This window comes from Lissotriton helveticus, chromosome 5_1 (genome assembly GCF_964261635.1).
Source record: "Lissotriton helveticus chromosome 5_1, aLisHel1.1, whole genome shotgun sequence".
Taxonomy (NCBI): Eukaryota; Metazoa; Chordata; class Amphibia; order Caudata; family Salamandridae; genus Lissotriton; species Lissotriton helveticus.
The window spans coordinates 519725275-519869453 of record NC_136065.1 but is presented as its reverse complement, the minus strand read 5'-3'; positions in this window follow the sequence as shown (position 1 = coordinate 519869453).

The window sequence follows — 144179 nt, the reverse complement described above, 5'->3', positions numbered from 1 at the left end:
ACCATGTAGCTCTAGCCCTCTACTGTGCTGAATTGATCTGCAATAGTGTGAACAGATGATGACACTTACACAACCCTGTTTCTCTCACTAATGCAGATTCGCAAGACACCACGGCGGAACATGATCCTGAAACAAGTGGTGGCGAGACCAGCACGACAGAGGCAGCGGAGGCAAGTGAGACTGAGCCAAGTGACACTGAGCACACCAGCGCTCCTCAGGGTGACAGGAGTATGCATGCTGAGGCATCTGTGGCTGAGACACAGAGTACCACTTCATCTGATGCCAGTGGGGATGCATCCCTGTTTGCAGGCACAGGGGATGGGGAGTCTGCTCCAGCATCTGACACCCAGCGGCCACTGCCCAGCCTCCCATCCACTTCCTCTGGTGCTGGCCGTATCCGTGTTACTAAGAGGGGACGTGTAACATTCACACATGGCACCGCTGCCCCTGCACCTGTCCCCCCTGCTGCCCTCAGTCCAGAGTGCGTAGAGCTCCTGCGGCAACTTTGAGTGGGCCAGACCGCCCTGCTCAATGCCTTCAGTGCCCACGAGAACAAATTAGGCCAGGTTCTAGCATTCATGGAGGGCATACACTCTGACGTGGGTGGGCTACACCGCACAGTGCAGTCATTGTCAGCCACAGTCACGTCAGCCCTCCAACAGGCACATGGTCCCATTGCAGCTCAGGTGCCTGTGACGACCACCCATTCAGTGGCCACATCAGATGACAGTGACCACTTGGGACCTACGTCAACTAAACGATACAACACTAGGAGCACAGGTCAGACCCAAACCAAACAATCCCGTCCACAGACTCCATCCCCAAAGAAGAGCAGGGCCCCCCAATATGCACAGACAAGGTAAAGTCACAGAAGAGCAAGGCCAGAAGATCATTGTGGCAGACATCAGGCTCACATGCTGCAGAGGCATCACCAGAAATTGACTCTCCTATGCCCACAGAGGATGTGTGGCATGTCATGGGTACACCTGGGGAGAGCACAGGGCCAAAGCCACCCACCACATCGACACCAAAACAAAGTACATCGAGGCAGGTGGTGGAGGGCCCTGTTGAGACCAGCCCAGTCATTGAGGCAGAGGAGACCCCTGTTGTGAGCAGCCCAGTCATTGCGGCAGAGGAGAGCCCTGTTGTGACCAGCCCAGTCATTGAGGCAGAGGATAGCCCTGTTGTGACCAGCCCAGTCATTGAGGCAGAGGATAGCCCTGTTGTGACCAGCCCAATGATTAAGGCAGGGGAGCCCAGTGTTGTGTCCAGGCCAGTGATTGAGGAAAAGGAGGGCAGACTTGTGAGCAGCCCTGGCAAGAAGGGACAGGAGGGCACTGTAGACACCACCCCTGGGGGAAGTAGGAAGGTGGTCACTGTAGGGGGTACACCTTCCAGAGAGGGTAAGGTGGTCCGGAAGCGTAGCCAGCCCAAGTGTTCAGCAGGATCAAGCACTTCACCAGAGGGAGTGCCAGTGTCTGCCCCTGATGTGGGACAATTGGTGTGTGTGCCTGTTGTGTCAACGCCACTTCCCATCAACCCCACGACAGGGAAGCAATTGCATATTCCCAAAAAGTGGAAAGGCACCCCTCCAACCTCCCCCACCCACACTGTGTCAAGTGTGTGCATGACTCCACCTCCACGTGCCACGGTGCCACCTGGTCCACACAGCCCTCCACCTTGCAGGCCCTCTGTTATTACCACATCACATGGCCCTCTGTCACACCAGTCAAGTGGACCTGCTGTCCCTGACACGCAGCCAGGTCCCAGTCCCAGTTGCGACCTGGGTGTGTTGCTAACCCTGTTGTTCAGATGTGCTGTACTCTCCCCTGCCAAGTACTCTGGGCCTGTTGCTCTGATGTGCTGTACTCTCTCCTGCCAAGGACTCTGGGCCTGTTGCTCTGATGTGCTGTACTCTCCCCTTCCAAGGACTCTTGGCGTGTTGCTCTGATGTGCTGTACTCTCCCCTGTGCAGCCTCTCATGTACTTGCTGTCTACCCTGCCAAGGACTCTGGGCCTGTTGCTCTGATGTGCTGTACTCTCCCCTGTGCAGCCTCTCATGTACTTGTTGTCTCCCCTGCCAAGGACTCTGGGCCTGTTGCTGTGATGTGCTGTACTCTCCCCTGCCAAGGACTCTGGGCCTGTTGCTCTGATGTGCTGTACTCTCCCCTGCCAAGGACTTTGGGCCTGTTGCTCTGATGTGTTGTATTCTTCCCTGCCAAGGACTCTGGGCCTGTTGCTCTGATATGCTGTACTCTCCCCTGTGCAGCCTCTCATGTACTTGCTGTCTCCCCTGCCAAGGACTCTGGGCCTGTTGCTCTGATGTGCTGTACTCTCCCCTGTGCAGCCTCTCATGTACTTGCTGTCTCCCCTGCCAAGGACTCTGGGCCTGTTGCTCTGATGTGCTGTACTCTCCCCTGTGCAGCCTCTCATGTACTTGCTGTCTCCCCTGCCAAGGACTCTGGGCCTGTTGCTCTGATGTGCTGTACTCTCCCCTGCCAAGGACTCTGGACCTGTTGCTCTGATGTGCTGTACTCTCCCCTGCCAAGGACTCTGGGCCTGTTGCTCTGATGTGCTGTACTTTCCCCTGCCAAGGACTCTGGGCCTGTTGCTCTGATGTGCTGTACTCTCCTCTGTGCAGCCTCTCATGTACTTGCTGTGTCACCTGCCATGGACTCTGCCCTTCCTGTTTATGTTTCACCTGTGCATAGTCTCCACCATTTGTACATGATTTTGTGCCTTGCTGTTGTCTACTAATGTTGTATTGCTACATCTGTGCAATATATGGATAAATACAGAAACTTCTGGTGTGTGTTTTATCAGTCTCCTTGCTGATTAAAGTCCTTCTCTTGTTCGCATTTGCTTGACTGTGTACCATGCTCTATTTTTCAGTTCAACATTGCAAAGCTCTTTGTGGCCATCTCATTTTTAGACAGGGGTGACAGGGTCTTCAGTCCATTCTGGCCCAGCTGATGTTGTTCTCTGTGATGGCTATTTTACAGGCCATGCAGTTTTCTTGTTGGTGATTTGCTATTGCTGCATACACTGTTCACAGGTCACCTTGGGGGGACACTGGCAGCACAGGGTGTGCAGCTGTTCAGTGTTTTTGTAGCTGTCTGTGATGTCATGAGGTATGTGTGGGTTTTCCTTTCTGTGTGCCCAGGCGTGTATGTGTATGGTCATCTTGTGTTGGCCCTTAATCCTGGTGGCATGGCTTACATGGCATGTGTGGTGTTGGGTGTGGCAGATGTGTGCAGTGTGAAGGCTGTTAGTTTGTAGTGTATGTATGTGTGCCCCTGTATGGTGTGAGACACACATGTGTCAGCCAGGAGTTGTATGCCTGTTGTTTGTCTTGTCTTGCCCTGTGTGGATGATTGTATGCAATTGTGTGGGTTGTGGGGAGTGCACTGGTGTTGTGTGTTCCTTGTCAGCCAACCCTGCAGAGCCTGTGTCCCTGGTTGTGTGTTGTGTGTTGCAGTGTGTGTGTATTGTGCTTGTTGTTACAGTGCTTGTTGGTGTGCCTGGGGGTGCACGGGATGAGCAGCTGGCCTGTGGCTAGCTCGGGTGGGGTGCAGTGTGGTTTGGGGTGGTGTGTCCCTGTGATGTTGGTGCCCTGCCCATGCCTTGGTGTGGCCCTGCCTTCAGCATAGTGCGCATGTGTTGACCGCGGCGGTGACGTGACCATGACAGGGACGTTGCTGCTGGTTGGCGGACGTTGTGTGTTCCGGATGCTGTGGGGTGCCTTGTTGTGAGGTGGGTGATGTGTGGGTGCCCATGTGGATGTGTTGTGCCCCCCAGCAGGATGCCTGTGTGGTGTTTGGGCCCTGTGTTGGCATGTGTGTTGTGTGGTGCATATGTGTAGTTGCGTACCTGCGGCGGCGTCCGCGGCGGCCCATTTGGCGATAGTGTTGCAGCAGGTACATGACCGGATGCATGTGGAGGGCTGGGTCAATGGGGTTCATCTCGGGTCTCGGCGTTCGTGCTCCGCTGTCGACTTTCTGCCTGCTTCAGCTGTGCAGTGTCTCCGCTGCGGTGCGTCTGCTTGTTTGGGCCATCCTAATTTGTCGAGCGGGGCGGACGTCATCGGGCGCGGTGGAGGGTCTCGATTGGCTCCTGCCGCCGCGGTGGCAGGCGCACTTTGATGGCGGTGTGCGGCGCTCCGCTGTGGATGGGAAATGACCTGTGTTTACCTATCCTAATGTTGCAGACGTGAGTTCCGCTGCTCGCGGGCGGAAAAAGATGTTTTTACACCCCGCCACCGCCCGACATCCTAATGGACCCCTAAGAGTACAGAACAGCCAACAGACTTTTTAACGTAGCATTCCTCTCAAGTATCCTCATTTTGTCGACTACAACTGCCATTTTTGACTTTAAAATGACCAGTTTAAGCTCACTACACACTCATCTGTGCAGATGGAAAAAACCCGCAAAGCGATGAGACTGGGTTTGAAGACTGTAACCAGCAGGCTGCTCAGGCCTTTGTAGAGCTAGTGCTTTACCAATAAAATAAAGTATTTTAATTTTATTTATTATCAGCAACATCCATTGTGCCAAAAACGTACGCCATGCAAGAGCAAGGGCACCTTCCTCGACATAAACAATCATTAATTACTTTTTGCTCTTTCTATGTGTGCTGTAGAATGAGCACACATAGAAAAAGCAAAAACGAGGAAAAATAAAAGCATTTCTCCTCATTTTTGCTTTTTCTGGTTTGCAGCACACTTAGAAAAAGCGAAAAGTAATTCATGATTGTTTATGTGCAGGAAGGTGTTCTTCCTGCACATAAACATTCATTAAATAATGGCGGTGAGCTACTTCTATGTGTGCTCCAGAAGGCAGCACACATAGAAGTAACAATTAGCCATTGTGGATTGTTTATAAACAATCATTCCCTGCAACTCATGCACCTTTGCACTATGATGCAAGGGGGTCTGCGTTGGTGCTGGGCATCTGAATGTAGTGCTAGCGCTGGGGAAAACACAGTTGTGCACCGTATTGTGGTAAATACATCACATCCATGTGTTTCGAAAATGTCGAAGCACGGCACTGTCAAATTTGGTAAAGCTCTGCGCATCGACATTTTCTAGTAAATATGCCCCCATGACTGATACAAGGTATCAAAAAGAACAGATGATGGACCCAATGTTGAACAAACCCGTTTAGACCAAGCCATATACAAATCAGTTGTGACCCTGATCCCCATGGGAACGGTCCAGTCGAACTGCCAGGCCAGGTCCTCCCTGGACCGGAAAAAAAATCCTGGGACCGGTTTTGGGAAATCACTCCTCATCAGCAAGGCTAATGTGAATCCAGTGGTGAGCACAGGACCCATGTCTGGACACACCCTTCACACTTAGAGCAACAAAAGCAAAAAGAGCAGATGATGGACAGAATGCTAAACAAATCACATATTCACCCCAGTCACAGATCTGGGTTTAATCCCTCCTGTTTTTGCTCTCCACGCCACCCTAGTTTGGATCTAGCAGTATGCGTATTAGTCCTGACCCTGCTCCCCATGGGACCAGTCCAGCCTGAATTACCAGGCAGGTCCTTCCTGGAACGGAAACAGGCATCCTGAGAACAGTTTTAGGATATCACCCCTCATCAGCCAGGCTAGCTTGAATCCAGTGGCACAGTGAGCAAGGACCCACATCTGGGCATACCTTCCCACTTAGGGTCACAAAAGCAAAAAGTACAGATGATGAATGGAAAGCTGAACAAATCACGCATTCACTCCAAGTCACAGATCTCGGTTTAATCTATTGTTTTTGATAACTACACCACCCCAGTTTTGACCCGGCCATATGCAACTCAGTCTTGACCGTGCTCCTCATGGTAAGGTCCTCCCTGGACCGGGTACTAGCATCCTGGGATCAGTTTTTTGCTTGAAGTGCTTTGTACAGTATTATTGTAAGCCAAATCAAAAGGTATTAAAAGATTAAGGGTAGCTAAGTAGTTGTATGAAAACCATATATGATAGTAAAGCTTAGTATTTTATGGGCCAAAATTAAAATGACCTCTAAGTACCAATGTGGAGTTTCTTATCAAATTGGTATTGCTCAGCATGCAGTATTACAACGGATAATGCTTCCAGGTCAAACCTGAAGTAGTTTAACTGAGTAAAAAGGTCAGGATGCATAAAAGGAAATATGTGCACTAATATCAATTGTACATACCATTCTCTATTCCATACAGATGTTTACATGGGGTAATTTATCATCCCTGGCAAATCCCGCACTAACCAAACTCAGTGGGACACATGCTGTTGTGAAGCAGTGGTCTGGGCCAATAACAACTGCTATGACAAGCCTCCAATGTGTTCCCAGACAATACACTACCACTGGATATGTCCATATGAATCCTTGGTGTCCAATGGAATAGCATTGTGTTAAAGAAACAGAGGTCCTTAGGGACTTACCTGCATTGAAAGAGCATTTGATTGCTCTTTTACAAGCCCTAGCCAACCTTGCCAATTTGTTGGCATCTCTATATTTTAATATATAGATATCTAAATTTTTTTGAGACACCAAAATTGATGTTCTTTTGTAAAAATATGTATTTCCTCCTTCATCTTGGTGGTATTAATATTCCCTGCCCTGCCCTATCAAGTATATTGTAGCTCTATAGCTAGCTCTCTGGACAACATGGTCCCTATAAAGAGACTCAAAAAGAGAAAAAAAGCTTCTGCTTCGTGGTTCAGTGAGGAAATGAAATCACTAAGGCTGAGTTGTAAGCAGGCGGAGAGAAATGGAGAAGGGCCTATTTAGAGATGGATAGAAAGGAATTGAAATTAGTACAGACCAGAGATAAAGAGTCCATAGCTAGGGCTAAAGCAGATTTTTTATGCTAATTCCAGCCTGACAGCTTCAAATAATACTAAAGCTCTATTCAACATCGTCAGGGAGCTATCCCACCCAGCTTGTACCAGCAGCAAGGTGACTGCTTCACAGAAACTCTGTGATGCAATTGCCGTACATTTTGAAGAAAAAATCAACAGAATAGTGGGTGAACTCTGTCCTAATAACGCTGATAATCCGACTGACCAACCTGAGAGACCAGGAGAAGGGCTTGGGGCAACGTCTTGCCTGGAAAACTTTCAAGTCCTCACAGAGGACCTTTTTGACAAACTTGCCCAAAGCATTACTTCGGGCTCAACCCGGGATCTGCTCCCACATAGAATTTGGAAAGTCTCTGGAAATGAAACTTTTCCCTGGCTGCGATTAATTTGCAACCAATCCCTGGAAGAAGGAGTGGTTCCGGAGGCCTGGAAACAGGCAGTGGTCACCCCTTTGCTTAAGAAACCTTCCCTAGATCCCCCGGTCCCGGCCAAATTCAGACCTATATCCCTGTTGCCTTACCCGGTTAAAATCCTGGAGAAATTGGTCAGTAAAACGCTGTCAGGCTATCTAGAGGATAATAAGCTATTAGACAGTGATCAATTTGGCTTTCGCCCGGGACACAGTACTGAGACCGCTTTGGTCACTGCAATGGACAATCTACAGATGCGTGCCGACAAGGGGGATTTCTCTGTTCTAGTGTTATTAGACATGTCGGCTGCAATTGATACGGTGAGCCATACAGTACTGTTGGAAAGACTAACAAATCTGGGAATAAAAGGTCGAGCTCTGCAATGGATACAATCTTATCTCTCAGGGAGGCAACAGACTCTGACTATGCCACAGTTTGAGGCCAGTCAGTCTCCTGTACTTCATGGAGTTCCACAAGGGTCTGCAATTAGTCCTATCCTCTTCAATATTTATTTGCGACCTCTACTCTTGTTAATCAAGTCCTATGGAATCGACCTGGTTAACTACGTGGATGACACTCAATTGGTATTCTCCCTTGAAGGAAAACAGACGGTGTCCTTTGACAAACTTCAAGTGTATGCTCCAGACAGTATGCTGGCTTAGGCAAAACTCTCTGCAATTTAATGGCGGAAAAACAGAGGTGATATTTTGCCCGCCCACCACCCTGCATCAGTATCCTATGCTGAAGTTTAAGCTCATCCCAGAGGAGGATCCCCTAGCTCATGCCAAAACGGTAAGCAATTTGGGGGTATTATTGGATGGGAGTCTCCAAATGGAGTCCCAGGCAAACAAAACTGCTAATGTTTGCTTCTCTTTGTTGCGGATGCTACGCCAAATCCTCCCGCTTCTGCCGAAAGATACTCGCTCACTTGTGGTAAGGAGCGTAATCCTTAGTAGATTGGACTACTGCAATGCTCTGTATCTGGGTGCACCGCAGTACATTCTACAGAGATTGCAGAGAGTCCAGTCTATGTCAGCAAAGCTGGCACTGAACAGGCACCGTAGGGCCTCCATGGCCGGCGCCCTGAGAGACCTACACTGGCTGCCTGTTAAAGAGAGAGTATGTTTTAAATCTCTTTGTATTGTGTATAGAGCAGCGCACGGTTTGGGCCCCATTCCACTACAGGAAAGATTTACTTGGCACAATCCGAAAAGACAGCTCTGCTCCTCCAATGGGAGCCTAATAAAAATGACTAGATTCAAGAAAACCAAGATGTGGGGCAGAGCCTTCGGCGTGGCAGCCACACGTCTTTGGAACGACTTGCCCCTGACAATCAGACAGGCTGATTCACTGTCCTGTTTCAGAAATAATCTGAAAACCTGGTTATTTCCAAGGGCGGAAATTTAGATCTTTCACTACCAGTTCAGGTTAATCATCGTGCTGACTAGTCTGAAGTCTAAGCGCCAGCGTACCCGCAGAGTGGCAGTTTTGCGCTATACAAATGCTACATACAGTACAATACAAAATCATATTGTGAACCTTTGTCTTTAAATAGCTCTTTCATTTTGCATCTGTTTCAAATGATTTTTTTTTGCAATGAACACATTTTAAAGCAAATGATTTGCTTTCATTTCAGGTCAGCTTTAGTTGTCTGTCAGACATATTGTTACCAACAATAGCAGAGTGGGCTTATGTTCTGGTGCAGAGGAAATCTCCCCTCTCCCCACATGCTGGTAGAAGTTTGGTTGTCTCCTTCCGCCTTCCATTGCAATGCATGAGAAAATATTTTTCCTGTTCAAAGTGCACTCATTCATCACACATTCACTGATTTACATAAATGCTATACAGAAATCAATAGTTTAATGGTTTATTTGTACTGCATCATGCATCTTTTTATTCTGTTAGCGAGCCCTCGTGCCACTGGGGTAACGAAACTTGAGGGGGCCTCCCTGCAAGGTACGTGCAGGGGTCTCCTCCGGGCTAAATCAGGAGCTCTCTCGCCAGAGTGCTGTGCTGAGGGGCCCCCACACCGCAGGGGCTGCAAGGGCCTGAGTTATGCCTGTGCCTCGAGCAGGGCTTTAAGTGGGCTGGGTCTTACCGGTGCTGAGCACCGGCAGTTCTTTAAAGGAGGTCTCGAAACTTATCTCTATCGAGCTCTGTTTTGTCCCTCGGCACAGTTGGTCCGTTTTTTTCCGCAGAGCAGTGACAGCAGGAACATCGATGTGCACTGCTCACACTGCTCACTTCTCGCTAGTGGAGAATTACGGCATGACCTCATGCCATGTGAACATTGTAGGGGACGAGAAATCCTTTAGAGAGAGTCATTTTCTCTCTGGATTCCCTTCTCTTTTTGAAACTCAGGAGCAGCAACATTGTCGTGGTGTCACCTGGGCTTTCAGTGGAAGCTTTTTCAATATTATATCCAAGCCATAGTTGCTGCTTATTTATCTTAAGCAACTAACAACCATTGACTATGCCATCAATCCTGACTTGTTGTAGGTATGATGTTACTTCTTGTATTATGTATCTTGATGCAATGACAGAAACAGCTAAATACAGATTTTACCTTACATGTTTTTTAAGTCACGCCCTTAATTACATTGGCCACACCCATTTGAGAGACCCCCCAGTTTTTTCATCCCACTTAAAGATCTGCTCTCGAGTATGAGCTGCACCCTAAAATGGCGACATATTTCCGTTTACAAGATGTTGGACTGAACCCAATGTGCCCTTTCTGAAGCTACCATCTGTCCAAACTGGAAGCCTGAGCACTTGGGTGCATCCTCCAACCTCTTTCTCACTTCTTCAAAAGTTCAAAACTCACAATGCAAAGTGCTGCTGACTAGACAGCCAGGGCTGCCCGCAAGTCTCATACATGAAATACGGCTCATGTGAGGCTCAGAGGTTTTATCAAAAACAGACACCATGAAAGCTATTAAGTCAGGGGTTTTTTACACCCTATTTGGGTGTAAAAGAGGAGTTTCAGCCCAAATCAGTTTCAGTAATTCCCCCTATTCAATACTGGAGGAATTTACCAAAGCAATAAGGACCATCATTCCTGGATAACATGATGAAATGATTTCGGTTACACTGGTTTCCATGTGTTATTCCTCATTCAATGGTGTGTCTATAAGAGCTCATTTATAACCCCCCAAAAAATATTAGGTAGTGGAAATAGCAGCACCTATGATTACCAAACCACAATGACCACTGAGTGTATACTAGATGCTCCTTTCAATCTGCCATCGGGCCACTGCTTCTATTCAGCATGCTCAACGGCTCCCTCTCATACAGGGAAGAGAATGTGGTCTCAGGGCTAGACTGCCAACTTTGGAGCTGGGAAGCCAAGGGTCATGCCTCAGGGTCGACTCCACTTCCTGTGATTCTGGGTAAATCACTTAATTTCCCCATGCCTACCAAAAAAAAAAAAATGAATGTGTCCTTGTGTAGCGTAACTGGTGCTCATGTAAAGTGCTCCAATACCTTCTGGTCGAGTCTGCAAAAAAATAAAACAATGCAGCTGCCGGGCTGCTAATGACAACCAACCATTGGCAAAGCTAGTTGATCTGACATGTAAATCAAGTGCAAGCCATCCCCACTGCCCTTGACAGTGCTTATTGGACATGCACCCATTGGATGATTTGGGAATTCTTTGTGGCCTCTGCCTGCATTTCAGGAGCTTTTGCCTGACCCCAACAAGCACAAGCAAAGTAGGTGATCTCCTGTCTCCAACCTGACTTGCTGATCTTTTCTGCATTCTGTTTGAGGAGTAACCACACTAAAGGACTTCAACAAAGCCGACGCTGTCATCGCACCACACCTGAAGGACATCATCAACATCTCCTTCGACACCGCCACCTTCCCTGAGAGCTGGAAGCACGCAGAACTCAGCGCTCTACTAAAGAAACCAACAGCGGACCCCACCGAACTCAAGAACTACCGCCCCATCTCGCTCCTCCCGTTTCCAGCCAAAGTCATGGAGAAGACAGTCAACAAGCAGCTGGCCGCCTTCCTCGAGACGAACGGATCCCTCGACCCCTCACAGTCGGGCTTCCGGGCCAACCACAGCACCGAGACCGCCCTCATCGCTGCCACCGATGACATCCGTGCCCTGCTTGACAACGGAGAGACAGCGGCCCTCATCCTCCTGGACCTCTCCGCGGCATTCGACACCGTCTGCCATCGCACCCTAGTGCAACGCCTCAGCAACGTCGGAATCCAGGCGAAGGCACTGGAGTGGATCATCTCCTTCCTCGCCGGAAGGACTCAGAGAGTCCGCCTACCACCGTTCCGATCAGAAGCCACGGAAGTCATCTGCGGCGTCCCTCAGGGCTCCTCGCTCAGCCCCACCCTCTTCAATGTCTACATGAGCCCCCTTGCGGCCATCGCACGCCAACACAACCTCAACATCATCTCCTACGCCGACGACACACAGCTGATCCTCTCCCTGACCAACGACCCCGCCACCGCCAGAGCCGACCTACACGAAGGGATGAAACACGTAGCCGAATGGATGATGACCAGCCGCCTGAAACTGAACTCAGACAAGACGGAAGTCCTCATCCTGGGCCCCTCACCCTCCGCCTGGGACGACTCCTGGTGGCCCCCCGCCCTGGGCGCCGCACCCAAACCGACAGACCACGCACGCAACCTGGGCTTCATCCTGGACTCCTCCCTCTCCATGACCAGACAAGTCAACGCCGTCTCCTCGTCCTGTTTCAACATCCTGCGCATGCTACGCAAGATCTTCCGGTGGATCCCCACCGAGACCAGGAAGACAGTCACCCAGGCCCTCGTCACCAGCCGCCTGGACTACGGCAACGCCCTCTACGCCGGAACCACCGCCAAGCTCCAGAAGAGACTCCAGCGAATACAGAACGCCTCAGCCAGACTCATCCTCGACATCCCCCGACGCAGCCACATCTCCGGACACCTGAGAGACCTGCACTGGCTCCCCGTCAACAAGAGAATCACCTTCCGTCTCCTCACCCACGCACACAAAGCCCTACACGACCAAGGCCCGAGCTACCTCAACAGCCGCCTCAACTTCTACGCTCCCACACGCCACCTCCGATCGACCAGCCACGCCCTCGCCGCCGTCCCCCACATCCGAAGAACCACAACAGGAGGAAGATCCTTCTCCCACCTGGCCGCCAAGACTTGGAACTCCCTCCCGACTCACCTCCGCCTGACCCAAGACCACCTCGCCTTCAGGAAGCAGCTCAAAACCTGGCTGTTCGAGCAGTAGCGGACCCCCCCTCCCGAAGCGCCTTGAGACCCTCCGGGTGAGTAGTGCGCTATATAAATGCAATGATTGATTGATTGAAAGGATGTGCACTTTGTGGTGCTTATTTACAAGCCCTTTGTGCCACCGGGTGCTTCACTTTTTGCGACTCACTTCTGGTGCAACCTCCTGCCCCATATTTACAAGGACATATAAAGCCACCCTGCGTGGTTTTTCCTGTCCTTGTAAACATGGTCTCTTCTCACGCAACACTTTGCGGGAAAGGGGCGTTACATGGGTGTTGCTGTCGGTGTTCCCACGCAACGTCCATGTATTCTGCCACATTTGCAGATTTACGAGCCTCCGTAAACCTGGAAATGCATCAGAGTGCAACGCCACCTCTGGGGTGGAGCAGCAAGGCACAACGAGTAAAAATGTTTACATTTCTCCTCGTCTTTTCGTCTTTATAGGGGTGCTGCATTCTGCAGCACACACAGGAAGAGAAAATCACCTCTTTTTCTTTTTTTGTTATTGCTTTCGTGTAGGAAGGTTTCCCTTCTTGCATGGGAACAATCTCCCCGCAACGCAGGGACCCTTGCACCATGGCGCAACTGCGCCTGCATGGCAGGCGATTGTGCGCCAGCTCATGGGAACGCACAGGGATGCGTCATATTGATGTAATTATGACGCATCCCTGTGCTTTGAAAGTTCCGAAGCGCAGCGTAGCCAAAGTACGTGCGAGGCTGCGCTGCGGCACTTTCTTGTAAATAAGCCCCTGCATATGTAGGTAATTTATAACACTGATATTATCCAATCTCTTTCATGCCGAGAATAATGCACAGTATTGCGCACATGTTGATTCGTACATTTAATTATGAACTTAGACAAATTAATTAATTAACCCCATATTATTTTCACTCAATTTTTTTTCTGTGTGACAATATTACATTCACATGCTACTCTTGATGTATCCGTTGTCCAGTAATTCTTTCCCACTTTTCTAAACGCCGGCTTCCCTTTATCTTTTACTTAGAGGATAAATAAAGCGGATTGGTTTCATAATGAAATACACTGTTCAAAAGACATCTAGCAGTGTATAAAATTGTTTCTGCATTTACAACAACAACAAAAAGATTTAGGGTAAAATTGCTACATCTTGCACTACAGTCTTAGGAAAGAGTATTTTTTATAACGTTATGGCTCAACCCTCTGCTTTTGATTTTTAGCCAATTTTTCAGATCCTCTTTGTTTGCATGTGAAAGGAAATATCAGAGAGGATTCGGGGCAGCAGGTTATCAGATGAAAGACCTTCCCGGGGAGCTGTTCGTGGCCGCTCGGTGAATCCCCCGAGAGCACAGTTTTCACTTTGGTGAAAGCCGCCCTGTCCCAATCTGCAGGCACGTTGACCTTTTGCATGTGAAAGATAATCTCCCTCTCTCATTGGGACTGAAGTCTCAATGTTAAAAGCTCTATTCATGATCAAAGCCGCATATATTTTTTGTGCGGATCCTTCCTTCAACAAAAAGTTTGGTTTATGTTAGATCCAAGGGTTGAACCCTGGACAGCCTTTGAGCGCCTTTCCTCTGTTGCTCTGAGGATGGATCTCGGGCGAGCCAGTGCTAAATTAACCTCGACCACAAGGTGCTCGACTGTCTGGCTGTTTCTTCCCTTAGACTCTCCTAGACGTTTCACCTCCTATTCCAATCTCAAAATTGAGCAGTTTGAAGGTTATGTGAAGGTGTTTCTGGGAGGGGAGGAGAAGGATGAAAAAACAGCAAGGATATTCCAAAGACATTGACGATGGGTGACTTCGATCTGATGTCACAGTACCTTAAAACATTATAAAGTTTATTTGAAATATTATTTAAATTAATGACTATGGTAACCTTGGGGGAAGACGAAACCTAGGGCCATATTGTGGAGCGCGGTGTTATGCCAAAATTGGTAACGCTACGCTCCATCGGGTTAAAAATTCAGGGATGCACCTTATTTGCAAGAATGCGGCACACCTCTGCGTGTTCCCTAGCATGCCGGCGCTAAAGAAGCTGCCTAGCACCAGCACAGGCTCCCATGCGTCTAGTTACAAGGGAGCCTGTTCTGCTGCGATGATTATTGATGTGCAGGAAGGGACACATTCCTGCACATAAACAAACTTTACAGCAGTGGCGGCTGCCATTAACATAGAGCGGAGCGCAGGGGGGAGAGCGCGTAGGGGGGATGGGAGGGCATGGTAATAATAATAAATAAAAACACGTACCTAACGCCGCTGGCCGCCTCCCGCCTCCTGCAGCACGTCGCTCCTGCTGGCCTCTCCCTGGACCCTAGCAGCCCCTGACACAGACTCCTAGCCAATCCCTGTGCTGCAGAGCAGCACAGGGATTGGCCTGAGTGGGCAGGAAAGACACCCTGCTCAGGTCATGGAGTCTGTAGGGTTACCCCAGCAGCAGCCGGGCTGGAGAAACCTAAGGGAGAATGTGTGTTTTGGTCGGCCTGAGATGGTCATCCAAATACACATAAGCACTTAGGGAGTGTGCAAGCATTCCTCCTCCACCGTCTCATGCCCCGCCCCTCACTGCCCAAGCTGGCTCAGAGCCAGCAAACAAAAAATAAAACAATGCACCAGGCAGTGGGGCGATGCTCCTCTGCCATTGCGGAGGAGCCACCACTGTTTACAGTTGATTTGCTGTTCTATGTGTGCTGTATTCTGCATTTCTCCTCGTATCGCATGCTTAAGACCAGGTATTCCCTAGTGATATTTTTGACGCTGCACCATACCTTATAAATATGGGGCAGCATCAAAAAGCAAGTGGTGTTGCAGCGGAATGCCCACTGCACACCCAGTGCACGGCCCTTTCACGCTAAGGGCTGTGTGAATAGGGGCAATATATACAAGGTAACTTTAACACCGCCTTGTAAATAAGGCAAAGGACCTAACACCACCAGTACATCAGAAAAAGTGACATTCTAGCGGCATTAACTCCTTGGAAATATGCCCCTAAGAGTCAGATATAAGGCTAAGGGTCTCTGGTCAAGAGCTTCACAGGGCCCCACCGCGTGTAGGCAGAGCAATGGTAAGCCGGGAAATTGGGTGGTGTAACAAGTTGGCATTGTATGCAGTAATCAATTTACAGTTCAAAGTAGTTCAACTCTTCTTTTGTAACTATAGGATTCTCCTGACACACTGCTAACAAACTCGGTACCCTGGTGGGTGGGAGCTACCAGAATCAGGATCTAAAACTGTGAACTACAGGTTATACCTTATCCCTGCGAAGATGTGCTTTAACCCACCTTGCTTTCCTAATTTTTGTCAAAGCCTGTGCTCAGGAAGCTACATGTCGATATATGCTACAGGTATAATGACCTACTGATAACTCAAGGACCTGCTGATTACATAAAGATCTATCTATCTAGTAGGCACAATGACCCACTGGAGAATGTACCTCATATTCTAGATTTAACATGCACAGTTTGTCTCATTTGCCCAAGATATTCGGAACAGTTTTCCAAAAAAAGCACGACAAGCCCTTTGCTCTCTTCACTAATGCTCAGGGGAGGTGGGGGGAACTGAAGAAAGGGGTGATGTGTGTGTGTGTGTGCGCGCACACATGCTCTGCTTATTGCAACATGGGAATATGAAATTAAACATACTGGAAGCCACTGAAAAAGCTAAAATCAAAATGTAAGGTTTGATATTAGTTAACGTAGGATGTAATGTTCTGTAAGATGAGCATACCAAGTTTAAAAAAACTGCAACTTAAATTAAAAAAAATATATATTTTTATTATATTTTAATCTTTATTAAAAGTGATGTAGAGCCACAATTAAAAGTAATTTCCCTTCCTCCCTAAACCTCTCCTTTCACTTCACCTCTCTTAACCCCTCCCCTTTAGTCATAGGTATTCTCAATTTTTCACCATTCTCTCACATTTACAGTTAAGACATATACTTACGTGTTTGGAGACTCCTCACTCAGAGTGGAGATCTCTGCACAGAAAAAGATAGGAGAGGTGGAACCTCCCCACGTTGGTTAGTGAATAGCATATATTTTAGTACGCTATTAGTACTATTATAATAATACTAAATGTTTCACTACTCACAGCAACATTTGAATGGCTGAACCCACTCAACTTTCTCAAATCTGTTATATACTAGATGGCGACTTCATTTTATCTCTTATGATTCGTTTTTTATCCACAGTAAGCTATTATTTTATTTGCCTATTTACATTTTAATTTCACAGCAGTTTATGCAATACTGTCCTTGAATGTTTTTGCTTCTTAATCTTAGTTTGTTTTCCCAATGCCAATGTGCTTGGATGCCTTTTCAGCCTTGTCCATACAAAATAAAATAAAGAAAAATAAAATAAAATAAAGAAATTGGTGTCATCATTGTGTTAGAGGACCATTGCTTGTAGGGCATTCTGGTGTATTTAGCTGAATGAATAGTTAACTTTCAAAAGATGTGCCCTAGAGATAATTGAAATGTGATTTTGAAGTGTCAGAAGAGAGTCATGGTAGAAATGAAATGAAATGACCCAACTTGAATGGAAACTGTGATCTCAAAGACCCTTAGAGCATACAAACAAACTGAAAAACAATTCTATTTTCAGAATTTAGTGCATGTGTCCAGGATAAATTTAAAAGACTTCTAGTTGTAAAAATTGGCAGATTCTCGGTCTTCTGAATTCTCCACCACTGCTATTGAAGCCTTTCCACCTTTCCACCCAATCTTCGGGTACAAGGTGGCAAGGTGGGTGCTACGACAGACTGATGTAATAATTACAGTGATGCAAACCATATAAATATAAATATATATATATATATATATATATATATATATATATATATATATATATTTATATAAATATATATATATATATATATATATATATATATATATATTTCCCCAACGTCACATGAAATTGCTCTTGACAGACAAAGAGACGATAGTGGACCCAGGTACTTGTGCCAATCAAAGATTCTTTATTGTTGTTTGACCAGCCAGTCCGCTATAATAATATACATATATATATATATATATATGACACGTAGATTGTTCAAGTCAAATACAACACATAGCAGAGTTGGTTGAATTTCAGCCAGCTTAATCTCAGTGGTTTACCGTGTCTATATGAGGTGGGGAAACCATACGCTGGGCAAATGGAAAGCTTACTGATTTTCAGTGGGTTTTCTGTTTCTTCTCATCTCTTTGTTTAATTACACAAAGATGTCATGAGAAAATATATATATAAATTACAACAACATGGCAAACACCACATTATACCTCACCATCATGCTCATGAAAAAATCTATTCGTTTTACATTACCAATACACCAAAATCATTACCACAATAATCAAATTATACAGCCCAGGAGTTCATTCATTGCTTGACAGTGCCCCACATTTTGCAGAATGAATGCCCACATCTGGTGATTTTCTTTGCCGCAAGCCTGGATTTGTGGGGGGAGAGGAGCACAGCCCCCCTTGCGGCCTTTGCCGTCGCCGCCACCACCACCGTCATGCAGGCAGCGTTTGGAGACGCTTAAGAAGGAGAACGGGCTCCCACAGCATGGGAAGCCCGCATTTGGTGATTTGCTTTGCCTCAAGCCTCAAGCCTGGAGTTGTGGAGGGAGAGGAGCATGGGACTACCTGTCCCAGCCCCCTTGCAGCCATTGCCGTCACCACCACAGTCACGCAGGCAGCGCCCGGAGGCGTTAAGAAGGAGAGCGAGCTCCCGCAGCGCGGGAAGCCGTGTTTGGTGATTTGCTTTGCCTCAAGCCTCAAGCCTGGAGTTGTGGGGGGAGAGGAGCATGGGACTACCTGTCCTCGCCCCCCTTGCGGCTGTTTCCGTCGCCGCCACCACCACCGTCACGCAGGCAGCACCCGGAGGCGCTTAAGAAGGAGAGTGGGATCCCACAGTACGGGCGTGCCCGGGCCGTGCCTGGGCGAAGCCCCGGCCAAGGGTGGGCCCGTCTGCTCCCGTCAACGACCGGAGGAGGCTGGGCTGGGCCAGACACTCTGGCTGTTTTAGATTGAAATTCGCAAAGATTGGCTCAACGTCCAGAAGTTAAAGTCCCGGTACGACATTTATCCAAAAGTAGCAAGGTAACTTTTATTAACTTTGTTTCTTTGAGCTTTTAAATACCCCACAAAAATTTTGAACAGAGACAGTGGACCTTTGGTGACAAACGTAGATATGAGCAAAAGGAAAACACTCCCCACACATCTCTCTTTTAGATTTTGCTGCCAGAATCATGGGAAAAGTCATATTAAATCGTCTAACGACATAGCTGGATGACCGAAATGTCATTTCCGATTTGCAATATGGCTTTAGGCCTGGAAAAGGGACCCTGGACCACTGCTTAAACTTACACTTAACGGTAGGAAAGTACACCATTGCCAAAAAAGGAACAATCAATTTGGCTTTCAAGGATTTGACACAAGCATTTGAATGTGTTAACAGATCAAAGTTGTGGTCTATCCTAGGTGATATGGGGCTCGAACCGGAGCTGGTGGATTTTTATATGCTATCCACAAGAATAACATTGCGGCTTTTAGATATAACAACAATCGGGACCTGACATCGACCTGGGATGTGAAAAGAGGGATACGCCAAGGTTGTATCCTGGCCTCCCTCTTATTCACATTATACAAAAATAATCTGGGAGATTCCCTAATAGCCAGCTGTAAAGATATCCCTAGATTCGGTGATAAGATGATTATTATATGCAGATGATACAGTTATTTTGGTAAGAACGGCAATGGGCCTCCAACTACTTTTAAATGCTTTTACAGTTTTTATGGATTCTTTAGATTTATCAATAAATGAAAAAAATTTGCATACTATTTTCATTGGCCCTGAAAAGTCCCCAAAAAAGACAACATTTTTCTGTAAAGGAATTGAGCTTACAAAGGTCCCAACTTTCCCTTACCTTGGGGGAATGCGTCATCGTATCCACAAATTATACAAAAAAAGAATATACTTGCAAAGGCCATAGGGGCGACATTGAATTTTGCTAAAAAAGTAGGAACTAAACCCCTGTTGAAGATATACAAGGAAAAATGTATCCCGATGGCAACCTATGGCAGCGATATCTGGGGATACAAAGAAGGGAAGGGTATCCAGCAGGAGGAAAATACATTTTTACGTAGGGTTTTGGCAGTCCCGTTCTCCACCGCCACATACAGAATACATGAAGAATTAGGGATGGGATACATAGCAGATAAGATTGCAGTGACTCCTTTGATGCGTTGGCTGAGAATTTTGGCAAGTCCTACTACAACTTTAAACCAAATATTAATTACAGATTGCCTAGCGTTAGATAGAGCCATGCACATTCCCTGCCTTAAGTATTTAAAGGAATTGGCAGCTTGGTTAGGTTGTTCTCACTTATTTTTAAGTCCTAAACCCATGGACAAACCTGCAATTAAAAACATTAGACTTCAGTTTTTGTCAAAGCGCCAGGGACTAAGGGAAGAAGAGTAGTTGCAGAAACCATCTGTAAGACGTTACATCACATTATTCTTGAATAACCAAGTCCAACCTTACTTATTAAGCATTGGTAAACCTGTCCATCGTTTTCTTTTAACAAGAATTCGTCTGCATATGGCTCATTGGCTTCTATCTGTACCCCAAGATTTTTATAAATCTGGCACTCTAAAACTGTGCCATTATGACAATTGTTCTGACCAGGAGATCCTTCATTTTGTGTGATTATTATGCCCCCTTATGTAAGAAATGTATATTACCACTGTTCAGAGATTGTCACTTTTTACAAGTAGGGCCGGTCCTACTGTACCTTCAGATGCTATCATCCCTTATGGTCTGTTTTGGGGTGGCAAGTTTCTTAACTGGAGCCATTAGGCGTAGGAAATAAATGATCTTTTAACTGTTATTCTGGTTCTTAACATTTTTTTTTGAAAGCCCATTATGTGTTATAATTGGGGATCTACCTAACATGCGAGTTTGCCCTATTGCACTTAGCACTTTATATAATGTTTTTTTAGTGTACGTGGAGCAAGACCTGGTACTCTGTATGGTAGCCAGAAAAATATGACTGTGGTTTACCCTATATAGGAGCATATCCTTTTAGCACTTCTCACTTTATGAAAGTTTTGCAATGTACGATGGATCATAGGGAACGTAATTGAAGTTTTGTATTTAAATATGTTTGCTAATTTGCACTTTGAATCTTATTCAAATGTTTTTAATACATACCTTTCCTGAGGCCAATTATGAGCTATAATTATCCTAATATATGATTATGCCCGATTGCACCTTGCACCTTGTACAATATGTATAGTTTAGTTTTACAAGATGGATTGTAGGAAAAGAAATGGAAGTCTTGTATTTTAATATACTTCTGTCCACTTACACTCTGAGTTGTGCTCAAAAGTTTTCATTATGTATGGATTTTTATAAGTTAGTTACTCAGCTAATTTCAGGAAGGCTTTTTTAATAATGAAATTTAGTAGTGTATGTTATGTTCACTTTTATGACATCTGGGGGTCCATTAGGATGGCGGGCGGATTGCCTCCGCCAGGGTGGCGGTGGCCACCGCCACCCTGGCAGAGGCAATCCGCCCGACAACCACTCTCGTTTTCCCCTCCGCCAGATTAGGATGGCGGAGGGGACAGCGGCGGACGGAAAGACCGTCTGCCGCTTTACCGCCGCGGTCGCCTCGCCATATTAATAGATTAATATGGTGGCGGTGTCCAATGGACACCGCCAGCCATATTACGATGGCACAATGTAGGGGCCTTTCCGCGGCGGCAATGCCGCCATCGAAAGGCAGGTGGAGATTGCTGCGGGGGCCCCCTGCAGGGCCCCCAGGTTGCCGCCCTGTCGGGGGGCACATGGGGGGTACCTATGGTACCCCCCACATTTACATATGCAAAGCGGCAGGTACCGCGCGGTGCCTGCCGCTTTGCATATGTAAATGCATCAACTTATGTTTTGCATTGTGGCGGGCGGTGCAGAGAGCATCACCCGCCACAATGTAAAACATGTAGGATGTGCCCGCCACTGTGGCGGGCACATCCTAATACCCCCAGCGGGACCCCCGCCCTTATGGCGGGCGGTCCCGATCTCCGTTAGGGTGGCCATCCTAATGGACCCAGTTGTCGAATAAAGTTTTCCTGACTGACTGAATGCCACTAGTCACCAATATGGATATGTCCACTCTACAGTAAATGTAGGGGTTTCAGGGTCAAGTCAACATTTTGCAGTACCTAGCCTGATGACTAATGTTTGATCAAACATCAATCCATTTTCTCTAGGTAATTCTGTGATTGATCAAATACAATTAATTTGTTAGTAATTGTTAGCTGCAATCTTGTAAAGTCTGCAGCTTCCTTAAAATCAAGTGTCCAAAAATCCTGTATTTGCGCAAAGGTCACAACAGATAGAAAAGGTTTGATCATTCAGATCTGCAGTGGAAACAGAAAGAGTCCAATAATGAACATTGTGATTTTTTTTATATTTGTAAGGTAGTGGATTATTGATTGGCAATTGCTCACCTCAAGGAATAATAACACTAACTTATAAGTGTGAACCCTAAAGTCCCTACATTAACCTGATCTCAACTCCCTGGTAGCTATGGTACAGAGCAGACAGACTTAAATTCAGGCAACCTGAAAAGTATTTATGCAGTACCAAAACAATAATAAAATCAAACCACCGAATAATAAAAATACACATAATGACGCCAAAACGAAAAAATATCCAATAAGATTCACTTGAGATAGGATTTATTAGATGTTTATGTAAAATTAATGCCAACAAGAACTAAGTGGCAATTATTGTCTATAGAAGTAGTAGACCAGGACATAGGCACAATTGAGGTTGACTGTGATGGAGTGTCGGTCAGATGAACTAAGCGTGTTTGTCCCGGTCAAAGATTTTATGTGTGAGGGGGCCCGGGTGGGCAAGCCTGAAGCTGTATCAAAGGAAGGTGCATCACAATTGGACCCTTTTTCGCAAGGCCCCCCTGGCAGCTCCGGTGGTCTTGGAATTTCAAAAAAGTCTCTACTTTTCACTTAGAGGCCAGGACTGACTACAGCAGGCATCTAGTCCCTTCAGGAAAAAGAGCTCATGAAGCTTATTGTAGCTTCTAGCCACACAGGAGGTCCGGTCAGCTAACTGCTCCTTGAGTACACTCCTTTGTCCTGGATTCAAGAGGCAACAGGTCCAGTCCTTCAAGGCTCCTCTCTGTACTCACAGAGCCAGTTCAGTTCTCTTCTGATCTTCAACAGGTTCAGAAAGTATTAGGAGAAGGGTTTTTTGTGGTGCTATATGTGTAGTTGGCACTATCCAGTGGCAAGGGCTGACTCCTGTACACTCCTTAACTAATGTGGAAAAGGTTCCCAGGGGCAAACTTACCCACTTTTTCAGCAGTTCCTGTTTGCCCTACTACCAAATGAACCCATAGTGCCCTTCACTCTTAAAATCTCAGATGGGGGACCCTTCCTCCCTAGTGCAGAGCTCTTGTGTCCACCCAGAAGTGCAGCGATCCCCTCCTTTGTATCCAATACACATCAGTTCTAGTGGTAGCGTCCCATCCACATGGTTCAGAGGCAGCTTGCCTAGGGGGGCCTTTGGGACAAAGATTTTCCCTTCTTCAGTCCTCTCCTTACTCTAAACCATGAATGGGCAGGCCTCGCCTCTGTCTCTTTCATGTTATTGAAGTTCCTGGGTCCACCCCAACTGTCCTTCCTGGTCTCAGAAGGATCAAATGCCCCACACCCCAGTCCACCCTGTCACCAGGTCTAGGCTGTTGTTCCACTCTGGGGGCTGTTTTCACACCTCATTAAGATCAAACATTGGCAGGACAGCTGCTGAAGAGTTAATGTAAATTAACCTCCAGGAGCTTCAGCCAGGGATATGGTAAGTTTCTAAAAGCAAATTTTCTTGAACATGTTTTAAAAATCCGACTTCACCATTGAATTGTGTTTTTAATAAATATTAAAAATAATGTTTAAATGACTTTTAGATCCAGTTCCTGTTCAAAGTTACAGATTAAAATGCATAATCTTGATTTTGACACTTTCTAGGATTGAGATATAGCCGAGGCAGTGAAAATAACTTTATGGGAAGAATCACTGAAATAACATGCCAACTTAATTTCTCACATGTTCATATTTTAAATATTAAGCACCTTAACTTGTGGGTGAAAAGGTGTTCATAGTGATGATTTATTAATATTTATAAATAGGGTTTCAAGTCCTTAAAAACAGGGTTATTTTGACAGTTTTGACAGCAGGTTTTGACACCATATGATAGACCTGATGCCATGTTTTACCAGCCAACCCTGTGAGTGTTGCAGTCCACAAGTAGCATTTAACTTCCTGGCCCTGGGAGAATTTCCTACACCATATACCAGGGGCTTTTGTGCAAGTTGAGTATGTTGTTTTAAATGATTAGAGCATTGGATATACAACTCTTTTGGCCGGTCCTATCCTTGGCAGTCTACCTGTTGATGGGTCTAAGTCCAAAAAATTGGAAATTACCGTAATTTTCTGAACCATTATGTTTGGCAAGGATTGTACAATATTTAGGTTATATAAATTTGTTTGTGATTAATTTGTTTTTATTTGTCTAAGGAACTAACTTAACATTTTTAAGATAAAGGTTAAGATTTTGCATCAACAAGGGTTGTGTCTTACATGACAAAGAGAATGCAGAAAAGCGATTGCGAGGATATATTAAAAAGTGTTAAAAGTGTTCTAGTTGGATGATAATAATCCTGCCAATACCAATTTAAGTGTTGATATCTCATGCTTTATGAATCTATCCTGGTAGAGCTTCTTGTGTTTTGTATGATTCTCGATTGTAGCATTTGGGCTCAACTCCGTTGTGTTTTTGCCCCCTTTACCTTGTGGCACCAACACCAATGTCACCATTACTTTGTGATAACTATTTACCTGCCCTACTCATTGGCAGCTATTCACCTGCTCCTCCACTCTCGCTTGGCACTTTTTCCATTATCCCAACCACCATGGCACTTACTGTCCTATGCCTGTGCGTAGCACCTGGTTTCCTCCTAATATCAATCTGTTCGCCTGCCCCTCGCTCCCCCTTCTGGCACCTATTTACCCCATCCCCTACCCCCACTGCATTCATTTCCATGTACCTTTACACAGGTGAAAAACATGATGCTTGATAAACCTGTTACTGTAGCCCCTCTACTCTCCTACACTTCTGCCATCCTAAGATTAGATGGCAGGCTCTGGAAAGTCTCCCACCAGCCCCATATAGTTTGCACCATGACTGGCAAACAAGTCACTGGGGAGTCAGAAAGCGAGAGCCGCTTTTAAGTTTAAGTCAGTATCGTCTTTGGTAGTGATTATCTGTTAGACCTGGTATCATTGGCGTGAGTCTGCCTTCCATTTTGTACTGATTGCCTCCTCTGTTTTTTATCTGTTTTGCTGGTTAGATACTTTGGGCACTGTGCACTGCTATTCAGTGCCACAGTGCAAGTGCTCCCTATGTTAAATTGATGTATTGATTAGTGACTCCATGATTGGGTTATTTGATTTACTTGTCAGACCCTAGTACAGTGCACCATGTGTGCCCAGGGCTTGTAAATCAAATGATGCTGGTGGGCTTGCAGCACTGGCTGTGCCACCCACAGAAGCAGCTTGTAAAGTGTGTCTCAGGCCTGCCATTGCAGAGCTTGTGTGCGGTCTAGTACTGCCGTGTCGACTTGGTAAGTGCACCCACTTGCCAGTCCCCAAACCTTCCCTTTTCTTCATATCAGACACCCCTAAGGTAAGCCCAGGGACAGGGTGCATTGTAAGTATAAGGTAGGACATGCCCTGGTGTGTGTGGCATGTCCCAATAGTAAATTGCAGCCATTTACGTTTTTCACTATTGCAAGGCTACGTGTTCCTCTTAGGCCAGAATGGGCAGTTTGATTATAACATCTTATAATCCTAACTGACTCAGGGAACTAGATAGAAATTAGAGTTTAGTATGCCTGAACTCAGAATGATAAAATACATCTTTTAGTGAAGTTGGTTTTAACATTTTCTGATGAAAACACCATTTTTAGAAAGTAGGTATTTTCTTGCCTAACTATCCAAACCTGCCTCTCCTTGTCTGGAGTTTGAGTGACAGGGGATGGGGGATTCCAGGAGACAGGGTGAGTCAGCTCAAGGCTGAATAGAGCTATCTGCATGTAGATGGGTGGGAGGAGATGCACCTGGGACCTGAATAGGGCTCTGCCTGCCTTCCAAAATGCTGGCTCCACCTCCTGTGGTGCGTCTGATGTCCCTGGCCCACACAGTCAAAGGAAAGAAAGAGTCTTGTCAACAAAGTGTTCCAGGACTGCACAGAACTGGGTTGGACTGGGCACAGTACCCTCTGCCTTCAGAGGACAAAGGATTTGCTAGTATAAATATTGGGGTCCAGACCCCAAGACTTTAGATCACTTCTCGAACAACAAGACACACCTCTGCCAAGGTGAAGAACCAAGGAAGCTGTTGGATTTGGACTGCCCCCGGGCCAGTGTGCTGTGTTGCTGGGTTGGCCTACAGTGGTGTCTTCAGTGCCAAGGAGGGGAGAAGGAACTTTCAAAGGACTTTCATCATCTTGCAGAATATTACTACAAGGACTTAATTTGAGATTGCCTCCTGACCGAAGTCTCAGGGATACAAGACTTCACCCTTTCTGTTTGCCTGCATATGGAACTTGCTGTTCTAGCTGCTACAGAAGGAATCCTGCAAAACAGATGCCGGGGAGGGACGGCGTAATCTACATCGAAGCAGTGAGCGATGCTCCGACTTGCAACGTAGACCCGACGCCGGCTGCCGTGCCACATCGACGCCAGCGAATGACATCGTAAGCCTGCCAAAGCCGTGAGCGCTGCTCCGACTTGCAACCCCGGCCCTACGCCTGCTGCTGTGCCGCTTTGACTCAGGAGCCGACATCATCGCAGAGCCGATCGTCCACGTGGGTGGTCAAGAATCCATTGACATCGTGACATCATACGGAACTGTGGTTTCAGCGCCATTGTGACGTCACCTCCTCTTCGGTCAGGAACCACCAGCTCCCCTGCCTGTGCAAGCATCCTGGTCCCGACGCATCATCTACCCCAAAGCAAGGACCCGACGCCACAACGCGCCAACAATGCCGCACCTCCCCGACACCGTGAGCTGTCTTTGTTTTCACGTTTCCCAGGTGCTGTTCTCTGTGGGTCTGTTTTGAATCTGGGCCCGACGCCCCGCACCTCACAGTCGGCGCCGTACTTTGGGATTTTTTTTACCTTGACGTCGTGATACCTCCAGTTGGGGTTATCTGTTGCTAAAGACTATTTTTAAGTGAATTACCTATTTTTGAACCATTTCTACCATTTTGGAGAATTATAATTGATTACAGTATTGTGGATTTTTGTCGTTTGTGGTCTTGTGTTTAAGTCTATATAAAGAATACTTATTTGTATAAAACCTGTGTTGTGTACATCTGTAGTGTTTTCACTGTATTACTGTATGTGTTTTCACAAATGCTTAACACACTGCCTCTGAGATAAGCCTGTCTGCTCGTGCCAAGCTACCAAGGGGGTGAGAAGAGGTTATCCAGTAGTGTAATCCCCTTCCCCTGACTTAGAAGCAAGGGTCCCTATTTAGTCAAAGGTATATATCATTGCCAACTAGAGACCCCCAGTTCTAACATTATCCGTCTTCCCTGCTCTCTCCTGCTGAGAGGCATGGCACCACCTTGCATCTAGGCTATGAGTTTCCCTGGTGATGCTATAGATGGCTTATAACCATTTGTATTTCAATAAATGTCTGCATGTTTGGCAATAAATGTGAATATATCAAATCAATGCATTATCAGAATGTCTGACATTCCCATATTTCTGACCCACATCAGGTACATATGTGTTTCTTTTACACATCGTTTTCACTCTTCCATTCAACTGTGATTGCCCACGTTGATTCAATAGAGGACAAGTTGGCTAGTATTACATTGAATGTGTCTATTACATCCATGTAAGAAGATTGAAATAAGTAATATTCCCTACACATGTGCACAGCCTTAAAATTTGTGCCAATTTGGACCTGCTGGTATTTACGCCCATTAGTTGATTTTACCACATCTTCTGAATAGTCTTCATCATCCCAGTCACCCTCGCTGCCCACCTGCCAACGAAAAACTATTTCATAGATCTTGCACTTCTTATGCATCACTATCACACATGACAATCGGTAGCTCACCTGATCTTGTATTAGCAGCGATTTTCAAGTGCCATCTGATTTTGGTGGCTAGAGAATGCTAGTCACCTCACATTTCACTTAGTAGTATGGAAGCCCCAGAACACTTTGCACGTAGTAATCACGCACCTCACACTATCCATTGCTTATGACTTTACGGACCTAAGCTTACCTCTCTCCAGGTCATTATGGACATTGTTTCCAGTCCTGGACTTTTGTGTGATAGCGTAATGCATTATGGGTTTTATATTCTTATTTTGCTTCCATTGAACTAATTAGGCTAATACAACTAGAATCAATTATTAGTAACTGAGAAACTGAGGACTAGAGATGGTGTTCATCATTACCTGGCATAAGGTGGTCACACTAGGACTCACACTTTGCACTTTTAAAATGTTTGTGCCTGTGTACAGAGTTTGTTTATTTTGTTATGGCAAGCTTGATGAAAGTTGTATATGCTATTGTATGCCACAAGGAACGCACAGAGCTTGTTTATACGTTTTAATAAAACACTTCCTTTTTTAACTGTAACAGGAAAAGTTTTTTGTAACAGAAAGTGTAACAAAAAAAATTTCAAACTGTCCAATGTTCGCTTTTGTGCCAATTCCTCAATTTAACTCCAAACTCTACCTCAAACCACAAGGGCCGTCTAATTCTTGCAAAGCTATGAGCAACCTGGACACATTTATGTACAGAGGACCGAAACATAGGTGCAGAAAATAAATACGTCAGTGGATCGATGCCAGCAACATATGATTAAACATACAGTGGTAAACCTACTAACATTTCGCCCAATGCAGTTCAACAAGGCAAATGGCTGTGCAGCGCTTAAGGAAAGGGCGACATCAGAAATGCTTCCTATTTACAATGAAATGGCTGTTTATGAGCATCATTGTGTTTGTACAGGAAGGGACAACGTCCTGCATGAAAACAATCCTTAAAGGCATTTTCCTTTTTTCTATGTGTGATGCAGAATGCATCACATGCAGGTAAAGGAACTAAAAAAGAGAAAAAAATTAATTTCTCCTAATTACGCCTGGGTCTGCAGAGCGTATCATTTTGATCCTTTACCAGGTTTATGAATCTTTGTAAATCAGGAAATCTACAAAAATCCATGGGTAATACATGGGACTACTCACACTCCACCCATGGAATGCCTCCCTGCTGCAAGGTAACGCAAGGTAGTGAAATAGGCTGCCTTACATTTCCTCGGATTTACTAAACCACGCAGAGACACACAAGGTGGCTTTGTGTGGCGTAAGAAATCACAGTTACGGGCTTGCCTTGCCTTGCATCTCCTTGCATCGCCTTGCATAACGCATGGGTAAATCAACCCCTTAGTAAATCTGTCTCACAGTCTTCAGCTGTAACATTTAGGTAATATTTCTGCCTACAAAAGAAGTACGGGGCATATCATCAAGGACTGGCAATAATTATAGTTAAGCGCACTTAGCCGAGTGATGTGAATTTTATCGCTGAGATAGCGTGCTATTAGCAACGCTTATCTCAAAGCGCTAACTGCCAAATGTGAGATTATCGCTGGAAATCCAGCGATAATCTCACAAAGTTTGGCAATAGCTTAATGATAGGGTAAGGCATACTCAGCCATTATATCCACCTGGGTGGATCAAGGGCTAGTCGAAACATTAAAGGCCCTACATTGGGAGACCACAGCATCAGTGCGATATACACAAGAAGGAATGAAGACAGAGCCATTCTCTTGTACAAGTGGAGTGCGCCAGGGCTGTATATTAGCCCCATTCCTATTCTCACTATACATCAACAATTTGGACAAAGAGCTAGTGAAGCTGAGCGTGGACTCCCCCCAAATAGGTCAGCGCCCAGTGCCTGTTCTCTTATATGCGGACGACGCAGTGTTGTTGGCCCGCACTTCACTGGGACTCCAAAAGTTGATTGATGGTTTTGTCAATTTTATGAACTCGCTTGATCTTGCAGCAAACCTGGACAAATCTTACGTTATGTCAATAGGCACAAACACCAAAAGAGACTTTGTACACAAGATAGGATCCCATAGGCTGGGAAGGGTGAAGTCATTTTCCTACTTAGGAGTCCTTTTTGATGAGAAATTGGAATTCAAAGTTCTGATTTAAAAACATGCAGCTAAATTGGTGGCATCATCTGGCGCCATAATGGCCTATGGGAGGAGACTTGGCAGATGGTCACCGGAGCAGATACTTAACCTGTATCGAGCAACTTCTTGCTCCAAAGCATCTTACGGGGCAGAAGTATGGGGCTTTAAGACCAACCATGTGGGTCAGATCCAAGCAGAGGAAAACAAGTTCTTCAAAAGGTTACTAAAGGTTCCTCGGAGCACCCCTTCGTACATTACACATAACGAATTGGGGGAACCACACATTGAAGACAGAATAACAATTAGACCGCTTCTGGCCTGGATCAAAATCTGGATCAACCCAGAGGCTAGTTTTAGCAGACGAATCATTAAAGACTGCATGAGCCGGGACAGAGGGGGACAGATCCCGTGGTTAAAGTATGTAAAAGACTCCTTGGAAATAATTGGCTGTAAGAACTCATTCTCGGATCCTGAGTCCATGACTATCCAGAATAGGAATCATGTCAAAAAACTTTTTTCTGACTGGATGTCCTCTAAAAGGGCTCTCAAGAAAAATGGTAAACCGTCCGTCTTGGCGCATTGCCTGCTGAAAAAATCATGTAGAATGGAACCATACCTGGCGGTGATGTATAATGCGCAGGAAAGATTTTACATAACTCGCTTCAGACTAAATCTCCTACATCACCTACTCGCCGTCCCCTCGGGCTTCACACGATCAGTGGAGTTGAAGGGTACCTGCCGCTGCAACACTAGGTCTCCGCAGGATACCCTTCACTTTGTTCTATTATGCTCCTTTTATTCAGTCCCCAGGCGCAAGTTTTTAGTAGGGATTCTGAAAAAAAAGAAGCTGGGACAGGCGAAAGCAGCTCTACTATTTTTGCAAGAAGCTTCAGATCCCCACACTTTAATATGCATAATAAGCTTAATCAAGATGGCTATGAGACTAAGGAACACACGAGAAGCAGAGGATTCTAATAATCTGTAACCTAGCCCTAGACCCTAGTAAAACCTATTAATGATTATGTCGCCCTATTTTAGGACTTTTTTATTAATTCTTTTGTTAACTTGTTTATCTTAAACAATGTTTTTAAACAATGTATGTTTATCTTTTATGCTCTTTTATGGTATCTTTTGAAGTGCTGAATAAAGGTAATTGAACTGAACTGAACTGAATATCCACCTTACATAGGATATCATGGCTAAGTCAGTCTTGAAGTGAAAAGAGAGGGGTCCCAGTAGCAATGGAACTTGTAAACACAAAAATGAAAAATAATCAAAGATAATCAAAGAAACATGACTTGAATCCACACTGTTTACTTCACAATGGGAATGCGCATTTAAATATGCTGTATTAGTATACACAATAATAAATCGGTAATTTACATGGTGCCCCAAGGACAGGAAGGGTTGGAGGTGGTGGTGGTTGTGGGGAGATGGTGAAGGAAGAAGTGAAAATTCAAAAGTGACAGTAAAATCAACAGTTGTCAATCATTTAGCAATGTTACAGACTCTGTACAATGAAATGAGACAAAAATGTTCATGAATTATTCAAAGGACGCCATACTCCAAGTAGTTCAATTAATGAAAATAATGGGGAGTAGAGTTGGCGATGGAAAGTAGACGTGTGTCGACGTTTCGACCCTTTCAAATGTGCAGACATCTATGGTTATCTTGCTGTAGGGTCTTCATCAGGACTGGAGGGGCACACACCCTATTTGGTATATAAACATATTTTGTGAGTACGGGACACTGGTCCCTGTAAATAAATGTACATAAGCAAACACAAACACATCACCCCAGAATGGGTAGAATTCAAGGCACTAGTTAAAGTCCCATAGAGTATATTGGGACAGTGGATACATTGAATTACACTAGAGTCAAATGAATTGAAGGTTGATTGGTTATTTTGCGCGTGGAGATAGGCCGCAACGAACAAGGTGGGCGAGTACACACCACTGCTCAACATTGAAACCGCGTTAGTAGGAGGCCCAGGCAAGATGGGGCTGAGGAATATACAGCGCCAGCCCACCACAGAAACTGAGAAACGTAGTATGAATTACCCCAATTGTGGTAGGCAAAAGGGCTGAGTCTGGTAGGTACACAGTGTCCCAGAAGAATCTGTGAAGTGAGCGTAATTATAAAAAAATGCAAAAAGTGAAACAAAACACTAAATGGCTGCCAATTCCTGGGTGGTCGGGGATACTAGTAAAGGCAAAACTCACCGTCGTAGACAATAATGGATGTCAGTGCGTTGTTGGTGAGGATCCGGGTTAAAAATACCCTGGAAAGTCGACTCTAAAAAAATGGAATACAGAATCATTGAGGTAGGCTAGAAGGAGTGAGAGTTGCACGAGCAAAATGGAGGGACATGCACTCACCCGGTTGCCGTCGTGAAAGAACGTCCGGCTGGGAGATTAGTCCGTGACGGTGTGGGTCCGGATAGAAAATATCCGCAATGGTTGAATCTAGAACAATAAAAGCGGCGCAAGTTGAAACAACCTAATGGGACTGATGAGTCCAGACTGAGGCAAGCATGAAGGGAGGAGGACCACTTACCCGAATGCCGTCGTGCAAAGGCGTGCGGCTTGGAAACGGGTCCGTATGGATCAGGCAAAACCTCGCTCGTGCAGGGATCTGAGGAGCGTAGAATCGTAAAAATATACGTGAGCTAAAGAAACCGGTAGGTTGGTTTCAAGGTAGGGATTAGAGGGAAAAGCCAAAAAGCGGCTTACCGTTCTCGGACTGAATCCGTGTTTGATCGCGGCAGGCTGTCAAAGTGGGGCGCCTAGTTCCGGGTATAATAATGTAACCCTGGTAACCGAGTCATGTGACAGAGTGGGCGGGGATACGGAAAGGCAGCCGGTCGCATAGCGACATGAAAGCCATAGACATAGTCAACACACTGCATAGGTGGTTGGATAGCTGGTGTTACATAGAAACCGCCCGGTTAAGCGTGGGAGCATATCCCATTCGTAAACACGTCATGTGGCAGTGTAAAGAAAGACGTGGGGTTGATGAACAACATGGAGGCCATGAAAAGGTCCGCATCCTGCGTAGCAGATAAGCTAGCTGTGGGCATTTGGAGAATCGAGTGGTTCAATGAATGGAAGGGACTAAAATATACAGTGGGAGACCCACATAAGGGGATCATTTGCAAAACTTATTCAAATACAGAGGTGTTGGTATATGTTACAAAACTCCAAATCTATTAAGGCATCTACATAGTTGTAACCAAATCAAGGTAGGACCAAGTGAATAATAGGGATAGTACCAGTGTTCTTGGTTACATGCTGCATATAAATGGAATGATATGCTGTACATTTAGACAGTAAAGGACACAGACATAGTTAACTGATGACCAATATATAACCAAACCACATAGAATCATGACCTTGAAGGGCGTACCTCACTCATGCGGGTAAAGGCCCTTGACACTAGCAATAAGATATCTTAGAGCGATCAGGGCGTACCTCACACATGCGGGTAAAAGCCACTGAACATTAGATTGAGATACTGCTCAAGTCAACGTGGCTAATTGTGAAAAAGAACTGTCCTGCTCGTTGAGCCCTGATTCAATGGAGTCGAAGGTGAACATCCATTTGAGTTCACGGGTGTTGAGGATGCTGGAAATACTCCCACCCCGAGGTCCCAAAGAGGCTTTCTCAATGATAACCCACTTTAAACTGTGTGGTGAGTGACTTGCGGAGGAAAAATGGGCAACCAAAGGTGCGGTTAGTACTTGGCAACGAATTCTGCTCATGTGTTGAAGTATCCTTGTTTTAGCTTCTTGCTGAGTCTGTCCTATATAGATCAAGTTGCATGGACAGAGGATGGCATAAATGACGTTGACCGTGTTGCAGTTGGTGTGACTCTTTAGTTGAATTTTGTGATGGCGATAGCTGAACTCTTTAGTCTGTATTGTGCTGTCACAGGCTTTGCAACCCCCACATCGGGAGTGTCCCAGGATGGGGGGGAGGTTCCACATAGTCATGATGGTGGGCGCCTCCGGTGTCTTAAAGAGGGAGCGGACAACATGGTCTTTGATACTCCTTGCTTTCTTGAAAGCATGTAGTGGCGGGTCTTTGTGTTGGATATCATCCGATATCAGTTCCCAATGGTTGTTTATGATCCGTTTTATTTGGTTACTTTTTGTATTGAAGGTTGTGACACATACTATTCTGTGTTCCGTTTCATCTTTGTTGGTTTTGGGAATGAGCAGCTCCTCACGTGGGTAGAACCAGGCTCTCTTCCTTGCTCGCTTTACCAGTTGTTTGGGGTAGCCACGACTCAGGAGTCTCTGTTTGAGTTCTTCAGATTCAATGAAATATTGGTCCTTGATGGAGCAATTACGGCGTAGGCGTAAAAATTGCCCGAAGGGCAAATTATCCCGCAATGCTCGAGGGTGATGACTGCCGTAATGCAGCAAGGAATTTCTTTCAGCTGGTTTTCTGTATAATTTGGTCAACAAATGGCCTTCGTTCTCATAGATGGTAAGGTCCAAGAAGTTGATTTGATACTTATCAGATTGAATTGTAAATTTTAGAAACTGGGATTGGACGTTCAACCAGTCAAAAAACAAAATCAATTCTTCCGAATTCCCTTGCCATATCAATAGGATGTCATCTATATATCTCATCCAGAGACCAAGATGGTCTCTGAATGGATTGATGGGGTTTAGTACCGTGTCTTGTTCGAAGGCCGCCATGTATAAAATGGCTACATCCGGGGCGAAGGGAGCTCCCATGGCAACTCCAGATGTTTGCATATAGAATTTGTCCTTGAAAACAAAGAAATTCTTGGTCATTGCAATGCGGAGCAGATCCACTATAAATTCAGTTGGTACTTGGAACGGAGTAGGTCGTTGGTTCAAGCAACGCGTGATGACCATTAAGGCTTCCTGTTGGGGAATGCACGTGTACAATGACACGACGTCGCATGTGGCCAAAAGTTGGTAGTTAGCATCAAAAGGTAACTCTTCAACAATGTTTATAGTGTGCATTGTGTCACGCAAATAGGCCGGAGAGGCCTCTGCAATGGGCTTTAGGAAGAAATCAATGTATTTACCCAGGGGCTCTAAAATAGAGCCACAACCGGATACTATGGGTCGGCCGGGGGGGTCAACCATTGATTTATGTATCTTTTGGGTTGTTAAATCAAAGTCTGAGAGTGTGGTATGGAGGTTGGTGATCGTTTCCTTAGCGCTTTCAAAGTTTGCATCAGCCGTAATTTCAGCCTTTAAGGTGTTGATTTCAGCAGTGATTAGTTTGATTTGGTCAGCGGCAGTTTCGATGCCGAGGACCATCCTAAATTTAGGGAGGGGTTCAGCCACGTCTCTAACAACTGCAGCCGTCATTGGATGGTCATAAAGGCTGAAATTACGGCTGATGCAAACTTTGATTTAACAACCCAAAATCGTAAACTAGAGAAACTGGCACGCGACATCAGACTCTACGATAAGAAGAAAACTTATCCGTACCTTCAAGAGGACTACTACAAGCAAGATCATCAAGGTAGATTCCTCAACAGAGGCCGAGGAACACCCAGAGGTAGACGCAACTACTATACATTTTCTGACTCTTCCTACAGCTCGGAGGGCGAGCCTGACCAACCTGGTCCGAGCCATCAACAGAATTACCCAGATCCCGGATATCAGCAACAATACCAGTACCAACCTTTTTTAGGGCAACGCCAGGGCACATGGCGCCCACCACGAGGCAGAGGAAATTTTGGGCCACGCGGCCAACAACGTGGATCTCAGCAGAACACCAACACTTGGAATGGGGGTCGTGGCCAGCAACAACAAAAACAAGTCCACTTCCAGTCGGAGCCTCCACACGGGGAACGTGTTACCCGCAACAAAACGTACAGATGGTAGTAGATGATAAACACTTGGAGGTAGCATCAAATCCTCGTTTAAGACTTCTTGGAGGAGCTCCCCCCAGCACATCCGGCCCGGTTGTGAATATATCCAAACAAACTTTAAATGACGATGAAATCCGAATATTAGAAAAGGGACTATCGTTTGTTCCTACCAGTCATCCGGATTCGTTTGTCATTCGCACTGAATTGTTCAAATTCTTCCGGAAAATAAGGTTAAAGTACTTCTTCCGAAACACTACACCCAGTGCACAAGCATCGGTAACAGGTCTGCGACCTCCCTCGACCTTCGTTCCATTCAGCAGTGCTATGTCACACAAGATTCTGGCCTACGAATCGGTTGTACTACGTGATGTATTGCAACTTCTGGGAACCAAGAACTACACCAGATTCAATACCAGCAAAAAAGAAAAATTGGCCTTACAATCTTTGTCTCAGAACACTACACTTGTCATCAAGCCGGCTGACAAAGGTGGCGCCATTGTGATACAGGAGGCCGGCTCATATGAATCAGAAATTCTCCGCCAATTAAATGACGGAACCAGCTACCTTCTACTAAGATCAGACCCCTCCCAAGCTATTGCATTGGAAATTCTAGAAATAACAAAAGCTGGACTTGACCAAGGGTTCTTATCTGAATTGGAGTTCAACTTTCTGAATAAACCACACCCTCGGTTGGCTACTATCTATACAATACCTAAGATACATAAATCAATGGTTGACCCCCCCGGCCGACCCATAGTATCCGGTTGTGGCTCTATTTTAGAGCCCCTGGGTAAATACATTGATTTCTTCCTAAAGCCCATTGCAGAGGCCTCTCCGGCCTATTTGCGTGACACAATGCACACTATAAACATTGTTGAAGAGTTACCTTTTGATGCTAACTACCAACTTTTGGCCACATGCGACGTCGTGTCATTGTACACGTGCATTCCCCAACAGGAAGCCTTAATGGTCATCACGCGTTGCTTGAACCAACGACCTACTCCGTTCCAAGTACCAACTGAATTTATAGTGGATCTGCTCCGCATTGCAATGACCAAGAATTTCTTTGTTTTCAAGGACAAATTCTATATGCAAACATCTGGAGTTGCCATGGGAGCTCCCTTCGCCCCGGATGTAGCCATTTTATACATGGCGGCCTTCGAACAAGACACGGTACTAAACCCCATCAATCCATTCAGAGACCATCTTGGTCTCTGGATGAGATATATAGATGACATCCTATTGATATGGCAAGGGAATTCGGAAGAATTGATTTTGTTTTTTGACTGGTTGAACGTCCAATCCCAGTTTCTAAAATTTACAATTCAATCTGATAAGTATCAAATCAACTTCTTGGACCTTACCATCTATGAGAACGAAGGCCATTTGTTGACCAAATTATACAGAAAACCAGCTGAAAGAAATTCCTTGCTGCATTACGGCAGTCATCACCCTCGAGCATTGCGGGATAATTTGCCCTTCGGGCAATTTTTACGCCTACGCCGTAATTGCTCCATCAAGGACCAATATTTCATTGAATCTGAAGAACTCAAACAGAGACTCCTGAGTCGTGGCTACCCCAAACAACTGGTAAAGCGAGCAAGGAAGAGAGCCTGGTTCTACCCACGTGAGGAGCTGCTCATTCCCAAAACCAACAAAGATGAAACGGAACACAGAATAGTATGTGTCACAACCTTCAATACAAAAAGTAACCAAATAAAACGGATCATAAACAACCATTGGGAACTGATATCGGATGATATCCAACACAAAGACCCGCCACTACATGCTTTCAAGAAAGCAAGGAGTATCAAAGACCATGTTGTCCGCTCCCTCTTTAAGACACCGGAGGCGCCCACCATCATGACTATGTGGAACCTCCCCCCCATCCTGGGACACTCCCGATGTGGGGGTTGCAAAGCCTGTGACAGCACAATACAGACTAAAGAGTTCAGCTATCGCCATCACAAAATTCAACTAAAGAGTCACACCAACTGCAACACGGTCAACGTCATTTATGCCATCCTCTGTCCATGCAACTTGATCTATATAGGACAGACTCAGCAAAAAGCTAAAACAAGGATACTTCAACACATGAGCAGAATTCGTTGCCAAGTACTAACCGCACCTTTGGTTGCCCATTTTTCCTCCGCAAGTCACTCACCAGACAGTTTAAAGTGGGTTATCATTGAGAAAGCCTCTTTGGGACCTCGGGGTGGGAGTATTTCCAGCATCCTCAACACCCGTGAACTCAAATGGATGTTCACCTTCGACTCCATTGAATCAGGGCTCAACGAGCAGGACAGTTCTTTTTCACAATTAGCCACGTTGACTTGAGCAGTATCTCAATCTAATGTTCAGTGGCTTTTACCCGCATGTGTGAGGTACGCCCTGATCGCTCTAAGATATCTTATTGCTAGTGTCAAGGGCCTTTACCCGCATGAGTGAGGTACGCCCTTCAAGGTCATGATTCTATGTGGTTTGGTTATATATTGGTCATCAGTTAACTATGTCTGTGTCCTTTACTGTCTAAATGTACAGCATATCATTCCATTTATATGCAGCATGTAACCAAGAACACTGGTACTATCCCTATTATTCACTTGGTCCTACCTTGATTTGGTTACAACTATGTAGATGCCTTAATAGATTTGGAGTTTTGTAACATATACCAACACCTCTGTATTTGAATAAGTTTTGCAAATGATCCCCTTATGTGGGTCTCCCACTGTATATTTTAGTCCCTTCCATTCATTGAACCACTCGATTCTCCAAATGCCCACAGCTAGCTTATCTGCTACGCAGGATGCGGACCTTTTCATGGCCTCCATGTTGTTCATCAACCCCACGTCTTTCTTTACACTGCCACATGACGTGTTTACGAATGGGATATGCTCCCACGCTTAACCGGGCGGTTTCTATGTAACACCAGCTATCCAACCACCTATGCAGTGTGTTGACTATGTCTATGGCTTTCATGTCGCTATGCGACCGGCTGCCTTTCCGTATCCCCGCCCACTCTGTCACATGACTCGGTTACCAGGGTTACATTATTATACCCGGAACTACTTTGACAGCCTGCCGCGATCAAACACGGATTCAGTCCGAGAACGGTAAGCCGCTTTTTGGCTTTTCCCTCTAATCCCTACCTTGAAACCAACCTACCGGTTTCTTTAGCTCACGTGTATTTTTACGATTCTACGCTCCTCAGATCCCTGCACGAGCGAGGTTTTGCCTGATCCATACGGACCCGTTTCCAAGCCGCACGCCTTTGCACGACGGCATTCGGGTAAGTGGTCCTCCTCCCTTCATGCTTGCCTCAGTCTGGACTCATCAGTCCCATTAGGTTGTTTCAACTTGCGCCGCTTTTATTGTTCTAGATTCAACCATTGCGGATATTTTCTATCCGGACCCACACCGTCACGGACTAATCTCCCAGCCGGACGTTCTTTCACGACAGCAACCGGGTGAGTGCATGTCCCTCCGTTTTGCTCGTGCAACTCTCACTCCTTCTAGCCTACCTCAATGATTCTGTATTCCATTTTTTTAGAGTCGACTTTCCAGGGTATTTTTAACCCGGATCCTCACCAACAACGCACTGACATCCATTATTGTCTACGACGGTGAGTTTTGCCTTTACTAGTATCCCCGACCACCCAGGAATTGGCAGCCATTTAGTGTTTTGTTTCACTTTTTGCATTTTTTTATAATTACGCTCACTTCACAGATTCTTCTGGGACACTGTGTACCTACCAGACTCAGCCCTTTTGCCTACCACAATTGGGGTAATTCATACTACGTTTCTCAGTTTCTGTGGTGGGCTGGCGCTGTATATTCCTCAGCCCCATCTTGCCTGGGCCTCCTACTAACGCGGTTTCAATGTTGAGCAGTGGTGTGTACTCGCCCACCTTGTTCGTTGCGGCCTATCTCCACGCGCAAAATAACCAATCAACCTTCAATTCATTTGACTCTAGTGTAATTCAATGTATCCACTGTCCCAATATACTCTATGGGACTTTAACTAGTGCCTTGAATTCTACCCATTCTGGGGTGATGTGTTTTTGTTTGCTTATGTACATTTATTTACAGGGACCAGTGTCCCGTACTCACAAAATATGTTTATATACCAAATAGGGTGTGTGCCCCTCCAGTCCTGATGAAGACCCTACAGCAAGATAACCATAGATGTCTGCACATTTGAAAGGGTCGAAACGTCGACACACGTCTACTTTCCATCGCCAACTCTACTCCCCATTATTTTCATTAATTGAACTACTTGGAGTATGGCGTCCTTTGAATAATTCATGAACATTTTTGTCTCATTTCATTGTACAGAGTCTGTAACATTGCTAAATGATTGACAACTGTTGATTTTACTGTCACTTTTGAATTTTCACTTCTTCCTTCACCATCTCCCCACAACCACCACCACCTCCAACCCTTCCTGTCCTTGGGGCACCATGTAAATTACCGATTTATTATTGTGTATACTAATACAGCATATTTAAATGCGCATTCCCATTGTGAAGTAAACAGTGTGGATTCAAGTCATGTTTCTTTGATTATTTTTCATTTTTGTGTTTACAAGTTCCATTGCTACTGGGACCCCTCTCTTTTCACTTCGTAACTAACCCAGGTCCCCGTAACTTTAACTGGGTCAACCCCCCTATTAATAAATTAAGTCAGTCTTGAAGCAAGTGTAAGGAAAGTAGCGATAACAGAGGTTATTGCTACTTTGCTTGTCGCTCTGCAGGTGAGCATGCCCATTGATAATTGGAGAAATGTCGCTTAGCAACATTTCTCCAGTTATGTCAGGGCAGGAACACCCACTTTGCATCTCATTAGAGATGCAAAGCTGGGTGTTCAGAAAACAGGCGCTAATGCAAGGTTTCATGCGATAGCGTGACCTTGCTGATTAGGCGATAAAATTATCGCCACTTTTTGTCCGAAAACGGACGCAAAAGTGGCGATAATTTTTTATCGCCTCGTTGATAATATGCCCCGAAGTGCTAAAAGCATTACCCACTGGTGTGTGAAGCCATTTTGTGTACTAGGACACTCTTTACAAGCAGTAAGCTCTGACACAAACCTAAGTTATAGAATAAAGCTGACACTAGTTTTTTCAGATGTGAATAACTTACTCTTCATTAGCAAATGTGCTTCAAGCCTCTCTCGTCATCAGGCACAGCCACCCACATCTTAAGGAAAGTGATATCAGAACATAATAAAAAGGGCTGTAATGGTGTGCTCTGACATTCCATTGACTGAAGATTCATTACACGCCCTTATTATCAGCTGAAACTGATGAATTCCATTGGTCATGTCAGGTCTATACAATACATTAATCTTGCGGCTGAGAGAAAGGTCCTGCTTTTCTTCTCATACCAGAGGATAGGGATGTTGATTACAGGGTCGGATTGAGAAAAAAAACGGGCTCAGGCACTGAATTAAAGAGGCCCAGTTAGCAAACCAGATAGCTAAAAAAAGTGCCCTACGTTTAGAAATCAGGACAGTTTTTAACTTGTATAGACACAATGTATAAATATTTTGCAAGGCATGGGAGACAGCATTCATCAGTGTTTGCTGCCGGCAATGTTTGTTTTAGTATCAGAGAAATAAGTAGAATGAACCAGCCCAGTAGACCATAAAACAGGCCCACAAATTGCTAAAATACTGGCCCATACACCAATCTGTGAGACCTGCCCAACGGGCACTGCCTGGCTGCCCGATAGGCCAGTCCAACCATTGGACTTCAAGCCATTTCTACGTGTACCTCTCATTAAAGAATTGGCTGGATCATATTAACCCAACTTTGTCAGTGTTATTTTAAACATGCAGTAATTATAGTCTTAACGCCAATCCCCATCATTAAAATGCTACTGTTCATCTTGATAGTGTTTATTGGTGTGATGTTACTGCTTTTTGATGTTTTAATGCTTGTGTCAAGCAAAACAGTGTCATAATTGGGCTTGCAGCTGGTTATATATCTATTTATGTATTGTCTTATAAGGCAAAATCCAGCTGAAACGGTCCTTAGTATGCTGCACAATAAGAATGGAAGCAGAAGGCATGCAGTATGCAAGAATAGCCAACATATAGATGGGTGTCTGTGAATAAAGGGAATTTTTGTCACTGACAGGACATCAAATAGGCAACAAGAGGCAAGCTTTACCCCTTCGCTCTACGGCCGCCCACCCCACATTTTATGCCTTTTTGGGCTATTTTGAGTAGTTCACGCTTAGGCCCCCATAACCTTTTGTCCACAAAAGGGAACCTTGCCAAATTTGCGTCCTTTTCTTCCAACATCCTGAGGATTCTAAAGGTACCCAGGGTTTGTGGATTCCCTTGGAGGGGACAGAGAAATTCAGCAAAATACAGCTACATTTTGGGGGGTTTGGGAAAATGGGAAAAAAGTGCTGCAGAAGAAAGCATTTGTTTTTTCCCTGCAAATGGTAACAACTAAGGGTTGGGGAGCTAAAATCACCATCTTCCCACCTTGCTGGAACTTGTCTAAAAACCAACATTTTTCACACAGTTTGGCATTTTACTGGAACAAAGCCTATTTTTCCTATTTCTTGTGCTTTCAGCCTTCTTTCAGCTAGTGATGGAAATGGGTGTGAATCCAATAATGGATCCTGGAAATCTATACATTTCTGAAAAGAAAACCTAATTCTGAATTCAGCAAGCGGTCATTTGTGGAGATCCTTCATGGTTTTCCTATAGATATTAACAGTTGAAATAAAAAAAACATTGAAATTGAGTTAAAAAAAACAGCCATATGTGCCTACATTTTCACCTGTAACTTCTTCTAACTATGCTATATTTTTTAAAGTAATATACCGTTACGTCCGCGGGACACTTCTGGTTGCTGGGATATATCAGACTTGAAGGTTCACAAAGAACCCGAGGTACCCAGAGACAATAGCTGAGCTGCATCTTGCAATGGTTTTTCCATTGTGGACTGGGTATAAAGCAATTCATTTGGAAAAATATGAAGAGTGAAAAATAGGTATCAAGGAAACCTATGTAATTTTGAAATGGGTACAAGATACGGTGTTTAGAATCAGTGGTTATTTGCACATCTCTGTGTGTGTGGGTATCCATACTAGCATGTGAATTAGAGGAACATTTTTCAAAATGTCTTCTTTTATGCACACTGATTTTCATTTGGAAGGCAGAAAGACAACTGGTAGTAACCCTTGTTTTACTATTCTGTGTTCCCATAAGTATCCCAACAAAAACGGTGCCTCACTTGGGTGGATAGGCCTAGTGCCCATGACACAAAACGGGTCAAAACACAACATGAACACATCACATTTTTTCCACTGAAAACTGACTCTTTTTTTGCAGGGTGCCTAACTGTGGATTTTGAGCCCTCGCTCAGCCGGCACCTACAGAAACCTAGCAAACCTGTATATTTTTAGAAACTAGAGACCCTGGGATATCCAGGATGGGGTGACTTGGGTGGTTCACACCAGGTTCTGTTACCCAGAATCCCTTGCAAACCCCAAACTTTGTAAAAATAAGCTAACTCTCCTCACGTTTCCGTGATGGAAAGTTCTGGAATCTGTGGGCAGCCACAAACTTCCAGTAATCCAGCATTCCCCCAAGTCTCTCGATACAAATGGCACCTCACTTGTGTGGGTAAGCCTATTGCCCATGACGGGAAACGGCCCAAAATGCAACGTGGAAACATCACATTTCTGCACTGAAAACTGACCATTTGTTTGCAATGTGCCTAGCTGTGGCTTTTGGGTCCTAGCTCAGCTGGCACCTAGGGAAACCTTGCAAACCTGTACATTGTTTTAAACTAGACACTCAGGGGAATCCAGAATGGGGTGACTTATGTGGTTTGCACCAGGTTCTGTTACACAGAATTCCTTGCAAACTCCAACCCTTATCAACGTTCCTTGATGGAAAGTCCTTGAATCTGCAGGGAGCCATAAACTTCCACCCTAGTCTCCCAATAAAAATGGCACCTAACTTGTGTGGGTAGGCCTAGTGTCCACAATAGGAAACCGCACAAAGCAACATGTGGACACATCACATTTTTTCACAGAAAACAAACAATGTTCCAAGCTATGGATTTTGGGCCCTAGCTCAGCCGGCACCTAGGGAAACCAGCAAACCTGTACATTTTTTAAACTAGCCACCCAGAAAAATCCAGATGGAGTGACTTGTGTTGCTCTCACCAGGTTCTGTTACTTCAAACTTTGTAAAAAAAAACACATTTTGCTCACATTTCTGTGATGGAAAGGTAAGGAATCTGCGGGGAGTCACAAACTTCCATATACTCAGCATTTCCCCAAGTCTCCCGATAAAAACTGCACCTCACTTGTGTGGGTAGGCCTGTTGCCTTTGACAGGAAATGGCCGAAAACGTACTGTGGATACTTGAAAATTATAGATCACAAAAACACCTGATCTTGCGGGAGAGTCACCTGCATTTTTGGTCCAGGGCTTGGAGGCCATGCAGGGAAACCTACCAAACCCAGGCATTACTTTTTTAAAAACCAGATACCCAGGGAAGTCCAAGGATGTGTTGCTTGTGTGGATCCCCCAATGTTTTCCTACCCAGAATCCATTGAAAACCTCAAATTTAGCTTAAACAATCACATTGTCCTCACATTTGTGTGTGGGAAAGTTGTGGAATCACTGGGCCAGCACACATTTCCTACAACCCAGTGTTCTCCAAGTCTCCAGATAAAAATGGTACATCACTTGTGTGATAGGCCTAGTGTCCACCGCAGAAAATGGCCCAAAACTTACTATGGATAGTTGAAAATTGTTGATCACTAAAAGACATGGTCTTGCAAGGGAGTCACCTGCGTTTTTGCCCCTGGGTTTGGCGGCCATGGAGGGAAACCTACCAAACCCAGACACTCCTGAAAACTAGATACACGGGGAGTCCGAGGATGTGTGGCTTGCGTGGATCCCCCTATGTTTTCTTACCCAGAATTCTCTGCAAACCTCAAATTTAGCACAAAGAAAATCACATTTTCCGCACATTTGTGTGTGTGAAAGTTGTAGAATCACTGAGCCAGCACAAATATCCTAGCACCCAGTGTCCCTGGGTTGTCTGATAAAAATGGTACCTCATTTGTGCTAGTAGGTCTAGTGCCCACATCAGGAAGTGGCCCAAAATGTACTGTGGAGACTTGAAAATTATCGATCACAAAAGGACCTGGTTTTGAAAGGGAGTCACCTGCGTTTTTGGTCCTGGGATTGGAGGCCATGTAGGAAAACCTACCAAACCCAAACATTTCTGAAAACTAGACACCTGGAGGAGTCCAAGGATGTGTGGCTTGCCTGGATATCCCAATGTTTGCTACCCAGAATCCATGCAAACCTCAAATTTTGCTAAATAAAATCATATTTTCCTTACATTTCTGTATGGGATCACAGCGCCAGCACAAATTTCCACCCCTCAGCATTACCCTTGGTCATGCGATAAAAATGATACCTCACTTGTGGGTGTCCAATTAAGAGTCTACCTAAAAACGTATATAAACAAAAATATAGTGCTTAGCACACGCTTTGCTATCCCCTCAATCTCTATGTTTTTGACCTTCCCCAGTCGCAGGGCCTTGGTCCACCGACAAAAGTGAGGTATCATTTTACTCGGAAGACCTAGGTAATGCTGGGTGGTAGGAAATTTGTACTGGCACTACTTTCATCACACAAATGTAAGAAAAATTTGATTTGTTTTAGCAAATATTTAGATTTTCATCAGCTTAGTGTTCAGAAAATCTTTATTTTATTAAAGACACAGAGGTTAATATTATTGCATTACTTATTTAATGCTCCACACAGCAGCCCCTTTAAATATATAGAACTTTACACTTTTAAAATTCTAACACTATAAAACATCAGAACACTCTTCCCTCTTCTTTCTTTTTTCATGTGTAATAAACTTAAACATATTTAATAACATGTCCATATCTTTCAATATAACAATTGTAGATCTGTATATTCCATAAATCCTCCATGAAACAGCTTCCTTGGAATTCCCCCTATTATTGTAGATTTTGAGCTGAAACATAAACAACACAGTTTAAAACAGGGATGGGTTTCCGGGCGGGAATAATATTAGCCTCTGTGTCTTTAATAAAATCCAGATTTTATGAACACCAAGCTGATGAAAATCTATATTTTATGGCAAGACCGGAGGCTAAAATTATTGCAAGTTTAAAGTCTTTCTACAAGTAATGAATCAGCACATTCTACAGGTTTAAAATAACATTTTCTGAATACCTCATAATTTGACCAATCTGCACAACGCGAAATATCTTGTAATGCACCTCCCATTAGAAAAGCGTTAGATGCAGATGCTCCTCTCACAGAATGAGCCCCAAACACACTCACATCTACATCTGTGCATCTCATAACTTCCACCACCGATCGAGCCAAAGTGGGTAAATATACTGCATTAAAAGTGTTTCTAAAAGGAATAAGCAATTGATTCTCACCACTCAACCTTAGATGAGTGGTGAGAATTCTCTTTCACTCCTCTCACTACACATAAATTCACCCTCTCAGCAAAATAAATTAGATTTTGATTCCATCCTCCTACTCAAATGAAAACGCACCCCTTCCGGCGAAACAGTTCTGCTTGATTCATCCAAAGCTCTTACATCCGATACTTCCCTAAAAGAAACCAGGCACAATAACATAGTCACCTTTATTGTCAACATTTTTAAACTTAGCCCCTTCAATGCATCGAACGGCCCCTGGCCGTCTGATGTCACGGTGGGCATGTGCAGAAGACAGCCAGGGGCTGTCCGAACCGCGCACGTGTCGGATTTTCCAGCACAGCAGGGGAATTCCGACTCGGCGAAGCGGTTAAACCATCATAGCTGTCCAAACTTTCTAAATAATGCAACTCTCTAGATACATCCCAAACTGAATTATATCAAGTCAAGCAGGTTTAGAAATTCTGATACTTCAAAATAACCTTCTAACCAACACATCCTGCCCAACTGTATTACCATTCACCAACGCATGTCCTGCCACTATTGCAGATCTATAACAATTGATTGTTCTGTAAGTCAGTCCTTTTTCAATTAACCCCTTCAGCGCTAATGACAAGGGTAACTCGTCATGGACTTTCCATTGATTTCAATGGAAAGTCAATGGACCTCGCACACACCCCTTAGCAGCCAAGTGGTTAAACTTGACAAATAGTTTACTACTTCAACTACATCAACTGAAACTGCATCAAATTCCCTCTCCGTGCACCAGCATACCCTTTTTTGCCAAACCAATCATACAACTTTCTTATTCCTGGAGCCCAGGATTCCTTAATAAGATTTGTAACCACCTGGAAAAGTCCTGACATTTTCCCAAACACACCTGGAATATTCCATGCCACCTGTCTCATATGGCCTGACATTACCAACTCATGTCTTTCTCCCCAAGGATTCAGTAAAATATCCTGAAACACTGAAAGCAAAATCAGCATTTCTACCGCTAATTCTAGGAGTACTGGATACCAAACCTGAGCCCTCCAAAGAGGAGTCACCAGGACCAATGTTCCCTTCTGCTTCCATGTTTGACCTGCCAACGGAGTGATCACAGAGAATAGAGGGAAGGCATGCGCTCTGAGGCCCCTCCAATTCTGATGAAAACATCCCCTCCCAAAGCTTCCAGATCTGGATGGCAACTGTAGAACCCCTCTCACTGTGTATTAAACCTGTTTGCAAACAAAAATCAACATCGCCTGGGCCCCTGAGATAAATCAATCTCTGAAAAACCTGGATGTCCAACTTCCAATCGCTCGAGTCCCTGTAATGTCTTAAACACCAGTCTGCCTCCACATTCTTCAGTCCAGCAATGCTTTACGCCTGAACTGGAATCTTCCTTTGAAGACAGTAATCCCCAAAAACTTTTGCTAAATCAGCAAGATCTTTTGACTTTGGACCCCTAGCTTGTTCACCTACCTTACAGCTGAAACATTGCCCATCTTTAATAAAATTGAACCACTTGGCTTCTCTTTCGTAAAACTCCTTATTGCAAAGGATCCTGCCAAAAGTTTCAGACAATTTATATGGAGTTTCCTCTCTTCCTCTGACCTAATTTCCCCTGTTGCAACAGATCCACATCATGCTCCACATCCTTCCATACTCCCATCTGATACTATCTCCATCTCTGGACAAACCCAAAATATAGCCCTTCCATTTAATGCCCCCAAGTTCCTTAACCACAAACCATTTCCTCCCTGCATTCCTCTGTGAGAGCAAGCTCCTCTGAATACTTTAGAGCACTTCTCAAATGACTTGCTTTTAACCTCTGCAAGGCTCGATAGTTTAAAGGGCCTGGAAAAATAGCTTGTATAGAAAGTAAACCTATCACCCTTGCCAAAGTTCTTAAAGACAATCGTTCTGAATTCAACACCTTCAGAATGTTCTTCCTTATACTTTTTTATTTATTTCTCGGTAACTTCAATTGTTCAGCCACAGTGTTCATCAAGAAGCCTAAAAACTGAGTCAACTGACCTGGAACCAGACATGACTTCTTCTAGTTCACTACAAATCCTAGACTTTCTAATAATTTCACTGTCAAATTTGTGTACTCCATTAGTCTTTCCCTAAATTGATCCATCAACCTGATGTCTTCAAAATAAATGATCAACCTTATTCTCCTTTCTCTCAAGTACGCTGCCACTGGTCGAAGCACCTTTGTGAAGCACCACAGGGTAGATGACAAACCGGACGGCAGGGGAGTAAACAACCACACCTTTTCTCCCCATCTAAACTTTAGATATAATTGATGAGGTTCCCAAACCGGGATTGCCAGATAAGCATCCTTTAAAACCAGGTGAGTCATCCAGTCCCCTTTTGCAAAATGTCTCTCACCAAATGTATCCCTTCCATTTTGAAATGGTGATATTCCACCCAATCGTTTAACTCTCTTAAGTTTATTACAGGTCTCACACCCATGTCTTTTTTCTCTACCCAAAAAATATTGCTCACAAATCCTCGTACATTTTCCTTTTCCTCAACAATTGCTCTTTTCTCCATCAATTTCTGAACCTTCCTCTCTACTAATGATGCGAGATCCACACTGAATTTCAACTTCACCGGGAGTCGATTCTGAATTGGTTCCTCTATAAAATCGATCCGATAGCCTAAAACTATTTGCAAAACCCAAAGATCCCTTGTCACCCTCTTCCAATTCTCAAAAAATTGGGCAAGTCTGCTACCCAACTTTTGAGGGGGTAACAAAAGGGTCTTGTCTTACCTCTTCCTCTTGCACAATGATCACCTCGTCCATATCTTCCTCTAATTCTCTGTCTTTGTGGATAAAATTGTCCTGTTTGATAGGAGGTCTGATAAATACAAGGTCTGAATGATGCCCTAGTAATCCCTTGACCTCGTCTGGGGAACTGACCTCCTGTATTCCCGGCCACCAACCACGTTTATCAAAGACCTTCTTTATCTCTCTCTGTGATATTTGCAAAGCCCTAAAAGCCCCTACATACTTGGACATTTTCTTTATGAAATCGTTCACAAATAATAAACCATTTGCTGATTGACCCCCTTCATTACTAGCCAGTTCCACTAGTTTAGGTTCAATCTTCAAAAGTATAGTTTTCCTTTGTTCCACAGATAAAGCAGTGTTTGCATACCCCAGTAAACAACTGCTCTTTGGACCCATTATCTCAATTGCTCTGTATCCAAAGACATATTACCCACATAAGTCTCTTCTACCATTTCAATATGGTTTGCCAACGGACCTGATAAGTCCAACAACCAATCTTGGCACGTCTTCAGGCCTTTATCCAAACCTTTCCTCGGATCCCGTCCTCCTTTATTTATAAAGGCAATTATTTTTGCATCTAACTCTGGTGTCACCATGTCATTGTTTGACATGGTCTTGGAGATTCAGATCTCAAAAGTATTCTAACGTCTTTTGGGATCTGCTTTCTTAACCAAGTTTCTGTGTATTCTGCTACATGTGCTACCGGCACCCATTCCAGGGACAAAGGATGCTTTATTAGCATTCGGTCAAACATAAACTCGCCAAAGGGATCCATTAGAGCCTCCTGCTCTCCCGCAATACCTGTCAAATCTACAGGTTTCTTTTTGTTTCCTCTCATCTCTTCCTCAGATTGAAAATCTGACAAACAACTTAATTCCACCTCTGCGCTGCCAGAGGATTCATCCCAAAACACTCTGCGCTGCCAGAGGATTCATCCCAAAACACTGAGGAATGTCTGCATACCTCTATGTTCTTTTTTCCTGTATACTCATGTATACCATTTCTTGGTCCCCTTGTGTGTCCTTTACAAAATCAAGCTTCCTAAAACCACTCAAGGTTTAATCCATGCCACCCTTCCTTAATTTTTTTGTCACAGTTCTCACTTTCACCATATTTTTCTACTCTCTTTTCCACCTCCTACTACAGGTGATTCTTCCACTGCTGAGAACAACTCTTTTTCTGAACAGATAACCCCTTACTTTGTATCAAATCATCTAATTTCTTCTCCACTTTGTTATTAAAATTTGTCATGAAATTATTCAGCATATTTAAAATTCTCTCTACCATTGTGCTGCTCTCCAGACTCCCTAAATTACTGGGTTCACTCATTTTAGTATTTAACAATTCTTAATGCTCTATAAACCAACAATAAACAAGCCTTTACAATGACAGAACAGCCGAAAACCTGTTACCGAACTTTTTCTTGACTGTCATTCACTTTTAAAACAGCCCAAACCTTCAATCTTAATAAATACATACATTCCTTTGTATCTCCCAATTTCCTAAAATGGCTGACAGTTTTACGTGATCAAACCTGAAGTATGTCCTCTCTTTTCACTTCCCAAACCGAGAAGTGACATGCACTGCAACCTCGCGTGTCAGTGCGCGAGCTAATCTCCACTCCAATCACTCTAGGCTGCGCCCTTCAAACCCATTGCACGAGACCAATGTGTGATCAAGAGTATCGCTCTTCAATCAAATCCTTAAATATGTTGGTAAGCCTCTAAATCCAAAAAGCTAACTATCCTTTCACAATGCCAAAGTTTTCTTAAGTCCACAACATTTCCTACCTACAATGAGGCTCGACTACCGCATTTCCTGTCCATCCATCCCACCCACTGTAATTTGAAAATTCCAAAAGTACCGAACTTAATATCTGCGACACAATCCATTCGCATCGTAAAACACTCACAATTGGTCATTAAATTCAACTCATCTCATATTTTTTTTTTATTTCAAGAGCCGCTCTATGTATACGTATCTTATTGTGCAGCAGCAAAAAAGGAGGAAGAGGGTTCTGATGTTTTATGGTGTTAGAATTTTGAAAGTGTAATGTTCTATATATTTAATTGGGCTGCTGTGTGGTGCATTAAAGAAGTATTGCAATTATTTTAGCCTCTGGTCTTGCCATACAATTTGAGGTTTACAGGGGTTCTGGGTAAGAAACCTTTGGGGGATCGATGCAAGCCACACATCCTTAGGTTCCCCCCGGTGTCTAGTTTTCAAACATGTCTGGGTTTGATTGGTTTCCTACATGAACACTGAGCCTGGGATCCAATGACGCAGGTGAACCCCTCGCAAAACCAGGCCGCTTTGTGATTGATCATTTTTGATGCCTCCACAATATATTTTGGACCATTCTCTGTGGAGACCTGAGGGAATGCTGGGTGGTAGAAAAGTTGTCATTGTCTGGTGATCCTACAACTTTCCTGCACAGAAATCTGAGGAAAATTTGTTTTTTTTAGCATAAACTGGGGTTTGCAGGAGATTCTGGGAAGGAAATTTTGGGGTATCTCGGCAAACCACACATTCTGGGACTCCCCCGATTGTATTGTTTTCAGAAGTGTCTGGGTTTGGTAGGTTTCCATACATGCCTGCCGAACCTGGGACCAAAAATGCAGATGATCCCCTTGCAAAGCCAGGTAATTTTTTGATTGATTGATAATTTTCAAGTCTTCACAGTACGTTTTTGGTCATTGACGGTTGTGGGCATTAGGCCTACCCACACAAGTGAGGTACCATTTTTATAAGAAGACCCGGAAGAACACAGAGTGGTAGGAAATGTGTGCTAACCTGGTGATTCCACAGCTTTCCCACACACTAATGTGACTTTTTAGCTAAATTTGAGCTTTGCAGGGGATTCTGGGTAAGAAAGCATTAGGTGATCCACGCAAACCACAAATTCTTGAACTCCTCTGGGTGTCTAATTTTCGTAAATGTCTGGGCTTGGTAGGTTTCCCTACATGGCCGCTGAGTCTGGGATCAAAAATGCAAGTGACCCCCTTGCAAAGGCAGGTCGTTTTGTGATTGATCATTTTTGATGCCTCTACAATAAATTTTGGAACCTTCCTTGTGGTGGGCACATGGCCAGCCCACACAAGTGAGTTACCATTTTTATCGCAAGACCTGGAGAAACACTGGGTGGTCGGATATTTATGGTTTCTTTTTGATTCTGGAAGAAGTTGACAGAGCAATGCAAGTAAAATGTGCCATTTTGAGGTTTCCAGGGTATTTTGGGTAAGAAAAAAGACAAATTGCCAATTATTCCTCAAGTACACACACATACTGGTTGAATCGGACACAAGGGTAAGTGAAGGTTCAGAGTGTCACATTTTATTAACAAGAGATTTGACAAAAAGGGAATTTACTGTTAATAATTGAAAGGTTAAAAACCTGAACCAATGACTCACAGCTCATGAGCTGTAAAGCCACGGCAAGGCATCAACCTTTCTGCAGGCCATTCACACAACTTTCATACGTGACACAAACAAGATCATTCACACTGCCAGCCGCGGGGCCAGTACACTACCACACTCACATCAACAGGCGGTGCCATTCAAGGGCCCATCACTTTCATACGCCCACATGTCTGACACAGCAACCACACTGGCTGATAGAGTGTGTGGATTGGCATTTGGCTACCAGTATGTGTAGTGACCAGCAGCACGTCACTACTCACACACCGCTAGCCAAGTGCCAATCCACTCACACCTCCAGCCAAGCATCAGTACATACACACAGCCAGCTAAGCACCAGTCCAGGCCCACCACCAGGCAAGCGCCAGTCAATGCACACTGCCAGCCAAGCTCCAGTCCACACACACCGCCAGCCAAGTGCCATTCCACGCATACCACCAGCCAAGCGCCAGTCCACGCACACTGCGAACCAAGCACCAGTCCATGCACACCACCAGCCAAGTGCCTGTCTATGCACAATGCCATCACATTTATTGATGCAAAAAAGAAAACACATACCAATTGGCAATATATACAAAACTATATCTACAAACACAGCAGCTCTAACTAAATACATCACACTAATGCCAACCATGAAATCTGAACAAAAAATATAAAACTATACAGAACAGTCCATTTACTTTTACGCTCACAGTTACAACCAGAACCTCTGTTGCGTGTGGTACAATTTAAAATATGTGGGCACACACAGCCCATGATTAGAAAGGCAATAGGGCAGTACATACAACTCTCCTCCGGACACCTCTTCTGGCACAGACACTACAAGGAATATTTACAAGCCCCTAACGCCACAGGAATGTCACTTTTTGTGACTTTCCTGTGGCGATGGGGCTTCGCCTTATTCACAAGGCAGCATTAAGCCACTTAACGTGGCTTAAAGCTGCCTTGTAAATAAGGCACCCTTCATGCTATACTTAGCGTGAAAGCGGCATGCAATGGGTGTTGAGGTGGACATTCCACGCAATACCCATTGATTTTGACGCTGCCCCATTTTTACAAGGGTATATGAGGCAGTCCCAAAAATAACCCGGTCTCACCCTGGCTAAATGAGAAGAAATGCTTGATTTCTCCTTGTTTTTTCTGTTTTGCTGTTTCTATTTGTGCTGCGTTGTGCAGCACACATAGAAATAGCGACACTATACTTATTGTTTATGCGCAGGAAGGTGTCCCTTCCTGCACATAAGCAATCATTAAAAAATGACGACTTGCAACTTCTATGTGTGCTACACAAAGCAGCACACATAGAAGTTACAAAATGACATTTCCGATTGTATATGTGCAGGAAGGGACACTTTCCTGCACAATAACAATCCTTCCCCTCAACGCAGGCACCCTTGCACTATGGTGCAAGTGTGGCTGCATCGGCGCTAGGCTCCTAAATTTAGCGCTAGGACAGGGAGTAATGCAGGGCTGTACCGTATTCTTGTAAATACGGTGCAGCCCTTTGTTTCAAAAGTGGCAGGGCTCAACGTTAAGCCAACAAGGCTATCGCCGCACTCCATCACTTCTTTTGTAAATATGCCCCTACATTTCTTAGCTGGAAAGTCTTTTTTGTCCATGAGAGGAAAGTGATCAGGAAAGTGGTGATCTTTCAACTGGCCACATGCTCCACCACAGCTTCTGTTTCACTAAAAAAAGACTGTCTATCAGTACCCATTGACACTGAACAAATGTCATTTTTGACTGGAGAGCAATCCTTAAATACAAAAAAGGCATTGTAGCTTGCTAAATGGAATACATGGATAGCCAACTTCTTAAACCAAATGTACGCCTTACTAACACCAGTGTAACCTCTGATCTACTCAACCCATGTGCTTATTGTAGTCTAAAATGCACACAGGTTTGCGCACTTCAGCAACCTGAACCCAAACAGTCACAGGTGAAGTACTTTCATCATGGTTGATAGTCAGTATGTAGACATTTCTCCTGACAGAATATTTCAGAGTTAAAAGTTCATAACTACACAAGGCACTGCACTGTCCCTTTACAAGCTGTTTACAAACAAGCTCTTGTGGGTAATCTTTACAGTAAGAGTAGATTGTGCCACAAGCAAGTGTCCCCTTTGAACAATTCCATGAACAATGGCACACCAGTGTAAAAGGTATCTAAATATAAATGGTGACCTTTGTTAAAAAGTCTTCTACCAAGTTCTCACACAATTTTCTCTGTAACTCCGAAAGTGGATTGACAGTCAGGGGCGGGGGGGTCAATACTGGAATTCCTACCAATGTAGAACCTGAAATTATAGCTATATCCAGTACTACTCTCAGACAACATATACATCTTAATTCCATAAACTGCCCTCTTGCTAGGAAACCAATCAGCCCTTGAACAGGACCAAAGACTCATACACAGCTATTTCTTTCCCTGGCACATAGATCTCTGAAAATCGATCTACAAAGTGATAAATGACAGGCCGAACCTTAAAAAGATCATCACAGGGGCGTGGCCAAGATGGCGGCGGAGTAGGACGTGCTTCTCGGTCCCTCCGCGCCCGGCCTTCTAAAGCTTTGTTTAGCACTCTGCTCCGGTATCGGCTGCTGCCCTCCGAGTTCTCTCGTGTCTCTTGGAGGTCCGTGCCCCATTACTGGCTCTCTGCTGACCTGCCGCTGTGCCCCGGGGGCGGGGAGCGATACCTGGCGAGGCCGGAGCTGGCCGCCTGCTCACACGAGCCGCGTCGGAGACCTGACGACTGTGGCCGCGGCTCGGCTGAGAAGGGCTGCACGCTGGGGCTGCGCTTCGGATGGCCCCCGGGAGATGCCCGGAAGTGAGAAGTGCTGACTTGAGTCTTGCGGTAGTGCCCTGGAAGAGGCGAAGTGACGGAGGCCCGGCGCGGGTGAGGCACCCCTCCTGGCCTCGCGATCCACGCGAGCCCGAGGCTTGTGGCCTAGACGTCCCGGAGATGGCTGCCGGGCAGAGGGGTCCGCCCTGACGCTCGGCTCTCTGAGACTGCGGAGCCGCTGCTGGAGGCGAGCGCGCGCTGGGCGGCATGAGCCGGGGGAGCTGTGCACCAGCCCGGAGGCGTGGAAATCCAACCCGGGGATCCCTGACCCACATCACGGACTGTTGGCGGCCCGGACGGCCCTCCTGAGGTGACTCTCACTCCCCCGCTGTGCTGGAAGAGGAGCGGCCAGTGGGACCAGGGCAGCAGTGACCTCCTTAACGGCGTGGCGTTGGAGCACCTGGAGCCTGGGTAGCGCCTGGGACGGGGGCCGCCAGTGCGGAAATCGAGCCCGGGGATCGCGGGCCTACAGCAACGGAGGGCCGAGCCAGTGGCATCTGGGGACCTGCGAGGGGTGGAACAGTGTTGCCGATCCACCCAGACAACAGCGGCGAGTGCCTCCCTCCAACGTGGTGGTGCTGGACTTCCTGAGCCTCGTTGGTCTACTGGGTTGAGAGGCGACCGGTGCGAAAATCGAGCCCGTGGATCGAGGGCCTGCAGCAGCTAGGAACCGGACCTGCCTCATCTGGGGACCCACGAGGTAGGATGTGAGGCGATTGATACATCGAGACATTGGTGAGCGGTGCTCTCTCCCGGCGCCGTGGTGGTGGTGCCCCTGGACATTCCGCGCCTCCTGAATTAAGGAGCCGCCGACAGTGGGCTTGGACCCGCAGGTGTGGGGCTGGACCATTTGCGGCACCCCCAGGCGGACCGTGCTTGGACCGGCTCCAGCGCAGGGGCCTGGAAGCGCGTGCGGTGGGGTAGACTCGCACAGGCACCCGAGCAGAGTGGGTGGCGGAAAGCGGCCTGCGCCACGCGGTGGACTCCATACCAGCCGACGGATCATGAAGCGCTTACGCCCTGCGCAGGAGCCAGAAGCAGAGTGGAGAAGGTGAAGGGATTGTCCGTTGGTGATAGGTCCGGGGAGTCCGCTGCTGAGGTCGTGGAGAGGCCAGTCCCCGGGCTGGAACCGGTTGTAATCGCTGCAGGTGTGACGGCATTTACAAGAAGACCCGTGACGCATCACCCCGGCGTGCCGGGGCTGTCTTTCACCGCTGGAGAGTGGGAGAACCAGCGACACCACAATGTCCGCATCACAGCGTAAAGGGAAGCCTGGGAAAGATGCGCCTCAGAGAGGATCCCAACAACCGGCGTCTCCTGGACCCAGCGTATCACCTAAACCAAAAGACGATGAGGCTCCCGCAACTAAGGCCTTTATGATGGAACTCTTTGCCGCCATTAAAGAGGACATCTCTGAGCTCCGCTCTCAGCTAGCTTCGGACCTTCGCGAGGTGAGGAGGGATGTGGATGGCATCGGAGAACGGGTGGCCACTCTGGAGGATCACGACTTAAGCGTGGCGAACGATGTGCACCAACTACAGCAGGATGTAATCCGACTCACGGAACAGAACCTGGACCTCCAGGCACATGCGGAGGACTTGGAGAACCGTTCCCGCCGGAACAACATCCGCATCCGGGCTGCTCCATGGGACGGGGAAGCTGGCGACCTGAGGGAGTATGTAGGAGCGCTCTTCTTACAGATCCTAAATGACGAGCACGTGAGTGCCATCAGGATGGACGTGGTCCACAGGGTCGGCCTGCCTAGACGCGGAGGGGGACCTCCCCCCGACATCTTGGTTTGCGTCCACGACTTCCAACTGAAGGAGCGCATTCTCCGGAAGGCTCGGGAGATCCCATCCTTGCAATTCCGAGACCACCGCCCCCAGTTATTCCAGGACTTGGCGGCTTCGACACTCCAGAAGAGGCGCGAGTTTCGCCCTGTAACCACCTATTTACGAGAACAAAATATATCCTATTCCTTGGGCCACCCCTTTCGCCTCATCTTCAGGTGGCAGAACAGATTGGTACAGGTCCGGTCTCTTCAAGCGGCTAGGGACATCTTGGGCCTTGATGATGCAGCCCCTGCCCCGGATGACGGGGGCTCCCCTTCAAGGCGGAGACGGCGATCACCGTCCTGGCAGAGAAACGAACATGAGAAGACCTGGCCGTACGACCAGCTTGCAGGAACGGGGGGCAGCGGTGGCATCTGTCACATCTGTGACGGTGCCATCATCACAAGATAGCTCTGGGGCAGCTTGAGCCTTGCAGCGGAGATTGCATGGCGCCGGAGGGGCCCTTCTCCTTCAGGTACTGTGGGTAAATTTGTACTTTTGGGAAGACACCCCAGTCTTCCCAAAAGTACCCTTTGGTGCCCCTTCCCCCATCCCATGGGGGCGACTACAAATGTCCGCACATGGGGACTGTTATTAATCGTTTTGTATCTTTCCATTGCTTGCAAGTTGTTGGGGCTTCTTGCAGTTTTTTGGGTGGGGTGGGATCCGGGATGGTATGTTGAGGGAGTGGGGAGGGGGGGACAGGGGGAAAGGGGTGGGACTGCACTAGGGGGTGGTGGTGACCGGAGTGCGTGGTTTGATGTGACTGTTGCTTCTGAATTTGTGCTATGTCTGCATTCTGACAGTGCGGGCCTTGGCCGTGGTGATGTCAGCTATGCTTGTCGTTCAGGTGTGGTCGATCTGGTGCAGCTGTTGGCAGACCCTCTGGTGAAGCCTGGGGATTGGTTTTGGAAGTTGCTCAGGAGGGGGACGTGGCAGACCAGTGAGAGGGGTGGTGGGGATGGGGTGCGGGGGGGTTCAAACATGGGAGTTGGGAGGAACGCTGGGACCCATGTACAAAGTGGGGGCTGTGAGAAGGGAATTAATGTGTTGCAATGCCACTTAGTATTGGTACTTGGAATGTAAAAGGTCTGAACTCCCCGCAAAAATGCCAGAACATTTGGAAATACTTGAATGATCATCAATTGGATGTGGTGGGCCTCCAGGAGACCCATTTGGCACGCAAAGATGAGCTACACTTTAAGCACAGACATTTCCCTCTCATTTACAGATCCTCCGCCTCCACTAAACACAGGGGGGTGGCCCTTTTGTTCCGTGCGTCCCTTCACTTTCAGTCTATGGGGGTGAGTTGCGATAAGGAAGGCCGCTGGTTGATGGTCAAGGGGTTGCTGCATGGTAGGCTATGCACTTTTGTGGTGGTGTATGTCCCCAATGCGGGACAAAATAGCTTTCTCCAGGCTTTGCTAAATAGAGTTGGGAATTTTGTAGAGGGGCACTTGTTTCTACTAGGAGACTTTAATCTGGTTTGGGACAGGGACCTGTATAGCTCCCGTACTCAGAGATCCGATGCTGGCCTGTTCTCTGCTGACACGCAGCGGCTGGTGGGTGATCTGGGCCTGATTGACGGCTGGCGCTCTCTGCATCCCCAGTCCCGGGATTACACCTTCTTCTCCCATGTCCACCGTTCCTATTCCCGCCTAGACCACATCTTTTTGAGCCAAGCCCTCAGGGGAGATGTCCGCGACTCCAGCATTTTTCCACTGGCTGTGTCTGATCATAGCTTGCTAGTCCTTGGGATACACTGGGCGGCGAAAGGTGACAGCCTTCGCAAATGGTACTTTCCAGCTGCACTAATCAGGGACGACACATCATGCAGGGAACTACGGAAGGCCATTCGGGACTTCCTGACCCTTAATCCCGTCTCGGACACGTCTGTATTCACCACCTGGGACGCGTGCAAGGCCTCGCTACGGGGCACTTGCCTGGCCCTCAACGCTAACCTTAACAAACTGAGGAGGAAGGAGCGGGAGGGATTGGAGGCAGAACTCACCGCTTTGGAACAGGCGCACAAACTGCAACCGTCTCGACTGACCCTTCGCCCGCTGACAGCGGTCAGGGGTAAACTGAAGGCCCACTACAATATTCGAGCAGAGTTCACCCTGCTGTGGCTCCGGCACCTCTCGTACTCTCAGGGGAACAAAGTGGGACGGCACTTAGCCCGCCAACTTCGGGACAAGAGAGAGAGAGAATACATCGGGGGTATCCGAGATTCAAAAGGGGACCTGCAACACCGGGATGAGGATAAAGCAGCCCTTTTTGGACGCTTTTATGCCGATCTCTATGCGGGGGATACCCTCGACCCTGAATATCAGAAGAGATACCTAGCAGATCTTCCTATACCCCAGGTTTCGAAAGAACGGAATGATCTCTTGACTGCCCCCATCTCCAGAACAGAGGTGATGGATGCTATCAAAGCCCTGAAACTCCATAAAGCGCCGGGTTCCGATGGCTATACCGCCCTTTTCTATCAGACATTCGCGGCAGAGGTGTGTGACTATTTGGTCTCCCTCTTTAATGAAATGGCGGAAACTGGGAGAACTTCGGGTTCTATGGCTGAGGCGGTGATTTCCGTTATTCCTAAATCAGGGAAGCACCCGTCCAAATGCTCCTCATATCGCCCGATAGCCCTTCTCAATATTGATGCTAAATTATACTCTTCTATCATTGCACGTAGACTCCAGGACTTGATGCTGGGCCTCATCCATCCGGACCAGTCTGGCTTCATCAGGGGCCGGCAGACCCATGATAATATGAGACGGGTGATCCACCTGATAGAAAAGGCCAATAGGTTTCGCATACCAGCAGTGCTGGTGGGCCTTGACACGGAAAAGGCCTTCGACCGCGTAGACTGGGGATTTCTGTTCCACATCCTGGTCGCCTTTGGCTTTTCGGATAAGTTTATAACAATGATACGGGCAAACTATAGCGATCCCCGCTCTAGAGTGACGATTAATGGACACCTATCCGCCTTTTTCTCGCACTCCCGCGGTACCAGACAGGGCTGTCCCCTCTCCCCCCTGCTCTTCGCGCTGAGCATTGAGCTGTTAGCACTGGCAGTGAGGGAGCATGAGGGGATCCGGGGTCTCCCCTTTACCGGTGAGCAGCACAAAATTTCTCTGTTTGCGGATGACGTGTTGTTATCCATTGGGGATCCGGCGACCTCACTCCCGCATGTTCAAGTGGTCCTATCTTGCTTTGAGGGGGTGGCCGGTTTCAAAGTCAACTTTGATAAATCATATATCCTCAATCTCACACTTCCTCCCGCTGAGGTGGAACAGGTGCGGCTATTGCCTCCTCTGTCTTGGGCGACCGCCTCTCTCTTATACCTGGGAGTTCGGCTAACGCCCTCCATAGGGAAGCTGTTCTCCGCGAACTACCCCCCGTTGCTGGCATCGGTGCGGGCAGACTTAGATCGTTGGAAACCAAAGTATATCTCGTGGCTGGGTAGAATCCATGCTCTGAAGATGGTCCTCCTCCCCAAATTTTTGTACCTCTTCCAAGCTCTTCCCATCCCGATAGACATGGACTTCTTCCGGCGCCTCAAGACCTTGATGCTGCGCTTCACCTGGCAGGGAGGTCGAGCGCGTTTTTCCTTCACTACTCTACGGCGGCCTCGGAAGGAGGGAGGGGTGGGCTTCCCTGATATGCACCTGTACTATGAAGCTGCGCAGCTACGAGTGCTGGTGGAATGGTCCCAGCAACTTTCGGAAAAACACTGGCTGCACATTGACAGGAGTGTCACAGGGCGGTCCATTTGGGACCTGGCTTGGAAACCTAAGGTAGACAGGCCCAAGAACGCTTACATCAGTACACCCACTGGCACTGTCCTGAAAGTATGGGACACAGTCTCTAGCGATGATCGCTGGACTACGTTTCCATCCCCCTTTACACCGATACACTTCAACCCGGCCTTCCCGCCGGCGATGCAGGAGGGCCCCTTTCAACTGTGGAGAGAGGGGGGCTGTAGGGCCCTTACACACTTGTTCCACAGATCCGCACCGCTCACTTTTGCCAACTGCATGCGGGACTATGGAGTCCCGGCCTCCGAGCGGTTCCACCACATCCAGCTCCTCCACTGGGCTACCTCATCTGGGGTTAGCGACGCAGCCACTAGACCCCTGTCCCCATTTGAGGCCTTCATCCTGCGAACCAACACTATGAGGGGTGCTATTTCCTTCCTTTATAATCTGCTGCTCACCACTGCTGTGGCACTCCGTCCCCGTTATATGGGGCACTGGGAGGAGCTTCTTGGGAGGGACATTACAGACGAGGAGTGGTCGGGTCTCTGGCGAGACGTCACGACGCACAACCACTCAATAGATTTACGGGAGGCCCATCTCAAGACCCTTATGGATTGGTACTTATACCCATCCAAGTTACATCGCATATTCCCAGCCTCCTCGGACCGGTGTTGGAGGGGCTGTGGTTTGCTAGGTGACTTCCGCCACATCTGGTGGGATTGCCCGGTCATACGCCCATACTGGGAAGAGATTCTGTCCCATATCAAAGACATTCTCGGATACCCGGTGGCCGACTCTATGGCCCACGTCCTGCTGGGTCTCCGGGACCCGACTCTCGAGCATCAAACCAGAGCCGACAAACAGATCTTGTGGCTCTGTCTTGGAGGGGCCAAACTCACCCTGGCAGCAGCATGGAAGAAACCAGACGCCCCAGCAATATCCTTGTGGCACGCGAGACTATGGAGATTATTGAGCGTGGAACGAGTGGCGGACATCTTTCTAGGCAACTTCAAAAATTTCATGTTTCGATGGAGTCCCCTGGTCCGCTTTCTCTCACGGGGCTTACCATCTGCAGTCTGCCCATCCTCGGTGCGCGCGCTTCACCTCTTTCAGATATAACTACGACCGTATGAATGTATGAATGAATGCATATAGTTGTCACCACCACCTGGGGGGTGGGTAGGGAGGGGGGGTTGGGTGGGGCAATGTAGTTGTGTTATTTGTTGCGATGCCCACAGGGCACTTGGAGGCTTCGGAAATCTCCTGCACTGAATCACTCGCCTTGATTCCGCTACCCCTTCTTCGCAGAGCCTCTGCTCCTCCAGGATTCTGGAGAGGGATTGACTTTGATTACCGTCTCACTGCCCTCAGGAACTGATCTTTCAAATTGCACTGTGGTAACTTTCTATACGCCTTAATTATGCTGTATGCATCTTCAATATCCCCTGTGTGGGAAGCACTGCGGGACTGTCGCTTGTTTTATTCTCTCTGTTTTTTTCCATAAAATACAAAATAAAAAAATAAATAAAAAAAAGATCATCACAATCAGGGTGATCTCCTGGCAACGCTAAAGCATTATCAACAAAATGCAACATCCAAAGAAGAAGCAAATACCAATTATGACTCATGGTTGCATGAAATATAGCCGTTGCCATCAAGGGTTCAGTAGAATAATATGAAGACAGCAATGACTTCCTTATCAGGTCCATCAAAAAAGTTAAACCCAAGAACTTTTTCAGGCCATCCAGCTTTGTGGGAGTCCACCGTTTACCTCTAGAGTGGGGCTTAAGTCTTGCCCAGTTGTCCCTCAAATGGTGTTCAAAATACAAATTAGTCTGCTCAACAATCTCAACCAAATATACATCATCCAGGGTGAGGAGCTACGCTAGCAACCAAGATGGCCGCTTAGGCTCCCGGCTCCGCCGACCTCCGTCCCCCGCCAAATAATCCTGCCACAAATCCTGAATTTACACCCTGCCACCGGGCGTGTGAACTGCCGTGCTATACTTTGGTGCGATTCCGGGATTTTTACCAGCTTGGTGGACGGAGTTACGTCGAGTTTTAGTTTGGGGCCTACACCAGCTTGTGAGTCGGGGTTTCGAGTACTGGCCCAGCCGGGTTCCAGTTGAATAACATCGGCCGTGGGTGATCGATAGTGTCCGGTCCTCGGATGTGGAAAAACGTTTCTAAGCCTGATTTTGACGGCGGTTGTTGCTCTGGCCTACAATCGATGGAGGGTTGACGAGGCACGACTGTGGCCGTGGGCGGAGGTCCCTGACCTGGAGACCCGGTTTGCCGCCGCCGGTGTTCGCCGGGTCGGAGTCTTCGCTTGCGATACCAGAGCCTGGATTGTGGCCTTGATAAGCCCTCGGTCACCCTCCGTGTCAGTCCGTCCCCAGTTGCCGATTCCCCCGGGGAAGACCGGGGCCTCTGGGGGACGCAAAAATGGATGTTTCGGGACAAAATTTGGTGGGACGGACTGAGTCTGAACCGTCAATACGGACTGTACTGGCAGCTATCGGGGCACTACATTCCCATGTGGAGTTTCCTCTCCAGAAAATGATTGCGGTCACACACGGACATAGGCATGAGGGACCGGACCCTGATCCGCTTCAATATCCTGATCGATCTATACCACCCACGGAGGTCCTTGTAACGGCAGTGGGCACTGTATCACTAGGTGTGTCGGAGCTTCATGGCAGTGTGATGGCCGATGATCGTGTACTTGATGCTCTCTACGGATTGCCAAGCCCACCATCATTGCCTACTGTGTGTTGATTCATTTGTCCTTCCCTTCCGGATGCTCTTGGTGGGAACCATCTACGGAACGAAACAGTGTTTTTCCCCTCTCCGACACCTTTATTGCGATTGCGGATAAAACGACGTTGGGAGCTCATGTCGCCGCGGGTCATCGTTGATGCCGACAGGGTTCCCAGTGACTTTAAAACTTTGCCTCGCCTCGGAAGGAACATTACTGAACTGTTTCTGCATTTTGATTATCCTGCTGAGGCGACAGCCTGTCCGGAAGGGGCTCATACGGTCGATCAGAAGGGTCATTGTATTTACGGGAGGTCGGGTGGTGACTACGGTTTCCCCTGTTTAGTTTTAATATTGCTTCTTAATGGAGTTGTGTGTTTAATTCTGGGGGATTCTTGGTTCTGGCGGGGGGGAGGGGGGAGCGGGGGCCCATACTGAGATGTCCTCCTCCACATTTACTATATTTAGTAGTTAGTTAGATGGGGCGACAGGCACACTGCTAGTTGGGGATATTATCCGGAATGCGACTGTAGTCTTGTACCCTTCTTATTGCTGCACCCTTCCCCCTCCCTCCTATTTTGGACTGCTACTCAATGTTTATCCTGTTTCTTGGGGAGGTGGGGTTGATGGTAGGCATTTGTTTGATTATCCTGAATGTAGTACGGCCGCATACCTGACGTAGGTTATGAGCAGGCTTTATTGATAGTTCTCCGTCCATTATGCCCTGTATGTATATTGCTTATCCTTTCATTCCGCGATGTAAGTCACCTGTTATTGTTTTTTTTTTTGATTGTTTCTTCAATAAAAAGAATTTAAAAAAAAAAATAAAAATCCTACTGTTGGTGAAGAGCCTATTCTATCATGTTCTACAAGAGCTAGGAAACCTCCATTGTGGCTGAAGGATTATGTACTTAAAGGAATTAGAGCTTAACTTAAAAAAAAAAATGTGACAGTTAATGTGTACTATTTTATTATTCGAGCTTTAACTTAAAAATGTGACAATTAATGTATTTTTATTTTGTTATTGTTTTTGTTTCCTTTATAAGATTGGGGAAGTGTTGTGTTGTTCCTTTAAGCATTGCTAGGCGACTAGCAATGTTCCATTTAGAATTGTTATTATGCAAAGAATTACTGTTGAAGGACTTACATGAACCGGTGCAAGACAGCTGGAAGGATGTGTAATTGAGCTCAGACAATAAACATGTACAACACTAAAAAAAACAAAAAAAACATACATCATCCATAAACAACTGAAATAAATGTATAGGCAACATCTTTTCACAATTCACTCTACACCCAGCAACACCACTAAAAGCAGGCAACAAAGGCTGCACCGTGTTTGGTCAACTCAGAGTCCAGCACTTCCAATGGGAAGCCTTGCAGCCCCTGGCTGCAATCCAGATGCCTCTTGCTGCACGAGCTGCACCTCAGAGTTTTCCTCTAAAACAGGCACTGCATCCGCACTGATAGTAGCTTCATGCACACTGAGAGTAGCTTCATCATCAGATGATTTCTCTCGGACAGAAATTTCACTGCCAGAATTCTGGCCTTCCTCCTCTGCCTCAGATGCAAAGTCAATCTCATAATCATGGTCAGAAGAAGACCCGAAAAGCAACCCAACAACCTGCTGAGCGGTCATCCTGCAGCTAGCCATAATCCTTTGTTATACAAGTACCTTGACAAATAAGTCAACAGTATCCAACACTGTGTAAAAAAAGTAATAAACAAAGTGTGGATTTATAAAAACAAAAAGAAAATCTACTGCCATATAGCAGTTACAAGGTAAAGTCAATCAATAGAAAGCACACAAAGACCTATATACTGTAAAACAATACCACTCACTTGCCAGAGACCAGTAGGCTCACCAGCACCTACCCTGCACAGACACAGCAAGCACTGATATCCCACAAAAAAAACAAAATAAAAGAAACACACAAGGCAACACAATACACATTGTGCACAAATATAAGGAAAATGTCACACACATTCATACGGAAACTAAATAGGCTGCTATTATTACACATTCATGCAGGTCATTGATACTCATTTGTGGTAAACAATACAAAAAACATTTCCTTACCAAACACTTGTAGCTCTACCAGTGCCGAAACTATAAGCACAAGTTACACCAAAGTAAAACAAAAGCTTTGTACTAAAATGAAAAAGAGTAATAAAAAAAGTGACGATCACGAATAATGGCACAACACACAGACCATCAGCAGAACTACATTTTGCCACACAAACTTTCCCCTGGTAGTCTAGTGGCTTCTGACCTAGAAATATAAGGCCGATTTGCCCCCAAGAGTGGCAGAAAATACCAAAACATTCATCCCCAAAAGGGGAGAGATCCTTGCGCAAGAGATCTCGCCCGTAGATATTAAAAAATAAATCCCTGCTTATAGTGGGTTTCAACTCCTCTCAACCAGAAGGCAAGATCGGCCAAAAAATGGCGGATCAGGGGCTGAAACACGGAAACACTGAAAAAGGGAAATCACCCACTGGGAATGACCCTTCCCCGAGAGGTTGCTCCCAAAATGCAGCAAAATTAATTCCCAGGTGCCTAGCGGGTTTCGCTGCCCACCCCTCCGGGGGCTGATTGGCATAAACAACAGCCAAATCAGCTGCCAGGGGAGGCCGAAAAACGGATGCACATGCCCACTGGAGAGAGACCCTTGCCTAAGGGGTTGGTCTCCGAACAACACCAAAAAAATCTGTGGTGGTTCAGTGGATGGAATCCATTCAAAACAGCAACAGGTGGAAAGGGAAAACTCTTTGCCCCTGTGTCTGTTCACTCCAAACCGAGAGATGGACGTACCTCTTTCACGTCCTCTTTCTGGATGCTCTGGAAGCAAATGACTTCGGGTGCATCCCCGTGGGCCAGTGCCAGGACGTAATGATTACGTCTTCGGCACAGCCGCACTGCTCTGTCACGATTTCCTCCTCTCCCCCTCCCTAAAACGACCTCTTTCCATGCACCTCCAGCATTATCCTCTCCCACCCAACTATTTAAAATGATCTGGTGTCCTGCAACCTCCACCACTACCCTCAGTATTGTCCTTCCTTCCCTCACAAAAATATGAAAAATTCCATGGCGTCCTGCCACCCACCCTCAGCACCAAAAGGATTGCCTTCCCTTCTCCACACAAATATGAATAATTACCTAGCCACCCACGACTTGCCTACTTCACTATCTGCAGCTTCTTTTCCCCCTCTCCTTGTCTAAGTCCTTGATCTCTGCTGTCCTTTGGAGCAGAGAGCTGGCGCCAATCTGACATGTTCTCTAAGAGACCATCAGCATGACTTGGAGTTCTCTGTCAACTTGAGTCTGCAGCATGGTTGGCCGAAGAGGGTGCCACTTTTGTTGTCCTGCCTCCCTGAGGACTGTAGAGACTTTGGAGATGGTAAGTGAGGACCGCAGCCCCTGTTCCGGCCTTTGCTGGGATCTCCTAAAATCAAGTGAGACGACGGAACACATAGGGGGATGGAAAACATCCTGTCATGTTACAAAAGTGGAAAAAATATTTTACCATTTAATAGGTCATAGCAGAGAATAACCAGATTCAGAATGCAGCATTTAGACTAAATGATCTGTATGAGAGCAGAACATATCAGATTACAGATGAGCAGATATCAATAATGGTGTTGTTTTCCACTGAGGGCATCCAAGTGACATCAAATAGCGAGAGCGAAGTTCAAGTAGTCCATGACATCACTTGGAACCTTCCTGTGTGAAACACGCATCAATGACAGCTACACATCAACAGTTGTATTCTATGCATGACCCACAATTCTCTTACCCTGTACAGAATCAAGGGGAAGCCATTCACAACGTGGCCTCAACTCCTTCCAACCTCCCTAAGTGTATTTTGAAAATACAATTAATCTGGTGTCCTTCTACCTACCCCCACTGTCTTCCTTACCATGCTTCCCCATCCAAATACACAAAACACCTGGAATATTACCATCTGGTTATACCACCTTGAAATAGCCACCAACACATCATCGCATTATTTAAATATCCCAGATATCTGGTATCTTGAATACCCTTCCACAACACCTTTGAAACACTGTTCCCATCCCAATATTTGTTTTAAATATCTGTACATGGCATAATACCACCTGCTAAAACAACTAAGAAAAAGACTCTCTCCAAACGCCTTCCAATATTTAAAAATAAAGAGCACCGGGTATCCTGCCACACTGCCACACTGCCTTGGAAATATCCTTTTGTTCTCCAATATCAATATTAGAAAAATAACTGTACTTGGTGGTCTACCCCCCACAACCTACTCCGTTGAAACACCCTACGCTGAGGGGCGGTGGCCTACCACCCTGGGGGACTAACAAGAGGATGAAAAGAAACAGGAGCAGCTACCAGCTGGAAACAAATTGCGGGTGCTGCTCGGAGACAATGTGGGCTGAATCTGTGGTCTTTAGGTGTGGGAGAGGGGAGATGGGTTGGAGGGATGGCCTCCTGTGCATTCACTGCCACTGGACGGGTGACATCTCCCTCGCCCTGGAATCATAAGCTAGGGCAGTGATGTCACTGTGGTGGGTTTTATCGTTAGCTATGGGGTTTAATTTTGGGCATTAACAATAATGGCCCAGGACGGGATTACACGCCTGCATTGAACCTGCATTGAACGAAAGGCGCCAGAGTGCTGCTGGTTGGGAGGTAGAGTATTGGAGTGGGTGTGGTGTCAGTGACCTCGGCCTGCTTCATGCAACCTAGCAACTGCTGTTGTTGCTTATAGATAGGTGGACTGGGATCTGGGGGAGGAGACCAGCAGCTACTTTCCAGGTTAATTAAAGGTGAGTTTACAATCTGGAGTGGCTGAGGGCTGTGGACTGCTCACTCGGGCAGCCCCATGTGGGGTCTCGGTTGTGAGGGCTATAAAAGGGATGGGCATCTCGGAACCTGACTAGGGTGTGAGTACACCCATCACAACAGATTCAGTCTCTGTGTCCAGTGCTGCAGACTGTTCCTTTCACTTAATTTTCAACCACAGTGTGTCCTCTGTCTTGGTGGCTGCTCTGTGGTCTTGCTACATTTCCTGTAGTATATGAAACATCTTTTATGTGTGTCATGCTTCTCAAACACAATGTTTAGGATTTTTTGGATGCTGAGGGCTGATATGACTCCCTCCCCGCGAAGATTTGGGGACGATTTGCTCTTTGTGGTGACTGAAACCTTGCTGAACTAGAGCTGTGTTTAGATGCCATGAATCCGTTAGTAGGAACAAAAGAGGGGGGTTTCGTCCAAACACAAGCCAGGTCAGACATATTCATGCAATAAGGAGAAAAGGGGAAACCTGGCTGTCCATTTATCAAGCCACTCTTTATTTAAGCGGACAAAAGCATAAGACCTTACGTTCTTGCGCTTACAGTGTCTCAATCACAATTATTTATAATAATAAAAAATTTTTAGGAAACACTTTGTGTACGTCTAGGTCAAATACACATCTATTACACATAAGCTGTGATACATATAAAGTGCATACATAATTGAAAGCAATGTGTGTAAAAAACTGTGTAACTATAATGAATATACAAATTTTGCAACAATATATACAATTATACTAGCTCATTGTTAATACAAATCATACACAGCAGTTCCATAGGACTCCACAGTTTGGGGAACTTTTATGGGACTGCTACCAGAAGGGATAAAAACTACTCTGTGGGGTATATTTGAATTTGAAATCCCTCCCCAGAGATCAAAATGCCTTTTGTGGCGTTGAAAAGTGGAAATGCCGACGTGTTTACAATCCCGATTGAAATTCACAGGATTTTCGTCAGGGCTAAGGCACGGTGTAACCTGCAAATTACAAAATGAAAGTGAAAACGAGTTACCTAAAACTGGACACCCCTTTCGTTTGAGTAGTGTTTACTACCCATATTTACAATGATTTTTCTGGTACCTGAGACTTTTTGGTGCACTCTTTATGCTTCTCAAATGTCGTGTTTTCTGGACCTAAAAAAGCCAGGGCAGTGTGGTCGTGTTAGACATTATATCCAACATGGGTTAAAATGAATTAAAATGTAACTTACAATGTATCCACAGTGGGAGCATGGAAGAGTGTACCCTCAATGCTATTTACATCGGGAGTTATTCGATGAAACTTTCACTATCGCGGTGTGGTCACCGGGCTGTCTGCAATTTGAGAATAATGATGAGCGCGTTTTATTTTTGGGCCAAATTGTTTGATTATCTAATACTGGTTGCAGTACAAAAGTCTGGCTAAATTGTGTGTGGGTGCTTAACCAGCATCTGCTGCAAGTGTGTTGTGGAAGCGTTTGTGAGCTCGGAGGATGCTAGGTTTAGAAATAATTATAGGTTTTAAAGCACCTGCTGTAGATGATCTAGGTGACCAAAAGTATTTAGCAAGTATTGGCCCCATTACGATGACCGAAGGACCGCCACCGACAGGCCATCTTACCAGGGATTTCCGTCCGCTATATCACAATGACATTTTGATGGGTGGAGGTCGGAAACACCAACTGCCATGGTCCTGACAGGCAGTCTGTACCGACCGCCTGTTGGACATCCCTGGAATCCCAGAATTGCGGCGGTTCCAGGCACCGCCGTAGGGGGTACAAGATCCCTTTCCGCTGGTCTTTCTGCGGCGGTCAACCACTAGCAAAGGTGGAAACTGATCTGGGGGCCTCTAGCGGCCCCCCCAACCCCTGGGCCATGGACATAGGTCCTGGGGAGCACCTATGCTGCCCCCTACATATTCCTACACCATGTGGTAGGCACTGTATGGTGTCTGCCCCGTAGTGCAGGGATATGTGTGGGGTGTCTGTTTTGGCTTGTGGCGGGTGCTGCAGAGAGCAGCACCAACCTCGATGCAAAATATGGGCAATGTGACCGCCACGGTGGCAGTCACATCCTAGTCCTGTGGGCCCTGGGCCTCGTAGGTGGGTGGTTCCAACTATGATTGGATGGCCTCCGTCCTAATAACCCCATAAGACCCTCAGTGGGTCTCTCTCTCTCTCATATCTCTCCTCTCACTTTTTTTCCTCTATCATCTCGCCTCTCTCTTTTTCCTTTCTCATCTCTCCTCCCTCTCCAATATGCCAGGTACCAAAAACAGCCCTAGGCATCCTGCCCCTCCTGAAAATCACCCATCCGCACATCCTTCATCAACAGAAGGACATTCTCACCAAAACTCGGTAATTTCCTGGAAAATCTATCCCCGACTCACTGATTTCATCAGAGCCTAGAAATGGAAAAACATGTTTTGCATATTTTCATGCTCAACTAGTTCTCACCTTTTTATGTTTCTTAATCTTTATTTTGTTAAATAATAAATATAATATAGCCTCGGAGAGAACTGTGACACTATCAACATTTTTTAAACACAGCTAACCAAAAGAAGGAGAATATTAATGTACCTCATTTCTTTTCTATAGATAATAGATAACTATTTTTTTCCGTTTTTTTTCCTGTGGTAAAGTTAGTTTAGAACTTACTAAAGAAGAAAGTTAATTTTTAGGAAATAATTCAAATCGGTATTTTCCAGAAAATTAAGCCTAGTGCTTGATTTCATAAATAATTCAAATGCACAACACGGTTGAATCATTTCCTTCCATCTTGTGTCTCAGCAAGGCAAAATTATGCTGTTTATTGTGATGCACTGTGATTATATGTGTTTGTTAATTTGTGTATGACGTGCTCCCTCCCACCCCCTTATTGAGATAAGTAGATGGCCATGCTGAGATATTGTGATTCTGAGAACAGAAAATAGATATTTTATATTATGTAATATAACCAGTTAAATGTGCCAAACTGGACAGTGCATGGAGCTGCAAGCATAAGGGTCAGCAGCTAGTCAAATAAGGTGTTTGTTAAGCGCGACTACTCACCTGTAAGGGTCTCAAGGTGCTGGGGGTGTGGGGGGGTTCGCAGGTTCCAGTCCATCAAGAAGGGGGTCTTTCAAAGAGCGAGGTTTTGAGGTTTCTTGTGAAGATGGAGAGCGATGTTATCTGTCTGAGGTGGAGTGGAAGGTCATACCAGGCACTGGCCAACCGGAAGGAGAAGGAGCGGCCTCCCGATCTGGTCTTTTTGGTGTGGGGGACCATGACGTAGGAGAGCTGGGTTGATCGTAGGGTCCTTTGGGGTGCGTGGAATTTGAGACGGCTGTTCAGGTATGCTGGTCCGGTGTCTTGGAGGGCCTTGTGAGCTTGAGTTATCATCTTGAAGGTGACTCTAGCTTCGATGGGGAGCCAGTGGATTGTGCGCTGGTGCTGGAAGATGTGGCAGTGCCTTGGCAGATTGAGGACCAGTCTTGTGGAGGCGTTTTGGATGTTCTGTAGCTTGCGGGTGAGGTTTTTGTTTATTCCGGCATAGAGTGCATAGCCGTAGTCGAGCCTGCTGGTGACCAGGGCGTGAGTGACGGTCTTTCTGTGTTCGAGGGGGATCCATTTAAAGGTCTTACGTAGGACGTGGTGGGTATAGAAGCAGGAGGACGAGATGGAGTTGATCTGGCAGTCCATTTTGAGCTCTGAGTCCAGGATGATTCTCAGGATGCGTGCGTGGTCCATGGGGATGGGCAGGCTTCCGAGGGCGCGGGGCCACCAGGTGTCGTTCCAGGCATTTGGGTTTGGGCCCATGATGAGTACTTCCATTTTGTTTGTGTTTAGTTGTAGGCAGCTGTTTTTCATCCATTTGGCGACGGCTAGTGACTGCTTTTATTTGCATTTGCACATTGCTGTTGTCAGTTTTTTTCAAGAAATGTTTTTGTAGCACAGGGACAAACACCCCCATCGGAAGTGCTCAATTAGTAGACCAATTCAATGTGGATCTCATTTAGGGATGTGCAGTTTAGGTTGCCGGTGCCAATAATTCCTCTATTTATTTTCTTATCATCTGTGGAGCAAACATGGTTTAAGCATTCTATGCAGTAAAGCAGCTTGTGGTGAAAATTTCAGGTGGAAAGCACTTGGGGTGCATATTTACATGGGTGGGTAGGTTTCCTTGACACTTGTGCAGTAAAATGCACCATTTGGATTTTTTAAGCATTTCTTGGGGGGGAGTAGATCCCCCATCCCTCCCCCTTTTTCAGTTTGAGCTCGTTTGGTGCGCTCGCTTGTGCATTACACTCATCTAATATTTTTTGCCTCACCACTTTCATAATCCACCAGCCATCACTGAAATTTTTTGACTAGGTGTCACACCACTGGTACTCATAGAGACCCAAGTTTAATAAATGTTTTTCTACTTTTAGTGTAAGTATTTTTTATGAGAATTTCGACTTTTTAATATTCACATGGAATTATTCTGTTTTGTTTTGTGGAATTTTACACATGAGATTCTCTCTAAAGCCCCTTAGTTGGATCCACTCACCCCTAGTGTCTGACAATGCACTTTCCTAATATGTGAATTGTTGTCAAAGTAAAGTCTGCATCACAGACTTTGCGGTGTTGTCTTGAACTAACACGTTTTGGGGCACATGTTCAAGCCCCTATCACCACCGGAGCATCACTTTTATTGACGCTCCGGTGGGCTAGTGCCATTTCCCATGTCTACAAGGTGGCGCTAAGTCACTTAAAGTGGCCACCTTGTAAATATGCCCCCTCCACCGCAGTCCTCTGTAGCTCAGGGGCATGCAATGGGTGTTGCTGTGGGCGTCCCACAGCAACACCCATTGCTTTTTGACACTGTCCAAAATTTACAAGGCTAAGGCAGCGCCATTCTAATGCCATGGATTACCAGAAGTTAGAATGGCAATACGAGGATAAAATATTAATTTCTCCTCGTTTTTTTCTCTTTCAATGTGTGCCGCATTCAGCAGCACGTGTAGAAAGAGCAAATCTCCATGAATTATTATTTATATGCAGGAAGGTATCCCTTCCTGCACATAAACAATCGCCCCTGCAGCGCGGGCTCACCTTGCAACATTGCAGCAGGGTGTAGGGCGCTAGCGTTAGGCAGCTTTTTTTGCACCAGCGGTAGGGGGGAACACAGGGGTACTCCGTATTCTTGTGAATATGGTGCCTCTCTGCGTTTTCAAAAATGTCGGGGCACAGCGCTGCTAAATATGAAGCAGCTCAGCGCTCCGACATTTTTTTGTAAATATGCTCCTTTGGTTTGCTAACTAGTGAAACTTTTTTAGTGTTATATTTCTTTTTTGCTTCTGTTTATCCTTCAAGCAATTTGTGTATATTTGGCAGTGGTCTTGGTCAGACGTTGTGCTTTAATAAATACAAACTTGTTTTATAAACAGCGCTTCCCATCTCAATGTTTGCCGTCTCTAAGCTCAGTGAATAATAGATGCTACTATTATCCAATTTATTAGTTCTCTGTTTACCCAAGGAAGAGCTGAAGGATTACTTTGGCTTTGCTGGGATATTTAATATTAGCTTGCAGATCAAAGCAGGTATAAGTGGTGAGTGTTTAAACTACCGACCATCTTGTCAGTGTAGTAGTCTTATAAATACAAAGCGAAAGTACTTCTGTTTCTGAAATACGCTTGTCTTTTCGTTTACTAATGTTCCACTTATTTGTTGACCGGGACTAAATATTTCACAAAGTTCGCGGCACCTGCCATTTACATAAAGCTTTATTTGATAAAATACCGTCGGCAGCCATGAATAATATATGATGTGGTGCAATATGGCGTTGAACTCAAGAGCTGCATAATTTACATGCGTACAATAAATGCCTGGCCAAAGTTGACAGGGTCAGGCAGGATTTCTGTTCCTTGGTTTGCTGCCAGAGGGGTGCGTGAGACCTCTTGCACGTGCTAAATCAGACATAAGCTCGCTCTTAGCCCGGAGGCAAATGAAACATGGGATCAAATCTGATCATGCTGTCAATCACAATAAGTATCTTGTAAAGCTGTTAATGCAGCACGAATTATTTTATATTGGATCACCGTTCACAAACTAAATTACAAGTTAACACCATCATATTTTGCTACTTTAATAATCGTCTTGAATAGAAGAAAGATTATTTTGTTCTCGATTCGAAGGCAGGGGCGTAACGAAGGCCACCTGCAATCCCTGCAAGAAGGGGGCTGGGTGGACGTTCAGGGGCCCCTTAAACCTTAAGTGGGCCTCCATCTGCTTAAGGCCAATGAGCATTTATGAGATATGAGAGACACAAGGCCCCTCATCACTGTCTGCATTTGTGTTACACTACTGTTCAAGTGAAAAGTATTTCCCCGTGAGTTAGCCACCCAAATTAAAAGAGGTGGTTTGTTATGACTTCAAGGTGATTCTTCAAAGCAGACCCACCGGAAGAATGAGAATGCAGAGGTAATTTTCCCTAAGATCCGCATCTTTGAGGGTACCTCGTGATAAGAGCATGTTTATGTACTGCTTTGAAAGCAAATCTGCCCTCTCCCCCCTCTTTATTAAAGACGAGGCTGTTCTCATGGTTAATACCCCTACATGATGTCAGAATCAGCATCTTCCGCGTTTCCTATCCCGACAGGAGATATTGTTCAACTTTAATTAAGCCCAGGTCTTTCTGTGAAGAGTCCGTTTCAGAGAAATGGCCTGAGCCCCGCAAACACATCTGACATAAGTCCTTGGAGGTGAAAAGTAGAATATACGTCTGTGGTCTAGTTCAAGTCTTTCTTCTGTTATAACTAAAGTCATTCTACCGTAGAATTTCTACGGGGAGGTTAAGGGGCTGAATATGAGTTTGTTGGGCCATAGACCCCCCAAACTCATCTGGCGTGGTGGTTCCGCCCCCGCCTCAATGGCGGTCCGACTGCCGTAATACAACTTTGGAGGTTTGACCGCGGCAACCTCCAGGGAACTGCGTTCCCTGGCGGTGGTGTGACGGACTGGGGCAGCAGTTTGAGCATAATCAGTGGTTCCCCACCACCAGCATTTTCATGATAAGGCTGGTGGTGGGTAAACAAAGGGGTCCCATTCAGGGCCCCTTGTTACCCGTGTACACTGATATACATATAGGGGGGCACCGTAGTGGGAATGCCAAAGAAGCACTGTTAGAAATGGGGGTCTCTGGTTGGCAGGTTTGTACCCTGTCCAAGTAAACTCTTCCTTCTTGCCAGGGTAAGGGGAATTGCACTTCTATAATAACCGTTGCTCACCCCCTTGGTAGCTTGGCACGAGGAGTCAGGCTTATCTCAGAGGCACTGCATTGGCAGGTCAGAGACACCTTTGAAAGGCTACTTGTGTGGATAGCACAACCCGTGCTGCATGCCCACTAGCAGCATTTGATGTACAGGCCCTAGGAATACACAGTGCACTGTACTAGGATCTCCAGCTCCCGAGTCGGCAGCTCTGGCCACTGCGCCACATGGAAACACTGGCAACATAAATGTTGCACTTGTGCACTTCAGGCATAGGAACAAGGTGACTCTGAGACATTTTATCGCTACCACATCGCTAAGAATTCCATTAACTCAAAATACTTACCCAGAAAACTAATGTCACACATTCTGCGGAGGTCAAAGGTGGGTGGGGGTATTGGCCCCATCTTGATCAACCAGGTGTGGTAGGGTGGGGTGCAGAGTGTCTCAGGGCCCAACGTCCCCAATTAATAAAAGTTCACCCCTCGAATCTCACACTAAATGGACTTTATACACTACGGTTCTGGAACCTTTCAATATGTACGCCTAACAAACAGGCTCATGATATTTAATTATTTATTTATTTATTTACAACCCTCTATCAAAAAGGGATCATGGCGTTGGGAGGATATGCCCCCTCCCTCCCCCACACAGCAAGAGTGAAGAAGAATAACAGTACAGTTACGAAAGATAAAAGTACTGATTTGGAAAAGAGAAATGTCTTCCTGTCTTCTTTCCAGACGGTGTCCCTGTTGCCCTTTTGCTAGGCCGTATGTAGAGCTGAGAAGGTAACTATCAACAGAGGAAGGTAAGACCCAGCCCGCCGACCCATTTCCATATTTTTTATTTGCTCGCCTCTGACAAATATTTGGGGACCAGCCTTTAGTTATTTAATTATTTTTTTTTACAAAATAAGCACTTTGCCTGCGTCTCTTCCAGTGCTCTCAAAAATAAATTATGCATCCTACATGAGAGCTGATGACTTGATAGATTCAGGAGGCTGAACTCAGATCATTTGCCTCTTAGGGACGAGTTGTTTTAAATAGTCTGGGAGCTGACACTTCTTGGGTCTGGCCTGACAGCGCTGCTGCCACCCAACGTAACGTGATCAAACTTAAAAGGAGCTTTAAGGAGTGCTACAGAGCGGGGCTTTGGCTTCCTCCAGATACTGGTAACCACAAGTACGTTTTGATTGGTCAGAAGACGTATGCTTCCACAGAAAAAGTGCTTCAACTCCAGCTGTTATTTTTTAAATTATTTATTCAGCTGCCTGAGCCAGGAGGAGTATGGCAGCCTGAGCTAGAACATTCAGAGTCACACAGATGGCACTGTAATGCTTTTAAATTGTCTTAGACAACTTGATAAATTATGATGTTTGTTTCTCTCTAGTAGTAGCACATGTAGATGGGAGGAGTCCCAGCATACTCGCTTAGCACCATTAACTTTAGACTTCTGAGTGCAGTTTTGTGTTTGAGAGCAGTATTGGATTCCTGGGTTTACACTAATCTATGTGGATTTTTAGCTCTGGCAGGAGAGGATGACTGTTTCTTACCTTCTGTGATCCACAAAAAAGAGCTTTAAGAATATTACTGAGAGAGGGGCTTAGGCAGCACCCACCTATTGGCCCCTCTCAGTACAGGAATGTATTTGGACAACTTTATGTGCCATCACTAAAATGACTGCTTTATTGAATTTTGTGGCTGGTGGCAAAACCTTTTCTCAATATAGCAGGAATGAGTTGGTTATGGTGGCAAGCCAATGATCATGGCTATAGACCTGATCAGATTATTATGAAATGCTATGAAAAATCCACTAAGTTTAACATATTTGTTGGGAAAAGTATGTGCTAAAGTCAATTGCCATTTATGTATGGATTGTTAATACTCTTTATTAAAGCCAACAGTTGGTATTTTGTTACATGGAATCCCACAGATTACCGTAGTAGGCAAGGGTTTTGGTGTTAATATCCCTGTGTGAAAAATCATGAATACAGAAGGTTTGCTCTATGAGAACCCTTGCAGGGCGCTCTTAGAAAAGAAAATATTTTGTTTAAACCAACTGTGATTTATAGACCTTTCTAATATTATGACTGGGTGCCTGAATGTTGCCTTGTGGAAAACGTTACGCTTAGTGGCCTGAGTTGGTAATGCGGATAAACTAACCTGATTGCAGTGGGAAATGTGTCTGATGCAATTGATCTAGTCTGTTTATTATGAAACTTTATGGCAAAGGCATTTGGTCCAGCATTTGTATTGTAAAAACCAATTTATTAAAGCCAGCAAGCCTTTACCAGTTGGTTTTTATCTAATTGTTTTCCAGGATACTGACAGGTTTTTGTTCACAAGTAATCTCACAAATTACCATAAAATGCAAAAGCTTTGGCCATCCACTCTGACAAATCCTGTGGATTTTCAATGTGATGTTTCTTGTAAGATCTTTTAGAGAGTGCTTGTATATTGTTTTGTAAGCTGTCTCTATCCACATATTTAAAATTCTTTAACTGTTTCCAAGATGGTTGCCTGTCTATGTGCACTTGAACAGGCCGGTGTTGGGTAAAGTATAAATCCAGTGATAAAGGCTTCATGGGTTCATTGGGTAAAGTAAGTCATGCCAGATTTCATAGAGTTTATCTCTTTATTATGAAATGTTATAACCAGACCAGTAGGCCTAACCAACCTAGTCTGAAAAGCATGTGTTAAACACAATAGGCTTTTATGGATGGATTGTTATTACACTGTGCTAACGCCTGTAGCCAGGTATTTTGTTACATGAAATCTCATAGATTACTGTAGTAAGCAAGAGTTTGGGTGTTTGTTATCCACCCGAACAAACCGTGGGGATAGAGTATATGCACTACAATAATCTAGGTTAGGGTCTTTTGGAAGAAATTGTATTTTGCTTTGCCAATTGTAATTTTGTATACATTTCTCCATTTCTATGACTATTTGCATGATGGTTGCCTTGTGAAAAACATAGTACAGTAGTCTTCTGTTGATTATGGTGACAAGCCTAAAAATAAACCATATAGGTCTGATTTGCTTATTATGAAAAGTTACAATGAAGGCGGTGGGCATGGCATAAGTGATTATGAAAAGCATACGCTAAAGTCAAAAGGCATTTAATGGTGAATTGGTATTACTCTGCATTAAAGCCTACAGATCATTTTTTTTTATTACTTGGAATGTCACAAACTACCTTAGAAGGGAAGGGATTGTTGTTGGTTACCCCTTCTGACTAACCATGGTTATAGAAGATTTGCATTGTGGAAATCTTTGTTAACCCTGTTAGAGATAGGATGTTGCTTTGCCATCTGTAGTATTGAATACGTTTGCAATTTTATGACTGTATTCCTAGCAATTGCCTTGTGGGAAACTTAAGCTCAGTACAGGAGGCCTCAGTTGGTTATGGTGACAAACCAGTGATAACAGCTAGAGGGTTGATTGGTTCACTAGGAAGAAATATTTCTGCTGCCAGAGGTCTGATCTGTTTATTTTGAAAAGTTATTATAAACAAAGTAGTTTGGATATATTGATTGTGAAAATCCTATGTTAGAGTTAATAGGCATTTAAAGGTAGATTGTTATTTCGAGGTATTAAAGCATACAGATAGGTATTTTGTCATATGAAATGTTACAAGATTTGCAGGGAAGGATTTTGGTGTTGGTTACCACATCTGATAAGCCTTAGAAGTAGAAGATTTGCACTGTAAAAAATATTTTTGCTAGAATCTCTTCTTAGCTGTCTTCCAAGATCTTGTAATAAAAACACATTGGTCTGTCTGGATGTAATTTATATCCTGCTTCCATCCATGACAGTCTACTACAAAGGGTAATGGTTCAGTCCAAATCAGTCATCAACTGTCTTGCCCTGTGAATGAAGGCATTTTCTGATCACATGTGTAATTCACCTGACAATGAATGTGCTTTAGTATCAGAGTTGGTTGGCCAGTCCTTTTAGTTGTTAATTTTCTACTTTCATAGTTCTCTTTAATTTCGTTGCTTCTCTTCTTCTTATTTTAATCTTTCTTAATATGATACCACAGCTCTCCAGGCAGGGCTAACAGGTCCCGTACTTGCTGTGCATTTCATCTGCATTGCACCCCTTGCTACTTGGCCACTTCCTCCACACCAGAGGACCATTATTAAATGTTGTTGTTTATAAAGTAAAATTGTTTTACCTTTCACCGTCCAAGATGGTCAACATGTAGGTTCTAAATGCATTGTCATGCTGGAATTTTAAAGCAATGGTAGACCCTTTACAATAACTCTGAAAGATAAACCCTTGCTACTATTTTAGTTTAGTTATTACAAGCATATGCGCACCTTGTTGAAGCAACAGCATGTATTTCTTTCTACTTCCATTCTTTTAATTGATCATATGCTGTTGGCTTGCTGTCTGTTTTATTGTGGTGGTGTCAGAGGGTGACAGCACGAATGACTCAGTGGATGGACAAATGGATGCATGAGTGCAAAGATGAGTGACCTAGTGCATGTATGATGATGTAATAGGTGCCTAAGCCCGTCAAGGATACGAAAGGTACTTTCATTCATAATCCACACCTATAGCATTGCCCATGCTTGTTTGAAGATGATAATTTTCAACAGGGTATACTCACAAACATATGCTGGAGCCCAACAAAAGTATACTTGGTGTTTGAGGGACTCATTGACCTCTGGACATAGACCAACCATCTGCCCTCTCACTAAAATAATAACACTCTCTGCAGTAATTACATTGGTTGTTCTTAAAATGTAGTGGGTGATGGTCAAACATAATTTAGGTGCGTTTGATAAAGTTGTCTTCGAAACACTGGACACTGGCATCTACTGTAATCTGTAGCTCTCATCATTGAATCATGCAATGTTGTTCATGCTCCTGTCCACCTTTTTGAGGTCAGAAAACGTTACTACTATGACATTGGGTAATAAAAAAAAACTCCTTTTTACAGATCTTTAAATTGGGTGATTTGAAGCACTATACAAAAAAAATCAATACTCAGAGCCACTCGAATTAAGCGGCAGTGGAGGACCAAATTATTCAGCAGGATTGACTAAATTATGTGGTAAGAAAAGGTACATCATGCATGGCAATGCAGCACATTTTCTGACACTATTACTTTATTATTTTGGTGCTTTTACTCAGGCTAACACGATCTGGGCACATTTTTCACCTCTTTAGTACCAGTTTAACTCCCATGGATGTTGTCCACAATTAGGTTTTTCGAGAAAGAGTGTATTTCATTTCATGTCGGGCAAGTACCAAGGGAAAACAATGGAGAATTAATTAAACCACTTTATCGGATTACCAATTCTCTCCTTTTAATGAATGCTTGGTAAACAGTGACAGTGGTACCCCTTGAAGTATATTATGATTATCACAGATGAAAATACACAAAAGGTATTTAAATAACACTTGGGGGTCCATTAGGATGGCGGGCGGATTGCCCCCGCCAGGCTGGCGGTAGCCACCGCCAGCCTGGCGGGGGCAATCCACCCGCCATCCTTCCCTGTATTCCCCCCCCGCCATATTAGTAAGCCGGGGGGGACCACGGCGGAAGAAAACACCGCCTGCCACTTTTCCGCCCCGGTCGCCTTGCGGCCGTGGCGGAAAATGTTTAATATGGTGGCGGTGTCTATTAGACACCGCCAGCCATATTACGATGGCAAGAGTGCAATGCCTATCCGTGGCGGCAATGCCGCCATGGAATGGCAGGCGGTCTTCACTCAACCAGAGTGAAGGTGAGTGGGGGGGCACACGGGGGGGTACTTTTCATTTCCAAAGCGGCAAGCACCGCGCGGTGCCTACCGCTTTGCAAATGAAAATGCTGTGATGTATTGTCAGCATTGTGGCGGGCGGTGCAGAGAGCACCGCCCGCCACAATGCTGAGAATACAGGATGTGCCCGCCACTGTGGCAGGCACATCCTAATGGCACCCCCGGGACCCCCGCCCTTAAGGCGGGAGGTCCCGTTTTCCGGCAGGGTGGCGGGCGGGCTTTCCTAATGTGCCCCTTTATACGGAGCTGAGAGTTCTTTACCAGAGAATAGACTGGAGAAGGAATTGAAACACATTAAGGATTTCAAAGTCTCTGTTGGGTTGAGGAAATGTAGGTATTTTCCCCCCAATAATTTGTTAGGACAAGTAGTCAATGTTAAAGTGCACCTAAGTACATTGCAGCCTCAGCCCTAGAGTAACTCCGGGATGTAATAGCTCTCCAGATGTTAATGATGAGTCTGTGCATGCCTGCACTCAGTTATCATCAACAGAAACTTGGTCCTCCTTTTTATTTTAGACCTTTTTACCTTTATGATGTGAGGAAAGACTGAGTCCAGCAGTCAATTTTTACCCCAAAGTACCCAAGATGATAAACATTATTGTAGGTTTAATAGTCGCCCACGTAGAGGATTTGAGTGTGCTATGCTGTAACTCTACTATAAGGCACTTTATGGCTGCAGTTATCCTTAGATGGGTGCCAGAGTGATGATGACTCCCGAGGCGATGGTGTTCACTTTCCACCACATTGGAGGAGGAAACAGCTTAGAATGTCTTCAATTTGAATGCCATCCTTGGGAGCAGCCATAAGCCTTACTCACACTGATGATGTCCCAAACTATATCACAAGACACCACACACATGCTTCAAGCGTACGATCCAGCAACCTGCAAAGTATCCGAGCAGCATCTGGTACATCAGCAACAAGTAACCTTTAAGTTTAGATCGTGGCTTTGACTTGCGTGCGTCCCTTCTTTCATCCTTGGCTTAGGTCATAAAGAGTTTAGCTACCCTCTCGTTAAAGGCCGTCAAATGCATACTTTTGCGTGACTCGCAGGCCTGCGAGCCAAGACAACTTTGGTCTCCCTTTCTTTGTGGCCTCCTGATGCAAAGAACACTTGATGCATGACTAGAGTCATGCTTGGGCCCAATGCACCTCAGACAAACGTCATGCAGGTCTGTCACCTTCATCTGTTTGAGGAAGATTCCAATCTTCGAAAACACCTTCTAACACTCTGTTAAGAACCAATTCATGGGTCTCCACATGGGTATTTTGGAGGCAAGAACTAGGAATGGCTTTAACAGAATAATTTCCTGCCAGTTGGGAGAGGGAGGGAGGCAGAGGGAGCCAGTCAGGGAGAGACAGAGGGAAGTAGAGGGAGACAGACAGAGGGAGGGAGGGAGACAGGGAGAGACAGAGAGAGCGGGAGACAGAGGGAGGGAGGGAGAGGGAGAGAGAGGGAGACAAAGGGTGACAGAGGGAGGGAAAGGGAGGGAGACAGAGAGGGAGGGAGACAGAGAGGGAGGGAGACAGAGAGAGAGGGAGGGAGACAGGGAGGGAGACAGAGAGGGAGGGAGGCAGAGGGAGACAGTCAGGGAGAGACAGAGGGAAGGAGAGGTAGAGACAGAGGGAGGGAGACAGAGAGAGCGGGAGACAGACAGAGGGAGAGAGAGAGAGAGAGAGAGAGAGAGAGAGAGAGAGGAGGAGGAAAAAAGAAACGGGAACTCCCCTTAGGTGTTTCGGGCTCGCAACGCTACGCTCGCTCGCTACTCTGTCTTACTGTGTCCCAAAATGATGCATCTCCAAAAAGTGTGTCCCTAACATGAAAAGTTTGGAAAGCTGTGCTGTAGGCAGATCATCTGTATCGCCTTTCACTGAGCTCCAAAGTGGTTCTAAATCTTGTAAATTGGTAGATCAAATCAGCTGTACAATTGTTGGGGGCAACTTTTTCTCTTCTAAAAGATTCTGAACCCACTAAATGAGATGATTATGCCAACGCCACCAGAGCTTGTGAACATGCAGCTTGGGTCTCCGGAGCAAAGTGTAAAGTCTTACATGGGTGTTAGCCTGAGACATGATACCTTTTCAACACTGCCCAACAATGAGAACCAATTTCACTAGGGTGGTCAGCCATCATACATTTTGGAGGTTTATCCTGCAACTTTGCCTCTTGTCCTTGTCTTGGCCACCCTTCTTGACTTGTACTTGGATGTTCATCATCTATTTGTCTTTCAGAATCTGTTGCCTTAGATTCTTCAACTTTACAACCTTCAGCTTCTGGTGTCTCAGCTGTTTTGGTCAGTTGCTGCTCCTGATCTTCAGATGGGCTTGGAATTCTTCTGGTATGGCTAGCATGAATCCAATCGGGTAAACCTGCACACTTCACTGCTGTGGTAGTGACAAGTATGAGAGTAAGACCTCCGACCTTCGGTCTAGGTCCACTCTCTCCCTGCAGCTCTGCTGTGCCATCTCTTGCCTACAGAACCCGACCTCCTCCTTGGGAGGTTTGAGGCTGCTGTCCGCTCCTGCACCTGCTGCCCACTCCAACTGGGACCAGACTGCCTGCAACAACCGTAACCTTTCTCAGCTGTTTTTTTTCTTAAATGTTCCCTGTTGTGCCACTGTTATTGTGCCCATCTGTGTCTTGCTCTAATTCCACCACTGTTTTTATTTTCTCGTGCCTGCCTGTTCCTTTCGCCTTTTGCCGCTGCTGCCCCTGCGGCCCCTCCTCCCCGGAATCCCTTCCTGGAATTCCCCCGCTCTCGCCTCCCAGACTCTCCTCCCTCCCATCTCCCCTACTTAATGGTGGATGCTGCGCGGTCGAGCAGTGGGTGAGTGCAGCGGGCATGCCGCAGATGCGCCAAAGGCCAGCCCGTCTGTGACCCGAGGGCGGCCAGCGCCAGGAACCCTGGACCTCCTACTACCCATCGCTACGACACCTTGACCCTCCTCGCACTCAACCCTGGAAGAATGCCAACAGGACTCACCGAACATGACCCATGGCCTTCAACACCACCGATTCCAACACCGGCAACACCGTAAAATGCATCCTCAACGTACACTTGGTAAACAAACACGCCATGGAAACCTACTCGACTCTCTCTCGCCCGACGTCAACTTCTTCACAGAGACCTGGAACAACGCATGCTCCGCCCCCGACATCAGCACCACCTTCCCAGACGGATACAAGATCCAGAGGAACGAGAGCCCCAACCACCCAGGAGGGGTCCTCGCCCTCGCCCACAAGAACACCCTCCGCCTCACCACCTCCAGCTAAACCTTCCCCTCCGCTGAACACCTGTACATCCAGATCCAGACCACCCCTAAAGCCACACTCCGAGTAACCCTCGTCTACAGACCTCCCGGCCCCCGAACACCCTTCGCCACCACCATTACCGACTTCATCACACCCCATACCATCGCCTCAACAAACGACATACTCGTTGGAGATCTGAACTTCCATCTCGACAACCCCAGCGACCTCAACTCCACTATCCTTTGTGACAACAGATCAGGACACACCCTCGACCCTATCTTTTCGGCAGGAAACAGCATCCAATTCAGCCACACAACACAGCAGCCATGGACCGACCACCACTGCGTACACTTTGCCATCAACAAACCCAAGGCACCCACACCAGCCCCATGCCCACCACGAAGGAACTGGAGCAAGGTTACCGTCAAGCAACTTAACTTCACCCTCACCCAAGACAACCACACCTGGGCACCCGACGCAAATGACGCAGCCAGAGAACTCCACACCTGGATCTCTGACTCCGCAGACGAGCTCGCCTACTACGCAACCCCGACAGACAACGCCCCAGAAAAGCCGCCTGGTTCACCATCGCTCTCCAAGAAGCCAGACGCACATGCAGACACCTGGAGAAACACCAAGACAACCGAAAACCACACCACCTACAAGGACACCATGATGGACTACCACAACCAGATCTGTCACCCTTTCCGATCTCGCATCGTATGCGAGATTGGATAGACTGTGCGGTGCAACGGACACGTCGGAAAGGGTCACGTGCTCATGATTTGAGGAGCTGTCGGGATAAGGCAGAAACCACAAATCGGCGAAATTTTGGGTTTCATTGATTGAACCAACCAAGTATCCCCCAGACACCTCGATATTGATTATCTATTCCAGTAGATACACTTGCGGTATCCAAGTCCTCTCATTGATCGTCTGGCCTAATCACTTCTTGCCATACTGCTAAGGGGCAACCATTGTGCATAAATATTAGTCCTGATGATGGTCTCATAGAAAACAGCATTGGAGACCGAAACGTCGACCATATCATCATCTCCTAAGCTAAAACATCGCTTCAAGAGTGTACCTTTGTTCATCGAATGACTTGGTCACCCTCCTTTAAAGAAAGGAGTTGATGAATTGTTATGTACTAATTTGCTGACCCACGCTTACATCTGTTCATAACTTTACTGTGCTCATTCATTTTGTTTCTGATTCCCCATGAAATAATTTTTTGATTAACTCCATATAAATATCTTTCCAGACTTGATTACTTGCCCGTTTGTTCTTGTTTTGTTCTCTTTGCTTAATGCAGCACACATAGGACTTGAAAAACAGCATTTCTTTAAATGATTGTTTATGTGCAGGAAGGAGGATCTTCCTGCACAAAAACAATCATAGGCAATTTACTGTTTCTAGGGTCGTTGCACAAGGCAGCACACATGGAAACAGCAAAAACACGGAGAAATAAAGCATTTCTCCTTGTTTCACCTGTTTAAGACCAGGTTTTCCCTGGTCTTAACTTTGGTGCTCCCTCCTGTTTACGCTGCCCTTGTGGGGCAGCGCCAAAATTGATGGGTGTTGCAGTGGAACACCCACCACAACACCAAGTGCCCTCCCCTTTCATGCTAAATACAACGTGAAAGGGTGCCTTATCTACAAGGCCTTTTCCGTCTTTGCGATAGGAAAGGACCCCGCTCTGTGCACCTCCGTGAGAACGCCATTCGCACTTGCAGAAGTTATTCCAAGTCAAGTCAAACTAAAGTCTGACGGCAAAGCCCCCCGTTTTTGCACTTGCAGAAGTTATCCCAAGTCAAGTTAAACTAAAGTCTGACGGCAAAGTCCCTCTTTTCTTGATTAAATTTGTGGAATCGCCTTTTGACGGACGCATTACCAAAAGTGTTACTCTGCAATTACGAGTCCGATTAAATTGAAAGATTGGCTGTGATTAAAAAAACTCTCCGGAAGACCTATGTCCATAATTTACTGACGTGTCGCCGTTGCCCAAATTAAATTTGCAATTACCGCAATTCTTTATATTACACACTTTAATATACAGATTTCATTTGACATCAGTCCTGAAGATGGTCTCGCTAAGTATCCTGTAGGAGACCGAAACGTCGACCTCCGCCTCATCCTTTCTGTTTTTTCATTATGCTTTTGGGATAGGCGTTAATAGGTTCTGTCGAGTTGGTTGTGAATACATTGAGTGTCAACCTGCAGTCCTATTGTACTTTTCTGTATATCAGATGATTTATTTTAAAAAACTTTTGATAAATTTCTTTTTTCTATACACCTGGCTTGTGTTTATGTTTGTCATTTATGTAGTTCTATTTGTTTGATTTAAATTTTTTGAGTTGAATTCAATTCTGATGGGGACAATTAGTTTATCCTTTTGAATCACATTGAAATTGTTAAAATCTGCATAAACAAATTCCCTTGAAGGCAGTTTTACCCTTTCATTTAATCACCCAAGCCCTCAAGGGTATTCTGGGTCGCTCACTGTTTTGTAAATCAGTTATCTACAAGGCAGCATTAAGCCATGTTAAGTGGCTTAGCGCAGGCTTGTAAATAAGACGAGGCCCCTATCGCCATCACAACGTCACTAAAAGTGACGCTGTGGTGGCAGTATGTGCTTGTAAATATGCCCCGCAATGTTTATGCACTACAGCATATCAAATTTAGGGAAATAAAAGCATGCAGACAGACCAATGCTTAACAGAAAATTAGGGGTCAGCATCTTTTAGAGAGTCAAATGGGACACATTTAAGGCAGTGTGCATCAAACCCACCTATGGCATAAGGGATACCCTGAATGAACAGATTTTCCATTAAGAGCACAAATTGAGGGAGGTGGAGAAATGTATGCTGTAATTCACAGATAACGAGAGTGCATCACAGAACTTAGAAAGGAGCGTACTCTTCTTATCATTACATTAGCACGGCTGGATTAGATGGAATAGACACCCCAACAGCATCCAGAGGGAGACAGCGCAGGGTGCTTACTGGGCTTGCTTCTATGTACTCAAACCCTAGAGCTCCAATAGGAGCCATAATATCACAGAGAGGTGAAACGGTTAATAGACAGGTGGACATAATTAGGGTGTTCACAGACTACCACTGCACCCTATACACAGCCACGGAAGTGACAGACGGACAGTTCTTACAGGCTTATCAAATTGGGTTCCCATTCCACGGCTTGACCCATTACAGCAGATTACCTTGGATGAAATGCTCATGATAGATGAGTTTTCTGCTGTAATAGACCAGATGGCACATAATAAAACCCTGGGTACAGATGGGTTTTCTGTGAAGTTCTATGCCACTTATTAAACTAAATTGGCTCTGAAACGTCTCCAGTTGTTGAAGGATGCTAAGGACGCTGGGGACCTGCCTGAGATATAGACTGACGTACCGATTGTGGTATTCCCTAAGCCGTATTGTAAGCCCTTTGATGTGTGCTTATACCCCCATTACTTTTCAACACTGACTGTAAAATGCTTGGAAAAGTAAAAGCCAACAGACTTACTCCAATTATTGAAAACCTGGTCGACCAGACCAGAATGGCTTCCTAACTTTTAGGAAATACTTTTGTAAACCAGCAGCAATTATTTCACTCATAAAAGAAATTCCACGAGAGGGCCCTCCCCATATACCAAAGTTATTTGACTTAGAAAAAGCATTTGACAGCTTAGGATGGCCCTACTTGATGAAGGTTTTGGAAATACGGGTGTTGGGACTGGAAATTAGGCAATGGATTGGGCTGCTATATTCCAACCCAATGGCCTGAGTCCATATGGGAAGAGAGATCTCTGAATCGTTTGCCATAGGTAGGGACACTAGGCAGAAGTTCCCGCTGTTGCCGATATTTGCAAACATTTGGAACCTCTTTAGATACAGAGGTCCTTAGTAGAAGATACTAAGTAAAGATACTTGGGATGTCATCTTGTTATACGCAGATGATGCACTTGTCTTCCTCAGTAATGTACAGAGAAGTTGCCCCGGGCTAGGGAGACACTGAATGAGTTCATCGTTGTCTCTGGGATGAAACTTGACTGGCCAAAATCTTGCCTGTTCCCACTTAGATGACGGTCGGAGGCTGCAGGGAAGGGACTGCTAGAATAGAACCGGAATAGAGGCACACCACCTTTAAATACGTGGGTGTCAAAGTATGTTAAACTAATAATGACCTCAAATGCTTGGGATGCTGAGGTACAATGAGGGCATCGCTTCCCGTTGATGCTAAGAAAAAGTAATGTGGCAGGACAAACTGAATGGCCCGGTAGGTTTTAGTTTTTTTTGGCAACTTTCTCCTCCGGCAGGCTATATCGTACAAAGCAAGACCAGAAGCCAAACGCACTCATGAGGGTCACATGTTCTTTGTATGCCCAGACTTCTACCACACCACGGTAGAAAGGAGGTCGAGACTGCGCCAGCTACACTCACCCTTTCAGGCAACAGGCTGTGAGGCATATCCCTTAAACCCGGCCCGACTCAAAATCATCTCCAATGGGAGGGTGCTGATCTTTATGTCGGAAGTCAAGGCTCAAGAGCACCTGAAGGAGATTAAGGAGACAAAAGGAGGTGTTGGACTTTCATGACTGGAATGAAAAGCCCCTCAACAAGCGAACCCTTCCGGGCACCTGCTATGGCATTGTATGGATATAAGATGGGGCCTGTCTTTCTTCTGGGGCCTATTTTTAGAAGCCCTAATCACCGATTCTTTCTTAACCTTTTTTTGTTGTTTATTCTTTTAGGTTAGTTTTTCGAGGGCTGGAGCACGGGGCACTCTAGGGTGGGTGGACTGGGCTGCATCACTATTATCAGCGATATTTGCTTGTGGGGGGGTGGCTGCAAGGTGGGGAGGGTGGGGCATAGAGGGGAGGATGGGGGTTCGGAGGAAGGGCAGGGTTGAGTAGGGGGTGCAAGGGAGGTGGCTTGAGCACAGTAAGGGGGGAAATCATGGTACATGAGGAACTCCAAGTAATCAGAAGAAAGAGAGGGAAAATGGTTGATTCAACCTGATGCCGTGTCAATATACAAAGTCAATGTGGTCCAGCTGCACTTAAAACCCATCTTGTTATGGATGACAAGTATTCGACTTGCAACACTGAATACATGTGGCTTGAATGACCAAGCTAAAAGGCAGAATGTAGCAATAGATCTGAGAGTACTCCATGCTGACATCGTATGTTTACAAGAGATCCATATTGAGGGTGGAAGGGGGAAGCTAATGGAACAGCTTGGGTATAGCCTTATCACTAATACGACACAAGGAACCAGAATGAGAGGGGTTGCCATTTTATCCTGGACGAAAGATATAATATTCAAAAGGTGCCTGTCAGACAAAAATGGGTGCTGGGTGCTAGCAGAATGCTGCTACTATAAATATGTCTTCACTCTATGCTCAGCATATGGGTCTACCAGAAATGACCCTGAAGTTCTGGAATTTCTCAATATTTAGCTAGCGCTATGGCCACCCCCTGTTATACTCTGTGGGGACCTGAATATTAATGGTTTGGGTGAGATCTGTTGTAACAGCCCAGGCAATTATGCAGGCCGAAAGAACAAGGTTTTCAGAGCCCATACATTTCTAGCACAAGATAATTGATTAATAGACATGTGGCCATATTGAAAGCCTCTCGACCCCAGCAGCACCTACTTTTCCGCCCCTCATAAATCAGTTGCACGGCTTGACTATTTTTTTGTCTCCCACCAGCTGGTCCTGAGATGCAGTACAGAAAAGCATCCCAGAGTTATGTTGGACCTTGATCCCCTGGTTTTGGTTGTAACATTTATGTGAGTAGAAAGAGTGTAATTATCCTGGATGTTTGAAAGGGGATTACTGCAGGTCCAGAGGTACATTACACATATGAATAAAAGGATCAGGGAGTTTATGGGGATTAATATAAATAGTGCAAGTAGTGGCATGGTCTGGGATGCGTTCAAGGCAGGGGTAATGCGGGACACACTCAGCTACAGTCTACACCGCCCCAAAAAAAAGAAGCCTAGCACTTAAAGATATTAAATAAGGCGTTGGCAGATGCAGAAGAGGAACTTGTTGGTGCTATAGCATCGGGGTTACCCTTCGAGAACATACTGCTTAAACTTGCCCTAGCAAGAACTTTAATAGGAGAACTTTCATCAGCACACGCAGCCGAAAGTATCTTGAATGGCAACAGGGCTGTCATGAGTTCAATGTGCACGTAGGACATATGTTGGCAGTACGATCAAGACAAAAAACTGCTAGGGGGGAGATCTTTGAGATTCAGAATGAAGGGGGAAACCTCGTAAAGGGTTCTATGGGTGTACCGGAGGAATTCCATAAATATTATGAGAACCTATATCACAAAAAGCAGTAAGCTGAGAAGAGCCTAATTGGAGAGTATATATATATTGCACACAAATAGAGGAGGTTTGCTAAGAAGAAGCTGATCTTTTGGATGTCTGATTTAGAGACAAAGAAATGTATAGAGCACTTAGGGATCTTCCTTCCGGGAAGGCAGTGGGACCCGATCAGATTCCCTTGGAATTTTATAAAGCCTTTCTTACCACCTGTCAGGACTAGGGTGGCTTGCGGTCTAGGGCCCGCCCCACGTCATGTACCATTGTGATGTATTCCTATAGGTTCTGTATCGATCCCCCTATTCCTGACCCTGTTCTGGTTAATAATTAACTAGCAGCCATCCCACGGTGCAAAAACCGTTATCTGATTAAGCCACACCACGGCACAGGAACGCGTTATCTGATTAGGTCATAACGCTTGCCATCTAATTAGGCAAGCACTATTCCTTCAGCCCCTGATAAGGCATACGGAGTTCTCAAAACAAATCAAACCTATGACAACCTGGGAAAATCCCTGCGGCCATTGTTTTGATTTAACCGAGAACTTCAGTAAAGAATGTGCTAACGACCAGTCGTATGACATCCTTATTGACGTATCTATGTCCATCCTTACGTCAATCTCGGCACCTTACAGGTATAAATATTACCGACATTGCCTTAAGCAAACACACGCGGTGGTGACGAGATCGGAGCAGCGAGACTTGCCGAGGAGCCCAGCACAGAGCGAAGCCCACTGGCGCTGCCCCGCCTTCCTGACGCGCTGAGAACGAGACGCTGCTTTCTCCTGCCGAGAAATCCAGCTCCGGCGCTTCCAAGCAGCCCTCGCAGGCAGCTGGAATATCAAGACCAAAGACGAGAGATACCAGCCCTCAACCATTCTAGATCTCAGGTACAGAACTGAATAACCCCTTGCAGAGAATTCTTGAGTCAGTCACTTGGCAAAACAAACTTAACTTAAACTGCTACTTATCTACTCCCGCCCACGTATTAGGCTTAGGTCAGGTACACCGGGGTAGGCGTAGTTAGAAGCACCAGTTGAGTACGATTAGTCAAATGTATATATGTATGTATCTATTTTATCCATTTTAAATATCATATGGCTTAGAAACCATATCAATGCTTTTACAGTATTATTTTATAATTCTGATTTTATTGTATGCACTTTACTTAACCATAAGTATTGCAATAATATCGATTCATTTCTCTTGTACGAGAAAAGAGACTGATCAATAAATAACATCTTTTATTGAACACGCCCGTCTCTTCCTTTTCTCTACAATCTGGTGAAACTAAGAATGCACTGAACTGACTGAGTAAAATAAGTTGTCTTTTGTTTTCACACGACTCTAGAGATACACTCTTGATTAGGGGAGAGCAAAGTTATCATGTTCTATGGTTGTTCTATGGTTGTCAGAAACTAAATCCCTTCTTGTCTATCCAGGGAGGTTCAACTCCTCCTTGCCTATTCGAGAAAGTTTCTAGTGAACTCTGAGCTAGCTGGCAAACACAAAACTTTAAGTCTAATATCGTCAGTAGAAGACCTAGTTAACCTCCGTCCTAGGTCTATACTATTGAAGGTATTATTCCAATGCGCAGAGCCTATTGGGATAATAGGAACTACACTACACCATGTCCTAGGCGTTTGTGTGGAAAGGTACATTGCTTTCCTTCAAAGGGGCGTTGGTGGTACCATTGTACAAAACTGTGATGTACTGTGATGTAATATGCTTTTTATGTCCTGCACTGTACACTTTATATGCAGTTTATCCTCCCCTGTCCGCCTAATGCGTGAGATTTGGCCCATTGAACGCGTCCGCGAGATGCGTGAGGTTTGGCAACCTCAACGCGTCCGCGAGATGCGTGGGATTTGGCAAGCGGTCGCATCCGCGAGATGCGTAGGCATTTCCTATGGACGCGTGTAAGGGGAAAACATCGGGCGTAGTCACGTCAACGTACGCGACCACGCCCAGACCCCTTTGCTCACTATTCTAGGGATTTTGAAGGTGTGGCAGCTTCCTCCTGATGCTCTGGTTTGGAAACAGTCTTTTTGAGAAAACAACTGTCCTTAGGGTAGACAGCATGAACCATATAATGAAATATAGACTGGAATCAGTACTATATCAAGAAATTTCAGTACCCAGCCGGGCCTGAAGAACTTTATTCAAATATATACATGGGTAAGCAAGACCACCAGAGGGGTCCAATTAACTATTTGATAGGGTACAAGCCTGCACCTATCCAGAAATCAATCAAAAGAGATTCAAAAGTGAGAAATAGAAAAATAGAAAACGAGACAAGAAATATCAGGCAAGAAAGACGTGGGAGCCAACTGTCCCTTGCATTTATATCAATTTTAAGCAAGTTCGGACAAACAATTGCTGTAATAAAATCAACACAATGGCAAAAATTACAGAATTGCTAAAAATGTCGACGGCGTTTCGATCCCTGGCTCCTAGTGAACTGGGATCATCATCAGGACTTTGTATTAAGTTGCCTGTTTAGCTATTGAAGCGCCTGTTCAGAGTAGGAAATAAGGGAAGACAAGAAAGGAAAATTCTTATTTAAAAAAAAAAAAACACATCTGTCAGACAGTATACACAGAATCCCACATGTTTTTCTATTACAACATGTCATAGTACCCATAAGCTGATTATGCACACCTGTTCTTACTGTCATTACTTAATATACCGTCCCAATTTTAGGACGAGTGCACAAGTGGTACGTGTGATAAAAAGTGCTACGGTTTGGAAGGTTTTGACCAAAAGTGTATGTCGACGATAACATGCTGGTGTACTAATGTACTGGTGACAATTCTGCCAAGTGCTTGAACTTTTTATGAAAATCGGGTGTATCTTATATAAAGTAGAATGGTGAGGTGGTATGTGATCATGCAGATCAATTGAAAAGATCAGCGTTGAGCAACGAAACGGTTTAAGTGCCTATTTCGAATACAGGATAATATGGTGACTGGAAGTGAATAGAGGCTGGTATGGGCAGCCGCGGCGCCGTAAGTAACAAACCGGGAGGGGGAACCAACCTGTCAATTTCAGTTACAATGCGAGGATCATTGGTGGGAGTGAAATTGGCGCTGGTCGAATAGAGAATGATTCCTGTAAACACGGGAAGTCTGGTTAATAGGTACCCGTGCGTCATGCAGCACAAATTGTTTCAAAGGGAGTGCATAATTACCTCAGAAACTTTGGTGGACAGAGGGTCGGGACTTCAGGCTAAAGACTGTAAGTCACTCGGCTAGGTTGATGAAAGTTATTCCAATTGAGGGCGTGGGCTGGAATTAATCCACGTGCTGGAAAAGATATGGAATTGTATCAGATAAAATCATATTAAAGGGGGGAGAAACAAGGGAATTCCAGGGGCTTACAGGCTTACCTCTGTTCCACGTTCATATCAATCTTGCTCACGGATCGAGCAGTGAGGGGTCGGTAGGCTTAATGGCAATTTCCGACAGTCCGAGATTCCGGAAGTGATTTCGGCATTCAAGCACACCGGTGAATTTAAGTGAGCGAGGGAAACGGAAGTGAGGTTACGTGTAACTAGCGCGGCCATATTGGAATGGGGTCGGTTTCGAAAACATGCATTAATCGTCGGTCAGAAGCCCGTGAATACGTGATTTAGATAAACAATATCATACAATTTACAATTGTTTGTACAATTTTGGGAAAGTATACAATTAATAAGAAGTAACTGTATAATTGGTCATGGTATCCAACTGAAAAAACCATCAAGCTTGGGCAAGAATTAACTTGCTAGTTAGAACAATTAACCAACCATCTCATGTTTGTTCAGAAACGTTTTCAGACGAGTTTTAGGGGGCAGTTACAAAAGTCCAGCCCAATCCTCTGTTCGATTTAGGCCATTCTGTATTGTGTCCAAAAGTATTATACATTTCAGTTCCTCCTTGTTAAGAAGTTGGGACATGTTCCCTCCTCTGGGTGGCAGCTTTAGTACTTTCAAGATGGTCCACCGCAGCTCATCCTCCTTATGCTTGGCATTGATGAAATGTTCCACAAGTGGGGCATTCGGAGTTTGGCATCGGATACGGCTCTTATGCTGGCAGATCCTTGTTTTAACCTTCTGCGTTGTTTGGCCCACATACATTTTGCTACACGGGCATTCAACCATATATATAACATTACTCGTGTTACAGTTTGAGAGGGAAGAGCTTGTGAAAGTGATGTTGTTAAATACCCTGGTCTTACCCTCGATGGTTAAATCACACACAGTACAGTTACCACATTTCACATGTCCAACAATGGGGGACAGACCCCATACAGCCTCAAGTGTGGAAGATTGAGTGGGACTCGGAAGTGCTGCTCGGACTAAATGATCCTTCAAATTTCGGATTTTCTTAAAAGCAAATAACAGTCGTTCAATTTCTAGTGCCCCAGCGTTAATGATTGGCCAGTGGTGGAGTACCATTTTTCTCAGTTTGTTTGATACTGGCGAAAATGTCGTAACGCAGGCCAACCTTTCTTGTACTTTCTTTGGAGTAGGTGTAAGCAGGGTCTCCCTGGGTCTGTACCAAGCTCTCTTAAGTGTGTTTTTAGGTTTCAACCTGGCGAGGGGCAAAGCCCCTCCCAGATCGAAAACTATTGTCTACAGTAGGGATGTTCGGACCGCCTCTGTTTCCAATTGGCTAGCTCCATAAATGGAGACTAGCCATTGGGAGACAGAGGCTGTCAATCGCGCTTTCTCTTGAAAACGCGATTCGGGGGCGTTTCTGGTGCTTTTTTTAAGCTCCGCCCCTTTGTCCCGGGCCGCGCTGCGATTGGCTGCCGGCCCGGGACACCCCCGTGACGTCATTTCCCGGGCCTCGCTGTGATTGGCTGCCGGCCTGGGACACCCCCGTGACGTCAGCCAATCACAGCGCGGCCCGGGACCTGACTTCTTTTGTTGTGGCGCTTTTTTACATTTGGCCACGCCATATATTAAGTATACGGCATTCTTGCTCTGTATCTCTGTCCTTTTCTGTACATGGCTAGCATCAATGGATCCTGCTTCTGGGAAATATTGTTCTTGTTTTTGAAAAGGCCAAAAGCATCCGAATCTCTACTTCGTGTTTCTACTTTGAATAACTCCGATTTTTACCCCAATTGCTGCAATGTTGTTAGCCGGAAAAATACACAATCAACAAGCTATCTCATCTTTTTTGTTGCAAGGGCTTTGAAATTCCGTTACGAGGGAGCAAGGGTTTAATTTCAAGAGAAATGACTCGAACTCTCGTATTCGTCATAACAGCTGACAGCCATTCAAGCTGTGTTTGTGAAAATACAATGCGATACCCTGATTGGCTGAGTGCTGCTGGCTCCGAGTCCCACGGCAGGCTCCCTCCAGACTCACAATACTTTATGTTCCCGAGGAGACAACTTATCCGGTTGGCGGGAGGACCGTTTTGTGCTGCTTGGGGGGGGGGGGGAAGAGGAGAGAAAGGCCCCTCCCACGCCCGCGTCAGCAGGGTAGGAGACAGAGGAAGCCCTCTGCTATGGCCCGGATGGTCTCCCCGGCAGGGCTTGCGGGATGCGTCTGACACTCAGGGATGCCACCATGTCCCAGCACTCGAGTAACTTTCTTCTGGTGCACATCCCGGAGTACCCGCCCCCGGACTGCGCGCCCAACAAGGTTATCAAGATTGTCGTGCTGGCGGGCAGCGGCGTTGGCAAGACAGGTGAGGGCGCCTGGTGCGATGGCTTGCATCCTAACAGTTACATGTTTTTCTATGCGTTACTACGCACAAGTTTTTTGGGGGGGTCTGTGCTTACCATATAAAGTAAAACTACAAGTCCCAGCATGCTGGTGGGTAAGAATCCAGGGCTGGAAGAAGATGTCCCCCTCGTGGGCTGGGACCGGTTGAGATGAAGCACATCTTTTAACTTTATAATTACCATTTGTATAGCGCTTAGAACTTCTAGTGGCCATCCGCGCTTCTTCCTATCTTCTTTGTTGGGTTGTCTTGAAAATAGTTCATTTGTTACTGTCGGGACATAGTTATAACTGTGCTTATCGGCTGTTCAGCACATGGAGTTGTCACACCAGGCTTCTTACGAATTTACACATGAAACTACACGTCCCAGAATGCAATATGTAGTAGGTTAAAAAGCTGTAACTGGTTGAGGCCAGGGCTCATTATAAGATGCTTTAAAGATACCTTTTGCATACAGAGTATTTTAACTCGCTTCACAAATGGCATTCATTCTTCTGCTTTGGTGTTACTGTTGAATGGCAAGCTAGTTGCCTTTCATTTGCGTCATGGTGCACGAGATTTCTTTTCTTAAATGAACCTCGGCTGAAGGTCTCACACGAGACGCTGAGTCATCTGGCACCTGCTGTTTCAGACTGTCTTCTTTCCAACTATTTGATATTTCTGCTGCAGGAGGGTGGGAGATTCTATGGGTGGAAAATGACTGAGACTAGGTTGGGTCTTTCTGCAAGATGTATACTTTAACGCCAACAGACCAGAGGTGTATGTATATATAATCCTAGCGTATCCCACTTGCGCAAATTGTGTGATCGTGTGCACATCACCTTGTCTCCAAGCGCCTCCGTTTCTTTTTTGCCTCTCAAAAATAGTTCTTTGAAACCTGATTATCATCAGGATTATATTCGATATAAAAAGTGTTAGTTTACAGTTTCACTCCTTGTCTAAGCTCGCAAGTGCCCCGGGCCCTCCAGCTGGCCGAACAGGGAGTTGTAGAAAACGTTTCTTTTATTTTGAAAGTCACATTCAGAGCTCTTCTCACTGGCGGTTGTGCTTTCTGAAGGCCAGTGCTTCGGCATCGCTGCTGGTACGGGGTCGCTGCTGAGACACGCAGCGCAGGCCCTTTTGTATTCCAAGAATTGCTCGCCAGAAAGGCGTGGGGGGTTTGCCATAATTCAACTTTTGTCATGGTTACGAATGGCGTAAAGTAGATTAAGGAGTTTTTGGCATTTTAGAGGATCAGAATGCACTGCACTAATAGCACATTGTCTACTTTGACGTTTTGGCTACTATCATGCTTATAAAGGATGAAATTATAAAATACCGGATGTACCTTTTGTTATATATATATCTCACAAGTTGTAAGTAACCATATTTAATGTGAAATCAATCTCTTTACTCATATAAGATTTAATTTTTTATACAATAATTCTGCTCAATTAAAAAAAAATTATATTTTTATTTCATTAGCTTTAAGTAACCATATATAATTTGAAATCAATCTCTTTGCTTATGTAAGGGTTTCTTTTTTATACAATAACTCTGCCTAATAAAAAAAAAAACAGCTGCCAGTTGCTGCTTCTCTCTTCGTAAGAAAAACAGCTGCCCCCTGCTGCTTCTCTCTCCATAGGAACCACAGCTGCCCCCTGCTGCTTCTCTCTCCCTTAAAACCACAGCCCCTCCCTGCCGCTTCTCTCTCCATAAGAACACAGGGGCATATTATCAAGGGGGTTTATCTCCGCTTTTTTGGCTTTAAAAGCCAAGAAAGCGGAGATAAAATTATCTCCCTATTACCTAGCTGTCGACCTAGCTGTCGCTAACACCAGTTAGCGACAGCTAGTAGGAGATAGTGACCATCTTGGGCCCCACTTTGCATGTCAGTGATATTTATCACTAATGATATGCAAAGTAGGCGTGCCAAGATGTTAGCGACTGGAAACAGTCGCTAACATCGCTATCTCCTATTACCAACTTTTGGAGATATTCGCGCTAAGCGCGAATATCTTCAAAAGCTAACACCTGCCCTGAGCAGTTCTTAGCCATGTTATCCAATGGGAGGTGGATAACATGGCTAAGAGCATTAGCTCGGTAATGCATGAATATCGCTGACTTTTCAGCGATATTCATGCATTGCGGCCGTTTTTTATCGCATTTGCGATAAACCTTGATAATAGCAAGGTTTATCTGCGATAATTTCTGCAGATGCTTAGCGTTAAAAAATTTGTTGCTAAGCATCGTTAGCGATAAATATCGCTTAACGTTGGTAATATGCCCCACAGTGTCCCCCTGCTGCTTCTCTCGCCATGAAAACCACAGCCGCTCCCTGCTGTTAGCCTCTCCCTTAGAACCACAGCCGCCCCTGCTGTTAGCCTCTCCCTTAGAACCACAGCCGCCCCCTGCTGTTTGCCTCCCCTTAAGAACCACAGCTGCTGTCGATATTTCACTCTCCCTAAGAACCACAGCGCCTCCTAGCTCTAGTAATCTCATTGTTTCTATCTGAAGTTGGACTTTGTCCGAGTTGGGAGATACAAGTTTTTTTCTCCCCAAGAGAAGTTGTGTGTCAGAGTTCAGATCTTGTGTGCGGTCTGTGTAAAAGAGTGATAGTGTTGTAAAAGTGTTGGATGTGAGGCAGTGCAGTTGTTACTGCATTTTGTGCGAGTAAGTGCAGGAGCTGGAGTGTGATGATGTGGTGAGTGCTGAGTGTAGAGTGCTGCAATGTTGACAACATTTGGGATGTAAACAAATGCTTTTTCTTTGAGAGCGCTTGGTGTGAGAGAGCACAGCCACAGAGTGGGACAGAGTTGGGTAGTTTAACGTGTTGCTCCCAATTCAAGACAGAAGCTTCTGTTCAGCATTAAGAAAGCAGCTCAGTTAAAGTGAATATACCCTTGTACTTCCCATAAAAAGACGTTCTCAGAAATAGAACGTTTTCGAACAATCTTAGATATGCTGCCCTCTATGATGGCTTAGGTCCGAAAGATAAATAAACACTTTATTCTCTCCATGGATATTAACTTTTTATCTGTTGAAGGGTATCACAAGCCCTATTCGCTAGCTAAAAGGAATAACTTTGAAAGCATTACTTTCACATTACATACACCATCCTGTGCAAATAGGTGTTGTGCTTTCAGGGATGAATGAAGGTTGGTTCTAAAGTTCTCCCTCTCTTATTCTCCTAATAGTTGCACCTTCCTTCTGTACAAAGGCGAAACCGTTGCATTGTAAATGCTTGTTAACAATTCTCCTGGGGTAACCCCTTACTTTGAGTTTGTCTGCTAGAATGACACTTTCCTTAAAATAATCTTCCCTGCAGGAGCAGTTCCTCCTGATTCTCAGAAACTGGGAGAACGGGAGTGAGTCATGCAGAGCTCTTGGATGGTTACTAGAATACTCTAACAGTGTGTTCCGCTCAGTAGGTTTTCTTAATAAGCGAGTCAGAAGCATTCCATCTTGGTGAAAGATGGTGAGGTCCAAGAAATCTATGGAGGATTTATTGGATGTGAGTGTAAAGTGGAGGCCACAACAGTTGTTATCCATCCAGTGTAAAAAGTGGCGTGGATCATTGACTTCACATCTCCATAGCATGAAGATGTCATCAATGTATCTACGCCACATGATGATTCCAGAGAAAAAGGGGTTTGATGGAGATAGAACCACCTGACTCTCGATCTCGTTCATGAACAGTACTGCCAGATTTGGGGCAAAAATTGCACCCATGCTGGTCCCCTTTATCTGTTGGTAAAAGAGACCATTGAATGTGAAAAAGTTTCTTGTCAGACAGAGTTCAAGGAGTTGTAAGATGAATGAAGTCGGTATTGCATGTGGACGCGGACGTGTATCTAAGGTTTTCTGAATTACCATAAGAGCTGCAACCTGAGGGATATTTGTATAAAGGGACTCCACGTCCATGGTGCACAGAGTGTCTGTTGCCGGATCAAAAGGATGATGTTCAATCAGCGAAATCATAGACATGGAGTCTCTAACGTAACATGGAGTGGAGGGTACAAATTCTTTGATGAAAAAATCAACAAAGGCTCCTAGTGGTTCAAGAATTGAACCACAGGCTGAAACAATGGGGCGGCCTGGTGGTGAAGTTAGGTTTTTATGGACCTTCGGGAGCGTGTATATCACCAGTGTCCTGGGGCTTTTGATGTTTAGGTAATTAAATTTTTTTTTTGACAGGAAGCCCTCAGTTACCGCATCAGCGGTGATCTTATGTATTAATTCCTGAATCTCCTTTGTGGGATTAGAGGCTAACCTTAGGTAATGTTCCCTATTGTCTAACTGTCTTTGTATTTCTGTGGTATAAGAGTCAAGGTCTTGAAGGACAATTCCTCCTCCCTTATCCGCACTTTTGATGACCAATGAATTATTCATTTTCAGTGTGGTAATAGCCTGTTTCTCCTTCAATGTCATATTATAAGGGGTAAACCTTTGTTTTCTCTGCAGGATAGAAAGGTCTTTTAATACCAACTTCTCAAAAGTAATTATTTCTGGAGGGATCATTCCAGATGAGGGCAAGAAAGTAGAGGGTGGACGGAAAGGGGTTAAGGTTTTAGTCTCATTGGTAGGATGAAGTTGAAAAAATGCCTTCAGGCGAATGCGCCTGAAAAACCTCATCAATTCTGTTTGAAGCTCCAAAAAATTGGGTGGAATTGTGGGTACAAAGGACAGTCCTTTTTTAAGGAGAGAAACTTCATCTTCTCCTAAGGAGTGGTTAGAGATGTTAAATATAGGAATGGTTTCTATTTGTGCGGAAACAGAATCTACCACTGGTAATAATTGTTCCTGGTCCGCCGCTGTCCTGGTGGATTGAACCATCTTTGGGTTTTCTTGACCCTTCCTCTTTGTGGTGTTCCTTGTTGGCCTCTCCGTAAAAAAGCGTTTGTACCTGTGTTCTGATGTGCTCCACCACGCCTGGAGGTGCTGCTACCTTCACCCGCGTCCGAATTATCGGACGATTCAGCTGAGGTATCTGAAAAACCTACCAAATTTTGACGTCTATTGTACCTGCCCCAGGGTCTATACTGTTGGGGGTTGGTGTATACCCTATTGGTATAGAAATCCTTTTGTAAGTAAGGGTATGTTACTTCAATGTTGTATGATTTTATATCTTTCTTGATCTTATTGGATTTTTTATTTTGTTCAATCCTGTGGAAATCCGCAATGGTTTTGTCCACCTGTTCAAGGAGTTTCTTGTTGTCTGCGGATGTACCTGACTCCTGGATTTGTTTTAGGATGTCTGAGATCTCAACCTCAAGGGATTTCAATGTCTCGCCGGCAATATCTATGCCTAATGCCAACCAATGGCGTGAACAAGTTGTTCCTATATAGCTAAAGTTGGATGTATATTTGGGATTATCTGTGAAAATACCCGGTATATTGCGGACTTGTAACCCTAGGGGAATTACATCGGCTTTTAAGTAATCTGTTAGCATCAATATCATCAGTTGCAAACGGACCTGTTTCTTTTTTAATTTTTCTAACTGTTCAGGGATTGTAGTATTCGCCTGACTGGGAACTTCTGAGTTTTCAGATAGTAAGGAAGGACCAGAGCAAAGTTGTTTCAAATAGTCATCTGTGTACAGTGGAGCAAAAGCTGACATAGTCTGTCACTTAGAGTAAGATAAAAAGATAATGGAAGAAGAGGGACAAACAGAGTTAGGTCCAGTTTAGAAGATGAATAAAGACAAGAAACACATTGAACGCGTCCGCGAGATGCGTGAGGTTTGGCAACCTCAACGCGTCCGCGAGATGCGTGGGATTTGGCAAGCGGTCGCATCCGCGAGATGCGTAGGCGTTTCCTATGGACGCGTGTAAGGGGAAAACATCGGGCGTAGTCACGTCAACGTACGCGACCACGCCCAGACCCCTTTGCTCACTTTTCTAGGGATTTTGAAGGTGTGGCAGCTTCCTCCTGATGCTCTGGTTTGGAAACAGAGCTTTGGGAAGCAATTTTGATTCTCATTGCAGAAGGCAAGTTGTATCCGGCAGAAGGTCCTTTTGAGAAGGCGATTCCAGTTGGAAGGTGGCAGTGGAGAAGTTTGCAATTCCTGTAAGTTAAATCTCCGAGGTTTTGGATTTCTGCAGCCACGCCCTTCTATTGAGTAGAGTAGGTCGTACTCTACAGGTAGGACCAATTGGGTATTTAAAGGCTCAAATGTGGCGCAATCATTGCAAAAGTGTTTTTTAGAATGTTTCTTTGGGAAAATTAAAACATTCATTGTGTCCTTTGATATAATTTCGTGAGAGTTTAGACTCAACCTTCTTGAGTTCATCTTTGAATAGTTTAGGTCGCTATCCTTAACTGGCGCAATTCAGTTTATAGTGTATTAACAAAAGAATTCATTTTGTTTAAAGAGTTATATTCATGAGCAGTTTTTGGGGTTTCAAGGTTACCAATGTAAAGTGAATATTTACAAGGTAAAGAGACATTTGAAGTTACCAATGTAAAGCAAATATTTACATGGCAAAGAGATATTTGTGGCTATCAATGTATAGAGGATATTTACAAGGAAAAGAACTATTAAGTACTTTGAAGCCTTGAGAAGCTAGTGTGTTTGTTAATACGCAATTCAAGATATTTTTGCCTTTTGATGACTTTGGAGTTAAGGCTGAATTTAAAGTCAAATATCCTTTAATTTAAGAAGCAATTTTAGTTATTTGATTTGTTGCAGAGTTTCGAAAATATTAGGAAAAACTTGCAGCATTAACTTTTCCTTTTCAGATCTCCCTCCCTGCTGTTCCCTACCTAACACCCTTTTCCCCCCGCTTGATCACTTCAATATTCTGTGTATTTACTACAATCAGAATTGGAGGTATCGAGAGGTGGGCCCTTATATCAACTCGACAGATCCTGAGGAAGACCTCGTCTGACACCACCTTAGGGCCAGACTTGGTAAGAACACTCTGCCAGGCACAAATGCGGGTCTCTCCCACAGAGTCATGGGCTTCGGCCACTATTATTATCTTTCTGAAAAAGGGAAAGCCCCTTGAGGGAAGCTAGTTCTTACAGACCCGTAACACTAATGAATAATGACGCGAAGATATTCTTGAAGGTATTAGCTTCACGATTAAGCCTCATTATTGGTAAAGTGATATACCTCAACGGCATGGGTTTATACCTGGCAAAGGCACCACAGATCATATTCGAAGGGTGGTAACACTGCTTGATGTGGCGGCAGTCTCAGGAGACTCTATGGCCCTGATTTTGCTTGATGCGGAGAAGGCGTTCGATATGGTCTCCTGCAATTATCTGTGGGCTGTCCTTGAGCGATTTGGTATAGGAAAGGGCTTTATCAATGAAATACTGGTTATGTATAAGGCTCCAGATGTCCCGCTCAGACTAAATGGAGGATGCACAGAACCACTACTGATTACATGGGGAACAAGACAAGGATGCCCGTGTTCCCCCCTTCTCTTTGCATTTTATATAGATCCTCTGATCCGGAAGATTGATGCTAACAGGAGAATTAGACCAATGTGCTTCCAAGGGCGGGAAACTAAAATCCTGGGCTATGACAATGACTTGGCGGTAGTAACATCTGACTTCCAATAAGCGCTTGTGGTAATAGAGGAGGAGGCCCAGATCTTCGTAAAGATCTCAGGATATTCACTCAACCAGCAGAAAACACAGATAGTCATAAATAGGTCGGTAGACCTGGAGGATCCCTGGGTGATGCAGGCAGCTTCCTATTTAGGGATACACATTAACCCTGATCTGGGGCAAATGGTGGAGGTGAACATAGCACTGATCATCCAGAAAAGAAAGAAAGATTTTGACAGGTTAAATAACCTTCATCTATCCCTTGTTGGCTGGTGCAACATATTCAAGATGATTTTCCTACCCAAAATTCTTTATCATTTCAGGGCAATAACTTTGGAATTTAAAGAAGAGATGGTTTAAGGGGTTGGAAAATATGTTTAATAGGTTTATCTGCGCCCATGGAAAGACTCAGAGGGCACTGATGTTTACAACACTTACAAGAGAGAGGAGGATGAACAGTGCCAGACCTCAGAATGTATCATTAGACTATGGCTTTTCAGCTCATGCAGTGTTTAGTGGGAGGGAATGCAGCAGACCAGTGGAGTAGCATAGGGTCACCAGATGTTTATGAATTATTACTAGGAGATGAGGCCCAGAACTGATTTTTGAAATACAATGAACCTAGCTATTATAAAAGAGTTAGATTTAAGATTTTATCAGCTGCATTTCAGGTATGGGTGGCACATAAGAGGAAAGTAGAACTTGGCAGGATGAATTACTAAACTCCGCTTTTCAGGAATCTGGTACTCCCTGCTATGACACAATGGGAGGGTTTGGGAAGCCGGTTGATCAGGGATCTTATGGACACGGATGGAATTCAGTAATTCAACGATGTCTAAGCTAAATTTGGGATCGGCAGGAGAGACTTCTTTAAGTATCTGCAATAACGCAGCTTTTTAGCAACGAGAAAAGGGTGATCAAAGGGAATTAGTAAAGATCGTATGATAGAGGCGATAAGGGATGATGAGGGGTGTACCATCAGGCGTATCTATGCAGAGCTGACACAATTGAAGCAGGATGATCTTGAGAAGCAAGGGGCAAAATGAGAACATATGTTAGATATAGACCGTCGCAGCTTCTTCAACTCCCTGGAGCTAGGGAAGACTATTTCAGCCGGATTACAAGCACAGCATTGTAAAACGATTTTTTTGCTGTATTATACTCAGGCCAAAATAGCTCAATGGAGGCGGGGGGAAAAATGGGGATCAGCTTCAACTGTCTCCGCTGCAGCAGCACAAAAGCAGATAAGATACATATGTTCTCAACTTGCCCGGTTTTAGAAACCTGAAAAGGGAAATAGAGAAGATTTTAGATCACTCTTTGAAAATAAAAGCAAACCTAACTTCAGAATTAATGGTACTAAGGGTAAACAGTGATACTGCACTCGAGGCACATCAATAATTTTTATTTTTGGCCATGGGGTGGCTAGGATTTGCATATCCTTGGAGTGGCTGAATCCGCTTGCCCCCATATTTCAGCAAGGCTTGTGAGGTTGCTATTTATTTAAATCTCAAAAAGGGGGTGTATGAAAGGAAGGGTCAGAGATCGCAGCAACTAAGTAAACACATCTGAGCCCTGATTTATAGATGGAAGAAAGAACGACTTGGCAATTGATCGCAGCTAACTACTTAACTATGAATATCTGTATTTCTTAGCATCTAGTATGACATCAAATTGTTGCTTTTAAACTGCTGGCTTACCAATCCCCATGGCTCTATTATGTAGTATTGTGTGGTATTTATTGTCTTTATTTCTGGAATTCCCTCATGAACTATATTTATATTTAATGATGGGATTAAAAAAATAGAATAAAATAAAGAAAGAAACAAATAAAGAATTATTGGTTTTACTAAAAAATGGGAGCCACCCTTGAAAACGGCTGGAGACTCATGCACACAAATGTTCTGGGCAGGCAAAATAAGGAGGGCAAAGTAGTGGCACAAAGGGAGGCAAGAAGTTGACTTAAGAGGTGGATGGTATATTAGTGCAGATGGAAAGACAAGTGAACACCACTAATGCATCATGCACGTGGAGACCATGGTGAGGATTCATCCACAATACAGCTGGGAAGTGCACAGATGGAAGCTTTGGGGGTTACCACAGAAAGGATCGAGATACCATGTCCGATACCAGGGGTTTCACCCTGTGAAACGAATGGGATGCAAAGGCATTGTGGCATTATCGGGTACAGTGTACGCCTCACAATGGATGGAAAGACAGAAAAAGGCATGATGCTGAAAATCTGAATGAAAGTAAGTGAACACAGAGCACAAACTTTGTTATCTCTCAGGAACCCCCTTCCTCTTCCTTAAGGGGCAAACAAGCGCCAAGAGAAATAAAGCATTTCCAAGAGGTATACCAATAAAAGGGGAAACAAACAATGTATTTTATGAGGTTATTGCCTCTACCTTTTAGGACAGTATTAGTATAATTGACTTAACTACACACAATTTAATTACACACAAATGCTTTTTGGCACCTACACAATGCTAGCAGATATACCCCATGGGCCCAAAGGATCAAGCAGCTGCAGCACTGCAAATGGCTCTGATGAGATGTGTATGTTGGCTGCTATTATACCATACATACCTCCTTAATAATTATAGCGGAAGGAGCAGACTATTGTTGAATAATTATGATTTGCCATTTAACCCACACCTTGTAAACAGAATCTGAAAAATCAATGGGATGAATTCTGGAAACAAAAGGTTATATATAAGTTAAGGATTCTTCACCATGGTATCTTATTTACACACAAGACTTGTATTACATTGAATAAATCTGGAAAAAATGAAACAGTATAGGCTATACATTTTTTCCTGCATTGTTAACCCCTTCGATGCTCATGACGCAACGGTTCCGTCATGAGCGTCGGTTGAGCTGTGCTCATGACGGAACCGTTCCGTCATGAGCCGGTAGGCTCTTTAGAACCTTCAGCACAGCGCAGGAATCTGCGCCGCGCTGAAGGTGTTAAAGATTGCATGAAACACTGTTAGCATGGGCTGAAAGCCCTTTTGTTCTTGGCAGCCATTTTAGTTAGCCATGTCCTCACCATGTGTTTTTGTTCTTGGCAGCCATTTTAGTTAGCCATGTCCTCACCATGTGTTTTCCCCCACTTCCAGAGCCTTGCACATGCTCAGAAATACATGTAGCTGCCAGAATGCACCTGCTCCAAGTGTAGAACTGTCAGGATATTCTTACTGAGATAAGCAGTTTAGTCTCTCCTCCCACTCTGTTGACCAAGCAATTCTTATGTATCCATATATGTAATTGTGTGCACACATGTACTGCCTCCTTTTGAGTCTTCATGCTAACTCAGCAATAAACTGGCCATAAAAGGCCCCTGTTCTCTGTACTTAGACTGTGTCCTACAGTGGCCTGAGGGTACTGTATGACGCAGTCTCCCTCATGTGAGATTATTAAAAATGTTTATTTGATATTGCAGCTTCCATGCCAATCTCTCCTTTGTTGGTTTAAAGGACCAGGTGTATCAGTGAACCCCTAAAGAGGTTTTTATTTCAACAGCATCTCAGTCAGTTTTGCTAGAGTTGGGGTGCCAGTAATAACAATTAGCTGTAGATCAAGTAGGAGAAAGCTAACTTATTGCGTATTTCGGCTAGTGTGTTCGGCTGAGGTTGTATTACACAAAGTGCCCCTGGGTTGTGGGTTGCAATGGGCGCTTGTGCCCACTTTGTGCGCCCCTGGAGGTCATTTGTATTACAGAAGGGGCTGCATACGCTCATGTGGCCCCTTCTGTAACACTGATAGCACTGGCGCACATAAAGAACCAGCGCTATCTTTAGGGGGCCATTCTCTCATTGCATGGAGTGTGTACTAAGCAGATGAGGGAATACCTTTGCCTCTGCGCCCGCGCCATATTACATACGCGGGCACAGAGTCAAAGAAGGTCTCAGGGGGGCACTGTCAGTGTGCCCCCTGAGAGCAGCCCTCTTGAGGGGGAAAAGGGGGTCCTATAGACATCCCCTTGCAGGTGGGTAAAGTCACTGACTACACCTGCCCGCAAGGGGATCTCTAATCCCTCTTCAAAGTGCAGGTGGGTTGCTGTCTGCTCTGTGAAAACACGGAGCGACTTTAAACCATTTTTCACATAAATGTGCTGCCCCTAGGGCAGCGAAATTCGCAACTGCCCTGAGGGCAGCTCATTCATCATAATATGGTGCATTATCCTTCATTGCGCTGGGCGCACCTTTTTGAAGGTGCTCCCAGCGCAATGAAGGAATATGCACCGCATGTATGTGGCGGCCTCTGTTTGGTCTATGTGCCAAAAGATGACAATCCACATTATTTAGTATCATTGTCGACACGATGTCAAATGGAAAGAAGCAATATTCTTATGTGAGCATTTTCACAGTATCATTAATATTCTGTTAAACACAATTATTTCTTGTCCCGGCCCAGAGGGAGACTGAATCATCTAACTTCTATATTTATGCTTTGTCCAAATCTCTTAGTTTGGGCAAGAGCTTTGGAAAGCAGAAGTGGAGGGAAATGTAAATAAATGTAAAATATCATGGTACTTATAGAGCGCACTGTCACCAGACGGTCACCTTGCGGTGTCGCCTATTCGGCTTCCTGGCGCTGATACTCATACCGCTGTGGAACCCCTCCTGGCTTTCCCTGTGAAGTGTCCACTCATGGGCACCCCCAGGGTGAAGCCAGGCATCCTTAGCGCTGTTGGGGCCGGTGTAGAGGCTAAGCAAGCTATTGCCCAGGGTTGCAGCATGGGGCCCGTGATTAGAATAGGCACCGAGGTGAGAATTAACAGGTCCGAGGAAATTGAGCCCGAGACCCCGCCGAGGTGGGAATTGAACCCTGGTCCCTGGCCAGAACTCTGCATCAGGGTCTGCCGCTCTAACCATTGAGCCACACTCCTCCAGGGAAGAGAAGCACATGAAGAAAGCAAGAGAGGAGACTGACTGACACAGGAATGGATACCAAAGGCGGAGGTTATGCAGAGCATCCCCATAAAAAGGGCTGTGTTGTCAGGTGCAAGAAACAGGGAGGCTATCCCATGAAAGGTGTTGAGCGTGTAAATGAGAAGTAAGGGATTTCTCACAGGTAAATACTAGAGCATACAGGCAGAGTTTATGGTGGTTTCCTCACTTGAAAGCAGTGAAGAGAGCAAGAAGAGTGTACAGGAGAGGAGGAACACGTTGATAAATCTATTACATGGAGAATGCAATTTGCAGTGTGAGGCTCACTAAAGGGAAAATACATTAGGACTATGTTTCATTGCAACCTTTATATCATTACCATAGGAAAAAATGAAGTGTGACCTTTCGCCGCAATGTTTTTTATTATACTTTTTAAAACACAGCGTTTTTTAAAGAGGACATTTTTACAGAATAGCATGCAGTCATTTATGGATTTGTAGAGGAATTTGAACAATAGTATTGTGCAGCCACTTGGAGGCAGGAGGCCAGGAAGCTGGCTATATGTAGAACCTTGGTTTATTATTTTTCATTCTTAAATGTTTAGACACAAAGGAGAAGAATGTTCTGCTGAGTTCTGTTTCTTTACACCATAGCATTGATATATTCCTCCAAAGTCTCTTCTGCGAGCCTTCTAGGTTACATATATGCCGTTTTCCAATATCTGGATTTTCTCTCAGAGTTTTCTTTTTGATGATATCCAATATCAGAATTCTTCTCTTCAGATTTTTTTTTCCTTATTTGTGAATATGTGTTCACTTTCTTTAAATTCCATTCTTTGGTATTCGTAGGAGGTTAAGTGACTGGAAGTGTAGCCTTCTACTGGAGTACTTCCCACCCTGGTGTCCTGGAAGGAGAAACGCTGGAAATATGATGCTGGTATCACTACAGCAGTCCCCTTTTATAGTGTCCCAGCTCGGGTGTCACACCATTTCCTGTCTTGTCCATATGCTACATACAACGGCTTTGAGACACATAGGGCCTGATTTAGATCTTGGCGGACGGGTTACTCCCCTAAAATATGAATCCTATTATGTCATATGGGATTTAAATTTCGGTGGACGAGATAGCCATCACCGTTGTGACGGAGTAACACGTCCGCCGAGATCTAAATTAGGCCCATAGTCTGTTACCTGGAAGGAGAAAGGAGGAAAGATAAGGCTGGTATTCTGGTCATTTCCAGGCTGTCAGGGTTCTGCCTTATATACGAAAGGGACACTCCTTCCTCCCCCCTTCATGATGGCAATTCAGGATTGGCTAAAGTGGGCCCGGTCCTATCTTAGGAACTTCCTCTTCTATCTGCAATTGGTTGCAATTCCTTGATGACCCTCCTTGTATAAAACTGGCACTCCACTTTCTCTAAAGGAGAGTTAACCAAGCTGTCTGTTTGGGTTTTTGCTGCACCTTTTTAGCTGATCTTGAAGAAACCTCCTCCCACATGTTGGAGATTCAGACAGAGTAGGAATGAACTCCTGGTGTTCATCTTGGGATAGTAGAGGAAGGCGTCACTGTCCTTGTGCAACTGATTACCCTTCATGAGGGTCTTCCTTGCATTTTCCTAATGATAATATGAGACATGGGAAGCCACAGAGGTAGAAACAGATTCAAAGAAAGGACTTTTCAGGTATTGTAGGGTTTTCCATGGGAAATCCTCTGCTCAACTAGAATCGGCAAACCTACCTAACAAAGGGGTCACCATTGCCATCCGAGGCTGCATGTAGAACTGCGGTATTAATGGCCCAGTGGAAGCAAAAGGTGGGCGGGGACTATCGGAATTCCCATCACATCCTGTTAGCAACTTTACCTCAAAAAGACTCCGATTATTGAAGTAGGAGGAGTTAATGGGCTGAAAAGTGAGTCACAAATACCATTACCTACAGGCATTTATTGTCTCAAAGTGTAATGTTTCGTATAAGATGGCAAAATCTTATGATCTCTCTCATCGGCAATGTTAATATCATAAAGATGGTTATGCTACCCAAACGCTTGCATCTTTTTTATGCACAGTCTATTTATTAACCTGCATTGCTCAGTAGGCGACTGTGCCCCACGAATTCTAATTTGATTTGAGTTCACAATCAAGCCAGACCTGCCTACAGCTTTTTTTTGCTAGAAGAGGATGGGCCTTGCCAAATCTTTGTTAATACGTCTGAGCATCCATAGACAGAAGGTTGTATATTTGAACTAAAGCCCTCCAAATTCAACCATATGTTTTGATATATTGTATTCTTCCGTTCAACCAAATTTAGTGGCAATTTGTAAATTTAACAAGGAATGATTGAGAAAAATGACATTGGGACAGTAACATTGGCAAGACCAATTTTGATGATTTCTTGACTCAGTGATTGTAGATTGCCAACATTTCCCAGATAAAGTGCATATTTTCAAATAAGTAGTAACATTCCAAGTGACAGATAGGGCAAAGTCTGCATTTTCTTTGCCTTGCAACTCGGTTTTTCTTGTTCTTCCCTCCTTTCAGTCTTTCTTCAGTTCTCTCTCTCTCACTTAGACACTGAGTCTCCCTCTCTCCTAAAGACAATCTCAGTCTATTCTAGAACACTATGCCCCATTCCCTGTCTTTCTTACTCTCTGTTTCTCTCACTGTATCTCTTTGTATTTACCTCTTTTTCACTGTGTCTCCTGTTTCCTCACTCTATTGACATGGCTAATCCTTCCACTTTGGCTCTTTGTTTCTCTATCATTCTGACAGCCTCACTTTCTTTCCATTTCTGACTCACTTGCCTCTTGTTTTCAAATTCACTCTCTTTCCCACTTCATTGCCTCGTAATGAATCTCTTACTGCCAGTCACTCTCTCTCTTTGAATCTGTCTCTCTAACTATCTCTCTGCCAGTCTTAGTTTCTCACTGCCAGTCTCTCTCAGTTTCTTTCTGTTTTCCACTCTCTCTTTTTCTCTCCCTTTTACTCTTCTACTCTCTCTCTTAGTTTTCCCATTTCTGCATCTCACTCTCTCTCCCCACCCTCTTTCTCTTTGTCTCTCACCCATGCTCTCCCTCTCTCAGCAACTTTTGAGGTTGCAAAATTATTGGTGGGATGAAAAATATGTAGTTCATGCTTGCCAGTGAACTACTTTGTACAAACTCCAAACTATTTTCATTTGGATTTTATAGGGTGTTTGGTGAGCTTGTCAAACCTTTAGGAAGTTGTGATACAAGGTTTGATCATGCTTATTTATTAGGCTATACATGATCCTTGCTTCTGTAGCTTCAGAGTAGTCTAAGGCAGCATTGCAGGGATGTACGACAGTGGATGCTATTGCTGTCACTACAACTGATGGTGTAAGCAGCTAAAAGAACTTTCTTTAAGGATATTTTAGACAGGGTTTTAACAGTACACCTTCATTTATTGCTTTTACTGAAAGAACTGAACATTTATAAAGGAATTGCTTAACTATTTTTGACTAAGAAGTAGGATATGGACCCACCCAGCGAGTCATGAATTTCTGGCCCACATAGAGGGCATTATATGCAAACAATATTTTCTTCTTATCACCATAGATGTGTGTGCACCACATACAAGTATAAATGATGAGGAAGGCATGAGGACTTATAAACATTTACTAAGAGCTAAACAATTCCTAGTGGTTTACATAAATAAAGAAATGTTGATTGGTATTACCTACTGTTTGAACAGCAACATTCTCATGTTTGGTTCCAACATTTATAGACAAGCACAAGGTACTGCAGTAGGCACATACTTCATCCCCAGCTATGCCAAATTGGCTATGGGCTGGTGGGAGGAGCAGGTGGTTTGTCAAAGTACAATAGTCATATCATAATTTGCCTATGTTTAATTAATAAACTTTCATCTTCTGGAAATACCTGAGGCATTAGTCATTGAAATGTGTTGATGTCCTGAACAGCAATGAATTGAATTTACATTTCACTAGTACTATCCATAACACAGAGATTGATGTTTTAGATATCAGAGTGCATGTCACCAGTAGAATATTATCTACTATTTTTTACTAGAAGTATACAGCAAGAAATTGTCTCCACCAAGTAAAGAACAACCACCCAGAGAAGCTAAAACCATGTATTCCCTACGGGCAGCTCCTAAACGCTAAACACAGTTGTAGTAACCCTTCTGGTTTCAAGAAGAAACAGAATTCCATTCTTATGAGATGCACAAGACTGTCCCCGATGAGTGTTAAATAGAACAAAACAAATAATATTATTGAAGGCCTGGAAAGACTTGTTGACATCACAAACCATACATCAGGGATCATATTTGGACAGGTGTATTACAACATATAACAGAGGACCTAATGCGAGCAAACTGTTTAGAAAAAATAGCAGATTCTCCTTCCTGATTCTGTCTTTGGAATAAAACTTAGAATTATCCTAGGGTTTATTAACAGAAGAAATAGATCCTTAAGCAATAGATTGGTTAAAAATGAAATTACCAGCAAAATGTCAGACAACAGCAGCATAAAAGGAGGTTTTTATATATGTAACATGTGCAAGGCTTGCCAAAATGGCTCAAATGCAAAATCTTACCAGGTGTGACATGAGAACAAGACCAGGTTTATCAAAGAATTCTTGACATGTAATTTAGACTATACAGTCCATGTGTTAACGTGTCCATGTGACAAATAGTTTGTAGAGCGTACTATCTGTCTTGCAAAAAAGTGAGTACTTGAGCACATGAGAGCCATCAAACATGCTGGCAAACAGTACCCAGTTGCCAGACATTTTCAGCATGTCCAACACAATTGTTGTTTTTATAGATTTCTGCAACTGGTTTTAACTGGCTGGATGTCATCAATGATGTCATTTAACATGTCATGAGTGATGTAATGTGTGATGCCATAAGAAGTGCTTGGTAGGGTTGTAAGTTGCAGTTAACTCACTGAACTATTAGTAGCGGATTTCAGTTTTAATTTTTTGGGGACATTACATTGTGCATGACTTCATCGCTTAACTATGTCACTTTAACCTTTTTCAGTGAATTTTTATGTTTTTTTAACATAAGCGAAGATTTTTTTGCCATACCTAACTACAGTGTCACTTCAACCATCATCTCTTTCGTACATTTCTGTTTTTTTTTAATATATGGGAGGATTATGTTACCATACCTAATTATACCACTTCTTTTTCCTTTGTCTTTTTCATTGAATTTCTACATTTTTTTAATCATTTTCAGCCAACATTCCCATTGCGCACAGCCACGCGCAATGCACAGTTGAGGGTTGGACAGGCCAATCACCTGCTATACTTGGCGTTTGGCCATATGTAACGGCAGTTTGGCCAGAGGCACTAGCTTCCAGTCAGGGCCTGAACTTAAATCCCCATGGCACCCAACCCCTTGTTGCACATGGAATTCTGCAGTGCATCACAGTGTGTTAGCCAGGTACCCTACCCACTCTAAGTGGCCAACCCTCACTGTGCATGGCCTATATCATCCACAGTGCCAATTGGCCTTACAGTCTCCCTTCCCACCTACCCTCCATTGTCAGCTTGCTGCCCATACTTCTCTCTCCTGCCCTCAGTGGTCCATGTCCTGCCTGTCTCTCTCAAATGTCCCCTTGCTCCATTATGCTGTCCCCGCCCAGCTTCTGAATGAAATATTATGAATGAAATATTATTTGTAACGCGCAGCTATGCCCAGTGGGCGTCAAGGCGCCTAAACCAAAATATAAAGCTGATAGCAGACAGAAACAGAACCTACTGGTAAGCCTCAATAAAGAGCCAGGTCTTCAATGACTTCCTAAAGAGGTCAAGGGCTTCTGAAGGTAGCTTGCAACCACTGCTCTCTTGGCATGTCCTTCATGGTCCTTTTGCTGCCCCATCAGCCTGTCCTCCTTGGTCCGTGGTATTGCCACTGCCCTTTCCTGCTGCCCTCCAATTTCGTGTTGCTGCCCCTGCCCCCTCCTGTCTGTCCTCCATTGTTTGTTGTGCTACTCAGGCACCTCCCTGCTACCCTCTGAACTTGTTGCCACTGCCCACCATTCATGTCTTCTGTAGTCAGCTTTCTGCCCCAGACCCTCCAGCTTGCCCTGCGTGGTCCATGTGCTGCCCTTGCCTTCTCATGGCTGCCCTCTGTAGATTATAGGACTGCTTCTACCACAGGCTCTATCCCTGGCTCGCTGGCCTGCCCTCGGTGGTCCATGTGCTGCACTGCCCCCTCCTTCCTTCACTCTGTGCCTGTTGTATTGCCTTTGCTCCTATCTGCTGCCATCTGAGGTCAGCTTGCTGTCACTGTTCCCCCAACTTGCCATCCGTGGTGTGTGTGCTCCCCCTGCCCTATCTCGCTTGTCCTTCATGGACCACTGTGTTGCCTCTGCCTATCCCTGCTGCCCTCAAAGGTCACCTTGCTGCCTCTGGCCCCCTGGCCTGCCCTTATTGTGTGTGTGCTGCCCTTCCCTCCTGCTGTCTGCCCTCTGTGGTCAATGCTTCTGCTGTCATCCCTCCCTGCTACCCTCCAAGGTCAGCTTTCTGCTTCTGGCCCCCAGGTCTGCACTCCATGGAGTGTGTGCTGCCCTTACCACCTCCCATGTGCTCCGTTGTGCTGCCCCTGCTCCTTCTGTCTGCACTCTGAGTTCAACTGGCTGTCCCTGCCCTTCTAGCCTGCCCTGCAATATTTCGTCCCTGCCCATCCAACTGGTCCTGCATTGTCCATGTGTCCCCACATCTCACTGGGACAGTTTTTTTTAATGATTTTTTTGCTTCTGTTGTGCCAAAGAAATAATTAAAAGAAAGGTCATGCTGATTACCACGGTACCAGGAGCTGGTCCTACGGTACATGTGCCCAAAATGAATGTTTTTATTTTTCATTTTGGGGGCCCTTTGGAACCCCCACACATAGCCCTGGAGCCAAGTGTGCGCCCAACATTTCCCCTCATTGGCTGTTTCAAATGTTTTTAAAGACTCGATGACGAACTACCTACCCCTTGAATGGCTGCTGCAACATATTGTTTCTTATTACAGCCAACCAATCAAGTTAATCGGTAATGCTGGATCAGTGCCAGCCCAGTGGATCCGAAAAAAAACCCAGGGGTGAAATGAGACTGCCCCATTTTTTTGAATTATGGTACTCCAGAACTCCCTCAGTACCAACCATCCAGATATACATACATTTTTAGCCCTTTCAAGCTCACCCAAAGTACCTCTTTTAATGAACGGCTGAACAGATATACACCAACTCACAAAATGCATGCTTTCTGAGTAAATTTCTAACTTTTTCCCAAATTTGTCGTCATTCCATTCCTCTGTGTATTGGAGAGCAAAGTTTCCTATGTGAATTAACTTGAAAAGTTAACATTTTGGGACTGCTCTTTATCTTGGCCGACACTTGACGGATCAGCGCATAACTTTCCAGAAAGGACCTGAGGTGGATGAAATTTTGTTTTCAAAAGTTAAGTGAACATTTGTGAAATGGAGCCAAAGTTATTAGAAAAACAAAAAAACACATTCTTCCTATAGAAACTCTGACCTCACTATAACTATGCAGATGCAATTGCCACTGTGTAATATGAAGGAATGATTAAAAGATATTAGCTAACATTAAAAAAAGACTAGAAATTCATTGGAAAAAAAAGAAAGGTTAAGTGATGGTATTTATCGTTTGGTGTTGAAATGAGATAAAAATTAACAGTTAAAAAACACAAAAACAAAATTTAAATTCACTAGTTGCAATTTACTGAGCTAACTATAATTTTTGCTCCCACTGTGAACTGCTTATGATCTCACATATTACATCACTCATAACGTGGAATACTATCATTGATGACATCACTAATAACACTCAACAGCATCACTTTAACCTTCCTTTTTTCAGTGAATTTCCATTTTGTAATGCAAGCTAAGATCTTATTACATACCTAACTATAACGTCGCATTAACCTTTGTTCTTTTAAGTGAATTTCTTGGGTGTATTGATCATATTCATCCAACACCCTTCAGTGAGGCTCTGTTCCCAACCCTGCCATTTGCAACCAGGCCCCTGATGTGCTCTGCCTCTGGCCAGGCTCTGTGTCTAAACTGATTCCTGTGGTGGTGATAGAGCGCGCGAGGCCACCCGACCAATAGTTTTCGCCGTTTCCGGCTTCAGGGCCCATATACTTTTCAAAATCACCATATACCTCGATCAGGTGACTTCACGAGCTCTACCAAGTTGTGTGTGTGTGTTCCCTACTATTATTTTCAGTGCACCTGACTTACCATCCACCGATGCGGGTACCTAATGACCACAATGAATCAGGGAGCTAGCTGTAAAGAAAGGCAACAAATCCAAACCCAACCAACAACATTCAAAATATTGTTTAAATGACCACGGACAACTGGAAGTTTAAAAAATGTTTATCTAAAGTTCATTATTTTCTTGCATGAGGTACAGTAAAATAAGGCAATCAATAACCAAGATAACGTAAATTATATAGCTATAAAGAAATAATGACAGAGTAATCATTGAAATACTGATAAAATGTAACGAGAAAAATACTATGCAATTCAGTATTATCTAAACATGGGCAGACTAAGTGTGGGTAACTATAGGAGGGCCTACAATGAGTAACACGCTTCACTTAAAGTAAAGGGGCCTTTGAACAGTCTAGGCAATGAAGTTCTAGACCATATCAGAAAATGACAAACTGCAATGCAAAATATAATTTCCAACAAGTGAGAAGACATAGGAACAAACTTATGAAAATAGGTAATTGACTTTCAATAGTTGCGGAAAGGCATGGAAAATATAACATATGCAATGATGAACTTTATTAAAGCAAAAGTTAGAAATTCAGAAGGTGCAAGAATTTAAGAGTTTTTAGAGCAATATTTACCTAGAAAGGTGTGGAAACCAAACCCTGGCCACGGGTCAGTTAAGGACAGGAAACCCTCAAGGAAGGATACCCCTCAAAGGACAGCAGGTGCAGAATGGACACCCAGGACAGAACAGGATACCCTCGGAATAGGAATCAGGACAGGACCCTCAGGACAGGACAGCAAACCCTCAGGACAGGACCTCTTCAGGACAGGACCGGAACCCACAGTTCGGAAGCAACGCCTGCGCTCCACCCGCTCTGCAGCTATCGATCAAGACCCCGATTGGGTCAGCGAACTCCCAGCTAAGTGCTTCGCCAGCACTTTAAGGTTCAGTAGAACCTCAGTCTATGGTCAAATTCGGACAGAGTGCCTTGCAGCGCTCTGTATCTTCAGTCACCTATTGAGTGCGTTGGGTCAGTGACAGGTCAGCTAAACCAGACAAGTCGGACGGTTCACTAGGTGAACCCAGGGTAAATATACAGTTTGGGGACAGTGTACCACCCCTCAATGTTGCAAAGTGTCAGAATCCCTCAATTTCGATTGGTCCTAAGGTAGGATTTGGGTAACACACCAATCACGACATAGAGTTTTAAGCCTACATTTGCATAATAGGGTACCGCCTAACTAGATTGGGGTTCTCATGAGAACTGGTGCAGAAATACAATGGCAACTTTAACAATGTTGCTCTGTGAGAACATATGATTGGTTCAGCCGAGTTTTCGGGTCGTTTCTCAGGAGCATCTTGCTCATCACTGCCAACTGGCTGTGTTCCATCAGTCAAGGTCTGCTATGCCTCGGCAAGTCGCGCAGGCGCAGAAGGACCTCCAAAATGGTTCTCGGTACAGACAAACCCCATTCCCCGCGGTACATAAAAAGTAAGCGAAAAACAAATTAATACATAGTAATGTCATTATGAAAACACATCACAGGATTTGTACTTTTAACTCATCATCAAGAAATAAAACTATTGCGTTTAAATGTTAGCCACATTGATACAGTCACAAGAGCAGTGGCACGAGCAGTACCACATGATAAGCACAGCTATGAATTACGCATGCGCATAACTTTCCCTCCACTTCTGCAGACGCGTCAGGACACGTGAGTGTGGCTGACGCATGCGCAGTAACTAAATACAAGCAGCGGCCATTTTATAAACACGGATTAAAATAGTTAGGAATACACATAGGCAAGCGTCATAAACTTTACTCAAACTTAATATAAATGTTAGTAAGACGTACATTGATTACCTTGTTATACATAAACGAGGTTCTTGACTTCGGCAAGCCGCAAAATATGCGAAGCTTTGCTTCATCAATCCCCTCTTTGATGATATTTACTATCATCACAAAATATAATGGAACCAGATGCCAACTTTCTTTCACACTTTATAAAGTTCTATTTCTTCCAGCAATCGTTCTAACTTTTCTCTTTCAGTTCTAGTAGGGTGAGAAGTCTTCACCTTTTTGTATATCTGGTCATTCACTTCCTCTAATTCAATCTCATCCACACTTCGTTTCACTCCTCTTGCATTTACCTCGTGCTTTTTGGTGCGCTTGTGGTATTTACAGCACAAGAAAATGAAAAGTATAATAAGACCTATAATACCAATTGGCATCAGTATTTTGAACAATAAGCTTTTACCTATACTAGCAAGCCAATGACCTACATTTGAGAGACCATCTACCAGTCTCTTCCAGGCACTATCAACCTCGAGTGGTTTGAGTTCCTTTGTCAAATTAGTAATGTTTTTCACATATCTTTTGATCTGTACACTTTTATCCGGAATATAAGTGCAACAATGTTGCGCCTTCAACATCCGGCAGACTCCGCCCTCTTTCGCTAATAAGGTGTCAAGAGCAAGTCGATTCTGCAAAACCATTGATCTGATCGCAACCATTTCAGTATTGACCAGCAGAAATCCATGAGCTGTTTCAGTAGACAGCACATCCACTATAGTAGACAATTTGCAAATTCTGTGAGTGTTCAGAACCACTCCCACTCCAGGTATCAGTGCACTGAAAATACTACCCATAATTTCACCTATACTTTCTCTTTTACTACGCACTAAGCCATTAGTATCTTCATTGCTTCCAGCTTTCCCATTCACATGGTATATTTTCGGGAAGACAATGCCAAAGTAGCAGCTTCCATACCAGTGATCCGGCAATTTGAAATAAGCCTTGTCCCCACAAATAAAATAAATTCCAGGAAACACAGGCTCTGACCCATTTTTGAAACCCCAACCTCCAATTACCTTGTAATTATGTTCACATTCACTGGAACCAATGAAAACATTATTATAATAGCTAGTCTTCTCGCGGTGAAGACATAGCTTGCCTTTCTTTTCAAAATCCAGCAACAGAGCAGGACCCGCTCCACCAGATGAGGTGCCTTCCATGTTCTCTGCCCACTTTGGCTTTTTCTGACTTTCGTCATTAGCCTTCTTTTGAATTTTAATTCTTCTTTTCTCTGCCATGTTCAGGAACATCTTTTCCTGCTCACGCAAAGAACAAGTCAAGTTATCTCTGTGTGCGTCTGCTATGTCAATGTTACCTATAGTCAGAAAGTAGTCGCCCATATATCTTATGGTGTCACTTTAGGTATGTACAGGATTCAAGTTCCCACGTATCGGAAGTTCAGAAAAGATCACGTCATTATTAGAGTAATAGTACTGTAATGGTCCTCTTTTGTAAAATAAACTAGCTAAAATGCTACAGGAGATTCCATATGTCAATGGCAGGTGATGGTATGTCACGCCTTCAGCCACAGAAGTAGGTAGCTTCATGCAGACATAGCAATCTTCAATTTCCATAGTCTCTACATAGTGTATTAACAAGTTTGCAAAAACATTTAAGTGTGTCCTGTTCTTAATTCCATGATAATGTAGTCCTCCCTCATCTGATGCTTCTAAGTCTCGTTTTGTTTGTCTCAGTGCTCTCTCATGTCTTGCTACACTCTGTGTTGTCAACTCCTCACTGTCAGTATTTACAGTTTCAGTAGGGACAATGTTAGTATCTTTACTTACAGCAAAGGGAATGAAAATTGTTAGTCCTATCCAGATGACTATCAGTACTACTACACTACATATACACACCTTGCAACACGTCTTAAAACGGCTGCAACTAGGTCTACCATTCACTGTTGAATCAGACATTTTGGCTCAGAAGGAGTTTCTCGACCCCTCTTTTTGGCTTTACACAACTAGCTTACTTTGTGCAAATTCACGGTGGTTCGTCTTCTTCTTCAGCTGAGTACTCAGGGACGGGCTCTCCGTCGCTCACGTCAGTTATATCAAGATCTTCAAGTTCTTCCAAAACCAGTGTCCATTCAGGAGACTTGTACTTTTTGTTTTGTCTTTTTATTCGTTCACTCCTTCTTTTGGAAGAGTTTTCTTCTTGCTCTGCTATCCGAGCACTTCTTCTTGCTTCTGCACGTTTTTCTTCCACTGTCTTTATCCTTAGCCTCAATCTTTTTACAAACCTAGGCTCAAGGTTGTTTCTTTTCTTTAGTCTCTTAGTCGGTACTTGGACTTCACTTTCTTCTCTTATTCTCTTGTTCTCTTTAGCTTGTGGCAATTCTTCTCCACTTTCTTCTTCTACTTCCCCTATCTGGCTAGTTCCCGGGCTAGCATCAAATTCTTCTGCCTGGTTGCTAATCTGGCCTTGTTCAGGAATATTTTGTTTTTGGCTTTCGATTGTCTCTGTTTCTGTTTCTGTTTCCTGAACCCGTTCTTCTAACCCTCTCTGATCCTGTTCAAGCACTTCGATCTCTTGATTTTCTTCTGCTCGAACTATCACTCTATTTCTAGTCTCTCCCTTATCTGCATCAGGTGTTAGCGGTGGTGTATCGAACACCTGTTCTGTCCCTGTCTGACCTTCTCCTTCCTCAGTTTTGATGTGAATCTCAAGCGGCTGAGGTTCTTCGCCTGTGCCTTGCTTTTCCTGGCTAATCCACTCTCTACCTTCACAAAGTCGTTCTCTTGTTCTGATGGGATCTTCGGTCAGATCAATCATCGGTATCCATTCTTCTGGCCATATGCTTGGCAGCTCGTCTTCAGCTACTCCTGGCTCAGTTTCCTGGACCTCTTCAGTAGGCTGGATTCTTGGCAGTTCGTAGTCAACTACTCCTGGGCCAACGTCTGCTGTTCCTGCAACCTGACTGGTGCTGGGCTGCTCGTTGTCAGCTGCTTCTGGACTGGCTCCTGCAGGGTCCTCTGCTGGTTGCCCTTCTTCTGCAAATTCTTTGTCTGGTAATACCTTCTGGGTGTGTCCAGCGTGGATCCACTGGGGAACACCTGCGACCTTCACTGCAGTGGTTGTTACCAGGATTACTTGGCGTTTCTTTCCCCACCTTGGTGCCAGACAATTTGATCGAGTGTGCTTCTTTATTTTGACCCAGTCTCCTGGAACCAAGCTGTGGAGAGGAGTCGTTGGATTGAGGATGCCGTCGTCTCCAATCTGGCGAGAGATAGAACGCACTTGGTCACCCAATCTTCTGCAGTATTCAAGCACCAAATCATCAGTAATACTCAACAGTTTGCTTCCTGGCACCCATGCTTGTCTCATCACTCTTCCCATAATGATTTCATGGGGACTTAGGCCTGTCTTGCGGTCAGGAACACTTCTCAGTCCCATCAGGACCAGAGGCAGGGCCTTCACCCAGGTCATGCCAGTAGCATTTGTCAGTTTTGCTAGTCTGTTTTTGATAGTTCCATTTACTTGTTCCACTATTCCAGAAGCCTCTGGGTGGTATGCACAATGCAGTTTCTGCCTTATTCCAAAGGCCTTACAGAGTTCAGCCAGTATTTCATTCTGGAAATGTCCACCCTTATCTGATTCAACAATGTATGGTATCCCGAATCTAGGTATCAGTTCTTTTAGTAAACACTTCGCTACTGTCAATGCGTGACTTTGGGGAGTAGGGTAAGCTTCTACCCATTTTGAAAATACGCAAACAATGACAAGGACATATCGCTTCCCTTCACAACGGGGCATGGTGATGAAATCAATCTGTATCCTTACAAAGGGACCCCCTGATCTCCCAATCTTGCTCAGTTCAACCATTGTCCTCTTGCCTGGGTTCATCTGTTGACATGACAGGCACCTCTGGCAGAGGGACTCTGCTACCTTCCTGAACTTTTTACTGTACCAAGTCTGTTGAAATACCAGAATCATGGCATCCCTACCAATGTGTGATCCTTCGTGTATTAATCTTGCCATTGTGCCAAGCAAGTGTCGGGGTAACACAGGCATACCAGTTGGGCCCAAAATCACACCATCCACACGTCTCGGTCTACACCCATCCTCCTTCCATTTCTCTCTTTCTTGCCAAGGAGCCGATTCCTGCCATTCTCTCACTTCATCCCATGTAGGCACTTCTTCAAACACCTGAAGCTGGCAGCTGGTTCCTGGCCCCCCTCGTTTTGGATTTACAATATACCGATCTTTGGCGCACCATTGGGCCACTCGATCAGCATAATCGTTTCCCAGTGATACTTTGTCCATGCTCTTTTTATGCGCAGCACATTTTACCACTGCCAGTTCTTTGGGCAACTGGATGGCCTCTAAAAGGTCATGAACAACCTTTGCATTCCGAATGGGAGTACCTGAGGAAGTCATGAATTCCCTCTGTAGCCACAATTGGCCAAAGTCATGCACAACTCCATAACAGTACTGACTGTCAGTATACACTGTTATGCGTAAGTTCTTCCCAATTTTGCAAGCTTTTATCATAGCAATTAATTCGGCTACTTGTGCAGACTTGATGTTATATAGGTAACCTGCTTCTTCAATTTTGGTTAAGGAGACTACAGCATAGGCAGCACTCAGGCCTCCTAGTTCATGTCTTAGACAGGAACCATCCACAAATAATTCCTTGTCATGCACAGGCAATGGCGTTTCCTTTATGTCTGGGCGTGGTTTAGTATTGAACTCCGTTAGGTCAATGCAATCATGTTCATCATCATCCCCACCTTCCATTTCCAAGGGGTCGGGGAGCAAAGTGGCAGGGTTCAGAATACCGCACCTAACAATGCTTACATTTGCTGCACCCACAAGAATCCTCTCGTATTTAGTCAGCCGACTAGGGGTGAGATACTGCGTTTTAGTTCTGGTCAATAGAATTACTACTCCATGCGAAACATACACAGTCACAGGATGTCCCATGACAATGGACTCACTTTGTTCTAAACTTGCACAGGTAGCAGCTACCGCTTTCAGACATCCTGGTAATCCAGCAGCTACTGGGTCCAAAGTGGCAGAGAAATAGGCTACAGGCCTTCTGGTCGTGCCATGTTCTTGAGTCAGGACTGACAATGCGCAATTATCGCGAGTGTCACAAAATAGGGCAAACTCTTTGGAATAATCTGGCATTCCCAGCGCAGGGGCTGTACACAGACAGTTTTTCAGTCTTGTGAAAGCCATTAGGCTTTCATCGTCCCACTCTACAATATCTGGCATTCCTCTCGTGGTCATTTTTATCAAAGGCCTGGCTAAGGCTGCAAATCCCAAAATCCACTGCCTACAGTAGCCTAGTACACCCAGGAACATTCTGACATCTTTTTGAGTACGGGGCAACTGCATCTTTTGAATTATTCTCACTCTTTCTGATGTGACTTTTCTGACACCCTTTTCTATCTGGTGTCCTAGATATTTCACTGATTTCGCACAGAACTGTAGTTTGTCAGGGGCCACTTTATGCCCTTTCTCACACAGATGATTTAGGAGGGCAATGGTGTCAACTACACAGTCCCTATGACTTTTAGACGCCAGTAGAAGGTCGTCTATGTACTGCACTAAGACCGAATTCCCAGGTAAGATCAAAGTCTCTAGACATTTTTTCAAGATCTGATTAAAGATAGAGGGGCTCTCTGTATACCCTTGAGGGACCCTGTTCCAGCAATACACGTGACCTTCGAAGGCAAATGAGAAAAGAAATTTGCTGTCAGGGTGCAGGGGTATCGAAAAGAATGCATGACATAAATCAATCACAGTGAACCACTCGGCATCCCAAGGAATCTGGTACAATATCACTGCTGGGTTCGGGACAATAGGGCAGCAAGGAACTACAATTTTGTTTACCTTTCTTAGGTCCTGCACTACCCTATACTTGCCGCTAGGCTTCTTGATGCCCATAATCGGTGAGTTGCATGGGCTGCTCATTACTTCCTGTATGATGTCTCCTTCTAATAATTTTTGAATTTCCAGAGTGACACCTGCTTTCACTTCAGCATTCATTCGGTAGGGCCTAGTGTTAGGATATACTGCATTGTCCTTGATGGCTATCTGTATGGGGTCCACATCTTTCATCAACCCCACATCTTTTCCAGTGAAATCCCACACCTCTGGCTTTACTGCTTCCTGGAGTTCTTGGGGCAAGTCCTGCAGGGTCAATCTTTTAATTTCTGAGTCAGGTCTAAGTAACAATAGTTTATAAATGCCATCTTCATCTGGGGTCTGTATTTCAACACCCTTTGGTGTGCAAAAGATGGTACAGTTCATTTTGCACAGCAAATCACGACCCAGTAGATTCACTGGACTGGTGTCACAGACGACAAATCTATGCATCTGTTTAAAATTTCCAATTGAAATCTCCATTGGTTCGGTAACAGGAGTACTAATCAATTGATTAGATACACCCACTACTTGGATATTTTCTCCCGAGAGGGGTAGGTTTGGAACGTCCACTGTTCTTACAGTAGAACGGGTAGCGCCAGTGTCCAACAGAAAGGTGACATCATTTCCGTCAACCTTTCCTTCAATGTATGGTCCAGTCTGGTCTACCGGCAAGGAAGCGCCAAGTACGCACTCCTCGTCCTCCCCTCTCAGGCCCCGTCAGTCCTGATCGTTACAAAGGAAGGTATCATTTAGCAGATACTGCGAAGTTGCTGTATTTCTGTTCTCCCCGCTTTCCCAAACTTCTATCTCCTCACCCTCTGCCTGTCTTCCCCTGTATACCTGCTTGGGTGCTCGAGGTACCTGGACTGTTTTTACCTGGGGTTGAGTCTTTCTTGGTCTTTCCTTCTGCGTCTGTGGAGTTAAATCAGGAGTTTTTGCATTATCATCTAATAATTGGGGACACTCGTTTCGCCAGTGTCCAATTTCGCCGCACTGATGGCAGGGAAATTTCTTCATAGCCTCTTCCCTGCTAAATTTGGGCCGGGGCTTTCCTCCACCCCCTCCCCCAGGATTTTGGTTCTCAGCATTTTTAACCATGTTACTCAATTGTTTTTCCTGCTGTTCTGCGAGCTTCACCTGAGCCCACATCACCTTTTCCTTAAGGGCCTTTTTCTTTTCTGCCATCTCGTCCTCACAGTACTTAGCGTACCGCAGGACCTCATTCATCTTCTTTGTATGCCAACAGATTTTATTATCTTTTATCCACTGACAAATTTCAGGTCTTAACCCATTTACAAACCTGTAAATAAAGTGTGTCATGTCCTTCAAATCGATGTTATCAATACCACTGTATGTTTTAAATACCTGCAATAACCTCTCATAGAAGGAGTGCACTGTCTCGTCCCTTTCCTGTGTTGTTCTATCTATTTTTGTCCAATCAGTTTCCTTTGCGGGCACCTTTTCTTTCAAATGCTGAATTACCTGCTCATATTTTCGCATGACATCCTTTGATGGCTCCCCTGTTTCCTTATTTCTTGGGTACTCCTCACTAGGCCAGTCTATGGCTATTTTACACTGGGTCCATAAATCTACTGGAACCACAATGTCGAAAAACCCATCCAGGTCTTTCCACAGACATTTCTGTACCTTCACAAACCTCTCCACCTGCCTGTACCAGTCAACTGGTTTCTCTCGTAATTTTGGAAAATCGTTCGTGAAGGACACAATATCCTGTCTAGACCAGGGGACATGCACATATTTCCCTCCTGGAACTTCGCGCATGGGGCATAACTGCTCAGGTTTTTCTACCTCCCTTAAAGCAAATTCAGGAGTCACTTGTCGGGAGCGAGCCTCTTCCCTCTTTTTCGCCCACCTGCTTCTCCATCTTTCCACATCTCCCCATTTCTGCAGTACCCCCATTAATTCTTTAATCTGCAACTTTTTTCCCGCCACATTCAGGTGCTCTATATCTTTGTCTGAGAAGTCTGCTCTGTACGGTTTTTGTAAGGGCTTGGATTTTGAGATATCTACCCCCATACTAACTGCTGTTTCGGTCAGTTTTTCGTGGAGCACTCTGGTGTTCCTTGTAAAGCTTTTACATATGAACGACAATTCTTCTTCAGAGTAAGTGTTCAATCGATCCAACCCCACATTTCCTGCCATTAACTCTTCTATTTCTACCCTCAGCTTGTAGAGGTCTAAAGGTTTCGTTTGCGGAGTCTGTTTCTCTAATTCACGACTCCAACTCTCAATTTCATCCGGAGTTACCAGAGAGACATTCCTAGTACCTGTTGCTGATTCTAATTTAATCTCTTTCGCATTAAAAGGGTTATGCCTCTGCTGCATTCCCTTTCCGGTCGGTTTGTTTGGCAAGTCCAAGAACGCAACTTCAGACTCGCACTCACTGGATTGATCATCTATGATTATCGGTTCCTGTCTCGGGGGTGCCATGACTGGGGTCATAACTGGAGTAATCGGATTTCCCTGACCATTTCCGTATAACGGGACCACCGGTCCAATAGTTACTGGAATAGTCAATGCCTCAGGACTGGTATTTAACTGGGAGATTTTCTGAATTATTTCTGTCCTTTGTCTAGTTAGAGCCTCTTGCTCCTTCTCCACTAGTATCCTTCTTAAAGTTGTGTCATGTAATATCTGTGGGGTCAATGGAGGAGTAAAACTCGGGGCAGTAGGATGCGTTTCACTTGGTCCTCCACCATAATTTGGTTTCGGGAATAAAGTTCCAGTGTTAAAGGACCTGCGTTCTTCCTCATATGGAGGCTGAACAAAAGGCAATCCTGAATTCAATGGTTTTTCTTCTTTTTCATACAGGGGTCTGGGAAGGAACATTTTTGTACGTGAGTATTTTTCTTCCTGACTTACGGGCACTTTGGGATATATATCCCTTGTTTCCGTCGGTTCTGGTTTCTCAAAATAGGGTAACCCTTGACCACCCCCTCCCAGTCCTAGGGACCTGTCTTCTTCCTTGAGGAAGTGGCGTCGGGGAGCATCTCCTACACTGGAAGGTCGGGTTCCCTCATTATAAGGTGGCGGACTTCTGGTACAAATGTCATCTATCAATTCATCATCTGATTCCCCCGGGGCCCCCCAATGCTTACATTTTTCAGTACTTTTCTCACCTGCTGCAGGGTTATGACATGCCGGCATCATGGGGAACAGACCCTCAACAATCATGCTCTGCCTCCACTGTTTCATCCTTTTATCCCTGGACTCCTGTTTCTGCCTGGGGTACCACTTGGTCAAACCCTTGTCCATTCGGGGTCTTTCTCTTTCAAAAGCCTCAATCTCCCATTCCTCTAATGCCTCATACTGCGTTAGTCTTGGCCTGGGATGCAGTTCATTCATTCGGGTTCTTAAATTAAATAAGATCCTACCATTGAAAGTACCATCTAACGGAAAAGCCAATACTCCGTCATCTTTTGTGTACTTCACCCAATTCTCCAACCACACACAGGTATTGTACCCTCGGTCAAACATCATGAATGAGGCGGGAGTATTGGGTGGTGGGACAAGAACACCTTCTCTAGATTTAATCGGTTTGTCCGTTTTAAAATAATTTTTCACCTTACTTACAAGGGACATTTTTCTCTTTGTTCCGTACATAATATCGTATCTATTAGTCTTCCACTGATCCCTTTCAAACCCTAGGTGCCTTGGATCAGGTCGAGTTCCTGTAGTCTGCGAGTGCCACATACGACTTCTACGCTAAACTTTGTTTACAAACTACCTCCAATCAGAACGCGCTTCAGAAATTCGTGCAACCAATGGGTGCGCGACACTAAATAAGCTCCGCCAATGGGTGCGCGGCCCCTTCGTGAGACAGTTCCCACGCTCCGGCGCTCACCCCTCCTTTACAAACTCAGCTCCGCTACCCGCCCGCTGCTTCTACCAATCCCAGCGCGGCACAGAGTGACGTCAGAGACGCTTCGCGGCTGACCCCCTCCCTTCACAAGGTAACGGAAACTTTCTTTCTTTTAAAGTGCTCAGTGCTTGGTTATTTTACAACAAATACACATTCGCCACAGTGCTCAAGTGTCTAGACAGAGAAAGAATTGTTTTACTGCAAGTAAACTACTTCCATTTACTTTTCACTCGCTGCGGGCAGATCTCTTCCGCCTACCCTTCACTCTAGCATCGGTGAACCTGTTATTCCCCTAAACTCATCCACTTCTTTCCGGGATTTATTCCGAGTTTAAGGTTTCTCAGCAGACCCCTCTGCTTTCACGCTAGCTCCGAGGAACCTGCTACTCTTCCGATGTGACCCTTACTAGGTTACGCCACTATGGGAATTTTGCCAATGAACCCCGTTACTGTCATTTATTCACACATGTATTCAGAAAAACCCTAGTTAGTGCTTCCCGGTTATCCTAACCTGCACCTAACTTTCCTCGAGCCTGTGACCTCAGGACAATGGATTCTATTCACCACTTGCCCTTTCAATTCCCCGGGGAGTTCGGACAACATGAAACGATACGGTTTACAAATGCATGGATTAGTACATATAACAATATAAGAACAAGAATAATAACAATGCAAAAATTCATGAGTTTCAGCAGCGTATTCACAAGAGAATGATCAGGTCTCTTAGAACAGCCGCTCTTCTAGCAGCATCAATATACTAGCAGCTTCCGACTCAACTAGTCCAACTAATCCCTGCCTTACTCTCAACTAGTCCCTAACCATCCTCTAGCTACCAGAAAACTGATAGAGCGCGCGAGGCCACCCGACCAATAGTTTTCGCCGTTTCCGGCTTCAGGGCCCATATACTTTTCAAAATCACCATATACCTCGATCAGGTGACTTCACGAGCTCTACCAAGTTGTGTGTGTGTGTTCCCTACTATTATTTTCAGTGCACCTGACTTACCATCCACCGATGCGGGTACCTAATGACCACAATGAATCAGGGAGCTAGCTGTAAAGAAAGGCAACAAATCCAAACCCAACCAACAACATTCAAAATATTGTTTAAATGACCACGGACAACTGGAAGTTTAAAAAAGGTTTATCTAAAGTTCATTATTTTCTTGCATGAGGTACAGTAAAATAAGGCAATCAATAACCAAGATAACGTAAATTATATAGCTATAAAGAAATAATGACAGAGTAATCATTGAAGTACTGATAAAATGTAACGAGAAAAATACTATGCAATTCAGTATTATCTAAACATGGGCAGACTAAGTGTGGGTAACTATAGGAGGGCCTACAATGAGTAACACGCTTCACTTAAAGTAAAGGGGCCTTTGAACAGTCTAGGCAATGAAGTTCTAGACCATATCAGAAAATGACAAACTGCAATGCAAAATATAATTTCCAACAAGTGAGAAGACATAGGAACAAACTTATGAAAATAGGTAATTGACTTTCAATAGTTGCGGAAAGGCATGGAAAATATAACATATGCAATGATGAACTTTATTAAAGCAAAAGTTAGAAATTCAGAAGGTGCAAGAATTTAAGAGTTTTTAGAGCAATATTTACCTAGAAAGGTGTGGAAACCAAACCCTGGCCACGGGTCAGTTAAGGACAGGAAACCCTCAAGGAAGGATACCCCTCAAAGGACAGCAGGTGCAGAATGGACACCCAGGACAGAACAGGATACCCTCGGAATAGGAATCAGGACAGGACCCTCAGGACAGGACAGCAAACCCTCAGGACAGGACCTCTTCAGGACAGGACCGGAACCCACAGTTCGGAAGCAACGCCTGCGCTCCACCCGCTCTGCAGCTATCGATCAAGACCCCGATTGGGTCAGCGAACTCCCAGCTAAGTGCTTCGCCAGCACTTTAAGGTTCAGTAGAACCTCAGTCTATGGTCAAATTCGGACAGAGTGCCTTGCAGCGCTCTGTATCTTCAGTCACCTATTGAGTGCGTTGGGTCAGTGACAGGTCAGCTAAACCAGACAAGTCGGACGGTTCACTAGGTGAACCCAGGGTAAATATACAGTTTGGGGACAGTGTACCACCCCCCAATGTTGCAAAGTGTCAGAATCCCTCAATTTCGATTGGTCCTAAGGTAGGATTTGGGTAACACACCAATCACGACATAGAGTTTTAAGCCTACATTTGCATAATAGGGTACCGCCTAACTAGATTGGGGTTCTCATGAGAACTGGTGCAGAAATACAATGGCAACTTTAACAATGTTGCTCTGTGAGAACATATGATTGGTTCAGCCGAGTTTTCGGGTCGTTTCTCAGGAGCATCTTGCTCATCACTGCCAACTGGCTGTGTTCCATCAGTCAAGGTCTGCTATGCCTCGGCAAGTCGCGCAGGCGCAGAAGGACCTCCAAAATGGTTCTCGGTACAGACAAACCCCATTCCCCGCGGTACATAAAAAGTAAGCAAAAAACAAATTAATACATAGTAATGTCATTATGAAAACACATCACAGGATTTGTACTTTTAACTCATCATCAAGAAATAAAACTATTGCGTTTAAATGTTAGCCACATTGATACAGTCACAAGAGCAGTGGCACGAGCAGTACCACATGATAAGCACAGCTATGAATTACGCATGCGCATAACTTTCCCTCCACTTCTGCAGACGCGTCAGGACACGTGAGTGTGGCTGACGCATGCGCAGTAACTAAATACAAGCAGCGGCCATTTTATAAACACGGATTAAAATAGTTAGGAATACACATAGGCAAGCGTCATAAACTTTACTCAAACTTAATATAAATGTTAGTAAGACGTACATTGATTACCTTGTTATACATAAACGAGGTTCTTGACTTCGGCAAGCCGCAAAATATGCGAAGCTTTGCTTCATCAGTGGTACCATGGTAACAACGACCCAAAAAAAAAAATTGTTGTCCTTAGCAATGGGGTCCCCCAGGCTCCCCCTCAAGTGCCTTGGTGTTAGGATTTTTGCCACCCAGCCCCTTATACTGTTTGAAGAAAAGAATTTCTGGACACCAGGACCAAGTCCTGGAACCCTGTAATGGTGGCTGCAAAACTTTCTTCTGAGTTGTAGCCAGCCAAACAATTCTCTGCATCACAGGCCGGAGGATGTTGAGCTGGCCCAATACTGTGGAGGTTGATGCCCCTGAGCTGCACCAAACTTGTGTGGCAGGAGCGCAGCAGCTTCACGCCTAAGGGAGCCCTGTTGCATCACCTGCATATGGAGGTTCCCCAGTGGACTTGGTAGTGACTGCTGTACCCAGGCTTGTGAAATCCCACCTGGCTGAGGCTCCTGCTGACTGAGTCACAGATTTGGGGAAGGTGCAGCGCCATGAGCCCCAGTATCAATCTCCAGGTAAGAAGAAGGTGGGACACGAAGCGTAGGAGGCCCGCTTCTGGCCCAGGCCCTTGGGTATGCAGCTTGTTCTGCTGTTACGCGCTGGGGAACTGAGGAACACGGAATCTGGTCACCAGAGTTAGATCGGAAGAGGCAACAGAGTGGTGCTGTCTTTCCTTGCCCCCTGTTAGTCCCTCAGTTAGTTTACGGGGGACTAACCCTTAGTGGACTTCCTCTTCCCAAAGCACTGCACTGTCTGGTTGCTGCTGCTCCTGTCCACATCTGTTGCTGCTGGTTCCTCTGACCCAGAGGTCAGATGTTCGAGTCCCTCATCCACTCGCGGGCTCCTGCCTGTGCCTCATCCCTGGTGGTCCAGTGGTAGAGCATCACTGCTCTACAGCTTGACTGCCCTTCTGTCCCTCTTTTCTGCTGTTCCTGTTCATCTTTCTGCTCTTCTCCGTTACTTTTCTACCTTTGTCTTTTTTATCTTTTCTTTGTTTGGCTTTATTTTTCCTGTTCTTTTTTGCAGTTATTTTTTCCCTATCCTCTCCCCCGTTGCCGCTCCGTTCTCCCGCGTCCCGCCACCTCTAGTGTCCATTCCTGCGTTTCCCACCTCCCAGCTGTCCAGACCTCCCTGCGGAACTACCTAATGTCGGATGTTGTGCGGCCATGCGCAGCAGGCATGCCACTGGTGTGCCGCAGGGAAGATGTCTGCGTCCGTCAGTCCCTGTACTGTGCCCAGCACCAGGGACCCTGCCTCCTGGACACTCCACTGCTACGACGCCAGCACCCTCCTCGCCCTCAACCCTGGACGCCACGCCGCCTGCGATCTATCATCACTGAAGAATACCCTTGCACCCTGACCCTGCCAAAACTGCAAACACACCTCCTGCCACATCAGCACACCAGCACCTCATGCCGACCAGCTGACCAACAGCGCACCTAATCGGCTCAACTGCATCCTCCTCAATGTACGGTTCCTCCACAAATAAGCCACAGAAATCTTGAACCTCTTCGACATGACCTTTTCAGACATTGTCTTCTTCACATTAACCTTGAGGAACCTCTGCTCTGTACAAGACATCGCCATCACCATCCCCGACAGCTATAAAATCACCCACAAGTACTACCCCGACCATCCAGGAGGAGGCATTGCCATCGTCTACAAAAGCACACTCTGACTTACCACGCACTCTAATGACCCAAAGGCGAGTATGGAACACCTTTACTACCAGATCCGGACCAACCCCACCCTCTGCAGCACCCTCGTGTACAGGCACCCCGGGCCATGAACCCCCATTCACCAATGCTAGTGCAGACCTCATCGCCGCCTGGGATCTCCCATCCACCGACAAGAAGTGCACTGTTTGTGTTGAGAAAGGGCACTGCACCTTTCTAGTGCAAAATACCTTTTGCGTTGAAAAGTACTTGCCCTTGCAAGAGTTTGCGCAGCTTATGTCACTCTGTGTGACTTTGCCTCAACACCAACCCTGTGTAAATCTATCCCTATGACTTTCAGGTGGTGGTCTGGGGCACATTGAAGATAAACATTAGGCGAGGCGACTGCATCCTGTGTGGTAAGTGGTATGAGGTGGTATGAAGATATTTGATTAAGCAAGCCATGAAATGCCAGGATGAAGCAGTTGCTAAGAAGCAATGGTAACCAAGCTGCATGTCCATTGCCTACAACTGCAGCTGATTCCAAAACAGTTGTGTTCTGTGCCCCATGGAAAGCAGTAGTACCCCTGCCACAAATCACTGATGGCAATCCACCAAGAAAGTGTATGACCACAAAACATATGGTAAGAATGTGTCAGGATACAAGGTGCACATGCTTTTGCTATGCTTTCAGAAAAAGTAAGAGGAATAAGAAAGCATATGCATATTTTTTTGTGGCTGAGTCTCTAGTTACTATATATAGTATTTTAAGGATTATGTTTTTATAGAGCCTGGAATCACTATCTTTTCTTACATTTACATCTATCTACACTTGACATTAAAGCATTTTACATTTTGTTCATACTTTGTTAAGTTTTGTGTACTGATAGGAGTGTTACATGGTCCCCAGCTGCTCCAGCAGGAGGAGCTTCTGTGGCTTGGGTGATCACTGTTTGGCCTAAAGCCTTAGTAATCCAACGAGATAATATTACTGATTTCTTAGTTCTGGTGACCTGGGGGCACATGCATCATTGAAAATTGCATTCGCAAAAGGTCCGAATTCGCAAAATTCGCCCGTTTGCGAATGCAATTTTATCATTTGGGATGCATCATCATTTTTTTACTTTTCGCAATTTAAGAATTCGGAAAATTGCGATTTCTTAAATTGCGATTGCATTTAAGGAATCTCAAATTGAGATTCCATAAATGTAATGCATCAAATAAAAAAAAATAGCGATTTCGCTAATAAGGGAAGCAAATTACCATGAAGTTGACCTTCATGGTAATTTGCGAAAACTTTGAAAAATGCACTAAAGTGCATTTTTCAAAGTTCCATTTTACACACACATTCCCTTGGGGCATGTGTGTGTGTGTGCAAGATGTACTTATAGGCAGATTTCAGGGGTGCAACAGGGTGTCCTTTTGACACCCTTGCACCCTTGAAATTGCATTCTCAATTTGCGATTCTCTAATTGAGAATTGCAAATTGAGAATGTCTTCCCATTCATCCCTATGGGCCTCTAGGCCCATAGGAATGAATGGGGAGGTATTCCTTAATTGCGATTCGCAATTTGCAATTAAGGAATTTTAAGAAATCGCTATTTTTTTAGTGATTTCTTCATGCATAGCCTTTTGCAATTCCTCATTAGCGAATCCTTATTTTTCGCTAATAAGGAATCGCAGATGGCAAAGTTGATGCATGTGGGCCTAGGTTGTCATGCTGCATATGATAATCCACTCACCGCATTTTACAGGGAATGGCAGGGCCATCACTTCATGCGAGTCACTGTACACTGATTAATCCAAGTTCTTGCTTAACAAATTAATTTAGGTCAAGCAACAGAAAAACGTGTGATCGCCAGCGGACAGACGCTGTATGCATGTATTTTTGATGTTTGTTTTGTGAAAACCTTGCTGAAATCAGTAGAGTGGTGTACAGGGTTAAAGGTAAAGAAACACTTACATAGTAATTGGAGGAATAGATGGGCTCTTTGAGAGGAAGTGGACTGTCTTTTGCCTCATGTCATAGAGTTCTTTAAAGTGGTGGTTTCTTTCCTAGATTGTGGCAGGGTTGGTGTTCTCCTGATGTATTTGGAGATAAATTGTACAAAAATGATGGAACAAATTGCAGGCTCTCTATGTACAGTATTTCCACTCCTACTTAATCAAAGCTTCTCCCAACAGACGCTATAACAGATGTGTCGCTTCATCGAATAACTCTCAGAGGCAAGTGTGAAGCTCCGTCAGATTGTCATAAGAAGCAAGATATGGGGCTTCATTGAATTGTCCTCAGAGACAAGGTGTGCAGCTCCCTCGAATAGCCCTAAGAGACAAGATATAGATCTCCATCGATACTTCACAGTATGAAGGTGAATTAATACTAAGCAGGCAAAAGTGAGATGTAATTCTGAGCAGCAGTTTTTAACCTGGGAAGGGATGGACTGGGGCTGAAAATAGGCGTGGGCCCCCAAATAAAAGTGGCCCCATTAGTGATCCATACTTGCAAATTGACAGTTTTGACCTGGCAAAGAGACACTGTGTAGTTGGATTGCAATGCATGGGAGACTGCATGCATTTGTGCTTGCTGCAGGCAATGTTTGTGGTAATGTCAGTGAAATTAACAGTAAATACCGTCCCACCAGACCATGAAACAGGCCTATGAAGTGACAAAAAACTGGCCCACACACAGACTTATCAGACCAGCCCTTCTGACACTGACAGGTTGCTCTAATGGCCAGTTTGGCCCTGTTGTCTGTGGACCCCTAGGGAGCATCTAGTCAGCAGGCCTGCATACTCATATGACCTCTAACTATTATTTTCTGACAATCATCATAAGCATTTTGTGCTAAATAACCCTGTCAAGATAGTTTCTTCTATAGGGATAGCAATTTCATCAAGTAACAATAATACGTGAATCTTACTGTATTGGCGTTCTTTGCATTCAAATATGTTCCAACCTGAACTAGCAATCACCTAAGGCACTTAAATACAACTAGCACCTACACTTTTTGTATTAGATACCAGCATGCCTACACTTTACAGTCGAGTTTAACCCGTTGACAGTAGCGTGAATTCCGTGCGGGCATTTTAATCAGTGGGTGGGGTTTGAACGGCCCCTGGCCGTCCTCGGCATGGAACAGGTTGAATACTTCCCTACTCATGGTACTGCTTCCCAGTAGGTAGCATATACTCTGCCATAATGATCACCTATTCTTCTAGCTTTTATGCACTGATTTTGTCATTTTTTTACACTAAGTCCTCTATGGCCTCCTGTTCTGTCCATACCATGGTTCACTGCTGCCCTAAGTCAATCTAAGGTCAATGTCACTACAGTAACAACTTTTGTCCTAAGTGTTGAGAACTCTGATTTCACATGATTACATATTGATTCAATGCTGTCTGGGTCTTTTACCAGTGAGTACACAATCTTATATTTCAACATGCAGTTGCAGAGGAAAGTAGAAGTGCGGAGCATTGCTTGAAATGGAAACATAGAATTGCAGGTACTCTGTATCAGAGTACCTGCTCGTTTCTGAGAAGTGCTGGTACTCTCCAATTAAAAGAATTACATCTCTCTTGAGAAGTGCAGGTACTCGCCCTCTCAAAATAAACAAGCGTTTGCCATGCAATTTCTCTCGTCTTTGGGACCTTATATGTATTTAGCTATGCAGCACATTAGCCTGGGTGCTGAAACATCTACTGTTCATTAACCCCTCCCCTGCTGATGACGGAACCGCTCCGTCATCAGCCGCGGCCGCGCTGTGCTGATGACGGATCGGTTCCGTCATGGCCCGCCCGGCACGCCTGCGCGGCACGGATTCCGCGCCGGCGCTGAGCGTTCTATTGAGCGGGGCGGGCCATGACGTAACCGCTCTGTCATAAGCGCAGCGCAACCGACGCTGGTGACGGAGCGGTTCCGTCACCAGCATGCGCCCGCCGCTCTTCCGCCCCGCCCCCTTAGCACTGCGACGGAATAGCCGCCGCAGTGAAGGGGTTAATATGGGAGAAAGTAAGCACCAAACCGCGTGAAACGCCAGGTATAAAGTTCCTCAGCAGAAAGCAATTCTGGTATTTTACTGACTTCTACTGGTTGTTTTCTTTCAAGACAGTTAGAGGCAGTTGAACAGAAAAAAAAGTCCCTAAGCGGAAGCAGACAAGTCCCACGGCTGATCTCCGGAGCCCACAAAGTACATACACGTATTAGTAAATACTAAAGTATATATAAAAGAAGTCTCGAAAGCTGGACCTAAAAAGTGCCAGTACTCAGTACCGAATAGTACCGGCCCATTTTAAGCACAGGTTCCGAATTCTTATAGCATGTACGTGTTTTTTTTATTTTTCTGTATTGTGGTTGAGGTATAAGGCTTGGGGGTCCCTGGCTTCCAGTTATGATTCAGTGTGACAGGCAGATCTCAAAGGGTTAAGAACCAGTGCTGTAGAGTCATGAATGACTTGCCATGTTCTTCATCCAATCCAGAAGTTTAACTGACTGAGCTTCCGATAAATTGGAGCTCTGCGAGCCCAACATCAAGCTCGAGCAAGAGAAGCTTGGGATAAAAACATTCACAGCTTCAGCATTTACTCGGCAGCTGCTACTTACGGATGTTCTGGGCAACTATCCCGTTATATAACGTCCTTCTTTTATCATTCCAGCCTTCCAGCCACGTTCTGAATTAATATCCTGGCGCTTAAAGTATTCATACGCTTGGGGAGATTGCCAACGTCACGAAGGCTTAGGAGGAAATAACGTACACAAACCTCTTGACTGGTGATATACATTTACTAATCTCCTTCGTTTCAAGTTTGTAGATTGTTTGAACTGTGAACAAGGTGTCCCTTGCAGGTAAGTAATTATTCATTTCGCGCCCTTCCTTCCTATTTTTGACGCGCAGCACGTTTTCACCTCAGTTTAGACGTTCTGTTTTTTCTAGGGCCAATGTTTTTCCATTTACCCTGGGTAAAGCATTCCTGGGCATGCCTGTCATCGTCATGAAAATTGACTGACAGCAGGATGTAGGAAATGCGGAATACATGATTTCAGTGTCTCATTGTAGCCAGGAAATATATTCCGCTCAGATCGCCCTGCAGTCGGCCCGCCTTTTCGGTCGCCGTGTATCACGCACGTCAGCAAACAGCCGGATGAACTGTTGAGCGAAATGTCATGTTATTCATAAAGGTCTGACTTCTTGCCCCCTTGACCTGCGTTTTCCTGCTTATAGTCTTCTCATAATGCAAAATTGCTTTTTTCGACCTTAATCTCTTACGTGGCAGCTGCCAGTTGTGTTCCATGTATGAACTTCAATTAAGACCACTAGTTAAAAATATATATATATATAACTGCTAGATCTTTATTTTAATGCAGTCTCTGTGTCGCATGACATCTTGATTGTGAATATTAAAGATTTGCAATTAGAAAATCGCTCTTTAATGAAAAATTACAAAACAAAAATAAAAGAAAATCACTCTTTCATATGTATAACGCATTCATATCTCCATATAGCATTTCTTGTATACTGCAGTCTGTTTTTATTAAATGGCTAAATGAGATTTCTATATGGTCACATTTTGCACAGTGGTAGTCGCAAACTAAGAATATCAAATCGCAATTTATAAATGATTCTGATGGAATCACAACCAACAAATAAACAGGAAATACATCTTCTTGGACATATTTCAAGCTAATGAGCGCTGAGAAGGATACATCAATTTGAGGGGAAGCTTTTATTAATTTCCAATCCAATGTCATCATACGAAGCCATGATTTACCAAAAGCAGATGCACCAAGAAAATCAAGCAAAAATTCTCTGATGCAGAAGTAGAGATTTTGATGGAGGACTGTGTGTATCAAATAAAAACAAACTGTTTGGGAAAATTTCCATATTTCTACCTGTGACCAGTAAAAAGACAAATTCATGAAAGGATCAGTGCTTTGGGGATAACAAAGCATAGGAAATAGGAAAGAGATGGTATGACCTTAGGTCGCATACAAAAGAAAAAAATGTAACCAAGAAGCAATAGGCCAGTGGGGTAGGATGTGAACCATCCGCAGAAGCAGCTCCAACCCCCATGGAGGAAATGATTGAGAGCAACCTGCAGCCAGAAGCCATGTCAGGAGACTCGGAAATCGGTACCTCCGTTCCAATAATCACACTGCCAAGTTGTCATATTTGAAAATCAATATACATGTGTAATGTGTGTGTCTTATTTGCTTTCAGTATATATATATATATATGAAACTTTGGATGTTTAAACGGCTGGGCACAGTCGTTGAGGGAAGCCCACTGCTGTTTGCGGGTCCGGTCTGTGTCAGATGTCTGAACCGGACACCTACGGAAGAAGCACGTACAATATGCAATTCAGGAATGCATTTTGTACCCAGTTCATTCTTCACCTGGAAAGCGGGGCAGTCACGCTATGGATATTGAACTTTCACCCACTGGGGCTTTATTTTTGCTTTAATTGTGAAGAAGACTGCGCACCCACTGGGGTATTATTTTAAAGAACTACACTCACCAGAAGGCAGTGAGAGAGCCACGCCCATTGGGGCAGGTGAGAGCAATATAATCTACAATCCTTTGCAGCGCAAGTTTTCATTCTTGCTTCTGCCACTGACGAAGGGAAGTTGAATCCTGAAACGCGTTTGGCTTGCACTTTGAAATGCTCATACCAGTAACGTGACTGCTTGCAAGGTTTGGAATATGAATAAATGAACTGCCATTCAAGCTTCTGTGGCGTCCCTTAAAGTGTGTGCTACCTGAAACTTTGGATGTTTAAACGGCTGGGCACAGTCGTTGAGGGAAGCCCACTGCTGTTTGCGGGTCCGGTCTGTGTCAGATGTCTGAACCGGACACCTACGGAAGAAGCACGTACAATATGCAATTCAGGAATGCATTTTGTACCCAGTTCATTCTTCACCTGGAAAGCGGGGCAGTCACGCTATGGATATTGAACTTTCACCCACTGGGGCTTTATTTTTGCTTTAATTGTGAAGAAGACTGCGCACCCACTGGGGTATTATTTTAAAGAACTACACTCACCAGAAGGCAGTGAGAGAGCCACGCCCATTGGGGCAGGTGAGAGCAATATAATCTACAATCCTTTGCAGCGCAAGTTTTCATTCCTGCTTCTGCCACTGACGAAGGGAAGTTGAATCCTGAAACGCGTTTGGCTTGCACTTTGAAATGCTCATACCAGTAACGTGACTGCTTGCAAGGTTTGGAATATGAATAAATGAACTGCCATTCAAGCTTCTGTGGCGTCCCTTAAAGTGTGTGCTACCTGAAACTTTGGATGTTTAAACGGCTGGGCACAGTCGTTGAGGGAAGCCCACTGCTGTTTGCGGGTCCGGTCTGTGTCAGATGTCTGAACCGGACACCTACGGAAGAAGCACGTACAATATGCAATTCAGGAATGCATTTTGTACCCAGTTCATTCTTCACCTGGAAAGCGGGGCAGTCACGCTATGGATATTGAACTTTCACCCACTGGGGCTTTATTTTTGCTTTAATTGTGAAGAAGACTGCGCACCCACTGGGGTATTATTTTAAAGAACTACACTCACCAGAAGGCAGTGAGAGAGCCACGCCCATTGGGGCAGGTGAGAGCAATATAATCTACAATCCTTTGCAGCGCAAGTTTTCATTCCTGCTTCTGCCACTGACGAAGGGAAGTTGAATCCTGAAACGCGTTTGGCTTGCACTTTGAAATGCTCATACCAGTAACGTGACTGCTTGCAAGGTTTGGAATATGAATAAATGAACTGCCATTCAAGCTTCTGTGGCGTCCCTTAAAGTGTGTGCTACCTGAAACTTTGGATGTTTAAACGGCTGGGCACAGTCGTTGAGGGAAGCCCACTGCTGTTTGCGGGTCCGGTCTGTGTCAGATGTCTGAACCGGACACCTACGGAAGAAGCACGTACAATATGCAATTCAGGAATGCATTTTGTACCCAGTTCATTCTTCACCTGGAAAGCGGGGCAGTCACGCTATGGATATTGAACTTTCACCCACTGGGGCTTTATTTTTGCTTTAATTGTGAAGAAGACTGCGCACCCACTGGGGTATTATTTTAAAGAACTACACTCACCAGAAGGCAGTGAGAGAGCCACGCCCATTGGGGCAGGTGAGAGCAATATAATCTACAATCCTTTGCAGCGCAAGTTTTCATTCCTGCTTCTGCCACTGACGAAGGGAAGTTGAATCCTGAAACGCGTTTGGCTTGCACTTTGAAATGCTCATACCAGTAACGTGACTGCTTGCAAGGTTTGGAATATGAATAAATGAACTGCCATTCAAGCTTCTGTGGCGTCCCTTAAAGTGTGTGCTACCTGAAACTTTGGATATATATATATATATATATATATATATATATATATATATATATATATATATATATAAATATATATATATATTCTTCCCACTGTTGCTGTGCGATGCGAATCCACTTCCAACGATGCAAGAAAAACACACAGGAGGACTCCTGAGGACAGCACAATATCCTTTAGGGTGCACACAACAAACACCACATTTCGGCGATACGTCGTTGGTTGCGTGCACAATAAATGATATTGAGCTGTCCTCAGTTGTGCTGCTGTGTTTTTTTCTGGATTGTCCAGAATCACCTTCTTGTACGATATATATAAATATATATATATATTCACTGAAAAAACCATAGGTTATAGACCATATATAGTTAGGAATTAGCATTTACAAAACCTTGAAAATTCACTGAAAAAACCATAGGTTATAGACCATATATAGTTAGGAATTAGCATTTAAAAAACCTTATTTTACTCACACAAAACCATTGAAATTCCATATATAGTTAGTTGCACTAACTATATATCGCGCACCCGCAATCCACTGCTGATGATGTCACATATTACATCATTCATGACATGGTCAGTGACATCACTGATGACATCACTGATGACATCTCAAATGACACCACTGATGACATCACTGATGACATCATCCAGTGACTGTGTGTTTCTGTAAAGTTTAAATATGTTTTACATATTGAAGAATGAGTAGATGTAGAAGTGTCTGGATGAAGGATTTAGTAGGTGCGTGACTGACTGTATGAGTGAGTGATTAAATGTGTCTCACTGAGTGCATGGGTTAGTGACTAAACTGTCTTAATTTGTGCATCATTACGTCTGTTGTTCTGTAAACTGCTGCATGTGTTGATCAGTAGCTATATGAGTAACTATATGGGTTATTGATTGATTGTCCAAGTATTTGTATGGGAGACTGAGTGTGTGTGTGGCTGGCTCGGAGATGTGTGACTCTGTGCAGATCAATGTGTACTTGTATCAATGATTGTATAAGAGAGTAAGTATGTGTTAGTATATGTTTGAAAATGTAAGGTACTCTATGTTTAACTGTATAGATTAGAAAATGGAAGTGTGATGGATTCTTTACAGGACTGACTAGGTGTGTGAGTAACTCCATGGATGAGTGGCAGAGTGTGAGTGTCTGTATAGGTGTATGAGTGCATATGATAGTGTTGTAAAGATGAGTGATTGTATGTATGAATGATTGTATGGGTGAATGAGTGAATGTGTGTGTAGACATAGGAATCAGTGAGTGCATATGTAGTAACTAGTATTGGTGTGTCAATGGTTTAAAAAATTATATTCTGTATTTAACACTGGGTGTAACAGAGGTTATATTAAAGTGTGAGGAGATGCATTGTATTGCCACATGAATGATATCATCAGTGATGTGACCATTGATGTCAAATGAGATGTCATCAGTGATGTCATTTGAGATGTCATCAGTGATGTCATCAGTGATGTCATTTGAGATGTTATCAGTGATGTCATCAGTGATGTCATTTGAGATGTCATCAGTGATGTCATCAGTGATGTCACTGACCATGTCATGAATGATGTAATATGAGACATCATCAGCAGTGGATTGCGGGTGCGCGATATATAGTTAGTGCAACTAACTATATATGGAATTTCAATGGTTTCGTGTGAGTAAAATAAGGTTTTTTAAATGCTAATTCCTAACTATATATGGTCTATAACCTATGGTTTTTTCAGTGAATTTTCAAGGTTTTGTAAATGCTAATTCCTAACTATATATGGTCTATAACCTATGGTTTTTTCAGTGAATTTCAATGGTTTTTTAATAGCAAATATCATAAGCTGTCGATTGTCAAGTACGTGGTAAGAAAAAACATTTTCGTGTTTATGCACACTGATCTGCTTTCAATGCTGCCCCCCCTCATTTCTATTAGGAGTACTCTCTCTTTCCAGATAGTGAAGGTTAGTTAACGCAGGCCTTTGCCCCCGTTGTAATCCATCGTGCCTGCGTCTCTCTCCATTTGATTGATTGTTATCCAAGCATTTGCAAACAAGCACAGAATCGCCATACTCTGTTTAGTCTTTGCAGATAGTGAAGGATAGGTAAATGCAGACTTTTGTCCCCATTGTAATCCGTCATACCTATTTTTCTCCCCATTGATTGATTGATTGAATCGAGCATTGAATTGTTCGAAGTTGGTTCTCTTAAGGATCTTCTCTGCCTGCAAACGGGGAAGAATAGGAATATTCTCTCTCCCTTTGCAGATAGTGAAGGGTAGGTAACGCAAACCTTTAACACACCGTGCCTATTTCGTTCCTCATTGATTGATTGTTTGCCCGAACATTGACTGTTTGGGAATTGGTTCTTTTTGGAGGTATTCCCGGTTTGCAAATAAACGTAGGAAAA